Here is a 144,179-nt window from a genome sequence, read left to right as displayed (position 1 = left end):
GCATCACTTCTGTCACTTGTTAGGATGATATCGGTATAGACATGAGTCATTGACATGTCACCAGCTGACATAGACCTGAGTTACAGAGCACGTAGTTGTACTAGTAGGCGGCAGAGGTCAGCAGTTGACGAACAATGCTAGCAGTTGTAGTCAAAACAATGTTGTAAAGTTATGTTTGATTAATATTTAACGTATTTGCATAATTATAATTGTTTTATATGTGCAGTAATTAGCAGTATGAGTGTTGTATGAGTGAAGAAGAACAAAAGTAAATGAAAATTGTTTTGTTTATTCACAAAGTACCAGTTAAACTATACAGGGGATTTACTATAATTAAATGTGCAGTCAGTTTATGGTACTAATAAATCGTGAGTAGAACACAAATTAATCGGTAATTTCAGAAGGAGTAATTTTATATTTGATACTTTTCTAAATTTATTTATTTAGCAATTGCCATGGAAATAAATGTTTTGCTATGATTGGTCATTGAAGTAAAGTGCGGTTAGCGCGAGATAATACTGCAACCTGATTTGCTGTTTGTGATATCAGCCAATCATAAAAATGCAGGCTCGCACCAATCTATGCTGGGAACAAAGCCTTTGGTGTGATCTAAGGGGGTCGGGACTGAGGGTTCGAACTAGTAACATCTTATTGAAAGCAGCTTAGACGAAAGTACAGTAAAATTGCGGAAAAATGCTAATTACGAGTTCACGAAGTAGTACAAAATGTATTTAAGTGAACGGTAAAGTGGAAGTCGTGTGGAATTTCGGACGGAATATCAATATTATTGCTTTTGACTGTTAGTTAAAACCATGTGGCATGTTGTGCGATCTAAGACTGGAACAGGTATTACATGTACAGCAGAGTGCACAACATTTGAACGAGCATTTTCATAACTAGACGATCCGGTGAACCTTATTAACTTCGGTAATGGGTGTAAATACCATCAACTGGCTACGTGCGTGATTGTGGTGTGCATGTGAACTTTACATTGTGTTGCCACTTAGTACTGACTTGGGAGTATTAACTGTGATATGTATCGTAAAAATACACCTGAAAATTTACATTGTCAAGATAAAACTTTTCTTTCAGTAGCTAGCTACATCCCGTTTACCGTACAATTCTACGTATGTTGCGACCAGCAATAGACAGTAGTGATTTAGTATTTCCTACTACAGCTTTTAGCTAGACAAATGAACATTGCTGGACACTGGCAGGGTGGTAAAAAAAAAAAAAAGAAAGAAAGAATGTGCCGCGCCGCAAGAGGGTCAAATAGGTAAAAAGACGAGGGCTAGAAGAAATCCTTGGGTAACAGAAGAGGTACTGAATTTAATTGATGAAATGAGAAAAAACAAAAATGCAGCAAGTGAAGCAGGCAAAAATGAATACAAACGTCTCAAAAATGAGATTGACAGGAAGTGCAAAATGGCTAGAGGACAAATATAAGGATGTAGAGGCTTATCTCACTAGGGGTAAGATAGATACTGCCTACAGGAAAATTAGAAAGACCTCAGGAGAAAAGACAGCCACTTGTATGAATATCAAGTGTGGTGTCACCGCCAGACACCACCCTTGCTAGGTGGTAGCCTTTAAATCGGCCGCGGTCCGGTAGTATACGTCGAACCCGCGTGTCGCCACTATCAGTGATTGCAGACCTAGCGCCGCCACACGGCAGGTCTAGAGAGACTTCCTAGCACTCGCCCCAGTTGTACAGCCGACTTTGCTAGCGATGGTTCACTGACTAAATAAGCTCTCATTTGCTGAGACAATAGTTAGCATAGCCTTCAGCTACGTTATTTGCTACGACCTAGCAAATCGGCATTATCAGTTATTATTGATGGTGAATCATGTACTATCACAAGCGACGTTCTTCATTAATGGATTAAAGTTAAGTATTCCACCAGCTACGTCCGTTTTTCTCAATTCTAATTCCCTTGTCATGTTCCAGACCTCACGCCAGCCTGCGTGATTTGAGACGCGTGCATTTCGGCCTCCTTTAGTAATACGGTGTTGGCTCTCATGCCAACCACAACAATCAAGAGCTCAGATGGATACCCATTTCTAACCAAAGAAGGGAGAGCAGAAAGGTGGAAGGAGTATATACAAGGTCTATACAAGGACAATGTACTTGAGCACAATATTATAGAAATGGAAGAGGATGTAGATGAAGATGAAATGGGAGATATGATAATGCGTGAAGAGTTTGACAGAGCACTGAAAGACCTAAGTCGAAACAAGGCTCCGGAAGTAGACAACATTCCATTAGAACTACTGACAGCCTTGGGAGATCCAGTCCTCACAAATCTCTACCATCTGGTGAGCAAAATGTATGAGACAGGTGAAATACCCTCAGACTTCAAGAAGAATATAATAATTCCAATCCCAAAGAAAGCAGGTTTTGACAGATGTGAAAATTACCGAACTATCAGTTTAATAAGTCATGGCTGCAAAATACTAATGCGAATTCTTTACAGAGGAATGGAAAAACTGGCAGAAGCCGACCTCGGAGAAGGTCAGTTTGGATTCCGTAGAAATATTGGAACACGTGAGGCAATACTAACCCTTTGACTTATCTTAGAAGCTAGATTAATGGAAGGCAAACCTATGTTTCCAGCATTTGTAGATTTAGAGAAAGCTTTTGACAATGTTGACTGGAATACTCTCTTTCAAATTCTAAAGGTGGCAGGGGTAAAATACAGGGAGCGAAAGGCTATTTACAATTTGTACAGAAACCAGCTGGCAGTTATAAGAGTCGAGGGACATGAAAGGGAAGCAGTGGTTGGGAAGGGAGTGAGACAGGGCTGTAGTCTCTCCCCGATGTTATTCAATCTTTATATTGAGCAAGCAGTAAAGCAAACAAAAGAAAAATTCGGAGTAGGTGTTAAAAGCAATGGAGAAGAAATACAAGCTTTGAGGTTCGTCGGTGACATTGTAATTCTGTCAGTGACAGCAAAGGACTTGGAAGAGCAGTTGAACGGAATGGACAGTCTCTTGAAAGGAGGATATAACATGAACATCAACAAAAGCAAAGCGAGGATAATAGAATGGAGTCGAATTAAGTCGGGTGATTATGAAGGAATTAGATTAGGAAATGAGACACTTTAAGTAGTAAAGGAATTTTGCTATTTAGGTTGCAAAATAACTGATGATGGTCGAAGCAGAGAGGATATAAAATGTATAATGGCAATGGGAAGGAAAGTGTTTCTGAAGAAGAGAAATTTGTTAACATCGAGTATAGATTTAAGCATCAGGAAGTTGTTTCTGAAAGTATTTGTATGGAGTGTAGCCATGTATGGAAGTGAAACATTGGCGATAAATAGTTTGGACAAGAAGAGAATAGAAGCTTTCGAAATGTGGTGCTACAGAAGAATGCTGAAGATTAGATGGGTAAATCACATAACTAATGAGGAGGTATTGAATAGAATTGGGGAGAACAGGAGTTTGTGCCACAACTTGACAAAAAGAAGGGATCGGTTGGTAGGACATGTTCTGAGGCATCAAGGGATCACAAATTTAGCATTGGAGGGCAGCGAGGAGGGTGACAATCATAGAGGGAGACCAAGAGATGAATACACTAAGCAGATTCAGAAGGATGTAGGTTGCAGTAGGTACTGGGAAATGAAGAAGCTTGCACATGATAGAGTAGCATGGAGAGATGTATCAAACCAGTCTCAGGACCACAACAACAACATTTAACTATGCATTGTAATGATGTAATTTGATGATTTACAAGGAGAAATGAATATATCGCCACTGACACACCTAAGGAACTATAGACTAATTCAACGCACATGTAAAAACATCAATCCTAAAGACAGACTCTGAATACATTTGAACATTACAAAAACCAAGTGCGCAACTCATCGTCCACTGCCGGACAATATCACTCTCTTTTTATCTCCTGTACAATACGGATGCAACATTACACAGGCATCACTGTAAGATATGTAATTTATTTACATCTATTGAGAAATACAGTTACTTTGTTACATGTGAGACTAGTATGTGTAAAAAACAAAGAGTGGTTAATGAATGGACATTTCTACGTGATTTATACAAAGAGTGGTTAATGAATGGACATTTCTACGTGATTTATAAACTTTTATGGACATAACAAACCACTAAAGCTCTGTCAGTAAGTGTTAACATGTCATATGAATGTTGGAGAACGAGAACTCCTACTGGATTCTCATGATACACAGGCTCCAGGAAAAGAAAAAGGAAATGAGATACGTGAAACACAAGGGAGCAGTTCAGTAGACCCACCAGAGACTGACACAATAATATTACTACCAGATGATAATTTGAAACTACTGGCATACTGGTGGGCTGTTTAAATAATTCCAGAACATTCGTAATTTCACGCCAATGGTGAGTGTCAGAGCGAATTGTTGTTAGAATACCTGCACATGCTATGTTTAATGTGTTACTGCTGGAAGTTTCATTGTTATATGTCTGTTAGTTAATGTTCAGCACTGTACTGAGTAGAGCGTTGTGCCACACAGTTTGCGAACTTCAAGGTGGCAAAATTAGAGGAGCAACATGTCTGCATTAAATTTATGTGAAACTCAACACTCGTTCAGAATGCCCTTCACCATTTACTGATGACACTTGTGTCAGCAACATCAACGAAATTGTGCATGCCAATCAAAGGCTGGCTGTTCGAGAGATTGCAGAAGAACGTACATTTCAATTGGATCGTGTCATGACATCCTGACGTAGCACCTTAAAATGCATTGTGTTGTTGGCAAGTTTATCCCACAGCTCAGAAGATCTTCGCCTAGCAATTTGCGAAGAGCTTTTGGATTGCACAAATGAGAACAAGATGTTCCTTACGAGAATCATAACTGTTGATGAGATATGCGTCTATAGTTACGATGTTGAGACTAAGGTTGAATCTCCACAATGGGTCCGGGAAGGTTCTCCAAGACGAAACAATGTTCATCAGGTCAGGACAAATGTCAAAGCTATGTCTATAGTTTTATTTGACTTTTAAGGATTAGTTCATTATGGATTCGTGTCACAGGGACAAACTGTTAATCAATGGTAACATTGGGATGTGCTGTGACACCTGTGAAAAAATGTGAGAAGGAGATGGTGTGAAATGTTGCGAAACAATTCATGGCTCTTGTATCTAGCTAAAACAACTGCACATTCATCAGTATCAGTGTATGACTATTGCACAAAAAACGTACTCACTGCGCTGCCTTATCCTCCATACTCTCCGATCTGGCACCTATTTTCTTTTTTTCTATTTCCAAAGTTGACTTGCAATGACAGACAAGATAAAAGAAAATTTGCAGACAGCACTTCGTGTGATCCAGCAAGAAGTATACCAAGACTGCTTACTGTAAGGGGTCCATATGCCCTTACTATAACTTTGCACTCGGCACAGGTCGATAGGGCGAACAATTGATTGTGACGTGTTGCGAGAGCGAGTGTCGTGATGCGCCAGTGTGGTTGGCGGGAATGGTGTGTGTGTGTGTGTGTGTGTGTGTGTGTGTGTGTGTGTGTGTGTGTGTGTGTGTGTGTGTGAAGGCCATTGTTGAAATATGGTCTTTAATGGAGAAGGTTGTCGCCATCGCCGTGGTTAGACCCCTATGTAATAGATTAATACCGGGAAAGTGAAGAAGTATCATTATGAAAGTGATCAGTGGCGTTATTAGTGCCGATATTTGGTTTCGCGTCTACCGCGCCGGCCTAACCTTGGATTGCAGTGTTGGATGCAGCGATGGATTAGCATGTGACAATAATGGAAAATGAAGAAAGCCTGTGCTGAGATTAGATATGTATGATGTAGGCAGTGGCTATCTCCTTTTTGTGTTTTGAGAAGAATATAAGTTCGAAATTAGTAAAACTGTGTTGATGTTCCTTATTACCAGACATTCAGTATTATAGTATTGAACGGGACGAACTGGAAAGTAACAACTTCCGTAGCAGTCAATTCCGATTACCAGCCCCATTAGGTCCACGGTCATGTTAATAATAAATATTGGGCTGCTATTTGATCAGATCAGATCGGGATAAAAATCGGAGGTGTTACATTACGGAAGTGGAAATGGTGTTGGAATGGTGTATCAGTTGTGTAGAAGATTGTTATGAAGGAGACCATGCACAATATCTGAAAGGTAAGCAGAAAAAAATTTTGTGTACAAAGTTACAAAAAATGGATAAGACCCTCTTGAATTCCTGACTCCAATTACTGCAAGAGGGGCACACAAAAAGAAAAAGGAATGATGCAAGATACTGCAGAAAAAGAAAAAGGAATGATGCAAGGAACTCCAGGAAAAGAGAAAGAATGATGCAAGGGAATGCAAAGTGCTCCAGGAACAGAAAAGGGAATGATACTGGTGAACCACAAGACCCACCAGAGATTGGCAGAATAACATCACTATCAGATGACAATTTGTAGCTATTGGCATATACAGTGTCGGCATCACAACATACGGATTAGACTCATTGTGAGTCCCTGCCTCCATCTGTTGCAAAGGGTTCCAGGACAAGACAAAGAAATGATGCAAGGGGGTGCAGGAGAAGAAGAAGGAATGATACAGGTGAACCACAAGAGATTGGCATCATAGTATCATTATCAGATGATAATTTGTATCTACTTCATATATATAGACAGGACATCACAACAAATGGATAATATGCTTTCCGAATCCCTCCTCCAATTGAAGGGCTTGGAGCAAGATGGTGCTATGTCACATTTTCCTCTTAACTGAATTGGTAGTTTCCTCATTGTTGCCAGGTGCAGCACTAGCCAATCTCTTTTAGTTTCTCATATTAGGCTACAGTTAGGAGCACAGGTACTCAAGCTTCTTATTGCCTCAAAGAGATCACACTGAATATGTCACCGAGAGCAACGAAAGCTTTTTGAAGATTTCTGTCAAATTACTGAAATTTTATTTGAAGAGAAAAATAATATTTAAAGTAACTGGCATAAAATAACAGGACTTAGGCATCAAGGTTGCTCCCAAGAACTGAGACACTGCATTTCTAATGTTTCCAAAATTCCGATTGAACCTGAATGAAAAAAATCACCATTATGAAAAGAAAATACTGAATGGGATGAGTGAGATACAACTTATTTGCAGATAAGAGTGTATTTTACTTTATTTCCAGTTTTGTTATTTCACATAAATTAAGTGAATGATCAGTGCTGCAATATGTACAGAGTGAAGAGCGAGCAGTAGGTTCCCATGCTGGCTAGCACAGGCAGTTGACCATCTGGCACTTCCAGAGCAACTGGGATGAGGTGCTGATGCAGAAATCTCACATCACACCAGGAAAGAGAGATGCAGGGAAAGTAAATTTACTATGGTGCAAATCAAGTAATTGTTATTAACAAATATTTGATACCAAAAGTTGCCCTTGATCACTCATACATTAGGAGGATCCACGTGTCATAAATACTATCTTTCAGTAAGTTTGCAATGCCACGAAACGTTGATATAAATAAATAATTTGGGCATAACTGAGGGTGTACGATCTTATAGGAACTATACTGCTTGTACGCTCAAGTTGCAGACTGTGCACCATAGTCAGCAGTCATCAATAGGATGCCTTTCGATCTAGTCATGTGGCAGACCATGCACTCGTACCATTAATAGTTAGCTTACAATCTTTGTGAACAAGTTCATTTTACAGTGTTTCTTAAATGAATGCACCATAATGGCTTCTGTGTAAAAATTATCTGCACAAAAATTCATACGCAAAGTGGAGAAATCTGAATGTTTCTGACGTATTCCTCCGAGTTCAATAAAGGGGTGACAGCAGCGGAGACAGCCAGAAACATTTGTGCTGTGTATGAGTCAAAGCCACTGAACAGAGCATGGCAAGAAAATGATTTTATCATTTTGACATTAGTGGCCCTCTGCATTCAGGATGACCTTTGAGGTTTGACAAAGATCATTTAAATGCATTAATCCACTTATCATCCACATCAGTGTGCTCAAAAATATGATCATTCCACCATTGTCTGATATTTTCATGCTATGGGGAAGGTAAAGAAATTGGGTGTGTGGGTACTGCACACCCTAAGCTAAAATCACAAAAATCAGCAGCTGGTCATATGTGCATCTCTGCTTTCTCATCATCAATTTGTTCGCGACCAACACTGACCATTCCCATCTTGTATCATTACTGGTGATAAGACATGGTTCTCTATGCTAACATAAGAAAGAGAGGGGAATGGTTGAACCCACACAAAGTAGCAATTCCCCGTACAAAGACTTGCTTTCATCCACAAAAGATAATGCTATGCATCTGGTGGAACTATGACAGTGTTGTGTGCTAGAAATTGCTTCCCCAAGGCACGACCATCACTGCTGACACTTATTGTCAACAACTGTGACATCTTGCAGATGCAATCCAAGAACAATGGCTAGGAAGTGATGCTACTCCATGATAACACACCCCTGCATTCTGCTAGACTGACGAAAAATACTATACAGGAGTCATGTTGGGAAGTCACTCCGCTCCCACCTTATTCACCTGATCTTGCATCCTCAATTTTCACCTTTTCCACTCTCTATCGATCAATCTTCAAAGAACTTCCTTTCTGGATGGAAATGCGATCCCAACATGGCTCGATGATTTCTTTGCCTCAAAACCACATTTCTACGGTGACGGAATTGAAAAGTTAACTCAGGGTTGGCAAACTGTTGTCAACAGTGAAGGAGACTAAGTCTTTGTTACGTGTATCTGTTGTGTGTATTAAACTTATGGAAAACATTTTACCAACTAATGGACCAACCCAACAGAAGATGGTTTTAATAATTACTTTTTAGGTTTGCATCCAAGAGGTATCAGCTTACTGAAAGCTCAGTTCCATGATTGTATCTGACTATGAGTGGCATTATGGGAGCTATTCCCACTTACTTAACTTTGGGAGCACCTGTTAGTGTTGTAATCAGCTTACTGCAGCCACTCTTATTCAGAATAATGGTGTGTCTCTCATACAGGAGCAGCATCAAGATGAAGGTAGCAGTACCACTTCATGATGTTTTATATATTAAGATAGTGGTGATAGTAGATTAGAGCTTAGCCATGACATGGTACCCTAACCACGAGATGGCACCCACATACACTGGCTTATGTGGTGGCAATACGGTTTGTCACCTGTTGAAATATTACTGTATGTCATTGCTACCTATCAGAACCCCTTGGAGAGCATTAAAGATAAACACCAGTCCTAATTGTCCAATGTGAATAACTAAATAACTGTTTCAAATACAGTCATTTCGATATAAAGAACAAAATGTAAAGTGACCTGTTTCCAAATTACATAAATAACCACTAAGATACATAAAACAACGCTGTCATGATAAATGTAAATGTTTAATGTATAATATAGCATTTGTGGAAGGTAGAATTGGCCAGATACATTTGCAACGCAGAGGTGGATCAGCTGGACTGTGAAATTGACAACAACATGGTGGTAGAAAATAAACATCACAACATGGTGGTTTGAGCTGGAATCGCCTGAAACTGCAATTGATACTAGCGGCAACCATCTCAACATGGTGGAGGAGCTGGGATGAAGTGGAAGACTGTGCAGAAGACGACTCGCAAGAATTCCTTGTACAAGAGGCAGGAACCATAATCTTGTACGTTGCAGACTGCGCCACGGGCAACACCAGGAGCAAAAGTGAAATTCTGGAATGACATCGCGAATGGAACAGATACGTACTCCTTTTAATTGTTTTTATTTCAGTCGCAGACAATGTCCTACAATTTTTTTGTTTTTGTTTCATTTGTGTGTGTGTGTGTGTGTGTGTGTGTGTGTGTGTGTGTGTGTGTGTGTGTGTGTGTGTGTGTGTGAGAGAGAGAGAGACAATTTCACCTGATAGGCAGGAAAGTGTTTTGTCTAGTGTTTATCCTCTTTGATCAAAATGAGCGAAACTCAGTTAAATCAAATAGGAGCATGACCATGCGGTCAGGCCGTCAATTTCATGCTTCAACTCCAAATGTACACATAAACAGTGAAGCAAATTCCGCGAGCAATAGTTGTTTGCCTTTTCATAGTTTTTCGGGAGCAAATCAGCAACCGAATTTAATTGATCAGATATCTCAATTGTTGAATAATAAACTAGAACAATTGGTAACTCAAAACAACCAATTAGGTAGCAACATTAAAGAGGTCACAGTAAAGCTGGACCAAAATTTGAAATAATTGAGAGAAGAAATCAATGCAACAAATAACAAAGTACAAATCGTTGCATGTGACATAGGAAGGGTAGAAACCAAAGTTGACTGTTTGGAGGCTTTCACAATCTCCGAATTTAAAGAAACAAACAAAAGCATTGAATTAGTTAACGAATGCGTCAAAAACATGGAAGTAGTTGTTTTAAATGAATTAGTCAACCGAAAAGATGAGTTAAAAATGTTGCAGAAACTCTGTTTCAGAAAAAGAATTTGTAGAGGAAAGATTGCAATTAAATTCTGAAGTTTTTGATACGATATCTCGTATTGACTAGAAAGTAGTAAGTGTAACAATGGAACTGCAAACAGTCATCTCTGAAGTTTCAAAATTGCAAAATAATATGGTGTCCAATTTTGATTCAAACCAGATGTTTGTGCATAGTTGTAACAATGTTAGTTTAAAATGTAACCCAGGTGATGTAAAATTGCATCCAGTTGTCTTTGTGCATCAGTGCAAAGACAGTTTCCAACCTAACATGCCAGAGTCTTGGTTTGTTTGGGGAAGGAGACCAGATAGCGTGGTCATCGGTCTCATTGGATTAGGGAAGGACGGGGAAGGAAGCTGCCGTGCCCTTTGAAAGGAACCATCCCGGCATTTGCCTGGAGCGATTTAGGGAAATCACGGAAAACCTAAACCAGGATGGCCGCACGCGGGATTGAACCGTCGTCCTCCCGAATGCGAGTCCAGTGTCTAACCACTGCGCCACCCCGCTCGGTTTGCCAGAGTCTACTAAAGTTAAATTTGCGAAATGTTTTTTTGATGGTGAAGCCCTTACATGGGCCAACCAAAACACTGATACAAATACTACATCTTTTGTAAATTTTGAACGACAATTCTTGGCAAAGTTTTGGTCGGAAAACAAACAGGCAAGAATAAAATCCGAATTCCTTAACGGTAGCAAATATCACACACGTCTTGCAATTAGCTTGCCAGAATTTTGTGAAAAACAATTAAGGACATTGTCACATTTGAGCAAACCTTTGGACGAACTGATAAAGATTGATGCACTGAAACGGTGGCTACCACACCGTTTTCAGTGGGGACTTGTATATGGACCAGATGACAGTGTTAACGAATTTTTACGTTACGTAGACAAAATTGACCGTGCATGGCAGAATGATGACAGACGGTACAATCAAAACCTCAGAAACACTCACAATAGGAATGGGGGGGGGGGGGGGGTCACAACAATATAATGGACACAGAAATAACTGGCGTGGTAACCAAAACAGTAGTTACAACAGACACGAAAACCATCAAGAACAGAGAAACAGTAACCAGCCTCACAACAGCAATTCCAACCAGGGAAACAGCTCATTGGGAGCCTGTCAATTTGAGGTGAATAATTATGGCACAAACCAGGCAAATAGGAGGTTAAAGAGACGGAAACATAAAAGCAATCATATATGTAATGTATAGGGACTACTACTTAGATGATACTAGTTATAAGCAAAACTTTTGGGATCACATGTTAAGTGAATTGAATAATGCACATACTCAAGCAGAACCACAGTTTGAACTTAATGGACATGCCTTAGCATTCATTGATGACACATTAACACCTAATGTAGACAGAACTCATGATACGTATGGTATCACTAGCTTGTTTTCTGATGAAGGTAAGGACAATGAGGTATCTATATTAGTAGAAATTGGTAGCAAAAATGAGGAAACAACACCTGACTTTGACAATGAAACAGTTAGCTATTTCAGTAGTGTAACTTCAGATGTTGAACACTTAGTAGTTAAGGCAGATGTGCATGCAGAGGCACCACCCACAGATTATTTTGATGATGATTTTGGTAAAGAGTACTGTGAAGGATGATGTATTTGATGATATATGTACACAGGAGAAATTAGATGGCATTATTTATGTTTAAGTTATTGATAATGGTGTTGCAGCTGAAAGTAACTCTGAATGCGAAGTTGGTTCATGTGAAGATATTAACAGTGCAAACAATGTATTGATACAAATTTGTATAAAAGAAATCTTAAGTAAATCTACTAATAAGCAGGAACAAACTAAGTTGGTAGGTGAGAAGATTTTGGAATCTACTATCAGTGAAAATGAAGTTTGTTTAGAAAATAATAAGGAAAGTGACGTCATCAAATCAGATCCATCCATGAAAGATAATTTTAAGTCTGAAAGTAAGGTATCTGTCTTATGTGTATTTGATTCCAGTCATAATTACACTCAATCTTGAGTTGATTATGACATTGAAACCTGTATTGAGGAAGTATGTAACAACATTGATACAACTGAATTAGAAAGTGACTTGTTGGCAGAGAATGTGAATAGTGACCCAAATATTACCATAGGTAGCCCTTACGTAGAAATAAGCATTAACAATTGGTCAGGACTTTCTTTGATTGATACTGCCAGTCCCATTAGTAGTATCTCAGATAAGTTGAGGAACAGGATAAAATACACTGAAAGTTACATCGAATTTCAAATCACAGGTGTACAGATTAAAAGTGCCACTGGCAAGTTTAGTAAGTTAATGAATAAACAAGCTTTAATTACATCTTCTGTTGGCAACATTAATTTTGAACATGGTTGTTTAGTTATTCCAAATCTCAATGAGCAAATGATTTTAGGGATGGACTGGATAGTTAATGCAAAAGTGAGTTCTGATTGGCAAAATTCCGAATTACTGTTCACTGAACCAAAGGCTAGTATTCAAGGAAAAGTAGTGATCCAGTTAAATTCAAGTACAAACAGTAGTAACCATATTAGGAAAATAGTTTATCCAGAGTGTAGCCATAACATGGAGGAAGAGGAAAATAGAGATCACAATAACCAGAATTTGGTTGATGATAGTTATTCCCTAACCATATCAGAAAAGGTGAAAGAAGCAAAGACTTGACTGGGTCTGAAAAGCAGGAATTAGAAAATTTTCTCTGGGAAAACTGTAACTTTTTAGTGATCAGCCTGGTAGGGTCAAAGATTATGAATGTCATTTGAAGTTAAAGCCACACAAATCCTTTTACATTAAGCCTTATGGGGCATCCATCTGCAAAAGGAAAGATGTGGAGAGGGAACTCCAGAAAACGCAAAAATGGAGAATAGTAGAGAGAAGTCTCAGTCCATAAGTCCATATAACAGCCCGATGATCTGTGTTTCAAAAAAAGGATGGTGGTGTTAGGCTGGTATTGGATTCACATCACCTGAATAAGTTTATAGAAAGAGAAACAGATCATCCTGAATCCATGGAGGAACTCTTGTACAAATTCAATGATACAAAATATTTTTCTAGCCTGGATTAGACCTTGGGTTTTCATCAAATCACTTTAGCACATGATTCGAGGCAGTACACAGTCTTTTTATATAATGGTAAATGTTTTCATTATTGTGTTGTTCCGTTTGGGCTGAATGTGTCTGTAGCTGAGTTTATTCGAGCTTTGGATCATGTGATTGGAAGTGAAAGACTATCTAAACGTGGATGATATATTAATAACCAGCAAAACTTGGGACAAACACCTTGATACTTTGTACAAATTAGCCAATAAGTTCAGGCAAGGTGGCATGACCCTTAATTTAAGTAAATGCAAATTTGGAGTATGAGACTTGAAGATTGTAGGCCATATAATTAACAGAGAAGGCATTCTACCTGACAGTGATAGAATTTCTGCAATTGTCCAGTTTCCATGTCCAAAGAATAAGAAACAGCTGAGGTCATTTTATGAGCTATGTAATTTTTATCGTGTGTCAGCACCCAAGCTTTAAATGCACCGTGTTTAAAAGAGCTATTAAAAAAGAACACCATATGGGAATGGACAGATCAGTGTCAAGCAGCATTTGATGAGATCGAACAACAACTACATAACAGTCAATTACTCCACATACGTGACCTTTCACTACCATTTTGCCTAATGACAGATAGTCATTAGGCAATTCTATGTACCGATTTGACAGAAAATCCTAGGAAATTCTGGTGTTATGTTAAATCAGTAAGTGGCTCGAAACAGCATATCCAGACACTCTGGGATGATGATGGCTTTGTAACAGAGGATGACACGCGTAAAGCTGAAATACTAAACACCTTTTTCCAAAGCTGTTTCACAGAGGAAGACCGCACTGGAGTTCCTTCTCTAAATCCTCGCACAAAAGAGAAAATGGCTGACATCGAAATAAGTGTCCAAGGGACAGAAAAGCAACTGAAATCATTCAAAAGAGGAAAGTCCACTGGACCGGGATACCAATTTGATTCTACACAGAGTACACGAAAGAACTTTGTTGGCCTATAAAATGTGTTGTCATTTTAATTAAGTACACACACGAGAGTTACGGACACTGTGGAATCATGAATGCACTGACAAACTTAGGGAAAATGTCTATTTTAATAATATGTTTAGAAGAGTAATACAGGTTATACAAAAAAAGTGATCGGTGTCAAAGAGTAAAAGTCACAAATCAGAAATACCAAGGTTATTTACAAAGTGTTGTGCCAAAAGGCAAATTGGAACTGATAGGGATTGATTTGTTTTGCCAATTGCCGGGAACTAAAGAGGGTTATACATATTTGTTTGTAGTTGTTGACTTATTCACTGAACTAGTAAAATTGTATCCACTAAAGAAGGCAACAAGCAGGAAAATTGTAAACTGTTTCTGTAATGATTACTTCACACAGATTGGAAAACCAAAAGCCATTCTTTCAGGCAATGGGAGACAATTTACATCTAACATTTGGAAAGATTTCATGAAAGATTAAGACATTAAGCACGTTCTTATTTCCTTTTATTCTCCATCTTGTAACCCAACTGAGCGTTATATGTGTGAAATAGGCAGGCTCTGTAGAATTTACTGCTCTAAAGATCATACAAATTGGTCAAGTTACATATGTGATTCTGAAGATGTTTTGAACACCTTATAACATACAACAACTGGCTTTACGCCTTATGAAGTCCATTTTAACAAACAACCACCAAACATCTTGTATGAATTGATCAATTTCCCTGTCTGTAATGAGTTAACACTGGACGAGAGAATGGAAATAATAAAGAAAAATACTGAAACACACTGTGCCAAGAGAAAACTTAAACATGATTCAAAAGGAAAGTTTACACAGTACAATGTAGGTGATCTAGTCTTAACCAAAAGTTTTGAGAAATCCAAGGCAATCAATAGAGAGATCAAGAAAGTTTTCGATATTTACATTGGTCCATTTGAAGTTTATGAGAAACCACATCCAAACGCCTACCGACTTATCTATCCCAAATCAAAAAAGCTATTTGGTTTAAGAAATGTCACTCAGTTGAAACCTTATGTGCAATTCCCCAGGTGGAAAGGGGGGGGGGGGGGGTGGAAACACTCTCTGTGTACTATGCATGTGGCTTGCGCAAGGTGCCCTAGCTAATATGACATTTACTTCTCAGAAACACTGATGTCATGTTCAGCAACACTCTTCTAACACACAACTATGAAACACACACACACACAACCACTGTAAGTAATTTTTCTTGGATTTGACATGGCTTGCAATGTAATACTGCTGCTGCTTACAGTGCCGGCCACACACGTGACCCTTAGCGGCGTGTCTTTATCAAGTTGTGCATTCCTACGAAAATTTTATAATGTACAAATATATTTTTATCTTTAACGTGAACACTGTTGCTCTAAACCATTTCATAACTATTTACTCTATGTAAGTATGCTTTCTTTGTCTACTGAACCGTAGCAGTTAGCTATGATGTAATTTTATTACATATGTTTAATTTAATAATTTTTATATTATTCCAAAACTCTGTCATAGGTAATGTAAAAAGTTTTTACTTCTGATGAAGGCTGCCTTAGAGCAGTTGAAACCTAGGTAAAGTTGAAAATTTTTTACCTGTGCAACCGAAGAGCTATATTTTCAAATAATATTATGAATTTCGTCTACGGTTGCTGTATTATCGGCTATGTTCAAAATTGTAAAATTTCTGCTTGCTCACGCGTCAAAGTCCATTTCCAAATATAAGGACCTTAGAAACAGAATCGTCAGTACCGGTATGGCAATTAATTTTAGTAAAGAATGTGAAAAAATGGGGCTCGTGCCTAGTTATGTGAAACCTTATCTGAACATTAATCAGTGCAAAAAAGATAAGAAAACTCTTAGTGTGCTAGTGAAAAATATTATAGCTAATCACATCAGCTCTCTTTATACAAAAAAAGAAGCGTACTATTTGTACTTAGAACTTACCAAAATGTTTCGCAACCATTATAACTATGAAATTGATGACTTTTGGTGTAATATTAACGAGAGCATAGAAGTGCATAGGCAAGTCATTTATGACAGACATAAGAAAAAATTGGGTAAACTTCTTTGCCTTTTACCTGTAAACAAGGCACAGTGCACTGATAATTTTGAAAAAAAGTGATCATAAGTTTTTTAATAGGATTTTAAATAAAAGTGACATAATTTTTACTAAAGATGAAATCTCTTTGTTAAGAAAAGGTTTAAAATACAATGTCAAACCAAACTTATCTGATCAGCATACAATAGAAAAGATCATTGTTGAACTTAAAACTGGTCTAGATAGTGTAAAAATCGAAAGATCGCAACAGACCAGAATTGCTCATGATGTACGTAATTTGCTTAGTGGAAATGTAGTTCACCCGGAAAATGTCAATTATGACAAAATATTAATCAACTCTATTAATGTTAAACTTAGAAATAATGATGCTCTCATAACAAAATCAGATAAAGGTAATTCTCTTATTATTGCTACAAAAGATGAATATGTAGCAAAAACTTTAGAATTTTTTGAGGAAAACAATATTTCTGACCTACAGATAGATCCTACCCCAATTTTACAAAAAGAAATTAAATCTGGTCAATGTTGCAAATTCCCCACTTAAGCGATTCCAGAAAAAACAGCTGATTAGCATGAACCCCCAGCCGCCTAAGCTTCGGTCCCAGATTAAGGTCCACAAAATAAATCACCCTATTCGGCCTATTTCTAATAGTATGAACGGCGCTTACCACAATCTAGCAAAATTCCTTCATGATAAATTAAAAAGGTCTTATGTTTTTCAAAATAATTACTCTACAGTTAACAGTCAGAGCCCTATCAACAAAATAAAAGACATACACTGTGACGAAAACATGAAGATGTTCTCATTTGATATTAAAAACCTTTATATCAATGTGCCTGCACTAACGACTTTAGATATCATAGAGAATAACTTACATTTGTTCAAAAAAGAACTGTCTGATGAACAGATCACTGATTTCATTAACCTAATGCATATCGTAACAAAGTACAATTATTTCGAATTCAATGGACAGCTGTACCAACAACCTGATGGTCTTGCTATGGGCAAGCCGACATTTTTATCAACTCTCTAGAAGAGACATTTTTCAAAAAATTTTCCACTACCACCTTAGGAATTGTTTCATATTCTAGGTATGTCAATGACATTTTAATCATCTATAACAGAACGAACAATGGCATTAACCACCTGTTTGAGATCTTTAACAAACTACATGAAAAAAAAAAAAAATCACCTTCACATGTGAACTTGAAAACAGCTTCCGTCAGTTAAATTATTTAGACTTAACTTTGACAATAGCGAATGAGAAAAATCTCTTTCAATATTTTTTGTAAGGATTCTTTTTCTGACCAAATTGTGCCAGCCTGTTCCACACACCCACGATCTCACAAAAACATTTTTTTACTCTGCTGTTCACAGAGCAGTCTCTACCCCTTTGTCCCCTGAAAATTTAAAAACCGAATTTAATCTAATGAAAACCATTCCAGTTAATAATGGTTACGAACCAAATATAGTAGATGATGTCTTCAGACAGAAAACCAATAACAGAATTACCACGCTTGGGACCACTATTGACGAGCCTAGTGATTTGAAGAAATACTTCTCTTTACCGTATGTAGGGCCAATAACCTACAGATTGCAACGTCTCCTTAAAAACAAATATGGCTGCAACATAGTTTTCTCTACCAACAACTCTCTCAAAAGTAATCTTACCCATAATTTAAAACCAAGACGGTCGCCTCTGCAAAACTCAGGCATTTATAAAATCACCTGTGACACTTGCTCAGCTTATTATACAGGACAGACTGGACGAGCTTTTTCGATTAGATATAAAGAGCATCTATTAGGGAAAAAAGGTACGAACGTACATTATTCGTCATTCGCTGACCACCTTCTTATCACAGGACACAAACCTAAAGATGTTCAAACATATGGAAAAGAAAGGCTTAAGACTTGATATTCTTGAACAATAGGAATTTTTCAAACATTTTTCCTGTAACAACCATTTAATCCTCAATGAGCAATTACAATTACGTGTTAAAAATTTCTTTGATGGTGTAAAGCCCTTGCTTAAAATCACTTAACGCGGAATATTGTTATTATGCTTCCCGTACTGTAGCCTTAAGGATTGTTCTCTCTCTCCCTGTTTTACAGTATAATATTTTGTTCAACTTTTGATCTGTTACATACTATCTGACATAGTGTAATCAGTACATTAGGTGCACTTCTGTTCCAATGCTTCTGACAGCTGTTGTCACTGTAAATTACAAGCATTCAATACTAGATGGCGCGATACAAGGTGCCGACTTGCTAACATCGACGGCACGAGCGCCGTCAGTCTGATGCTGCTTACAGTGCCGGCCGCACACGTGACCCTTAGCGGCGCGTCTTAATCAAGTTGTGCATTCCCAGGAAAATTTTATAATGTACAAATATATTTTTAACTTTAATGTGAGCACTGTTGCTCTAAACTATTTCATAACTATTTACCCTATGTAAGTATGCTTTCTTTGTCTACTGTACCATAACAGTTAGCTATGATGTAATTTTATTACATATGTTTAATTTAATAATTTTTATATTATTCCAAAACTCTGTTATAAGTCAAGTAAAAATTTTTTCTTCTGATGAAGGCTGCCTTAGAGCAGCTGAAACCTAGTTAAAGTTAAAAATTTTTTAACTGTGCAACCGAAGAGCTGTATTTTCAAGTAATATTATAATACTTTTAAGTTTTCTCATGTGGGAATTTAGGTAGAAACACTCGGGGGGTACACAATCTTTGCGTACTATGCGTGTGGCTTACACAAGCTGCCCCAGCTAATGTGACATTTTCTTCTCAAAAACACTGGTGCCACATTCCACGATACCTTTCTGACACACAAACATCCAACAATACATACATTATTTTTTTTGTACCTATGTTTGCTTATATTTGTTATGTAAGATATTTTCATGTGATTTAATTTGTAGTATGTTGTTGTTGCGGTCTTCAGTCCTGAGACTGGCTTGATGCAGCTCTCCATGCTACTCTGTCCTGTGCAAGCTTCTTCACCTCCCAGTACCTACTGCAACCTACATCCTTCTGAATCTGCTTAGTGTATTCATCTCTTGGTCTCCCTCTATGATTTTTACCCTTCACACTGCCCTCCAATACCAAATTGGTGATCCCTTGATGCCTCAGAACATGTTCTACCAACCGATCCCTTCTTCTGGTCAAGTTGTGCCACAAACTTCTCTTCTCCCCAATCCTATTCAATACTTCCTCATTAGTTATGTGATTTACCCATCTAATCTTCAGCATTCTTGTGTAACACCACATTTCGAAAGCTTCTATTCTCTTCTTGTCCAAACTATTTATTGTCCATGTTTCACTTCCATACATGGCTACACTCCACACAAATACTTTCAGAAATGACTTCCTGACACTTAAATCTATACTCAATGTTAACAAATTTCTCTTCTTCAGAAACGCTTTCCTTGCCATTGCCAGTCTACATTTTATATCCTCTCTACTTCGACCATCATCAGTTATAACAGAAAGAAAAAAAGAAACTGACAAAAAATAATAACAAAAATAAAAAAATGAAAAAAGTAAAAATTAAATAACAAAAGTAAAATAAAAAAGGCAATAAAAGAAGATAAAAATTGAATTTATTAAAAAAGTAAAAAAAGAAAAAGTAATTGTCCAATGTAAAAAAAAAAAAAAAAAAGCAAGCAAATTCCAAAGCACAGTGCAGTTATAATACCAATATATTTCCAGGACTCTGGTGTCCGAGCCTGGTGAACTGTACCGGTTACATCACATGTACACCAAAAGTTGACATCGAACAACACAGAGTTCACGCCACAAAAGTCAACAAACGAGTGAGCCTATAATACATGTGATCGCAACCATAGCCAAAAAAATGAGTCCCCCCCCCCCCCCCCCCCCCTCCCTAGAGGCACCTGCCCGACCTCTATTTATACTTTTGTTAACAATTACATACAATGAAAATTACAGTTTTATGTAAAATCACAATTAGAAGTTAAACAGAATATGAGATACACATTGCTAAAAATTTACACTCTCAGTGCTGAACAAGGAGAAACTATTTTCAACTTAGTTACGAGTTAATATAACATTTTCTGACCAATTGTGTTACAGGTAACAATTACATTTCTAAATTTGTTTATAACAAATTAGCTAGTGCCTGAATTTTAGTGCTAACATATATCGGAGATTCCATTAACATGCTTTATTTATATGTTCTATTTACTTTGCTGTGGTAATTTTATAATTATAGATTTACTGGTACATGATGACCATGTGTTCGATTTCTTTCGATTACTTACACAATTAATTTCACATTTATATTGTGTTTCTCACATAAGAACAATGTTAAATGCTTTTGGCATTGTATGTAATTGTTAACAAAAGTATAAATAGAGGCTGGGCAGGCGCCTCTTGGGGGGCGGGGGACTCGTTTTTTGTCTATGGTTGCGATCACATTTATTGTAGGCTCATTTGTTTGTTGACTTTTGTGGCTTGAACTCTGTGTCGTTTGATTCAACTTTTGGTGCACATGTGATGTAGCCACTACAGTTCACCAGGATTGGACACCAAAGTCCTGGAAATATATTGGTGCTTTGGAATTTATTTGGGAGTTTTCCACAATCCTTTTCATAGGCTGCACAGCAACGAGACATGAATCCAGGAACTTTACAAACCCCCGAGAGCTAAGTAACTCTCAATGTTGGTAGAATTGACATGAAAAGAGCAGCGCAGAGGTGGATCAGCTGGACTGTGAAATCGACAACGACGCGGTGGTGGAAAATAAAAATCACAATGTGGTGGTTTGAGCTGGAATCGCCTGAAACTGCAACTGACGCTGGCGGCAACCATCTCATTGTGCAGTTGTTATGGTATTTGATGGGCATGTATGCGACACTGGTATGTCAGAACCTTCACATAAAGGGGACCTATTGTGTATGCACTGATACAGAGACTTTGTATTGTCTCTTTCTGGTTTCAAGTACAAAAATTACGTAACCTTTCCTTATGCCAGTGCATGTTAGTGACGCGCTGAAGCTTGGACCTCTGTGAGTTTGGACTGGTCTGTTGGCTTGTTCAGATGTTATTAGTTTATATTTTGATTTCATTCAGAGTTGTTATACACTTTTATAAATTGAGATCTATTGTGTATTATGTAGGTCCAGTTTTGTGTGTGGTTTCCTGCTCAGCCTTTGCATATACAGGATAATATTCTGCTTACATGCCACATTCCCCCTAGAAGTGAACTCACAACAAACTCACGATACCGTTACTATTCTCGTGACGAAAAATCAGCCAAAAAGACCGATAATAAGTACAAACAATACCGTTAGTATAAATCTATCTATGAAAAATGATTTTAAAAGACCCTTAAAAAGTGTAAACAAAAATGAAGTACACACTGTGAAAAAGTGCGAAACAAAAATCAATGTATATGGGGACAGCCACGACAAGGGACTCTCTCAAGAACTTAAAAGCGTTAGTAAGTCGTTGGCAGCAACAGGTAGATCAAGCCAGATGCCGATTTCAAGGAAGCAATGAAAAACATAACAATAACTACACTGGACAAGACAGTGTAATTATCTGTACTGGAGCTAATGACACATACAAAAACACAGCTATCTACATATTTAAACAGCTTGTGAGACTTCTATTACTCCTAACAAACACAAATATCATACTCGTGAACTTCAGCCACAGACCCGAGCTGCCTGAATACTCGCCCATAAACAAAGAAATTCGCAGAATAAATGATAAACTCAAGAGCATGTGTAAGATGTTCAGTAATGTGGAACTAATAGATGTCAGCTCACTTGACAGAACATGCTTCACCAGACATAGACTTCACTTAAATAGTAAACTGCAAATTAGGAAAACTGATAAGAGAACTAATTAAAAGTAAGTCCCAAAAGACAGTCAGATAACTAGGGTGGTATGAACCTTGTGTAAGATCAACAGCAGCAGCCCCTTCAACAGAGGACAACAGCAGTGCACCAGCTAGAACTGCGGATACAGCCACATCAATAGCCATGAGGAACGATAGAGCTGCCACTTGCTTATCTACCAGCAGTAAGAATCAACAGCGAAGATTTTTTATGGACTATAATCCCCCAGCCAGTGCCACAAAAACTGTAGATATAGAAGCATCTAATTCTTTGCCTATCCTTCTCGAAAACAGAACTTTAATTATACACCTAAAACTAAATAGATAAAATTGATGTGTTCGTAAGTTCAAACCCATGCCATGTTTTCTGTGTAAATGAACACTGGCCCACACAAGCTGAAATAGCTCTGTATACCCCAGAAGGATTTGAATTAGCAAGCTCATATTGTAGAACCAAAAGTAGTCATGGAGGAGTCACTATTTTTATAAAGAGAAACTCTAACATTGAATATGTAGCACAAGAAGTAGATCATTTTTCCAAAGAGCAAATTTTTGAAATTGCTGCATCACTGCTTCCCAAACTTAAATTAGTGATCATCTCTATTTATTGCACTCCTAGCTCTGATATTCATCAGTTTATTGACCAAATGGAGACTTTAAATAAGTACCTGCTGGTAAAATACAGACATCACAAGATAACATACATTGGTGACATTAATATAGACATATGACTAAAAACACCAACTGTCACCCACTTTCAAAACATGTTAAAGTCTAACAACTTGTACTGTATGAATAACAAGCCAACCAGGTTAGATGCCTGCCCAGATAACGTAATCTCCAATTTGACAAAAGACGAGTGTCAGTACGGAGTGATAAATCCAGTATTATCCGACCATGACAGCCTATGGCTAATGGTCAACTGTGAAAACTATTCTACTCAGCAACCTGGACACATTAAGAGGGTCAGATAATTATTTTCTGACAGCATACAAAGTTAAGGCAAAAATTATCAGAACTTGAGTGGGACAGAGTATATAATTGTAACAACAACGATAATGCTTTTAACTTATTCATGAACATACTAACGAGCTTAGTTCAAAACTGTTGCCCACAAATGATCAAAAAGATGAAAATAGATGGTGCACCAAATAGAAAAAAGAAGCACAACTGGTTCACTCGAACTGCATGACCTGAGAAACACACTTATTGCCCTACATAAAATAGCTAAAACTGGTAACCTAGAATTGAAGCAGAGATATAAAGAAGTCAGGAAGAAATATAGGTCTGAAATACAGACAGCAAAGCAGAGAGCCAATGATACTTTCATTGAAAACTCCAGCAACAAATGCAAAGCAGTCTGGCAGGTAATAAACGAAATAGCAGGGAAGCATAAAAACAGACAAGAAATTACAATAGTGCCAAAAAAATAAAATGAACTTTTTGTTAACAGTATTAAGTTCGAAGCTGCTGCTACCTCTGCACCAGTTGATGCAACTTCTGAAAGTTTTACCTACAACATTCCTGACCTAAATAACTCATCCTTTAAATGCAAACAGGTGACCTGCAAAACTGTATACAAAGCCATCACAAACCTACATAGCTCATACAGTGAAGATCTCTAGGGCATCTCCAACACCATCTTGAAACAAGTAATTGACATTATTGTTGCCCTTCTTACATTTCTGATGAATAGTACTTTAACAGCTGGAAAATTTCCTGAGGTCCTGAAGGTTAGTATTGTTATCCCAATCTATAAAAAAGGAGAAAAAAACAAACCTGAAAGTTACTATCCAAGATAATAGAATGCTGCATTAAAACACAACTTTGCAACTACTTTGCTGAACAAAATCTTTTTTCCTCCTTGCTATTTGGCTTTTGGCCCGGATTGTCTACAATAAATGCAGTAGACACTCTTGTGATAGACATACTTGATGCTTTGAGAACAATTCCATCACTTGTGCTGTACTACTAGATTTGAGTAAAGCATTTGATACTGTATCCCATGAAATACTAATAAATAAACTAGAGTACTATGGTGTCAAAAATAACGAACTGGCACTAATCAGATCATACCTGACAAACAGAACTCAGGTAGTTATAGTAAATAGCCAGAAATCAAATGACCTACCAGTTGTAAGAGGTGTGCCACAAGGCTCAAGGCTTGGACCTTTTCTCTTCCTGGTATACATGAATGACTTGCCTACTTTCATGCTTCACAAGTCAATAATATATGCCGATGACACAACCCTGATTACCTCAGATAATAAATTGGAGGAAGTGAAGAAGCAAACAAAAGTAATGCTTGAAAAGACTGCCATATGGCTCCACAGTAACAAGCTGATACTCAACAGTATCAAGACTGAAACTATGTATTTCTTGTTGCACAATCTACAGGAAAAATTAAATGAGTCTGACTATGTAAGACTTCTAGGAATCCACCTAGACCTGAAATTAACATGGAACTGTTATGTACCAGACTATCTAGAGTAGTCTTTTTGTTAAGGAAACTAAAAACATTAGTTAGCAGAAAACAACTTTTATCTTCTTATTATGCCTTCTTTGAATCTCACTTACAGTACGGAATAAAATTATGGGGAAACTCATCTGGTCCTCAGACAGTGTTCATGTGTCAGAAGAAAGCAATTAGAGCAATTACATGTATTAAAAGCCAAGAATCATGTTGAAAGCACTTTAAAGAACTTAACATCTTAACATTACCTTCTCTGTATATAAAAACGTGTCTTCTTTCCATAAAAAAAAACAAATACATACCTTACCTTCCAGAACACACGTTCATTCACATGATACCTGATATAAAAACAATCTTGATGTAGAATTTACTAGGCTGTCTAAGGTCCAAAGTAGCTTTAAACAAAAAGGGTTAAAATTATATAACAAGTTACCACCATCACTGAAAGACCTACAAGGTGATGCCTTCAAGAAGCAGCTGCACAAATTGTTAGTTGATAAGTGTATCTATGATGTAAAGGAATTGGAATGTAGTAGAGAGTAACTATGATGTTAAGGAATTGTTAAGTAGTAGAGAGTAACTATGATGTTAAGGAATTATAATGTAGAGAATAACTCTTTACCCTCATGTAATGTAATCTGAATATACATAGTTTCCCAATTTCAGATTCACTATCAAATGTGTGTCAAAACTGTCTATTTCAACAAATGTTGGCTAATGACAAGTAAATAAATAAATAAATAGATAAATTCTGGAGAATCACTATATTATTCCTTTTTTGGTTGACTTGTATGGATATTCTGTACATATTGTGGTATCCTCTTTAAAATGTTACTAATGTTCTATTGGTTTCCTTAGAGTTTGACAATATGTATAGTTATCACATTCGGCTATAATTTTTCAGATGCACCTGAAGATGGGATGTTGTCCTGAAACCTGGTTGTGCTCTCCCTTTATTGGAAAATAACATTGAGTATAACTGTATGTGGATGTTATCAGTCGTGAACAACATATTTTATGAATTAGGAGGAACTTTTGTTATATACTTGTAAAAAATTTACATTTAAAAGTTGTTTCTTAACACTCAGTTCAGAGCTTTAAGAGCTTTCTCCCCAATTTTACGAGCTACAGTTTTATGCTCAGCCAAAACAGCTGCAAGATATTCTCGCTTATTAATAGACAATGAAGGACCAATTTTCTGTATAACAGTAATCAGCAACTGTCCAAATTTTGCACTAGATGACAATCCACTACCAGACTTTAAAAGAAGTGTAATTATTTTCTCATTTAGTATCTCATCTGTTGAAGGAACAATTGCTACCTGTAGAAGTGTTGCTTGCCACTCAGTTAACTGCATGGAACCACTTTCAACAACAGCCCTGAAAAGAAAAGGAGGAAAAAATGTTTCAGAAGTGATAGAAAAGTGTTTGTATATGACAAAATATCACATCAAATTAACCACACTGAGACTTCAGCACCCACTGGAAGTTAACCATATGATGAAATGAGACATATCTGACACAAAAATATAAATGATAACAGCATTAAAAAAGAATCACATTAAAATGTCGGATGAATACTATTAGTTACCAATACATGTTGAAAGGTAGCAAGTTAACGTATTCCTTAACATAATTCATACAGGGATAATGCTGCAAATCTACAAACAAATATGTAACATAGAGCTGAGTACATACAACAGTTAAAATGCTTAAATTAACAAGCAACAGTTACCAAATTATTAGCATGCTTTCAGTTGACCAACAGCCATGTCAATTCCACTGTTCTGGTGAGGGAGGGGTGAACACTTGGCTGGGTAACCGGAAGTACACCATGAATCAATCTTGCTGAGGAAAACCGAGAAACCACGGTGGTAATCAAGTTATTCTTTTGTGCTACCTGTGCTTCAAGCTTACAAATACAAATTCATCGACAGAACAGGAATAACTACCAAGGAATATTCTTTTTAAAGCAAACAAAGTTAACTCGCTGACAATCATGCAATTTGCATCTCACTAGGGGTAAGATAGATACTGCCTACAGGAAAATTAAAGAGACCTTTGGACAAAAGAGGACCACTTGTATGAATATTAAGAGCTCAGATGGATACCCAGTTCTAAGCAAAGAAGGGAAACCAGAAAGGTAGAAGGAGTATATAGAGGGTCTGTACAAGGGCGATGTACTTGAGGACAATATTATGGAAATGGAAGAGGATGTAGATGAAGATGAAGATGAAATGGGAGATACGATACTGCGTGAAGAGTTTGACAGAGCACTGAAAGACCTAAGTCGAAACAAGGCCCCCGGAGTAGACAACATCCCATTAGAACTACTGACAGCCTTGGGAGAGCCAGTCCTGACAAAACTCTACCATCTGGTGAGCAAGATGTATGAGACAGGCGAAATACCCTCAGACTTCAAGAAGAATATAATAATTCCAATCCCAAAGAAAGCAGGTGCTGACAGATGTGAAAATTACCGAACTATCAGTTTAATAAGTCACAGCTACAAAATACTAACGCGAATTCTTTACAGGCGATTGGAAAAACTAGTAGAAGCCAACCTCGGGGAAGATCAATTTGGATTCCGTAGAAATGTTGGGACACGTGAGGTAATACTGACCCTACGACTTATCTTAGAAGCTAGATTAAGGAAGGGCAAACCTAGGTTTCTAGCATTTTTAGACTTAGAGAAGGCTTTTGGCAATGTTGATTCGAATAGTCTCTTTCAAATTCTGAAGGTGGCAGGGGTAAAACACAGGGATCGAAAGGCTATTTACAATTTGTACAGAAAGCAGATGGCAGTTATAAGAGTCGATGGACATGAAAGGTAAGCAGTGGTTGGGAAGGGATTGAGACGGGGTTGTAGCCTCTCGCCGATGCTATTCAATCTGTATATTGAGCAAGCAGTAAAGGAAACAAAAGAAAAGTTCGGAGTAGGTATTAAAATCCATGAAGAAGAAATAAAAACTTTGAGGTTCGCCGATAACATTGTAATTCTGTCAGAGACAGCAAAGGACTTGGAAGAGCAGTTGAACGGAATGGACAGTGTCTTGAAAGGAGGGTACAAGATGAACATCAACAAAAGCAAAACGAGGATAATGGAATGTAGTCGAATTAAGTCGAGTGATGCTAAGGGAATTTGATTAGGAAATGAGACACTTAAAGTAGTAAAGGAGTTTTGCTATTTGGGGAGCAAAATAACTGATGATGGTCGAAGTAGAGAGGATATAAAATGTAGACTGGCAATGGCAAGGAAAGCGTTTCTGAAGAAGAGAAATTTGTTAACATTGAGTATAGATTTAAGTGTCAGGAAGTCATTTCTGAAAGTATTTGTATGGAGTGTAGCCATGTATGGAAGTGAATCATGGACGATAAATAGTTTGGACAAGAAGAGAATAGAAGCTTTCGAAATGAGGTGCTACAGAAGAATGCTGAAGATTAGATGGGTAGATCACATAACTAATGAGGAAGTATTTAATCGGATTGGGGAGAAGAGAAGTTTGTGGCACAACTTGACCAGAAGAAGGGATCGGTTGGTAGGACATGTCCTGAGGCATCAAGGGATCACCAATTTGGTATTGGAGGGCAGCGTGGAGGGTAAAAATCGTAGAGGGAGACCTAGAGATCACTACACTAAGCAGATTCAGAAAGATGTAGGTTGCAGTAGGTACTGGGAGATGAAGAAGCTTGCACAGAATAGAGTAGCATGGAGAGCTGCACCAAACCAGTCTTAGGACTGAAGACCACAACAACAACAACAACAACAACAACATGAGGAAAATATTCATAAATTTTATCACAGCATAATTCAGTCATTTCTGAGTAAATAACAGCTTCAATAAACAGTAATGAAAATTATTTATTTATTTAATATTTGATTACAGATACTGCTGTTCATTTTGAGCACCAACGTACTTTGAGTGTACACTTTTCCACAAATTGCTTACACCAGTATATTACTCCCCAAAATATTAACAAATTACAACAGGCAAATTTGTTAAATAGTGATTTGACTTCCTCACAGATACCCAATGACACTAAGTACAAAGGTTGTCAAACCTAGTTATTAAAAAAAATTCTGAATGTGTTTCTTTCAGTTTAAGTTCTTCCTTTCCTTAAAAAAGGGATGACACTCTTTGCAGGAAACTGTCAGCTCTTTAAAAAGTGTTATTTACTCTTTTCTTTGCTGCAGCACATCTTGAAAGATTCACTGTAGTACTTTCCATCACCTACAAAAAAGTCTGTTTTCTTTTCCTTTTTTCAATTTTTATAATAAACGTAGTCATTCAAATGTATAGGTAATACCAGTGGATCTACTGTCCATCCATCTGGATCATCACTGAAGACTTCACTCCATTCAGAGAACTCTCCAGTGGCTATTAACAGACTTACATTGTGCAATTTTTCAACTCATTTTGTTTAAAATGACGCAAATCAGTCATTTTCTATGAAATTAGTACTACAAACATGATTTTTTTTAAAAGGCACAACTTATACAGGTAAAAACTTTATAAATATAATATTATATTTATTTGACTTATGTATAACACAATCAGCATCATGTTACGTTAGTAGTATACTAGCTGATTACAACAAATTTGTGTTACTGTCATAGCTTGATAGACTAGACAGGTTACTGACATGAACCACGTAGCATGTGGAAACCCAGATGAACATTAAGTTCAGTGCCAAAAACACAGTAGCGAGCAAGCTATAAAGCTGCAAGTAACATGAGCAGTTCAAATCAGTACCAATGAACAAAGCAAGAATCAACATAAATCAACACATACTATCACGAATTCCAAGATCACAGCGAAGTAACAGTCATATTTGTATATCAGCTTAAAAAGGATTCACTGGTGAGATACAAACTGCTAATCCTGCTCCTGGATTGACATGTTGTAGAGGATCAATGGGTATACCTAAGCAACATTTTTACAATGACCTCTGGAGTCACATCCCTTAGAAGCGGAACAATCTTCTACGCAGAAAATATCTACCCCACTCTCATTCAGTTTCCACTTTGCTTGAGTGGCAGGATATAAGAGAAAGTAAATACAGGCCATATGGTAGTTGGTAATTATGTATGTGCTTTTAGAAATTCAGTGGTTATTTACTGCATTTTCTGATGTAATATGTTAGGAAACTGGTGTTTCAATTTGCTTAATTTCTCTAAGTTATTTGCCAAATACCATACCTGCCATGGAAGGAAAAAAATGTTATGTAAATCACCTTCTAGCATCACATGAACAAGATGGGGGAGTCCCTAATAGATTTATTATACAAGTGACAGTGGAAATTTCTGACACTTTTGGGGTGGCCACAAAAAAAATAATATTTTGTTTTGATTATTGTTGCATTTAGGGAATAAAGTGTGAATGGTATTCTTCAGTTATCTGTCCTCCTCTAATCCCAACAATGATTTACTACATAATACATCATTATTATTAAGGTGCGATACTATTTTTAAGAAATGTTACTTTGTCAAATGTTTTTAAAAATTTCATTACTGAAGATGTTTACATACTTTAGTTTCTACGGAGTGAGCAAGAGATTGTATTCATCAGCTAGTACATTATTTGTTAAGTCAGAGCACTTTCTGAACATTCTGTTGGAAGTACCATGCACAGCGTATGAGCTGTATGTGTGGGACTAAGAAAACACTGGAAAAAGTATACCAATTAAATAGAAAACATGCATGTTTAACTCTGGACTGTGAGCTTATTTCCTTCTAAGGTTCCATGGGCTCCTGTGAGCCAAATTTACTTCGTCATTTTATTACAGAACAAGTCAGTACACAGAAAGCTAATAACTAAAAAAGTAAAAAATCTAAGGTTTGCAATATCGATGTTACGTGTAAATGAATAATAGATTACAGACAAAGCCTCTGACTACTGACAGAATAAAAGCAGTCTGACGTAAGGAGGTTTTCGAACTCGGATTTAAAAATCTGTGGATTATCAGTAAAAGTTTTTCAGTTTTGTTGGAAATATCTTGAAAATGAAAGTTGTGAAGCAGTATCTTGGTTAAATGAAGTGCTACACAGATTCAAATTGTTGCTCTGTTGAGCGTCTGTGCAAAGGGAGAGGGGGGGGGGGGGGGGGGGAGAAGAATCACAGTGCAATGAACTGTCTGAAATCAGTTTTAGATATCAAAAGGACAGAAAGGTAGAGAAACTTGAGTATCCAATGATGACACAGTAGAAATGATACTGTTCATATAATTTAGGAACTATTTATTGAGGCATACTAATGCATGTTTCTAATACTTTTTTCTGCCCTTTAATTCTTTTTGTACGATATGAAAAGTTTGTACAATATTATTCAATTGATGGTTTGGCAGTGGTGGAAAAGCAGTATACCACATAAGTGTTCTAGTAATATGCCTGATATCTACACTCAGGAAGCTTCCTTACAGTGAACTTCCTGCAGAATAATGCAAAATGAGGAGCAGAAATGCTATGGGGCAGTGCAAGAATTAAATGCAAATGTGTGGGGACCATACTTTGAGTGTAACTATTATTAACAGATCGTATTTGGGAAGGGTACACATTTTGCAGCACCAGTTTCATATTTTTTATGTTGACTTCTTACAACACATTTTATTGCAGACCACAAAACTTCTTGTACAGTACATTGCTCTTCCTCTGCCACTGAGTTGTTCAGACATGTTGAAACTTCCTACAGAGTAAGAACATGATTGAAATTTGTAAAGAGTTTTGCACCAACACCTCAAGACTAAAAGCTCCATAGTAATGTGAGACTGTTTAGTACCTTTGAGTTGATGTCATGGGACAACAGTAGAATACGTGAAGTTAAGAAGAAATGTTATAGATTGTGAAAATAAGTGGTCAAACAATGCACAATTATTGCATGAGGAAAGATGGACCTCGAGGACTTTTCATCACCAGCTGGAAGGAGAAAGAGCAGCTCTCATACCAGTAGAATACAGTTTTCAGGAGGAGAAGACAAAAGAAACTGATCAGTTACAGAATATCACCAAGTTCAGTCTCAGTTTGAACCAAGACACCGAAATTATCTTGATTAGTAGGTTTCAGTTCTGAAATTCCACACTAGCTCACTCTCCCGTGAGAAATTCTACATGATGCAGGAATTAAGATTTTCGGATAGTTGGCACTTATTGCTCAAACTGCATGGAGCATGTACTTTTTTTGTGAAGCCCAGCTTTTCCACTTTTCAAAGGATTAAAAAAAATGGTGTAAAATTCAGGAAAATGTAAAATAATGATTTAAACTGTAAAAGTTATGTGTAGGAAACCCCCTTTCATTTTTGCACTTTACGTATTTGCACATAATAGACATCAAAATACTCATGTCAGGGACTTGTTTATCATCTAATAATGGTTTATTATCTCATAAAAGCCACTAATATCATGGGAAGCAGAAACATTTGACTCAATTTCATACATCATTATTGATGTTTTTGGAATGCCTGTAGCTGTCATTCATTATTTAAATAATGAAACATTGCATCAGTTATTTATTTTTTCATGCTTAGTGTGTTTCCAGAATTTTTTCTCAATATGAATAGCAGATATTGACATAAGTATTTTGTTTGGTGTTTGCATATGCATTGTTATGCGTCTCTTGAACTGCAGTCGTCTTCTTGAGGTATTGTGCTTCCTCAGTTATGTAGAAAACCACACACATGCAAATTATCACTCAAATTGTGTTTTTGTGTAACATCACAATAAATACATAAGTAAATATTGCACTTAACGATGACAGTAAGTCTTTCAAACACATTTCGCTCAGCATGACAATACATAATTCCCACTGTGTTTAAAGCAAAAATATGTCAACAACGCAAACTGAATGAAGGTGTCAACTAGCACTACAATCGGCCCAAAGATGAAACACACTAAATATGATTCAACAGAGGTGTGACGATGATTACAATAATCACAAAACTCCACATGTGTTGTAGAGACAGTTTGGAAATGGTTGTGATTCATCATGATACTTTATCCGTACGAACCTAGTTACTCCTAGCAGTCAACATGCAGAGTAGAGTCTGGCAGTGACAGGAGATACAGCACGAATTGTTCCAACTTTTACATGTTTACCAGTTTAAATCCGCTTAGTAGAGCACCCTGGTGTCAAGAAACTTAACCACATAATCTTTGTAAACACTACATTTCCACATTTTTTCACGGTGCAAAATCGGGTGTGAATTAACATTGTGGACATACGCAATTTGACAGGAGTGATAAAAAAAAAGTCCTAAATGGCAGGAAAATGTTAAGTCCGGAATGTAAAAGTGGGTTATACTGTAGTTACATAGAAGTCAGGCAGATGTCAATGTAAGAGTTTGGGACACAGTGAGCAACTTCTTTCTTTCTTACCTGTTAGAGCATCCCGATGCTCAAATGGCCCAACTGTCTGACCTTTTTTCCCAATCACCGTTCAGTTGCCTGGCACCAGATCATGGTACAGGAACACGAAAATAAGGAGAGAGCTAAAGCGAAGGTTGATTTGATAGAACATATCCTGAGCGCGAAAGACAATGGCCATAGCAGTTTCTGGCAGAAATGTTCATTAGCGACTGATCAGGAGAGAAACTGTGTTGACTACAGGCACTGTGGCAGCTGTTGTTCATTCTTCTTACATAGATTCAAATCTGAAGGCAAGTCTGGAGAACATGACAAAGTGCTATGTTCAGAGGCATTACCATCTACAGTAAAAGATGAAAGTCTTTTTAGTTACCTGAAACTTGCATAAAAAAGTGTACTAGAGATCTTTGCTCATTCATATTAACATCAGGTGGAGGATTTCCGAGTTTATGTCAGGAGCCTGTAAACAACGTTTCAGAGTTTGAACAAGTGGATATCCCTAATGTTCCGCCTCATTCTACAACAGTAGCATGAAACACTGAAAGACAAGTCAATAAAATGTGAGCAAATATGATGCCAAGTATTGTGCAGACCATAGATGTGAATGCATGTGCATGTACACTAGCATTATACTTGCCTATCGTCTACATAACAGCCACCGACTGCAGCAAAATGAATCCATCACCTCCTCCATAGGAGAGAGATGTCACCTATGGCCGAGCCATCAACCTCACAGCGGTAACTCAACTGAAGATCATCAAACCATCTGCAGCCACCACAATACCAGGTAGCGCTATGTTCACTGCACTCAGTGCTGCTATCATTCGCACTAGGTCGCCTCTTCCATATTACATGCCCCCACCACAGTTTCCCGTTGTTGTTCTGCTGGAGGGCTTTATAGGTTGCCACCTACTTACTACCCAGTAGTCGACATCAGAAGTTCACAGTCCGTGGTTCTCTGGGCTTAATGACAAGTATGCAAGTCCTCTGAGCTTAATGTCAACCACACAAGTGGTCCCTCAATCAAAGTTCCATTCACTAAGGGCACAATACACTCATGGCTTTATGTGGACCACATCCACAGTCCACCAGTCTGAACCCCTCTGAATCGCATGCCACATTCAAACCACTAAGTTATCACAACTGCATCAACAATGGACGATGTCCATGTGCGAAACTTTTGGCAAGTCAATGATACCCTCTTAGAACAGACAGCAAACTTACTACAGTGACAACAGTTAGTATAAATGAAACAGCTTGTATCTTCAAAGAAACTGTTACTGTCCAATGTTTTATCCATAACAGATCAGGATGATCTTTTAGCTGTGTTATTTTGGGATTGGCATTACTTTGAATTTGCTTGATATGTATTGTTAATAATGTTCCACTGTTCTTTGGCTGTGTGGGCACATCCATTCATTAGTAGTGTTCAGCACCCATAATGGGACTTACCACAGAAGGTATGTGGACCAATCCGTATAAGAAAAAGTGCTGCCTATTTATTAGTGCACGGTTTGTTGATCAAGATCGGTCTGTACAAAAGATGGTACCGGCAAGAACTCGCTTTTCTAAGAAGAAGAAGAAGAAGAAGAAGAAGAAGAAAGGGGGGGGGCGATTTATTAAGGACCTTCTTGAGCAAATATTGTTTAATTTAGAAGTAAGTCCCCAGAATTTTAATAAGATATTGTCACTAGCTGTGGTGCTAGTATATGTAAAACACTGCTATTATTCCAGCATTATTCACACATTACACATTTTGAATACATTTCTGCACATATTTTCAATGACGATTATTTGAAAAACGAGGTTTTAGTGGTTTATCCTATTATTTACCCTGCATTTCAGGAAGAAGAATCGTCACATGAATTTTTTACAGACAACTTTAAAACCATAAATTGTGACTAGGTGGTACAGCTTGTTTAGTACGCTACAGTGCGATTTAGGCAGTAGGATAAATTCATGGAAATACTTGTGCAGGAAGGTGTCACTGAAAAATTTACCTGTTATGACAGCAAGACTTCAAAGGGCTCTTGACTTTGTAGAGCCATTAGAAGATGCAATACAAGTGTTTGAAGGCAAGAAGTATCCTATAATACATAGAAATTAATTCACTGACTGCGAATTCCTTGACATCAGCTGAATTAGGTATCGATCTACTACCCAATAGTGACACATGAAAATTTGTGCTGCACTAGGACTCAAACCCGGATTTCCTGCTCATCATGAGCTATCACCTTAACCACTTCGGCTACCAATGCACGCTCCCTGGACCAGCCGAAACATTCACATGTCACATTGTCTCTGTCCTTACGTCAGCAACTTTCGAGGTATTTCCTGCAGTTATGGCTCATCAACAGTGTCTGTTCTTTCAGACATGCATGTAAGTTGCATGACGCTGTTGGCTTTGTTATAGATGCATAAACTGAAAAATCATTACAACACAAAGACAGGTGATATATATGTACATTGATTTAAAAGACTGTTAATCCAGTTTTCTTAATCAATTAGTGTTTCATGTCCTATGGATCATCTGCACAATCAGGTGGTGGTGGTTAGTGTTTAGACTTTGCACTACTTACGACGGGTCTAAGACCTCGCACCTACGTCCTCATCTGTACAAAGTTATGTATGCCTCTGTATATATTCAAGCACCAGTAAACCACTTTTACTTACTTGCAGTACCGAAATGTTTTACCTCACCTGCTCCTACTCTCTTTCTTAATTCAGCCAAACGTCCCGTCGCCAACGAGGTCATTAGAGACGGAGCGCAAGCTTGGGTTAGGGAAGGATTGGGAAGGAAATCGGCCGTGCCCTTTCAAAGGAACCATCCCAGCATTTGCCTGAAACGATTTAGGGAAATCACGGAAAACCTAAATCAGGATGGCCGGAGATGGGATTGCACCGTCGTCCTCCCGAATGTCTGCACAATCAATCACAATGATTTGGAGCAAGTCATTTTATATTCACATCACAAATTATTATTATTATTATTATTTCTCTTTCCTGTCTCAGACGTTATGTCTGGTTAAAAATGGAAGGTGACGCGGACCTTGATCAAGTGTGACTTCCTTTTAACTGTACGGTATATGTTACATTGAATTTAGGAACTTTCGGGTAATTGAACAAGTATCAATGATTACAGATTTCTGTAGTTGTATATATAAGTTAGGATGTAACTGTATTGCGTTGATGTACTGGTGGATATTGTGTGGTATGACTCCTGTAGTTGATAGTATAATCGGTATGATGTCAATTTTATCCTGATGCCGGATGTCTTTGACTTCCTCAGCCACTTGGATGCATTTTTCAATTTTCTTCTGTATATTTGTTGTATTGGATATGGGTATTTCGATTAGTTGTATTAATTTCTTCTTTTTATTGGTGAGTATGATGTCAGGTTTGTTATGTGGTGTTGTTTTATCTGTTATAATGGTTCTGTTCCAGTATAATTTGTATTCATCATTCTCCAGTACATTTTGTGGTGCATACTTGTATGTGGGGACGTGTTGTTTTATAAGATTATGTTGTAAGGCAAGCTGTTGATGTATTATTTTTGCTACATTGTCATGTCTTCTGGGGTATTCTGTATTTGCTAGTATTGTACATCCACTTGAGATGTGATCTACTGTTTCTATTTGTTGTTTGCAAAGTCTGCATTTATCTGTTGTGGTATTGGGATCTTTAATAATATGCTTGCTGTAATATCTGGTGTTTATTGTTTCATCCTGTATTGCAATCATGAATCTTCCGTCTCACTGTATATATTGCCTTTTCTTAGCCATGTGTTGGATGCGTCTTGATCGATGTGTGGCTGTGTTAGATGATACGGGTGCTTGCCATGTAGTGTTTTCTTTTTCCAATTTACTTTCTTCGTATCTGTTGATGTTATGTGATCTAAAGGGTTGTAGAAGTGGTTATGAAATTGCAGTGGTGTAGCTGATGTATTTATATGAGTGATTGCTTTGTGTATTTTGCTAGTTTCTGCTTGTTCTAGAAATAATTTTCTTAAATTGTCTACCTGTCCATAATGTAGGTTTTTTATGTCGATAAATCCCCTTCCTCCTTCCTTTCTGCTTAATGTGAATCTTTCTGTTGCTGAATGTATGTGATGTATTCTATATTTGTGGCATTGTGATAGTGTAAGTGTATTGAGTGCTTCTAGGTCTGTGTTACTCCATTTCACTACTCCAAATGAGTAGGTCAATATTGGTATAGCATAAGTATTTATAGCTTTTGTCTTGTTTCTTGCTGTCAATTCTGTTTTCAGTATTTTTGTTAGTCTTTGTCTATATTTTTCTTTTAGTTATTCTTTAATATTTGTATTATCTATTCCTATTTTTTGTCTGTATCCTAGATATTTATAGGCATCTGTTTTTTCCATCGCTTCTATGCAGTCGCTGTGGTTAGCCAATATGTAATCTTCTTGTTTAGTGCGTTTTCCCTTGACTATGTTATTTTTCTTACATTTGTCTGTTCCAAAAGCCATATTTATATCATTGCTGAATACTTCTGTTATCTTTAGTAATTGGTTGAGTTGTTGATTTGTTGGTGCCAGTAGTTCTAGATCATCTATGTATAGCAAATGTGTGATTTTGTGTGGGTATGTTCCAGTAATATTGCATCCATAATTTGTATTATTTAGCATGTTGGATAGTGGGTTCAGAGCAAGGCAGAACCAGAAAGGACTTAATGAGTCTCCTTGGTATATTCCACGCTTAATCTGTATTGGCTGTGATGTGATATTATTTGAATTTGTTTGGATATTAAGTGTGGTTTTCCAATTTTTCATTACTATGTTTAGGAACTGTATCAATTTAGGATCTACTTTGTATATTTCCAATATCTGTAGTAACCATGAATGGGGTACACTATCAAAAGCTTTTCGGTAATCAATGTATGTGTAGAGTAGCGACCATTGTTTAGTTTTAGCTTGATATGTTACCTCTGCATCTATTATCAGTTACTCTTTACATCCTCTTGCTCCTTTACAACAGCCTTTTTTTCTTCATTTATAATTTTGTTCTGTGTTGTATGTGTCATTAATTTCTGTGTAATGACTGAAGTTAATATTTTGTACATTGTTGGTAGGCATGTTATGGGGCGGTATTTAGCTGGGTTTGCTGTGTCTGTTTGATCTTTAGGTTTCATATAAGTTATTCCATGTGTAAGTGTATCAGGGAATGTGTATGGGCCTGCAATGTAACTGTTAAATAATTTATGATGTAAATAAAATAGAAAGAAACTTCCAGATGGGAAAAATTTATTAAAAACAAAGATTCGAAGACTTACTAAGCGGGAAAGCGCCGGTAGACGGGCACAATAAAATAACACACAAAATTTCGAGCTTTCGCAACCGGCGGCTGCTTCGTCAGGAAAGAGGGAAGGAAAAGGAAAGATGAAAGGATGTGGGTTTTAAGGGACAGGGTAAGGAGTCATTCCAATTCCGGGAGCAGAAAGACTTACCTTAGGGGGAAAAAAGGATAGGTATATACTCGCGCACACCCACCCACACATATCCATCCATACATACACAGACACAAGCAGCCGCCGGTTGCGAAAGCTCGAAACTTTGTGTGTGTGTGTGTGTGTGTGTGTGTGTGTGTGTGTGTGTGTGTGTGTGTGTGTGTGTGCGTGTGTGCGTGTGTTATTTTATTGTGCCTGTCTACCGGCACTTTCCCGCTTGGTAAGTGTTAAATAATTTAGTTAGATGTGAATGTGTTGAGGTGAACTACTTTAGCCAGAAATTTGCTATTTTATCTTTTCCAGGGGCTTTCCAATTGTGAGTAGAATTAATTACTTTGGTGACTTCACGTTGCAAAATTATCACTTCAGGCATTTGTGGTATTATCTTGTATGTGTCTGTTTCTGCTTCTATCCACTGTGTATGCCTGTTATGTTGTACCAGGTTTGACCATATGTTGCTCCAGAAGTTTTCCATGTCTGTTATGTTTGGTGGATTGTCTATTTTAATGTGTGTGTTGTCTATTGTCTGGTAAAATTTCTTTTGGTTTGTGTTGAATGTTTGGTTTTGTTTCCTTCTATTTTCACTTTTCTTGTATCTTCTAAGTCGTTTGGCCAATGCTTGTTTTCTGCTTCTTTTCATCTAATTGCTCTATCGCTTCTTGTTGTGAGATTTTACCTAACCTTTTTCGTTTTTTGTCTGAATTTCTTTTCTTATAAATTGTGTTAGCTGTCCAATGTCTTTCCTCAGTTTTTCTATTCTGATCTGTAGCCTGTGTTGCCATGCTGGTTTTGTGGGTTTCTTCTGTGTGTTGGTTGGTTCTGATCTCTGCCTAGTGTGTATATTTAGTGTAGTGAGTGCTCCTATATAAACCAGTAGTTGTAACTCTTCCATAGTTGTGTTTTCATTTATTTTGTTGTGTATGATTGTGTTGATAGTTTTTATTGTTGTTTCGACTTGTGAGTTATTTTGCGGTCTATGCAAGAATAGTCTAATGTCTGTATTTGTGTCTTTGTATTCTATATATGTCAGCTGAAATTTTTCTTCTATATCTAACGTGTGTCACTTCATGTTCTATTTGTACTTGTTCTGGTGGCAGTCTTAAGATTTTGTTTTCCTCTGATTGTTTAATTGATGTGTGTTGTTCTTTGTTTATTTGCTCTGGGATGTTTGAGTCCATTACTGTATTTTCTTCTTCTTCTGATTGCACATTATTTTGTTCCAGTATTTGTTGTACTTGTTGTTTGATGTTTTCTAATTCTGACTGGGGTATCCAGTTATTTTTTATTATTACACAGATCTGATCAGCTAGTCGTTGTTCTGTTATAAATTTTAATTCTGGGTATCTGGTAATCAATGTTGTGTATACTTGTGATCTGTATCCAGTTTTGTTGGTTCCTAGGTTTGTTGCTTGGTAATAACAGAACATGAGGTGGCAATTAACTTCATCTGACCATCTCATCCTCTGTCTTTGTTTTCCTTCTAGGGTGGTTGCAGGAAGCATATCCTGCAAAACACCTCTATTTGGATTTAAATCATTTTCCAGTTGGCTAGCAGTGTCGTTACCATTGTGGGCGGACATAGGCTTCAAGCATCGTCCCCGACCATGACGGCGCTTGTCCGAGGCTTCTTTAGTTGTGTCCTGAACCAACTAATCACACTAAAAGGGGGGTTAGCCCTATTAGTGGTTTGTTCTTTTCGTCGCCTTTTACGACTGGCAGAACATACCGGAGGCCTATTCTTTTCCCGGGCCTCCACGGGGATTATTATTATTATTATTATTATTATTATTATTATTATTCTCCCTCCATGTGTCCAGTAAATGAAAACTGTATTTAGTTAAAAAAAAAGACTAGTTTCAGTATCACTGGTGTTTGACAGCAAACGTTGTATTATTGTCTGGTAACTGTAGGTAATGAACGTGTTGTCTGTCTCTATCTCATGGAGAAGGCCCAAAATCAGACATTGCACAAAATAACATTTCTGCAGCTGCCCTTCTAGCTGCTAAAAATGATGTCCATTGCTAACAAAAATGGGTTGTTAAATGCTGTGCATCAAATTTATGATGAAATTTCAATTTGAGATAAGCTAGAATAAAATTTTAATATGACAATAACACCCTCTTTCTTCACCCCCCCCCCCCCCCCCCCCCCCTCTATGATAGTATTTTTTTAATGCTGCCTGCAGTATGTCAGAGTACAGCAGCTGCACTCCTCAGGCAAACAAGGAAGTATCTGTTTTCAGAGTGGCTTGACTGTGTGTCACATGATACTCAATCTACCAATGAGGTTGACCTGCTGTTGGCCCGAGCACATGGTGATGAAGATGAGTATATGTGGCCCACACTCAAACCACTCTGAAAACAGAGACTTCATTTTTTGCCTCAGGAGTGCATCTGATGTACTCTGACATACCCTAGGCAGCCTGAAATAAATATTTTCAGAGATAGAGAGAGAAAGAGAGAAAAGGGGGGAGGGGGGTTATTGTCATATTAAAATTTTATTCTAGCTTACCTTGAACTGATATTTCATCATAAATTTTATGCACAGCATTTAAAATCTTGTCTTTGTCAGCAATGGGTATCATTTTAGTAGCTGGAGGGGTGGCCACAGAAATGATGTTATTTTGTGCAATATCTGGGTCTTCAACTCCAGGAGATGGAGACATTATTATTGATCATGCACATGATCCATGGAACATGAAACTGCCTAGTTAACTATGAAAATTGATTTCACACTCATTTAAAGAAATGTATTTACTTGTCACCAGTCTTTGTGCTGTAATGGGTTTTCAGTTTATGCATCTATAACAAAACTAACAGCATTGTACAACTTACATGCATGTCTGAAAGAACAGGCACTGTTGATGATCCATAACTATACAAAATACTTCAACAGGTGTTGAATTTAGTGGACTACAATACAAGGACAGAGACAGTGTGACATGTTGAAGTTTGGGTTGGTCCAGGGAGCTGATAGCTGGAGTGGTTAAGATGACAGCTCACGATAAGCACAAAATGCGGGTTCGAGTCTTGGCCCTGCATAAATTTTCATGTGTCACTATTGGGAAGTAGATCTATACCTAATTCAGCTGATATCAAGGAACTCACAGTCAGTGAATTAATTTCGATGTATTGTGGGGTACTTCTTGCTTTCAAATACTTGTGTGGCATCTTTGAACAGCTCTAAAAAGATAAGAGTCCTTTTGAAGTATTGCTGTCATAACAGGTAACTTTTTCTACAACACCTTTCTGCACAAATATTTACATGGATTTATCATACCGCCTACCTACACACTGTAGCATTCTAAACAAGCTGTATAAGCCAGACACCATCTATTGCTTCAAAGTTGTCTATAATAAATTCATGAAACCAGCTGCCTTCCTGAAACACAGCATAAATAATGGAATAAACCACTACAACCTCATTTTTTACATAATCGTCATCCCAAATGTGTGAAGAAATGTATTCAAAATGTGTAATGCATGAGTAATGTTGAAAGGATTGCGATGCCTTATATCTTTAGTGCAGAGTCATAAGGACATAAGTCACTTTTTGGTCATTTTTGTTTATTAAACAACATTGACAAGGAAAACACAAGCTTTAGTGGTGGTCACTGTTCCTTAAGCCATATTTGCTAACATTCGTCGACTCATGCCCTTAGTATCAGCAGTGTGTGATAAACTGAATAAGTTTTTTGTTGTTTTATGCACTTAGTAGCACTAAACATTTTAAATTTATTTTTGTTATTCTGTAATATTTTCCAGGGTTGGCAATATTGTATTATTTGGGAAGCTTGTGCTATAAATATGTGCATTGTTGTCGCATTGTGAAAGAGGGAAGATTAACATTCACTGATTATTGAACATCTTATGTTTACTGCGGGTAGGAAACGGTTCATTCACTGCAGCAACAGACTGGCATTGACACAAGTAAGTGGATCTTTAAACTGATTTACAAGATTAAATAAAATGTAGTCATATAGGCCTCTTTATAAATCTTGTGTCAAATTGCACTTCTTGTAAAACTACAGAGACAATAATTAAGGATACTGAATATGAAACACTATTAATTTTATTGTTTATTTTTAGATGAATGCAGTGATAACAATTTAATATTGTATTCACCACTATCTGCACAAGATAAAATACAGGATATATTGGAGGGAGCCCCTGACAAACCATCAATGAACAAACTAGCATCTTCACTGTCAGATATTTTGGATTATGATAATGACATGATCAAGAAGAGAGATATTCACCAGGTTCAGAAAAAGACAACAGCCTAGATGATGAAATAATAATAATGAGAAGAGAAAGTCATGTTATTAAAAAACTTAAAGTCCCTCTTGATGATTCAGATTAGCAGCAAGAATACATTGCGCAAAATGTTCCTGCAGACCTTGTGGTGGAGACATCTCTTTCAAGAGATGGAACTGAGCAGCCTTCCACATCTGTAGAGCTTCAAGAATTTTGTGGTAAATTCTACAAACACTTGGCTCTCCACCGTCTCAAACACCCGATATTTTAATGACGAGGGTGAGAGAGCCTTTTTACTGCACCACACATATCTGTGTGTGCAGGGCGGGACAGCTGTCACGAGAAGCCAGGAGCTGCATCAGACAAGTGGCCTCGACAAGTGGTTACCAGCAACACCTTGGAATTTATATCAAAAAATCAAAGAGTGTTTGGATAATTGTGGTATCGATAGCTACGATGCCACGGCATAGGTGCAAGTTCAACACTGACGACAGCGCCCTCTAGCAGTGGTGTTCAGCTCTACAAGCGCCGCTGCAGATTTAGCCCATTTGATCACGAACAGATAGCCGGGACAGTTCGCTTCATATATAGACTTTGCACTACTTACGACGGGTCTAAGACCTCGCACCTACGTGCTCATCTGTACAAAGTTATGTATGCCTCTGTATATATTCAAGCACCAGTAAATCACTTTTACTTACTTGCAGTACCGACATGTTTTACCTCACCTGCTCCTACTCTCTTTCTTAATTCAGCCAAACTTTCAGCTTTCAGGAGCAGATCCACGCACCGCCTTCCAGAAAGAATACAAAAATAATGTTCTGAGGTTTTCGGTGTCATGAGGATTGTTACAGAGAAATATGAAGTGTGTATTGTATAGAGACTCTTACTTCATGTCTTGGCTCTGCATGAGGCAGCACGTATGAAATTGTATGGATGTTTTGTTGATTCTGACATTTATCTTGAAACCAGTTGGCTTGCTGAAGCTTGTACAGAATAATTGTTACTTTCGGAATGAGAGTTGAAAATATATTGTTTTTGAACGGAAAATATTCTACTAGTACACGATTTATTTCAAGACTAGAGAGCTGGTTGATACTACTCCATTTAACCTGATACAGTTTTTGGAGAAGAATTAAACAGTGAGAGCAACATAGCTTATGACCCAAAGAAGAAGATTGGTTGCACACACAACGTATGAGTCAACTGGGCGATAAAATATAGGATATATTGGAAGGAACCCCCGACAAAACATCAATGAACAAACTAGCATCTTCACTGTCAGATATTTTGGATTATGATGATGACAGTGATCAAGAAAAGACATACGTACCAGGTTCAGAAAGTGAAAGCAGCCTAGATGATGAAATAATAATAAGAAGACAAAGTCACATTATTAAAAAACTAAAAGTCCCTCTTGATGATTCAGATCAACAGCAAAAATACATTGTGCAAAATGTTCCTGCAGACCGTGTGGTGGAGACATCTCTTTCAAGAGATGGAATTGCGCAGCCTTCTGCAAGCAATGGCAATGGTGAAGGTACGGTTATTCAGCAAGGTTGGGCTACAGCATTGTGCAAAGAACAAACTGTTCTTTTGCATACTGGACAGTCATACATTAATGTTAGTGCAAAGGAAGTAGATGCTAGAAAGATGAAACCTCTTAAACAGTGCAAAAAGAAATGTTTTCTCATTCTGGAAAATGATATTCACAAAACTATTTTTCAGAACACTAGGGACTCGATACGCATGATGAAAGCGTTGCGTTTATAGCAAAGCCTGTGGCAACCAGGAGACACAGAAAAGAAACATGTTCTAGAAACACGAATGTTACCCATGAATACTATTTTGAAACCAATGGTCAAATGAAACGTTTATGCAAACACTGTTTCTTCAGCACATTAGATGAGCATGAGAAATTTGTTAGGCATGCCATTAAAAATAAAAGACAAAGCACTACTGCAACACCCCCCACTGATGGGCACGGAAAACATACTCCGAAGTATAAGAAGAGTGAGGAAGAATTGTCTTTCCCTTTGTATGAAAGTCATTACACTAGAAGAAGCAATGACAAGAGGTATCTACCTTTTTATATGAATTTGAAAATTATGTACCAGTTATACACAGAGAACAAATCAAAACCTGTATCCATATTTATCTAAGAAAGGGAATTTCATGCCTTGAAACTCTCTTTCAAAAAACCCAGCATAGATACATGCCACAAATGTGACGTCTTGCTTATGAAAATGTATGTTGCAAAAGAAACCGATAATACAGCAGGTCGATAAAATTACTCAGCCAAACAAAATCTACATCAAGAGGCAGCCGACTTTGCTTACTTACCAAAAGCAAAAGACAAAGATATGTGTAAGAAGGATCCTTCTAAAAAATGTTTCAGTTTATGTCTGCAGCAATGCCTTCCTACACCGTGCTTTGGTTCTCCTGTAGTTTTCTACAAATGTCAACTATGGACATTTAATCTGACAGTACATGACAATGGTACAGGACAATCCACCTGCTAGATGTCACATGAATCTTTAACCGGTATGAAAGCGGACGAAATAGCTTCATGCTTATAGATGCATTTGTCTAATATGCCCATAAATATTTCAGAAATAATCTTTTATTCTGACACATGCTGGGGTCAAAATAAAACTCCTGTATCACAGCAATGTTCATTAAGGTTTGGGAGACTTCCCTCACATCAAGGTCATCAATCATAAATTCCTAGTTGCTAGACATACTCACATGGAATGCAACATTGACCATTCTATGACAGAGAAACAGAGGGAAAAAAATGCAAGGTTCCAATTTACTATCCTCATGATTGCTACCAGTTGGTGAGGAGCACTTGCGGGAGGGGGGGACCACCAGTTTAATGTTACAGAATGAAACCAAGATCAGTTTTATGACTTTGCTGGACTGCTCAAATCTAGTTTGATTTCTAGAAAGAAAAACACAGATGGAGAACATTACTCATGACATGCTGTTCAATGGCTCCAGTATACTGACAATGAAGGAATTGTCAACTACAAGAATTCCTTGGATGATGAACATTTCAAGATTCTGAGTTTCAGAAGAAGGGGCAGGCCATCAATGGACAAAGTGGAAAGGAAATACAAATCACTTATGCCTATATCCAACAAAAAGAAGAAGGATTTACTTGACCTGCTGCCTCTTATACCATCAGTGTTTCACAACTTTAAGGGTCTTCTTACAGATACTGATGCAACTGCGCAAGATCCAGATCTAACTGAAATTGAGTTAGAGTAGCATTCTTGTTGTATCCTGTTTGATTTATTTATAACATCAGACTGATTTCTGGAATAATTGAATCCACAATATTGTCTTGTTCATAACATTCATAATGTGTTGTTATATAAATATTTGCACAGTATGTATTTTCTTGTTTAATATTTAGTGCTACTCATATAATGTTGTCTGTATGTAGTAATTATTTGCAAATAAAGTTGTTTCATGTCATACTCATTAAGGTCATAAAATTATTATGCAAACGAGCTGGAGCACATATCTATGTTTATGGGATGAAAAGGGGGGGGGGAATAAATTTAAGAGGCCAAGAAAATTTGGGCTGTAAAATAGGGAATATTTACTATGTAATAATGTACTGTTAATTTAAATATACACACATTTGGATTTTAGAGGGAGAGCAGCTGGGTAGCGACCTATAAAGCAATTCACGAGAAGAATACTGCGAAAACATGGTGAGGGCAAGTAACTCAAAGAGGTGAGCTAGTCTGAATGGTAACAGCACTGAATACTTGGTACCACGGGGGCTGGTGGTGGTGTGATCATCTTCAATTGTGTTACCTTTGGAAGGGGTAACCCAAGGTAAATTGCTGAGAGATTGATGGCTCGACCATAGGTGATGTCTGTCTTCTATGGAGGAGGTGGCGGAGCCAGTTTGCTGCAGCTGGCAACTGTGACACAGGCAACACCCAAGTATAATGCAATGATTCATATCTATGGTCTGCACAATGCTGGGCATCATATTTGCTCACATTTTATTGACTTGTCTTTCAGTGTTTCATGCAACTGTTGTAGGATGAGGCAGAGTGTTAGGAATATCCACTTTTGAAACTCTGAAATGTTGCTTACACAGGGTGTCTACGTGGACAATAAAAAAAAATCCTGGATTTCCCGGTTAAAAACACAATTTATCCCGGATGAAATTAGGTACAAAGCGAGTGAAAATATACCCATGTTAAGTAACAGTATACTTTCCCTCGAAGCTGTAAAACCTATCAGTCCTTTGAATTGTAAAGGTCTTATACCGGCAGAGGACGTCGCAGCACTTTAGGAAATCCAGGAAAAACAATGTGTTTGGAAAGTTGTTTGATGCGAGACAATATGCACAAGTTTATTTTTGTATTGCTGAAGTATATACACAAATTCCACAAATTACAGCACGGTAGCTTCCGAAACTCTAAAATAGAGATTGCGTTGAGTGATGCACTTTTGTCAGCCAGTCATAGATTATGTCACGTGATCTCGCTAGCGAATGACAGCAGTTATTCAGAGCACGAGACCTACGAGAAAGACAGGTCGCGGCGCGTACGTTACGAAGGTAGGTCGAGCTCGCTCAACCCAGCAAAGTGGGTTTCTACACCGGTTAACTCGTAAGTATATGTGTATGTACGAACTAGAATTGCATCATCTATTGGCATCCACTGTTATTAGTCCTACAATGACAGGAAGTCCGTAGGCCTACTAACAGGCTCTAATTTGGCAAGTACAATCATGCCAAAATGATTATCAGTTGCATAGAAAAGTCAAAGTGTTCTGGCATGAAGAGACTTGTGACATTGCCCAGAAACACATCATGCACATTGTTTTGAAGGTCAATTACACTTTTTCCCATCGACTGCATAATTTTTTATCTATGAAAGAACAACATTAAATATGAAAACTAACTTGAAGTTCGGTCTTTTTTTAGTGTGTGTTACACGTTAAGTCATATCAAATACAAATGTGCCTGTAAAATTTTAAATAGTGGCATAAATGACTTATCTTCTTGGCCCAATATTTTTCAAATGACTGATCCTCAAAGTGTTACGTTTTGAATGAGAGTCATAATGCCCTGTGATTTAAGAAATGCACTGCAATTCTCACACATTACATAAATCATCTTGCGAGGAAATTTACTTTGTAAGTAACGCATCTCAAGCCACTATTCGTAATATTTCTGGTGATCTGTTAGAAATGTAAACAATTGTGATGTCACGCACATCGAATGCATGTTACTTGTTACGGACGTACTGCATAACCTTCGACCTAGAGCCTTTGACACTATTTACCCATTTTCTATGCAACTAAACTTTTATTTTGGTGTTATTCTCTGATTAATGTTTCACTGCTGCAGTACTATTCAGCAGTAGTGGACTAAAGTACTTTGTCAGCGTATTAGATCTTACACGTCAGACCTACAAAACTTTAACTGAAATCTAAAACAACGAAAAATCCCGGAATTCTAAAAAGATCCCGGAATTTTCCTGGATCTCCCGGATGTCTCAGGCCGTATACACCCTGTTACAGGCTCCTGACAAATTCTGATATTCTCCACCTGATATAAGTATAACTGACCAAAGGCCCCTGGCACATCTTTTCTACACATATTTTAGGCAGCTAAAAGTGTAGTAACCACAACCAACAGCGGGAATGCCTTGGGCTGCGGATCGGAGCCGCCAGGTGGGGAAGCCGCCAGCAGTGGAGCACGCACCACCGGGTAAGCACAGGACGAGTCGGATGACAGACCAACGACAACAGACAACAACCAACCACGACTGACTATGAGCGACACAACAAGGAAGAGTAAACAACAGAGGCTTGTGGAAACCACAACACCAAACACAAATCCACTCGAAACCAGAGCCAGGCAAACGTCAACAACAAGCAATGACCAGAAGGCAGTACCGCCGAGATAGAAACGAAATCCACAGCAAGTACCAGACTGGCTGGACTAGGGCAGAGCGGAGGGAGCGGCTATTGGCTGCTGTTTGCACGTCACTTAGTGGTGGCACCCTTGCTGCGTAGAATAGCCGCCGCGGAGGCAGAACCCTCTATGGGCTGACCACGTCCATTTGTTCTGCCACGTGTTCGACTTCCGCGGCGGAAGGTACTAGAAAAAGGACTTATTTTTTACTGGTGCTGGTAATGCTTCAGAACTCACACTGTCATGTTCTGCAGATGTGCATTCAGATGCCCCATGATGGGTGTGTGAAACAGGAGATAGCAACACCTGTTACAGTACATACAGCCAACAAAATGGCTATCCTGACCAGTCACTAATGAAAATTTCTCTCTAAATTGCTACAACCACAGTGTTTTGCACTTAGAACACATTCTATCAAATCAACCTTCACTTAAACACTCTCCTGATTTTCATGTTCTTGTGCAATATTCTTGTGCCATGTGACTGAGTGGCGACTGAGTAATAAGATCAGATGGTTGTGCAATTTGAGCATGGGATGCTTTAACAGGTAAGAAAGAATCTAGTTGCCCGCTGTGCCCCATGCAGTTACATTCACGTCTACCTCACTTCTGTGGAACAACATGCTTTGAGCAAGCATAAATGCCAGATGCAGACCTCTACTGTACACCAAGTATCCGAAAATCTCTGCATCATGTGTAGAATTTTTCATGGGAGAGTGAGCTAGTGTGGAATGTCAGGACTGAAACTTGGAATGTCAGGACTGAAACCTTCTAATCAAGATACTTTCGGTGCCTTGGCTCAAACTGAGACTGAACTTGGTGATATTCTGTAACGGATCAGTTTCTTTGTCTTCTCCTCCTGAAAACTATCTTCTTCTAGTATGAGAGCTTCTATTTCTCCTTCCAGCTGGTGATAAAGAGTTCTTGAGGTCAGTCTTTCCTCGTGCAATAAGTGTGCATTGTTTCACCACTTGTTTCCACAATCTAAAAGATTTCCTCTTAACTTCACATATTCAGCTGTTGTCCCATGATATCATCACAAAGGTACTACACAGTATCACATTACTATGGAACTTTTAGTCTTGAGGCATTGGTGCACAACTCTTTACAAATTTCAATCATGTTCTTACTCTGTAAGAAGTTTCAACATGTTTGAACAACTCAGTGGCAGAGGAAGAGCAATGTACTGTACACGAAGTTTTGTGGTCTGCAATAAAATATGTTGTAAGAAGTCAACATAAAAAATATGAAACTGGTGCTGCAAAATGTGTACCCTTCCCAAATACGATCTGTTAATACTAGTTACACTCAAAGTATGGTCCACACACATTTGCATTTAATTCTTGCACTGCCCCATAGCATTTCTGCTCCTCATTTTGCATTAGTCTGTGTAGGAAGTACACTGTAAGGGGGCTTTCCAAGTGTAGATGTGGGTGTAGATATTAGGCATATTACTAGAATACTTGTGTGGTAAACAGCTTTGCCATCACTGCCAAACCGACAATTGAATAATATTGTACAAACTTGTCATATTGTACAAACAGAGTTAAAGGGAGAAAACAGTAAAAGAAACATGCATTAATATGTGCCCAATAAATAGTTCCTAAATTATATGAACAGTGTAATTTCTACTGTGTCATAGTTGGACACTCATGTTTCGATACCTTTCTCTTCTTTTGACACCTAAAACTGATTTCAGAAACTTCATGCTGTGCAACTAGTTCCCTCTTGTGGTGCTCGCAGAAACTGGTGTCTAGAGGAAGAATCCAGATGACACATGTGTAACAGGCATCAAGGTCATGACTGTAATGTTGTGTAGAATGCTCTGCAACCGGATATTGTGTTGCCTTTATGCAGCCTCTGCCTATACCCATTCATCCTAACTGATAATCTAATGGTAGCTTTTACATTACAAAAACAGCTCTCAAATATACGTGTAGTTTCACAGGTGGCTCTCCCTTTGATAGCAAATGTTCTGCCAGTAACAGGACTGGCATAGGTAGTGGTAGGTGGGTGCATCTTAGTGCAAGTCTTACAGCGCAGACAGTAATAGGTACAAGAGCCATAGGTACAGAAAGTGGCACAAAAAGAGCAGAGGGTTTGACCAGGATACCGTGGAGATTGGAAGGGCAATGGTAAGCCATTCTAGGTGTGGTGGGCAAAATCTGACAGAATATACCTCATTTCAGGGCATTATTTTAGGAAGTTATACCATTGTTGAAATAGCCACACTTAGGATCGCTTTCTGTCACCCACCCAATCTCTACAATATCATTATTAGACCCTATGGCTCCTTATGTACTTACTTCCTTACCCTATGGCCCCTACTCCTGAGACCATCCCCAGTGTAAGATTTGCCCTATGCACCCTCCTATCAACTTTACCATCTCTGCAATTCGCAAAACATATACTATCAAAGGAAGAGCCGTCTATGAAATGACACGTCTTGTACCAGCTGTTATGTCAACACTGTTCGGACTTCTACATTGCTGCTACAATGTGACAGTTGAGAACTCGGTGCCTGTTTCACCACACATGCCACCTGGATCCCCCTCCACGACACCAGTTTCTCAGAACTCTTAAGTTGGGAACTCCTGCTGCAACATGTTCTTAGGCCCTTAATTTACATTAATTTCCTCTGTCCCAACATTTCTTCTCATTAACTGTTTCTTTCTTTACTTCTTTTAACTTTTCTACATCTTTTAGTTGCTGAGCTGTCTATTTTTCCCTGTCTGCCACCTCTACCACATACAAAGCACACAGGTTTCTGCTCATATTAACTTGAGACCCTGTGTTCAGTCTGTAATATGTGTCTTGCATAGTATTGTTTCTTGCAACTTTAAACCACCAGATTTTCAAATCTTGTCCACTGCAGTCCCCAACAATCAGTCTTTCCTTTTCATCCAGTCTGTCAAATCTCCCCTGACCTGATGTCCTCGGTAACTTTTCCAAAGTCTCATCATTTTCTAAGCCTCACTAGTCTTTACCTTCACCCTCTTCACCTCCCTTCAGCACTTTTGCAATGAGGAGAAGCCACTGGCTCTGAAAGGTTGCAAATTTCAATGCCTTTATATGTGTATTCTCCTGCCATCACATGTTGAGTATGTTGAGTTAATGATGTCAGCAGTCAGAAATATTGGTTTGTGTGTGTGTGTGTGTGTGTGTGTGTGTGTGTGTGTGTGTGTGTGTGTTTTGTCTATTTCAGAGGCAGGTATGTAGGCCGAAAGCTTACTTATTTGGCAGTCTTTTTGTTATGCCTGTCTGCAACTCAACATCTCCACTATGTGGTGAGCAGCACTTCATCCTTTTCATAAGACTGTCAGTATTCCATGCTCAGTTTGCCATTGTTTAAACTGATAAATTTTTATAAACCTGTCAAAGGCCATTGAAGCAGGGTATCTGACATTGACTTTTATCATGGACCAACTGTGTCTAAGGGAAAAAAGTTTGTAGCAGATGGTGCGAAGTTATTAAGCACTAAATGATCTGGACCTGTTAAATCGTGCACCAAAGACGAGTAGTAATTATAAATTCAAACAGTTTGTATTATTTCTTTAACATTCATTGGCTGAAATAATTTTTGTAAAAGCATTAATTTTTGATGCATTTGGATGGCTCTGGAATGTTACAATTGATGGGTCTTCTTCACAATATTTTAAACATCACATAACTTTAAACTTGTCATCGTCTTCATCATCATTCATCTCCATTACGGTTGGAGGGAGGCAATCACAAACCACCTCCCCTAGGACCTTGCCTAGTATGGCAGTGCGGGTCTCCCGCATCATCCCCTACGCTTCTCGGAGTATGGGACCTCGTCATCATTGTCATCAACATTAAACTAAAAATGGATGTTACATAAACTGAAGCAGGAGGGGTTGGGTGATTTGGAGGAGACCAAACAGCGAGGTCATTGGATTAGGGAAGGATGGGGAAGGAAGTCGGCTGTGCCCTTTCAAAAGAATGAACCCAGCATTTGCCTGGAGCGATTTAGTGAAATCACAGAAAACCATAATCAGGATGGCCGGATAGAGGATTGAACTGACGTCCTCCCAAATGCAAGTCCAGTGTGCTCACCACTGCGCCACCTCTTGGCCAACCCACATCCCCACCTAATACCACCTATCTGCACACAGTCCCTGTCCATGTCCTCCATGCTAGCTACTTTGAGATTCCCACAGGAGGTCAGGCATAATTGCGCATTTGCACTGAATATGGTGGATCCATTGCCCATTGAGACAAGTCAATTATATGAATGCCTGGTGCCTGTTCGTACGGACATGTCTTTGAGAAGAGACATCACATATTCATATAAAGGTGATTGTATTTTTTTGCAGCAGAGTGGTTCACAAATTTGAAAGGAAATAATTTCACTATGAAAAGAACAATATATGTGGCAGGTATAAACTGAGAATGTGCAAGGCAAAATTGTCTTGTTCCAGCCTTGAACTGACTTACCAGACAGCTACAGCGGTATGGATTCTGACACATTGTGTAGTTTGACATTTTTCATGCTAACATTGTCAGATGTGAAAGAAATAGTAAGTGACAGACAATATCTCAAGACTGACTGGTAATCGAACCTGTGACCTATTATGGATCCATCGTCTGTCACTTTACAGCTGAATAACCAAGCCACATAATAGTAAGATAAGTACTTTTGTTCATTTGTTTTACTTAGTGGTGAAATTATTTCGTGTGATCACAATAATAATAACAGAAGTGAAAATAGAACTAGACGTCAACGGACAGGACAAGTGTGAATCAGATTTGGACTAATCGATGCACCTAGTATTGTGGTAGCTGTAGGCTCGGTTAAGCCTGTAAACCTGCCAACACAGCAGGAACGCACGGTTCTTGCAGTATAGGCAAGGGGATTTCCCGCACTAAGGGTTTCAGTAGTATTGTTGAAAATGTGATGAAACGGTGCACTCACAGCAGCACTGCTATCCTGCATAAATAGTTGCCATTGTGATAGAACATGCATTCCCAATCCAACAATTCTACCAGGATGTGGGGGTTATGCAAGAGAAGGAAGCAGCATAGAGCCACCACCAGCAGCAGTCACGAGTACAGGTCTCCATTATGGTACCTGCCTCTTGGACTGCCACACCACAGGCCAATGGCTGTTGGGTGCAGTCATTCATCACAGAGCTGGCTGGTACCGTACCACAACAACGTCGTCATATGCTGCTGATCCAAGGTGCTTGTTGTGTGACTCATGCAATGGGGCTGCATGCTACACACTGAGCACTGGTAACAGCAAAACTTGGTGTGCATGTTGCAGCAAGCTGACTGGACAGAGGCTATCATCTTGCGGGGTCACCCGGCCCCTTCCATGTGCAGTGGGGGAAGACATAGTCACTACCCCACACAGATGTATGAATATAATAAAAGTGTTAATTTTGACAGCTGAATCTCTTTGGGCCATCTCTGGCCTGCAATTGTGCATCAACCCTCCAGTGCCTGTCATACTACACAGCAGATAGTACCCCCCCCCCCCCCCTCCTTTTCCATCTGCTCTAGGGTTGGCTATGCAAGGAAAAAAATTAGGGGTTTAACTTCCTATCCACAATGAGATCATTAGAGGAGACGAAATAGCTCAGATTGCTTCAAGGATTGGGAAGGAAATCAGCTATGCTCTTTCAGGGGAACAATCCTGCCATTTTCCAGGAGCAATTTAGGGAAATCATAGAAAATCTAAATCTGGATGGCTGGACAAAGATCTGAACCACTGTCCTCTCAAATGCATGTCCAGTGTGCTAATCACTGGCTACTTCACTTTTAATTATATTCTTCAGATATGTTGACATTAGATGGTTTTTGCAAACATGCTGTTTCTCTAATGTATAAATGTTTCATGCACTAATTAAATGTTGCCCAAAGCCTTTGCTTTCATTTTCATCTATGAAGTATTTGCCTGTCCTTTGTATATTAAAAGACTGTAGTAAGGAAGATGTACAATAAACAGTGCAAGTTTGTCATTTTAACAATTATGTTACCTGGGCAATGTTAGGGACGAGAATAGAATTCTGTGCATAATGTTGTATTAAGCAACAAAGAGGTTCATTGAGATGCTGAGGAATAAAATAGTACTGACAGATATTATATGGTATGAAGCATTGGTATGTTGCTGTTCTAATTTGTGGGCATCTTAAAATGGCTGCTATGTACTACTGGGAAAAGAGAGAGAGGACAGTGTCTATAATCCTTAGGTCTCTACTACCTAGTTTAATTATAACTGTAGATTATTAAATTAACAATATTATGAAAAGACAACACACGACTGCAATCTCAGAAGAGTAGCCACACTGCCAGTGTGGATTTTTGGCAGTATGACTACAGTTGCCTGAGGCTGCAGTCATGTGTGTGACGTGTGTGTGTGTGTGTGTGTGTGTGTGTGTGTGTGTGTGTGTGTGTGTGTGTGTGTGTGTTCTTTGACGGAGGCCTTTTGGGCCGAAAACTTTATTTGAGACAATCTTTTTGTTGTGCCTATTTGCGACTCAGCATCTCCGCTATATGGTGAGTATCAACTTTCTTTTCATAATTTTGTTACATTCCATTCTGGATTTTCCATTGATTGATTATTAAATTAATTTTGTTATTTCCTTTATGCAGCTAAAATGAATTGCAACAAGTAATGAAAGCTGAAACCACTGTAAAAAATTATTTTACCAAACTGAAGAGATGCATTTAAGAATACAGAAAAGGCTGAGAGACAAATCGTTTGTCAGCTTTACAGGAAGAAAATAGTGATTTACTACAAAAAAGGTCACATTCACTATTAACATTACTACGAGTTAAAAAAGAAGTTAAAAAATGGCATACCATGCATGGAATTCCCCTTCCAGACAATTCAATGTAACAAGGAAACCACACATCAATCAGGTTTTTGTAATTTTTTTTATATTTATGGTACGTGAAGTTCAGAACTCAAATACCAATCTTGGAAAGCAGTCTGATGCACCTCTCAAAAATTCTTGAGGAAGAAACTCTGAAACTCTCCCAGTGACTAATTCACTAAATGTAGCTATTCTTGACCATAGCGCTCAGCACAAGTAAACACTGGATCACTGGTTGGCGTCTCGTTCCTGTCTCCTTTTAATTTTTTCACGTGATTCAACTCTAATACCTATGTCACTTATAAATAAAATTCATCACATATATGCCAATTAACATGTTTCTAATTATGTTATATGAAAATGCAGAACTTCATATTTCTATTTATGGTACACCTCATCAAAAACATTTTCTTTGTCCATACTGTTGAACATAATGAACTCTTCGTATGTTACAACATATTAAGTCTTCTATTAGTAGCATTGCTACTTCAGGAATACTGCCAATGGTGTTACTTTGATGAGTTTATTTCCTGTGACAATTTGCTCGTACCGTACAAGGGGATCAATAATGCGTATACTGAAGCTTAACTGCATAAGGAATCTTCAGCACCATCATCCTGTGACATTGAAGGACCTGGTAAATTGTCATCATCCACATCTGACATTACAGTCTTTTTGCCATATAAGAGGCCTTTCATGCACAATACCACAAAAACACTATCTGCTGCTTCGGCAAAGCTGAAATCCTATTACAGCCACAACTGTCTCTTGCAAAAGACATCATATCCCTTCAAAATACCTGTATTGTGGAATTCGCTGAAAGAAGCTGTGGTCCGCTCCACACTGCGAGCGAGAGTGTGACTGCCGAGCCAGTGGCATGGGACCCAGTTTCAGCAACTGTTATCAACACTGACAACTAATAGTAACATGCATGCTGCAAAGTTTCTGAACACTCGCTGATAACAAGTACTGTTAAATCTCCCCATAACCTAGTATCGCTTTTATCATCAGCTCACAAGCAATCTCCATAAAAATGATAATCAAATATGCATCAATTATCATGTATTTAATGAATTATATATTTAAATGACATAGGTTTTTGAAATGAACAGAAAATAAAATGGACAGCCGCAGCTGACGCTCTTGTTGTTATTTGTTGTTGTGTTCTACAGTCAAAAGGGTAGTTTGATGCAACTCTTCATGCTACTCTATCCTGTGCAAGCCTCACCATCTCCGAGTAACTACTGCAACCTATGTTCTTCTGAATCTGCTTGCTGTATTCATCTATTGGTCTCCCTCCACTATTTTTACCCTCCCCACTTCCCTCCAGTACTAAATTGGTAATCCCTTGATGCCTCAGAACATGCCCTACCAATCGATCCCGTCTCCTAGTCAAGTTGTGCCACAAACTTCTCTTCTCCCCAATCCTATTCAATACCTCCTCCTCAATAGTTATATGATCTATCCATCTAATCTTCAGCATTCTTCTGTAGCACCACATTTTGAAAGCTTCTATTCTCTTCTTGTCCGAACTAGTTATCGTCCATGTTTCACTTCCATACATGGCTACGCTCCATACAAATACTTTCAGAAATGACTTCCTGAGACTTAAATCTATACTCGATTTAATTCAACTACATTCCATTATCCACATTTTGCTTTCATTGATGTTCACCTTATATTCTCCTTTTAAGGCAATGTCCATTCCATTCAACTGCTCTTCCAAGTCCTTTGCTACCTCTGGCAGAATTACAATGTCATTGGCAAATCTCAAAGTTTTTATTTATTCTTCCTGGACATTAATTCCTACACCAAATTGTTCTTTTGTTCCCTTTACTGCCTGTGCAATGTACAAATTGATTAACATAGGGGATAGGCTACATCCCTGTCTCACTTCCTTATCAACCACTGCTTCCCTTTCCTGCCCCTCAACTCCTACAACTGGCCATATGGTTTCCGTACAAATTGTAAATAGCCTTTTGCTCCCTGTATTTTACCCCACCCACCTTTAGAATTTGAAAGAGAATATTCTGGTCAACACTGTCGAAAGCTTTCTCTAAATCTTACAAATGGTATGAATGTTGGTTTGCCTTTCCTTAACCTATCTTCTATGAGAAGTCATGGGGGTTAGTATTGCCTCATGTGTTCCTACATTTCTCTGGAATCCAAATTGATCTTCCCTTTGGTTGACTTCTACCAGTTTTTCCATTCATCTGTCAAGACTTCATGTTAGTATTTATGAAACTGATAGTTCATCATCTGCTTTCTTTGCAATTGGTATTATTATATTCTTCTTGAAGTATGAGGCTATTTCAACTGTCTCATACATCTTGCTCACCAGATGGAAGAGCTTTGTCATGGCTGGCTCTTGCAAGGCTATCAGTAGTTCTAAAAAAACGTTGTCTATTCCGGGGGCCTTGTTTTGACTTGGATTTTTCAGTGCTCTGTCAAATTCTTCACAAATTATCATATCTCCCATTTCATCATCATCTACATCCTCTTCCATTTCCATAATATCGCCCTCAAGTACAACCTCTATATACCCCCCCTTCCACCTTTCTGCTTTCCCTTCTTTGCTTAGGATTCATTTTCCATTTGAGTTCTTGATATTCACGCAGGTGGTTCTCCTTTGTCCACAGGTGTGTCTAATTTTCTTGTAGGCGGCATCTTTCTTACCCCTAGTGATGTACGTTTCTACATCCTTACACGTGTCCTCTAGCCAGTCCTGCTTAGCCATGTTGCACTTCCTGTTGATCTCATTTTTGAGATATTTGTATTCCCATTCACCTGTAAATTAACTGCAGTTTTACATTTTCTACTTTTATCAATTAAATTAAATATCTCTTGTTTTACCCAAGGATTTCTACTAGCACTTGTCTTTTTACCTACTTGATCCTCTGCTGTCTTCAGTGTTTAATCTCTCAAAGATAGCTGTTCTTCTTCTACTGTATTCCTTTCCCCTGTTCTTGTCAATCATACCTAATGGTCTCTCTAAAACTCTCTACAACCTCTGGCTCTTTTAGTTTATTCAGGTACCATCTCCTAAATTCCTACCTTTTTGCAGTTTCTTCATTTTTAATCTACAATTCATAACCAATAATTGTGGTCAGAGTCCACATCTGCCCCTGGAAACGTCTTACAACTTGAAACCTTGTTCCTAAATCTCTGTCTAACCATCACATAATCAATCTGAAACCTTCCAGTGTCTCCACATCTCTTCCACATATACAACGTTCTTTCACGATTTGAAACCAAGTGTTAGCTATGATTAAATCATACTCTGTGCTCTTGTAGAAATGAGTATAATTCAGCAAGAAAAGATATAGTCACTCACATGAAATTTCATGCCATTTTTATGCTATTCAATATATATATGCATCCCACAAGTTTCAGATTAGATTATATGTACTTTTCATTCCAATGGATCCACAGAAGGAAGATCCTACATGATGCAGTGGTTGCCAGAAAAACAAGAATACACAAATATTTCCAAAGTAAACCAAATCTGGTAATGTATCTTCCACAGATCCCAAGTGAAATGGTCCTCACAGATAAAAAATAAATAAAAAAACTTGAGCATATTTTTATTTCAAAGGTAATAAGAAACTTGTTAAACACACAAATGTTCAATACACGAGGAGCACATGATAATTCTCAGGCTATTGTGGCCACATACCTCCAACCAGAAAAATCATTTTACACCGTCTTTTTACAATGATTGCATTGCTAGATCAAATTGAGAAATCAGAATGTATTAATACTGACATCATTAACAACATATACCCACCAGTTGGTTCCCCTAAGAAATTCATCAGTGCAGTAGATTGTGTTGGCCTCCAATAAATCCTTTTGGATCCTCTTAAACTGAACTTTATTAGTAGTTAAACTTTTTATTGCTGCTGGTCAGTTATTGAAAATGTGTCTCCCTGAGTAATGAACACCATTATGGACCAGAGTAAGTAACTGTAAATCTCTTATTTCTAGTACTGATTCCATGAACTGAGTTATTTGTTTGAGAAAGAGAGGTACTTTTAATGACAAATTTCATTATGGAAGAAATATATTGGGAAGCAATAGTTAGTATTTCTAGCTGGCTTGCAGAGGTCTCTGCGGGATGTTCTTCAGTTCACACCACAAATAATGCTTAGTACACATTTTTGGACGTGGAAGACTATAGCTTGGCTTGATGATTACCACAGAACATAATCCTGTATGGGAATATGGAATGAAAGCAAGCACAGTATGCAAGCTTTTTTATTTTTATATCCCCTACACCATGCAATGTAAATACTGCAAATACAGATCTGTTTAGGTGCCTCAGCAGTTCCGTGGTATGCTCCTCCCAGCTGAATTTATTGTCAAGCTGTAATCTCAAGAATTTAACACTGTCAGTAGACTACTTCAGTCTAGTTTATCCTTAACTTTGGGCACATGTTGGTGGGAAACCACTTCCAAGATTTAAACGGGATACAGTGTGTTTTTTAAAAGTTTCATGACAAATAACATGCTAGGAAACATTTACTAACGTCCATGACAATTTCATTAACTGATCTTTCCAAAACTATACTTGATTTGCAATTTATTGTTTGTATCATTCGCAAACAAAATCAACTTGGTATCTGGTAATGTTACAGATAAAGAGGGTCATTAACACACCCAAGAAAAAGTAGCGACTGTAAGATGGAACCTTATGGGAAACCAAATGTAACTAGTTCCCAGTTGTATGATGCACAACTGGTATAATAGAGCATATTCTCTGCCATACTCCTCGTGGTGGTTTGCAAAGTACAGATGTAGATAGTGTAATACATGTCTCTTTCCCAATGATACCCTTTATTTCCTATCAGCGATGTAGGATTTGAGCCATTTTGCAGTACTTTCTGTTACCCTCAATACTAATCTATTTCAAAGAATTTTGTGATTTATAACGGATATCAACAATGTAGCAAAACATATATTGCTACTTGTTACAAAGAAGACAAATTAAGTTGCAGACAGGCAGAATTAAAAGACACTTTCATAAAGCTTTTGGCCACAGCCTTCATCGGCAAAAGAGAAACACACACCATTTATACAAACAACATACATTCCGGGCCGAGATGCTGGAGTTGGTGGTCACAGGTGCATGAGGTGTGTGTTTCTCTTTTGCTGGTGAAGTCTGTGGCCAAAGGCTTAATGTGTCTTAATTGTGCCTGTCTGCAATTTTCCTTATTTTTGTTGATTTACAACATTACGATGGTATTCCTGTCAGCATAATTATATCACTAACAAAAGAATGACTACGTAATAACATATTTTGTGAGCTGCTGTACCTGATGACACTGATCTTATGTTCTGGAGCTAAAGTCACAATTATTGGTGAAAGTATCTGCTGGTGGTCCACTGTACCAATGATGAGCGGGCACAGTAAATGAGTGCTAACTTCTGCTGGATATGTGCTTGTCAACTGTTTCATAGCCTCCAGGATACTTCGTGAGCATGATCTTGTAGTATCGCTTAACTAAAATAAGGAACAGAAAAGAAAAACAGTTACCTTTTTAATTACTGATTGCTCAACTCTAAAATTACTGCTCTGAGGATATTATGAAACCTAAACCTGGCAACATTTACAAACAAATAAAACTGTTCCACAATAAATCATAGGTAATCATCTGCAACTATTAAATGAATTTAAAGAGAGAAAATTTGAATATAAACATATCCTGAATCAGCAGAATGTATAAATTATAAAACATGATGGATGTTTGTGGAGAGGTCAAAGGATGCTGACAGCTATGAAATGTACAAAAGAAAGAGGGTAGTCAATAAGAAAGACAGCTCAAACAGAGAAGAAGAGAAGCTAAATAGTGGAATGGAACTGATCATTGGTTTTTCATTCCCAACTACTTGAAAAGACACTCTTAGTTCAATAACAGAAACATTTTGCTTTCCACTAAGATTTTCTTCACACTTACTACTTTCTCTGGTGCTATTTGTTGGAAAAGCACGCTTTGGCATGACATCAAAATGTGCTGGAATTATTTTTAAGAGCAAGTGACTGGCATGATGGTCACTCACCTGTTTGGAGATTAATTTCTTGATTACATGCTTATCTCATAAAAAAATACAGAGCCTGATGGTGATTGGCAGTGATTATAAACGCTGATGGCATTAGATAAATTGCGAAGTGGATTAAGATACTTTCACAGAGGGAGCAAAAATACCGAATTTGGAATGTACTATGTCAAGCAGTAAAATATTTTTGTTCAGGAGGTTGTATCTTCTGGAATTGTCTGTGGGATGGTACAATACATCAACTGAGTTATGTGAAGAGTAAATATATCTAAAGTAGTTGAGGAAGTATTGTACCTTCAATACAAGTTTCACCAGGAAAGCATGGTGCACAATATTATATCTCAGAATGAGGAGTGGTGCTCATTATTTGTTTTAAACAGGCACCTTTACATAGATCTAGCTCTCGTGGAAGTATTACCAACATTTATAAAGAACTATCCACCACAGATTGTTTTAAAATTTAGATTAGACCAGAGGTAGCTTTGACAAATAATAGGTTGCATTTCACATCAAAATTGTAGATGATGATGCATTTGTGTATCAAACAAATGGTGTAGGGATTATGGGGGTCATACTAACCATTTTGCAACCAACAGTACAAAATGTGGTCAAAAAAATTACTACAGTCAAAGTAAATTATACACTTTTGAATCAATGTGGTATGAGAATGACTTCTCCTGAAATGAGTGCGACCATGACAAAAGTTTGGATTCTGTTCTGAGCATGACATAAGATGAAGCTGATCATTCACCATGTATATGAGAACGAACTAGTGAAATCAGAGCTTCAAAAATACGTTAATTTGTTTTAAAAATAAATGATTTCTCTTATCAATCATTTTCACTTACATAGGAATTTGTAAACACTTCACACATTATCAATAACACAACTTTTTCAAAAAGAGAAAGAATTACACATTTTAAACAGATGCTTACCCACGGCAAAAATACATCTGTACACATAAGAACTGCAAGTTCTCCATTTCTCAGCTTGCAAACAATTTCAGACATGTTAAGTAAGGCACAATCTGAGAGTAGTGGTAGAAATTTCTTTATTTTATTTTTTGGAATTTCCTTTAGACACTCAGGATTTAGTTTTCCATCTTCCAGTGCCTGGATTACATCTTGAGCAGCCAAACCTTTCAACATAAAATAAAAATATGAGTGCTTCATTTATTTGACTCATAAAATTACTTACTAAGGTCTACTTACTAAGGTCTATGCCAGCTGTCTGACACCTCTACATACAGAGTCTGCCATCAAGATCTCATCCCTGTGACTCAAACTGACCTTTAGTCCCTCCTTAAAACCTCAGGCTCCTCACAGGGTCTAACACCTCAATCCTTAGACTTTCTCACCCCACCCAAACCATGCACGTCCACTTTTACCTTCTTCCTATGATCCATAAACCAATCATCCTGACTGTCCTATAGCTGCTGGCTTCAAAGCATCCACCGAACATATATCTGTGTTTGTTGATCAACACCTGCAAACCATAGTACAAAAACTCCCCTCCTAGATTGTCTGAAATCCATGCCCGTCACACTCCCATCACAAACCTTGACGGTCACCATCGATGCCACCTCCCTCTATACCAACATTCACCGCATACATGGTCTGTCTGCTGCTGAAAATTTCCTCAGTCAGTGCCCACTTGGTTCCAAACCTATGACATGCTTCCTACTCACCTTAATCAACTTTATACATACCAACAACTACTTTGTCTTTGATGGGCAGACATACAAACACATCAGGGGTGCAGCCATGGGAACCAGGAAGGCTGCTTCCTATGCCAACCTTTTCGTAGGTCACTAGGAGAGGCTTTCCAGGGATCCATATGTCTTCAACCAGTTTTGGTTTAGATACATTGATGACATCTTTACTATATGGACTTATTGTGAGGCTGACCTGCTAAAATTCCTGGAATCTCTGAATACCTCCTCCCAATTTCTGAATCCCAACCCCTTTCCTTGATGATGATCTTGTCCTCACCGAAGGCCAGCTACACACTCCCATTCACATTAAATCTATGAATAAACAACAGTACTTACATTTTGACAGTTGCCATCCTTTCCATGTCAAACATTCTCTCCCATACAGCCTTGGCATCTGAGGCAAACATATTTGTTTGGATGCAGAGTCTCTACAGCAATACACCACCATTCTCACCTCAGCCTTCACTGCATGTAATTACCCCACCAGCCTAGTTAAAAAGCAGATTTCCCAGGCCATCACATTCAATCCTGATACGGCTTGATCCCTCCACAAAACAGCTTTGGAGCACATCATTGGTGACTCAGTATTATCCTGGTCTGGAATGTGTTAATTAGCTATTTCTACAGGGCCATGACTTCCTAAAAATCATGCCCTGGAAAGAGATCCATTCTGTCTGAAATTTTGCCCACTTCACCTAGAATAGCTTTCCATCACCCTTCCAATCTTCACAATATTCTTGTCAGACCCTCTGCTCCTTCTGCACCCATCTTGCTACCATATGGCTCCTACCCCTGTGACCGTCCCTCCTGCAAGACTTGCCCCATGCACCCTACTACCACCACCTATGATAGCTCTGTAATTGCTAAAAGACATACTATTAAAGGGAGAGCCTCCTGTGAAACAACACATCATATACCAGCTATTACATAAACACTATTCAGCTTCCTACATTGGCATGACTACCCCCAAATTATAAATTAGGAGAAATGGACATCGGCATGACAGCCACCAAATTATCAATTAGGATGAATGGGCAAAAGCAGAGGGTATATATCGGCAAACTCGCAATATCCTATTGCAGAGCACGCTCTATAACAAGACATTCGTGACCTTGGTGCTTGTTTCACCACACGCACCATCTGGATTCTTCCCCCAGACACCAGTTTCTCAAAAGTCTGCAGGTAGGAACTAGCACTACAACATGTGCAACATGTCCTTACTTCTCGCCACTCACCTAGCCTCAATTTACGTTAATTTATTCCATCTCAACTTTTCTTCACTGTAACTACTCTTTGCTTCACTCCATTTTAGTTTTCTACATCTTTCATTGTCTTTCCTATCTACTTTTCATTGCCATCTCCCACCTCTGTTACGTACACACCACTCAGCTTCTCACACTTATTAATTCGTGCAGGATGTTTTAGAAGTAATCTATGTCTTGCATAATAACCTGTCTTCCACCTTTAAGCTATCAGGTTTTCAAATCTAATCTGATGCAGTCCCCAACAACCAGTCTTTCCTTCTCATCCTGTACGGCAAGTCTCCCCTGACCCGCGGCTCTGGGCGACTTTCCCAAAATCTGCCCCTTTTCCTAGACCTCTCCAGTCTTTTTGCTTCACCCTCCTTAATTCCACTTCAATCCTTCTGCCTGAAGGAGCCACTGGCTTTGAAAGCTTGCCAATCACAACAGAGTTTTATGTGCGTGTTCTGCCGCTGCTTATCAATAATTGATTGTTTTAATTGTTATGTTTGCTATATTAATGGTAATTTCACTAGAGTGAGAGAGAATGAAGCAACAAAGTACAGGATATTTTATATACATTCATCCAACTTCACACAACTGTATCTTCAACATGAATAAAGGTAGAATAGATAGAATCCTGTGGTGAATTTTCATGCACACATCGAAACTAAAAGTTTACCTATGCATCACCTGTGATTTACTGGTTCACATGGTAGTTGGTAGGGGTCTCTCTGGTGCAGCTAGCTTGCTTGCTCATTATCCAGGGCGTACCGAGTCGACACGGCAACAACACAGCAATAAAAAGTGTTTAGTGTTTTCCAGACGTGCAGGAGCAATTACATTACAACTGAGCGCTGTGATTTTTGGCAAGAGTTTGGCACTGTAGCTTCAACAGCTCAAAGCTTCCAACAATGATACCAGTATTGCACCCTTGGCTTTTGAGGTCACCTGATCTGATGTACAAGATTTTATTTTATTTTATTATTTTTTTTATGTGAAAGAATGTCTACATGCTTCCCCTTTCTTACTGGTATATGGTCATAAACTAATCTTATCTGACTATTTTATTTTAGTAACTATTTTCACCGAATGAACCTACAACTGCAACATACATTCATACAGACGTGAAAACTTCCCCCCCCCCCCCCCCCCCTCCCGCCTCTTTCTTTTACCAATTTTTAAGAAATTGAGGAATGATAAGCTAGTAGGTAAATGTAAGAATAAAAGCACAAAACACCCGACAATGTTAGAAATGTTTTTGAGATTTGTGTGTAAATCTAATTTTGAAAGCAGACTGAAAGGGAAAAAGTATGTCCAGAAAACACACAGATGAACTAGTTTAATGCAGGTACTGGAAAATCTGTGATCACATTTTTTACTTATTTGTATACCAACATAAAATATTGCAGGAATGTAGAAAAAAATACTCCAATTCATTGCTAATTTTGAAAAACTAGTTTTTTTAATATAAAATTGGCTCACTCATCCATCTCAAAATAGTTCTATTTACTTTATATATGTATTCCATAGATCCATTAGTGCGTGTTGATGCAAAAATGTCGAATGATTCAAAACATGTATTTTATTACATGCACGTCACATACATAACATTAATTTATGTACAAATTATTTTGTAGTTATAAATAAACAGGGGCCTGATGATGGGTTATAGAACGTAATTAAATGATCACATAAACATTCAGACTCATTTACTTGCACTTAAGAATACATAGTAATGGCTATAATTCATTTTCAACTTACTCTGAGAGGACTGTGATATCTGGGAAGGTTGGACATCTGGTACAGTGACATCTTGGTGACTGGACTCCTCGAAGACATCAATATCCATTTCTTCGAGACCGGAGTCTGGTGGCTGATAATGGGCAACACATTTCATTTAACGTAGCCAAGTATTTAGAAACATATACTTTATTATGTCACTAAACAAACTTCCCTTTTCAGCAAAGGTTTCAAGTTCTCTGTTTCTGTTCACACTACTACGACACAACACCAAGGCTGGTTACAAGCGCCCCCCCCCCCTTTTTTTCCAGCTAGGGACAGGATCAATATAAAACAGCACCACCTAGGCTTTTCTACAGCCAAATTAATTTCAATTAATTTATTCAGAAACAATATGATCAAAGTATGTAACAGCAATAAGAAAGCACAATATATCTCTGATGTACAGTGTATTTCATGATGAAGTGTTCTAAGTATGCCAAAAGTTTACATTATTCCTGCAGCAAGCACATAAAAATCATTTGCAAAAGGATTTGCCAATCTTTTGTACACCAGGCTGCTGATTTATCATGTAATTACGTTACAATATGATTACATACTTAAAAACTAAAAGAGACTTGAAAATGAATTTGAAGATATGTGAAAATTTCCTGATTTTTCTACAAAATCACTATATATGAGGGCAAAGCACAACCAGAAAAGCAAAAACCAGTTATAAATGTGCAGATCACAAAATTCCAAAGAGAATGACACTGCAAATACCAGCCATGGACATAAAACTATGATCCATAGTGCCATAAGAGTGGGTAACCCAAGTACATTTGGACTTACCATGTGAATCAGGATGAAGTACAGATGTAACTGCTGATGAGATGGAGTGTACAAAGAAAATACACCCAGATCCACTGGACCTACTTGGCAATTCCCATACAGGCTGACAACTAGATAAAAATGCTCATTTTCAATGTATCGTAACACATTGATAAATTTAAGGAAAAACTGCAGCAGTATCAGAAACCCCCTATATTTTATGTTTTAAAGCCCAGTTTTTGTGATGGCCATGAACATCCAGTCTATCTCTGTAACATCTCCATATGGTGCCTTCTGCCTGTCTGGAAAGCTGTCTGTGAGGGAGATGTTGAGCTCACAAAAATTGTGACAGTAGTATTATGCATCACCGAACTTGAGTTTAAGACTTTCTCATTACAGTATAAACATATATCATAATGTGACAGCTTTGGGAAGCAAGTACAATAGATAGCTAACAGCAGGTGTGAGTCAAAACCAGAAGATGGAGACAGTGGGACTGTTTATAAACCAAGTGTGTGATCTGCCTATCTGGGCAAGCTGTCATACTTTTACGCAACAGCCACCAAAAAAGTTTTGATAATTTAAAATACTTTGTTACCTAGATGTGTCAAAATGTGTAAAGATAATTAACCTTGAGTTTGAACTTCCTCAGTTCAACTGTTTCATAAAAATTTAAGTTTTAAGAAAGTTTTACATACTCTGAAATCTGAACATACGAAGTTGAAATTTTAATAGGGCAGTGTTTTGGTGTACTAGATAAAGTTTTTGTAGAGTTATTTTAAATATTTTCCGAGTTATTGATGATTTACTGAAATTTCACATCTACTGAAATTTGGAGCTACAGAGCTGAAATTGTAATAGTATGTGTGTTAAAAAAAAAAAAAAAAAAAAAAAAAAAAAAAAAAAAAAAAAAAGTTTAGAAGTTTGTTGTTTGTTGTGTTATGGGCAATATTTTCCAGGTTTTCCCAAAGTTGTTAAATCTGGCCTAGAATACCATAAACTGAAACAAATGATGTACCCTTCAGAACTAAATAATAACCTAGCTATTACAGCACCATATTCTGTCTATAAAATCAAAAAAGTACCAAATTTCAAGTGAACTGATCTGTACAGCGAAAACTGAAAGCACACTTCTAGTTCGAAAGTTGTATAAGCCATATTCATTAAAATAGAGAAAAAATTTAAACACAGTATATCCTTTAAGCATCTGCCTATTGTAGGAAAAATTAGGAAGCACATATTATTACAACAGGGAGAGCTAATTATAAATTTAATGGAGCAAGTAGGGTGCTTTCCAAGTATGTTCTGTTTGTTGCATGCACTGCTGGAATATAATTATATAAGCAATCCCAGTAGAGCATTCAGAGACAGTGTGTCACATTCAGTCACGGAATCAGTGTTGGTCAGTTGGAACCTTGCAATGTATTTGTTTGTGACAGGGGTTGCAACTGTGAGTGTGAGTCTCGAATAGCTCTATACAACAGAACTTTGTGAAAGACTATGGTAATATTTAACTGGTACTGAATTTCTGTGTGTACGTTACACAAATATTTGCCTCATTCACTGTAGTTTAGCAAGATTTTGTGTGCCATTCATATCCAGAAACAAAGTAGAGCACTAAACTTCCCACTTCTAGAAAAATTAAACATTTGCCTCTCAACAAAGAGTTCCGGTATTTTATGAATGACAACAATGTTGCTATCATAAGCAGAAATAAATTTTCTCTCTTTTTGTCTTGAGTTGGGTAGGTTGGACCAACTTACTAGAAAAGGCTAATTGTACTGCCTTACAGAATGGAAGTGATCATCTTGTAAAATCTGTTTATTGTATATTAAAGCCTCAAGTCAGGCATCCTTAGGCTGCAATACATAATAAGAAGCAATTTAATAGTGTAGTTCATAGTCTGTACTGTGATTTCATGGGTATTTACACATCTACACTCAGTGGATATTTAAAAAAAATCATCAATGATTTTTTGGAAAAGTATACCCTTTAGAACAGTATTTTCAAGGGCCTACGACACACACACTGAATCTAGTTCTGTTCCCAGAGTACAAACTACTTCAGAACAATATTGCCTTTAAACATGTAAAGTGACTGGAGAATGCTCTTAGAGCAACTGAATGCAGCCTAGTGAGGAGTTGTACAATAATTTCTGAATGATTGAGTATTTCAGACACTTAAGAATGATGCTTGATACACAAGCACACATTGTATTCCATCACCATCGAGGTACGAAGCACCCTGAGTACGAAGATAAGAGTTTTGCAGCATTCAGTCATCTGACTGGTTTGGTGTGACCCGCCATGAGTTCCTCACCTGTGTCAACCTCTTCATCTCAGATTAGCACTTGCAACTACGTCCTCAATTATTTGCTGATTAAACTCCAATCTCTGTCATCCTCTACAGTACCATGGAGGTTATTCCACGGCGTCTTAACAGATGCCCTACCATCCTGTCTTTTCTTCCTGCCAGTGTTTCCATTTATTCCTTTCCTCACTGACACTGTAAAGAACCTCCAGACTGCATATCTTATCAGTCCACTTTACTTTCAACATTCTTTTCTTAGCACCACATCTCAAATGCTTCGATTCTCTTCTTTTAAGGTTTTCCCACAGTCCATGTTTCACTACCATACAATGCTGTACTCCAAACATATATTCTCTGAAATTTCTTCCTCAAATGAAGGCCTATGTTTCATATTAGCAGACTTCTCTTGGCCAGGAATGCCTTTACTCCCTGTGATAGTCTGCTTTTTATGTCCTCCTTGCTCTGTCCATTGTGGGTTATTTTGCTGCCTAGCATAGCAGAATTCCTTAATTTCATCTGCTTCATGATCATCAATCCTGATTTCAAGATTCTCACTATTCTCATTACTTTCATCTTTCTTTGATTTACTCTCAATCCACAATCTTAAGACAGTTCATTCCATTCAGCAGATGTGGTAATTCTTCTTCACTTACACTGAGCATAGCAATGTCATCAGTAAATCTTATCACTGATAGATATTCTGTCACCTTGAATTTTAATTCCACTCTTGATGCTTTCTTTTATTTACATCTTTGCCTCTTTGATGTATATATTGAACAGAAGGGGCGAAAGGCTACATCCCTGTCTTACAGCCTATCTAATCTGAGCATTTCGTTCTTGCTCTTCCACTCTTATTGTCCCCTCTTGGCTCTTGTACATCCTGAGTATTAACCATCATTCCCTGTAGCCTATGGTTATTTTTCTCAGAATTTTGAACATCTTGCACCATTGTTGAAGGCATTTTCCTGGTTGACAAATCCCATGAACGTGACTTGACTTCTGTTTAGTCTTGCTTCCATTATCAAACATACTGTCAGAACTGCCTCTCTGGGGTCCTTAACTTTGCTGAAGTCAAGCTGATCATCATCTAACATATCCTCAGTTTTCTTTTTCATTATTCTGTATATTATTCTTGTCAGCAACTTGGATCAGTGACTGTAAAGCTGACTGCACAATAATTCTTGCACTTGTCAGCTGTTGCACTCTTTTAGAACTGTGTGGACGATGTTTTTACGAAAGTCAGATGGTGTATTGCCAGACTCGTACATTCCACACACCAAACTGAAAACTTATTTTGCTGTCATTTGCCACAGTGATTTTAGAAATTCTGATGGAAAGTAACCTGTGTCTTCTGCCTTATATGATCTTAAGTATTTGAAAGATTTTTTTTTAAATTCTGATTCTAATACTGGATCCACTGTGTCTTTTGTATCGAATCTTGTTCCTTCTTCTATCAAGTCACCAGACAAATCTTTTCCCTCAGAGACCTTCAATGTACTCTTTCCACCTGTCCTCTCCGTCTTCTGCATTTAACAGTGGAATTACCATTGCGCTCTTAACGTTATCACCCTTACTTTTAATTTCACTGAATGTTGAACTGATTTTCCTATATGCTGCATCAGTCCTTGCAATAATCATTTCTTTTTCGATTTCTTCACATTTTTCATGCAGCCACGTCACTTTAGCTTCCCTGCACTTCCGAATTGCGTAATTCCTTAGTGAGTTGTATTTCTGTATCCCTGAATCTCCCTGAACATTTTTGTATTTCCTTCTTTCAATCGTTAAACTCAAGAATTTCTTCTGTTACCCATTGTTCTTCGAAATTACCTTCTTTGTTCCTGTTTTTCTGTCCAACTTCTGTGATTGCTCTTTTTAGAGATGTCCATTTCTCTTCAACTGAACTGCCTCCTGAGCTATTCCTTCTCACAGTATCTATAGCCTTAGAGAACATCAAGCGTATCTCTTCATTCCGTAGTACCTTCGTATCCCACTTTGTGTAATGATTCCTTCACTCTAGCCTCAAACTCCAACCCTGTCCTCATCATTACTAAACTGTGATCCGAGTCTATACCTGCCTCTGGGTACACCTTACAATTCAGTATCTGATTTCAGAATCTCTGTCTGACTATGATGTAATATAACTGAACTCTTCCCATATCCTCTGGCCTTTTCTAAGTATAATTCCTCCTCTTGTCATTCAGAGTATTCGCTATTACTAGCTGATATTTACTGCAGAACTCAGCCTTTCTCATGCCTCATTCCTAGTACCAAGCCCATATTCTTCTGTCACCCATTCTTCTACCAGTTCCCCTACGACAGCATTCCAGTCCTCCATCACTATTAGATTTTTATCTCCCTTTAAGTATCACTTCACCCTTTCAATATCCGCATAAACTTTCTCCATCTCCTCATTTTTTGCTGGCAAGATTGGCATGTGTATCTGAACTATTGTTGGTCACTGGACTGTTCATAGTAACAAAAACTCTGCCCCATCTTTCAATTCATAACAAATCCTACTCCCGTTGCACCATTTTCTACTGCTGTTGATATTATCCTATAGTTGTCCAATGAGAAATTCTTTTCTTCTTTCCATTTTACTTCAATAACCCCCTCCCCCCATTATATATCAACTAAGCCACTGCACTCCCCTTTACAGATTTTCTAGCTTCCCTACCACGTTTAAACTGCTGGCATTGCATGCCCCAACTTGTAGAACATTAGCCTTTCATTGGTTATTCAATCTTTTTTCTCATGGTCATCTCCCTCTTGATAGACCCTTCCTGGAGATCTGAGCGGGGAACAGAGTGATCATCAAGACACCTTCCCAATTACAGGTCACAGGTCCTGTGGATACACAATGTGTGCCTTTAAAGCAGTGGCTTCCAATGCCTCCTGCATCCTCTTGCCATTAACCATTGCTCATTCTTGTGGTTTTTAGGGACAGTTTCCCACCCGAAGGGCAAGAGTGTGCTCTGAACCTCTGTCCGCTCCTTCGCCCTCTCTGACACAGTCATTGGCTGAATGAGGGTGACTTCTTATGCTGGAAGCCTTTGGCCACTGTTGCTGATGATTTTTTAATCAAAATTTAAGCAGTGGCAGGATTGAACCACGGACTGAAGATGTTTTGATTATGAATAAAAGACACTACCGTTAGATCATGAGTTACACACTTAATGAATTGGAAATTACTCACGATCAACTAGTTCCATATATTCTGTTAAATCAATGTTTATCTGGTACATAGTTTGCAACCATGGACCTTGCCGTTGGTGGGGTGGCTTGCGTGCCTCAGCGATACAGATAGCCATACCGTAGGTACAACCACAACGGAGGGATATCTGTTGAGAGGCCAGACAAACGTGTGCTTCCTGAAGAGGGGCAGCAGCCTTTTCAGTAGTTGCAAGGGCAACAGTCTGGATGATTGACTGATCTGGCCTTTTAACAATAACCAAAACGGCCTTGTTGTGTTGGTACTGCGAACGGCTGAAAGCAAGGGGAAACTACGGCCGTAATTTTTCCTGAGGGCATGCAGCTTTACTGTATGATTAAATGATGATGGCGTCCTCTTGGGTAAAATAGTCTGGAGGTAAAATAGTCCCCCATTCGGATCTCCGGGCGGGGACTACTCAAGAGGATGTCGTTATCAGCAGAAAGAAAACTGGCGTTATACGGATTGGAGCGTGGAATGTCAGATCCCTTAATCGGGCAGGTAGGTTAGAAAATTTAAAAAGGGAAATGGATAGGTTAAAGTTAGATATAGTGGGAATCAGTGAAGTTCGGTGGCAGGAGGAACAAGACTTCTGGTCAGGTGACTACAGGGTTATAAACACAAAATCAAGTAGGGGTAATGCAGGAGTAGGTTTAATAATGAATAGAAAAATAGGAATGCGGGTAAGCTACTACAAACAGCATAGTGAACGCATTATTGTGGCCAAGATAGATACGAAGCCCACACCTACTACAGTAGTACAAGTTTATATGCCAACTAGCACTGCAGATGGCGAAGAAATTGAAGAAATGTATGATGAAATAAAAGAAATTATTCAGGTAGTGAAGGGAGACGAAAATTTAATAGTCATGGGCGACTGGAATTCGAGTGCAGGAAAAGGGAGAGAAGGAAACGTAGTAGGTGAATATGGATTGGGGCTAAGAAATGAAAGAGGAAGCCGCCTAGTAGAATTTTGTACAGAGCACAACTTAATCATAGGTAACACTTGGTTTAAGAATCATGAAAGAAGGTTGTATACGTGGAAGAACTCTGGAGATACTAAAAGGTATCAGATAGATTATATAATGTAAGACAGAGATTTAGGAACCAGCTTTTAAATTGTAAGACATTTCCAGGGGCAGATGTGGACTCCGACCACAATCTATTGGTTATGACCTGTAGATTAAAACTGAAGAAACTGCAAAAAGGTGGGAATTTAAGGAGATGGGACCTAGACAAACTGAAAGAACCAGTGGTTGTAGAGAGTTTCAGAGAGAGCATAAGGGAACAATGGACAGGAATGGGGGAAAGAAATACAGTAGAAGAAGAATGGGTAGCTATGAGGGATGAAGTAGTGAAGGCAGCAGAGGATCAAGTAGGTACAAAGACAAGGGCTAGTAGAAATCCTTGGGTAACAGAAGAAATATTGAATTTAATTGATGAAAGGAGAAAATATAAAAATGCAGTAAATGAAGCATGCAAAAAAGAATACAAACGTCTCAAAAATGAGATCGACAGGAAATGCAAAATGGCTAAGCAGGGATGGCTAGAGGACAAATGTAAGGATGTAGAGGCTTATCTCACTAGGGGTAAGATAGATACTGCCTACAGGAAAATTAAAGAGACCTTTTGAGAAAAAGAGATCCACTTGTGTGAATATCAAGAGCTCAGATGGAAACCCAGTTCTAAGCAAAGAAGGGAAAGCAGGAAGGTGGAAGGAGTATATAGAGGGTCTATACAAGGGCGATGTACTTGAGGACAATATTATGGAAATGGAAGAGGATGTAGATGAAGACGAAATGGGAGATACGATATTGCGTGAAGAGTTTGACAGAGCACTGAAAGACCTAAGTCGAAACAAGGCCCCCGGAGTAGACAACATCCCATTAGAACTACTGAGAGCCTTGGGAGAGCCAGTCCTGACAAAACTCTACCATCTGGTGAGCAAGATGTATGAGACAGGCCAAATACCCTCAGACTTCAAGAAGAATATAATAATTCCAATCCCAAAGAAAGCAGGTGTTGACAGATGTGAAAATTACCGAACTATCAGTTTAATAAGTCACAGCTGCAAAATACTAACACGAATTCTTTACAGACGAATGGAAAAACTAGCAGAAGCCAACCTCGGGGAAGATCAGTTTGGATTCCCTAGAAATACTGGAACATTTGAGGCAATACTGACCTTACGCCTTATCTTAGAGGAAAGATTAAGGAAAGGCAAACCTACCTTCCTAGCATTTGTAGAATTAGAGAAAGCTTTTGACAATGTTGACTGGAATACTCTCTTTCAAATTCTAAAGGTGGCAGGGGTAAAATACAGGGAGCGAAAGGCGATTTACAATTTGTACAGAAACCAGATGGCAGTTATAAGAGTCGAGGGAGATGAAAGGGAAGCAGTGGTTGGGAAGGGAGTGAGACAGGGTTGTAGCCTCTCCCCGATGTTATTCAATCTGTATATTGAGCAAGCGGTAAAGGAAACAAAAGAAAAATTCGGAGTAGGTATTAAAAACCATGGAGAAAAAATAAAAACTTTGAGGTTCGCCAATGACATTGTAATTCTGTCAGAGACAGCAAAGGACTTGGAAGAGCAGTTGAATGGAATGGACAGTGTCTTGAAAGGAGGATATAAGATGAACATCAACAAAAGCAAAACGAGGATAATGGAATGTAGTCAAATTAAGTCGGGTGATGCTGAGGGAATTACATTAGGAAGTGAGACACTTTAAGTAGTAAAGGAGTTTTGCTATTTGGGGAGCAAAATAACTGATGATGGTCGAAGTAGAGAGGATATAAAATGTAGACTGGCAATGGCAAGGAAAGCGTTTCTGAAGAAGAGAAATTTGTTAACATCGAGTATAGATTTAGGTGTCAGGAAGTCATTTCTGAAAGTATTTGTATGGAGTGTAGCCATGTATAGAAGTGAAACGTGGATGATAAATAGTTTGCACAAGAAGAGAATAGACACTTTCGAAATGTGGTGCTACAGAAGAATGCTGAAGATTGGATGGGTAGATCACATAACTAATGAGGAAGTGTTGAACAGGGTTGGGGAGAAGAGAAGTTTGTGGCACAACTTGACCAGAAGAAGGGATCGGTTGGTAGGATATGTTCTGAGGCATCAAGGGATCACCAATTTAGTATTGGAGGGCAGTGTGGAGGGCAAAAATCGTAGAGGGAGACCAAGAGATGAATACACTAAGCAGATTCAGAAGGATGTAGGTTGCAGCAGGTACTGGGAGATGATGAAGCTTGCACAGGATAGAGTAGCATGGAGAGCTGCATCAAACCAGTCTCTGGACTGAAGACCACAACAACAACAGTTTGCAAGTTGCAACCCTAACATCCAGATTACACTTTTAATAGTAATGTGGACAGCAATTTTCTGTGTCACTTCCTGGTTAACATGTGGTATTATCAATGACTAACACACTGCCTACTTATTATGTAACACCATCTTATGGGAGTATGACTTTTCATATGTTGATGGAGTACTTTGAAAACGTTCCTTTGCCACCAAGACCAGATTATATCTACTTGCAATTAACTGGAGCTTCCACACGTTCCTCACAGTCAGCAATACTTTTCCTCAGTAGAGGTTGTATTTGTGATGGTGTTGCGTAGCCACCAGTCACTCAACTCAACTAGTCTATTGGACATGGGGTTGATGACCCAAGCCTATACACAAAAAGTACAGAGTAGCAGTTGGATTCTTATGTTTCACATGAAAATTCTCATGTTAAAGAAGAATTCAGAGCCCACTCAATCATCAGAGAATGAATTCTCATATTACATACAGAGTATATATCACAATGATTGTGTGTACTATATACAACTGTAGTTTATAGGATCAAATATCATTTTATAATAATAAATTCAGTGTTGTTTTACATCAGTCAACATCTCACTCAGTATCCACAAACTAAATAGCGGACAACCAGCACACCATGCATCTTGATCTTTTTGCAGCTTAATAAATCATCCATCAAATTTAAAGAGTGCAGCCACAAAACTTTTATTCTTCTTTTGCTAGAATTTTGGCTGTATATCTTCGGGTCATCTTCAGAGTGTGTCAAATGAAGCTACAGTAGTTGTTCCATTATTTTAAACCAAAGGAAACATAAGTGTCATAATGTTGATTGATAGCAAAGAATATGTATCAATTGAGTCTATGGCTACGTCGTCAATCTATGCCGGGATATTGATGAGTCACTATTAGCTGCATTGTAGTGACATCTTTGTATGATTATGAAAGAAAGTGCTGGATTCCATGATTTATCTACATTTAATCTTTGTTAATAAAAGTTTTCGCCAAAGACATTACTATAGTGCAGCTAATAATGACAAACTGATATTCCAGTATGGATTGACCATACAGCCACAGATTGAATTTATGCATACTCTTTGCTGCCAATCCACATCTCTGGCACTCATGTTTTCTATGGTTTAAAATGACAGAACAAGTACTGTAGCTTCAGTTGTCACACATTGAAGTTGGCTGGCAGATGTGTGGTTGAAATACAAGAAAAAGAAGAAATGAAGTTGCTGCGCTCCACTCCCCAAAATTTAATATATGAATCATTACAAGGTGAAAAAAATCAAGATGCATATCAAGTACCTCTTTGATGAGGAGAGAGGGTCCAGATTTCGACGACTGGCTAAGTTATGACATTCACAAGTGAGATTATGGAGCTCTAAGTTTTTAATTAAGATGCCAGAACCATGGTATAATTTCAAAATTTGCCAGATTAGTATATTTTAAAAATCAGTCTCTATGAATAAGATTTTAAGAAAGGCTAGTTCTGTTGCTGCAAAGAGGATACAGTTGTGCAACAGAGAGGAGTGTGGTTTAAGTAATCAGCAAGGCACGATGCTGAATAAACGTCTTCACCTGCTGTGAGTGCTGCCTTTTATGTTTTGACATTGTGGCTTGCAATGTCTTGATTGTCAAGGAGCAGACAAACTCTCCAAGAATGTAAACAGCAATGAACAAAGGGACCTCTAAATGAAGTGTCACTCACTTCTTGTTGAGCCTCCAATGATGATGTTATATTTAATTTATACTGTATCTACTCCAAGTTACAAAGTAGCTACGATCTGTACACCCACTGAACCAAATACAATACAGTCAATGATGAAATGCTGATGCCATTTCATAATTGGAGTGGATATTTTCCCTTCCACCAATAACAGCTGCAAAGGAGAAGAGTTCATGTCTCCCTAGGGCTGTAAATGGTTCTATGGAGATATTGCTTTGCAAGACCTCCACAGAAAGAAGACAATTAACAGTAACTGAGTCACATTAAAGATAAATTAACACACAATACATCAGGTGAAAGATCAAATGTGAGACTCAGCACCCAACACACAAGCAGAGGGTCAAAAACACTTCGAGGGGTACACTGCATAAACTTTGTCAGAATACTCAGATGGTGGTTCTTCCAGCTGATAAAGATAATGTTACTGTTTTAATGTCTCATGACGACAATCATGATAAAATGAATAGTTTATCAAGTGATAGCACTTATCATAAAATCGGTGGAGTTGACACCAACCCTGTGGTAAGGAAGACTACTTTGTTTCTGAATGCTTCCCCCTTTCTGATATAAATTGTGTGAAGATTGAATCAAGTGAAACTGTTCCTTGTGGGCTTTACAGGTTTCCAGAAATCCATACGAAAGATGTTCCTATGCAAAAAATAGTAAGTAACATTGGCTCTTCAAATTATGACATTGCCAAACAAGGACCTCTTGTGGAAAAATGTGCTCATGACACATGCAATTCTATGGACTTTGTTGGCAAACTTAACTCCCTGAGACTAAACAGAATGTGGATTTATTTGTCAGCTTTGATACAGATTCCTTATCCACCAGCTTTCCCACTTTAGAATCCTTATCTCTTATTTGCAAAGGTCAATTATGATGTACTTTATATTTAATAACAAAACTTTTTAACGAGAGTTATGGTGTCGCATTACTGGTCCATTGTCACTTGGTGGTCCATACATTCACGGAGGACTCCGAGGAAAAGGCACAGGTGTCTGTTTGTTTGAAACCAACAGTAATTTTGGAAATATGATGACTGTTTGTAGTGTAGCCACATAGTGACAAATAACAAAATTTTTCAAACCATGTAAATTCTACCATGAAGAATTTCAGTTTACAGTGTAAATCAAAAAGGAGGAATGTGTTCTATTACTGTATTTTTTAATTCATCACAATGATGATGGTACCTTGGACATGCAGTTTACTGGAAGCCAAATCATGTACCTTAATATTTACATGCAAATAACTGACACCATTTATTCCAGGCAACGAGTATCCTTGGAACTTTAGCTTGTAAAATACACAGCACTGCTAATGAGAACAGTCTGCAGTACAACACCCTATACTTACCATTTTTGAAGCAAAGTGGTATTGTCAATAGCGGACACAGAAGACACTATGAATAAAACAAAAATAGAAATAAAGAATGAATAAGAAGTAGCAGAAAGATTTAAACTCATGGCTTTCTTGCTGTATTTAGAAACACGTCATTAAAAGTATGTCGGACCATGACCAAATACGAAGTTAAAGTGATTTTTCACCCTCGGTTGAAGACAGCAGCACTTTTGGGTCCTGTCAAAGATGATTTGCTGTTCTGCATGGCTGGGGTTTACAAGATAACAGAGCACTGATTCTCGGCAAGGAAAAAGTAGTTGTTTGAGTCCTAGTTTAGCACTTAGTTTCCATCTGTCGTGGCTTCATTTGCCTACATACTTTGTTTCTGTTAGCTTTTCATACAGTCTGATGATAGTGGCATAGACATACTTCCTTAAATAAAGATCTTTGTTTTATATATACAAGGCAGTTCAGAAAAGTTGTTTCAAATAGTTATTAAAAAATTACAAGTATATAACTATTGAATAGGATTGGGGAGAAGAGAAGTTTGTGGCACAACTTGACCAGAAGAAGGGATCGGTTGGTAGGACATGTTCTGAGGCATCAAGGGATCACCAATTTAGTATTGGAGGGCAGCGTGGAGGGTAAAAATCGTAGAGGAAGACCAAGAGATGAATACACTAAGCAGATTCAGAAGGATGTAGGTTGCAGTAGGTACTGGGAGATGAAGAAGCTTGCACAGGATAGAGTAGCATGGAGAGCTGCATCAAACCAGTCTCAGGACTGAAGACAACAACAACAAGTATATAAGAATACAAAACTGGAGCAGCGATTTTGTTCTAGTTTTTTGAAGTGAAAGAAGTAATGAAAAATAGGTGTAGCTCAACATACTTTCAAATAGTCAATATTAACTTTCAGATAAATGTACATAAATGCACAAAGTCAACACATATGTACAGGTTTGTGTATGGTGATCATGTCACTATGGTCAGCAGATAAAGAGTACCATTAGAAAGAACCAAGACACTTTTGAAATAAGCAGCAAAGCCCAGGACAATCTAAGACAATGAAGATGAATAATAACTCTGATAAGACTCTCAGTAGCAGATTTCAATTCTGAGAAAAAGTACATAGTTTTCAATACTTTACATTCCCATATCAATAACCATAAGTGAAATAAATGCCTATATATAAAGTACAAAAACATGACAGTATTCATTTAGAAAATTAATGTCTTGCATGATTTTATATCAGAAAATTAAATTTATGATTAGGCCTCCTGCCGCCTCAGGAAGTGAACCATAGACGTTCCAAAGCTGTTTCACAGAGGAAGACCACACTGCAGTTCCTTCTCGAAATCCTCGCACAAACGAAAAAATGGCTGACATCGAAGTAAGTGTCCAAGGAATAGAAAAGCAACTGAAATCACTCAACAGAGGAAAGTCCACTGGACCTGACGGGATATCAATCCGATTCTACACAGAGTACGTGAAAGAACTTGCTCCCCTTCTAACAGCCGTGTACCACGAGTCTCTAGAGGAACGGAAGGTTCCAAATGATTGGAAAAGAGCACAGGTAGTCCCAGTCTTCAAGAAGGATCGTTGAGCTGATGCGCAAAACTATAGGCCTATATCTCTGACATCGATCTGTTGTAGAATTTTAGACCATGTTTTTTGCTCATGTATCATGTCATTTCTGGAAGCCCAGAATCTACTCTGTAGGAATCAACATGGATTCCGGAAACAGCAATCATGTGAGACCCAACTCGCTTTATTTGTTCATGAGACTCAGAAAATATTAGATACAGGCTCCCAGGTAGATGCCATTTTCCTTGACTTCCGGAAGGCGTTCAATACAGTTCTGCACTGTCGCCTGATAAGGTAAGAGCCTACGGAATATCAGACCAGCTGTGTGGCTGGATTGAAGAGTTTTTAGCAAACAGAACACAGCATGTTGTTCTCAATGTAGAGATGTCTACAGATGTTAAGGTAACCTCTGGCGTGTCACAGGAGAGTGTTATGGGACCATTGTTTTTCAAGATATAATTATAAGTGATCTAGTAGATAGTGTAGGAAGTTCCATGCGGCTTTTTGCGGATGATGCTGTAGCATTAGAAAATTGCAGCGAAATGCAGGAAGATCTGCAGTGGATAGGCACTTGGTGTAGGGAGTGGCAACTGACCATTAACATAGACAAATGTAATGTATTGTGAGTACATAGAAAGAAGGATCCTTTATTGTATGATTATATGCTAGCGGAACAAACAGTGGTAGCAATTACTTATGTAAAATACCTGGGAGTATGCGTGCGGAATGATTTGAAGTGGAATGATCATATAAAATTAATTGTCGGTAAGGCGGGTACCAGGTTGAGTTTCATTGGGAGAGTCCTTAGAAAATGTAGTCCATCAACACAGGAGGTGGCTTACAAAACACTCGTTCGACCTATACTTGAGTATTGCTCATCAGTGTGGGATCTGTACCAGGTCGAGTTGACGGAGGAGATACAGAAGATCCAAAGAAGAGCAGCGCGTTTCGTCACAGTGTTATTTGGTAACCGTGATAGCGTTACGGAGATGTTTAGCAAACTCAAGTGGCAGACTCTGCAAGAGAGGCACTCTGCAACACTACAACATGTTGCCAAGTCACTGAGGTGGGTGGGGGACATACTGAACACCTCTTGTAGAATGGATCAGTCATCTGTCCCACCATTATTCTGTCCACCACAGTGCCTGCACAGCATTTCCATAAGTAATATTCATGGATGTGTGCAGTTGTCAACATGCTCCAGTTCCGTAATGAGTGAAAACTGGACACGTGTTCACGGGACTTTTTCAGTTTATTTTCACATTTAGAATCACTTCACAAATTACGCGACATTCATCCTGAGTCACCTGTAATCGTGGCAGACAGAAAAAGGGAGGGGGGGGGGGGGGGGAGGGGAGGCTGGAATGAATGAAGACCAACTGGAAAAAGACAAAGAGGAATACCTGAAAATTAATGGATCGATTATGTGAAGAAGAGTATTAAAGCAATGCAAGTCAGAAGATGGAGAAAAATTATCAGTGATACTTCAGAATGGAGACACTTTGTTGCATAGTATACGAAACGCCCACAGTTATAATGCTATAAGAAGAAAATGGGATGGCCTACACAGTATCTGGAAATGAATCAAGCTGCGCTGAACCTAATACTATGCAAGTTGTTTCATTTAATTACTTTGCGTTGTTCTTATAAGTTCACTCAATTACCTGCCAATGAGAGAACATAAAAATTTTCAATTATTACTTTATGACTACTCCAATTACAAGTAAGTTAAACATGAATATTTTGAGACATGATTGTTTAGTTAAAACCATCTACATTAAACATACCTTCTCTTTACAGTATACTGGTGGTATTTTTGAGGCATATTCCTCTGGAAGGGGTTCCGTCTCTAAGCAAGTCTTCTCAAATATTTCTAAGGCATCTCTCAGTTGAGGACTGAACTCCCATTTGCCCCAAGGCTGTTTCTTGACATTGTCCTGGTGAATGGAAGTTAAGAAAACATCGAAATTAGCAAAACTTGATTGAAATAATCATCCATACACATCAATACATAAACTGTGCTAGAAAGTAAAGCCATGTAGGTTGTTCAGCTGACTAATGGTGAAGGTTTTCTTTCTTAGCACAGTATAGCAACTTTGCTTTGTGAACTGTTTTTTGTATTATTGTATTTGTCCATTGCAGTTGACACTGATGACTGCTTGTCGAGTTTAGTGTCATATTATGTTGTTCGTGACAGGGGGAAATGGGGTGGGTGACACCTGTTGCTGGCTTATAGCCTAACCCACTTAAATACTGCCAAGGGGGCCATCGAAATTAACATTTTCACATAATGGATTTATCACCACAAATAGTTTAATGTGTCATTACTCTACAAATCACCAATGAGAGATTTGTAATTTAACCCTTATGATAGTTTATAGTCTAGTAATTAAGAACAGTCAGACATCTCCTCTCCTCCCCTTGTTGGCCACATGTTGGTGATGAAAACTTCTTTCACTGCCAGAGTTTGAACAGTTATCTCTAGATGAGCATCTTTGTAGTAAGTTGCTCATTGTATATTACTTGGCAGAAGCAGAATACTGGGCACTCTTGTAAGAAGTTTGCTCTCTATTTTAAAGAAACTACAGTAGGTCTAGAAGATGAGTTCAACTCACTATAATTCCACAATCATATGGTGCTGTGTAATAAGAAAGTTCAGTGCACAGAACATCAAAATAATTATGCCTACCATTTTTGTGATACAAAACGTTATGAAGAAGCCCACAGCACTCATGTCCATGAACTATTAGCAAATTTGGGCACATAGCATACTTTTGCACTGATAATCCACAACTGTTGTGATGTGAGGAACATTTCTTCTTTTTCTTACTCCATTGCCTCAAAGACAAAGGTGTTTTACAATAGTATGAGTTAAATTTACTATTTAAAAATAATCACTGAGCGTGATGAAACTACAATAAAGTATTCACGGCACGCCGTCAAAATGTTTTGGTGTCCACAGATAAGAACAAGAGGGCTGTGGAGTGCCTGGAGTCGGAAACATACAACTTTTACAATGAAGAAGTATGATTACAAGCACAGAGAAGAGGAGTAGTGTAACCTCTTATGGATTCATCTGGGATCAAGGTAGCCCTGTGGGTCAACAACAACAACAACAACAACAACAACAACAACAACTGTACAACATGGCAGTTGAGTCTTCACTATTTAGCAAGCACTGGACTGAAAGCGAAGAAGCATCATCCAGTAAATCCAGGTTTTATTCTATGTGGCTTAACATTTCTTTACTGAACAGACTAATACATGGTGGATAACTTCAAGTAACTAGAAAATATTTAAATTTTCATATAATGACTGGTTTCAATGTGTACAGAATTTCATTGAAGACATTTTTGAAGGATTCTGAAAATTAATGTCATAATGCAAACTTTCCCTATTAGTGTCTGCTAGACATGTTGAGAACTAAACAACAGTACAAAAGGAATAGATACTGTAAGAGCAACAGTGCAAGTGTTGCTGAGTACGAAATCTCTAAGCAATATAAATTCCCAAATCCCTGAAATTACAGATGCTAGATTAAGCTTAAACACTGACCAGCCAAAACATATGACCATTGACCTATCAATATAAACCTTTTCAGGCAACAGCAGCATCACATGGCAAGGAGTGGCTGCTATTAATACACATACATGGTGTATCAGTGAGCATGCTGGCCATGTGCAGAATGGAGCAGATGTTGCAATCTGACATTGACTGGAGGCAGATTGTGATGTCCCAGAGACTTGGCACGAGCATTTTGGAAAATGCACAACTTACTGAGTGTTCTAGGAGTAATGTGGTGAGTGTCTTCAATACATAACGAAATCAAGGTGAAATTACATCCAGATGTCACGGGGTTTGGTGGACAACCCTCTTTGCAGATGCTGGACATCGTAGGCTGGGCAGACTGGTAAAACAGGACAGGCAGCGAACTGTGGCGTAACTAACAACAGACTTCAATGTTGGGTAAATTACATGTTTGTCTGAACATACAGTGCACTAAACACTCCTAATGATGGGCCTCCACAGCCAACCACAAATGTATGTGCCAATGTTAACACTATGACACCAGCTTCTATGACTGAAACGGGCACATGACGATCGGCACTGGACGTTGGTGCACTGGCAGAGCCTTGCATGGTTTGATGAATGTCGATACTTTCTTCATCGTGCTGATGGGAGGGTGCCAATCCATTTTCTTCCAGGGGAACAGCTCCTCGACACCTGCACTGTGGGACAGAGACAAGCTTGCAGCCGCTCCATAATGCTCTGGAGAATATTCAAGTGTGCATCCATCAGTCCAGTCACACTTGCACAAGGCACCATGATGGCCAGGGAGTACCGTACACTGGTTGAAATCCACATATACCCCTCATGATGATCATGTTTCCAAAGGGAGTGGCATTTTTCAACAAGCTAATGCGTCAGGCTGGGAGTGTGATGGAGTGCTTCAAGAAACACAATGGTAATAATATAATAATAATAATAATAATAATAATAATAATAATAGCTTTATTCAACATCGAATGGTACACTGCACATGTACAAAGAAACAGCAATGATTAAAGTTATTTGTACAATACGCAAGACACATTCTTCTGAATACGTCATTAATTTACAACAAAATTACAATAAGATGTTTACTGATTTCTATTCACATAATTTCACAAAGCATTTGTTGTTCTTCATATAAGTATGGTACTCTTCTAATGAGTAGAAAGGGTGTTTTACTTAAAATTTCTTAAGTTGATGTTTCAGTTTAATTGTAGGAAGAGCCATGACTGCACTAGGCAGTGCATTAGCTAATTTTATACCTGCGTACTGAGGCCCCCTTTCGTAAAGCTCTGTTCTGTGGCTGCCAATGTAAAATCTTTCTTTATTTCTAGTATTGTATTGGTGGAAATCTGAATAAGTGTTTGGGTGCAGTCTTTTCACAAGCAGTATGGCTTTTAGAATGTATGTGTTTATAACAGTTAACACCTCTGTTTTTGGAAACAAGTTGCGACAAGATTCCCTATATTTTGCTCCACAGATTATTCTCACACCCCTTTTTTGAAGAATGAGTAGCTTATCTAGATTAGCTTCGGTTGTTGCCCCCCAAATTTCAATACCGTAGTTCAAGTGAGAGGAGAAAAGAGCATGGTATGCAGTCTTTAGGACTACGGTGTCTCTACAGAACTTGTTAATAGTACTGATTGCAAATATATTTTTTGACAACTTAGTTGCTAGGGAGTCAATATGTGGTGAGTTCTAACTGATGTACTAGCCCCATCCCCCAACTCACTAGAGCTGAACTCGACTGAAGACATCTGGAATGTGATTTAACACGGCATCAGACCTCATCATCCCTCTCTCCAGAAGTTATTGAAATTAGGTGACTTGTTTGTGCAGATGCAGTGTCAAATCCCTCCAGTGACCTACCAAGACCTCATTGCTTCCATGCCACAACGTGTTGCTACTGTTATCTGTGCCATAGGTATTAGGAAGGTTGTCATTATGTTCTAGCTGATCAGTGCATATTATTGACATTGTAAAACACCATGACTGTATATTAACTTACATATAACTATTGACAACGAACTGGGCACCTCTGAAATATCTTTTTATTTTGATGAAATAGTTTTCAAGCCTCTTCAGGCTCAGATTCAGATGAGATTGTGAGATGATTTGCAACAGATTTACCTTGATGAACACCATTTCAGTTTGCTACAACAGCAGCTGCTTATTACAGACGATTCTGATCACCACCTACAGCAGGGTATTACCTATTACCATGATGCAGTTCATCAGTAAACCCCATAACAAATAAGTTGTAAAGCCCACAGCGGTGGTGTACCTTGAAGCCATTCTAGTGTTTATATATTTCAGGAGAACTACACTTGCCCACACTTCGTAAGTAAAATTCTAAATTTGTACCTATGATAAGCAAGATACTTTACACCAGTGTATGGTGGAGATTACTTTGTGTACCAGTGTCTGTATATGTAACAGGAAGCAATACACTGTTTGATTGCCCTAAGAATAAACTTTCTTGGAATTTTAACAGTAAACATGCCTCTCTTGTAACTCTTTATCTTCTATATTTTATCTGCCAATACTACCAGATAACAGACCAGATTGAGGACCAATGCTAAAGAATCAGTCAACAATGGTTTGATAAGCTATTTCTTTCATGGGAGGACAATTGGAACAGGAAAGGGATTTACTGACAAAGGTACTCTCCACCATATACAGTAAGGTGGCCTGCTGAATAAAAGTAGAGAATTCAAACTTAACTTGTGACGAGTGGACAAGTGTAGTAATACTAGGGATTCTTTCAATGAATCTCACACTTTTCCAAAACTAGTTTTACACAGTTGCGTCACATTAAAGTTTCATCCCTAAATGACAAACAAAATTCCAGTAACCTATTCATTCACTAAATATGTTGCTTCATGAGCAAGTTTAGATTATGTGATAGTTGTTTAATATCTACTACTGCTGACCATTGTCTTCAGATACAAGATATCTGGAATTTCTCATGTACACATTCAAAGAATGAGCGATTCAGTGCCAAAGCTCTTATTACTGTCAATTTCAGACTGAGAAAATAATGATAGCAGACCAGTTATCTTAATCACTTCATTGCATTACTTAATAGTCCTTTCAAAATTACTTTAGGGATCAAAAGCTAAGAAGGAAATAGTGGGGGTGAGGCTCGCGTAGCAGGTATGGCACATATTCAGCCCATCTAAGGAGAAAGTGTGTCCAACCAGCACTATGTTGCGGCAGATGCGCGCGCGTGTGTGCGTGTGCGTGTGTGTGTGTGTGTGTGTCCTTGTCAGTAACTAAAGACTTTTCTTTTTCAACGAGTGGACCCCCTTATCCCTGAAGTATGTGTGTTAATTTTGTTTATCTTTAAAATGATTCTGCAAACCGAGAAGCATTAACAACTGTGATATTATAATCATCACCCACAACCCTTATGATGAACAGTAATCCAGTGTGAAATGGTTCTTAGTATAGACATTATTTACCACTAATGAATGAAAAATCTACATGAAGACTTAATCAGAACTGTCAGTGGAAAAGAAGTTGATTGTAAAGAAACACAACACATAGGGTACAATATTCTCAGTAGCAGCACATACAGATATCTTTAATGACAAAGTATTTGTTTCGATCAGTAAATGGGTTGGAAAGTGATTCAGAAAAAACTATTCTTCTTTTCACTGACCACTTAGAAAATTCTGACACCCAGCTCACAGTAAAGTATGCAAGTCAACATTAAGTGTGCAATAAAGAGGCATTTTATCATTTCATAGATTCAATTGTCGAGTAAGATAGATGTAAATGAATATTCATATACAGGTACTGCAATTTTTAATGATTACAAGAGGGTCAGTTAATGAGTCTATGTTAGTTCAACTGAAATCTGAGAAATTGTTGACCAAAATTATTGTCCTGTTGGAGAATGTCATGTCCAGTCAGGAAGATATACATCTCAAAGGAATATACACAATTAAAAACAACATGATGAAACTCATAGCTTTTATTGTATCTTCTGTTGCGACTGCAACCAATTTGTACAGGAAGATGACCCACACAAACCTGTGCCTGCTTGCAACAAGCTGCTACTATCTAGCACAGTGGCAGACAGTTTTAATCACCCAGATAGATTGTGCAAACATTATGTGTGACAAGGAAAGCCTCGCATCCAAAGTTTTCCATAATAATTGCTATAGTGGAGCACTGACTGGAAAGGCATTCGAGGAAAGAGGCAGGAAGATGGAGAGAGGAGAAAGGAGGCATGAAACTCGCTCTCCTTTGTTACTCTGGACTAATCTCAGCCAAAAGTTGTAGAGTTGCTTGGAAAATGCAACATCAGAACCATCTTTGAACCGCTGCCTAAGGTGAAAGAGTTTTTTGGCTCTGCGAAATGTATGGGGAGATACAGTATTCCTACTGAATGCAGACTGATATATAGACCAAATGCATCACTGTATCTTCAGATGCTCTAAGGAACAACTCAAATGTTTATGACTGGAACACCAAGTGAGAGAGCATAGATCAATATAGACAATAAAAACTTTCATTTGATGTGACTTCTGAAATTTTCTTGGTGTATTTGTTCTTATAATAATTTCCGGGTATGCAGAATGTCGATGGGATCCAACTGCATACCCGGAAATTATTAGAAGAAAACTTTCATTTTCAGAACACCAAGCCAATGTGCCAAGTAACTGGCTATTTGGTCAGCATTGTAGTGGAATCCATAAAAATTAGGATTTACAAGAATCTGGTCAATAGGGATAGAAAGTTACCAACTTAGTTTGGTGTGGAATCCCGTGATAGCAGAATCTGGTGACAGCGCACCCAACATGTCAATCACACACCTGGAATGCCCAGGCAGAGATTCGAGTGCAACCTCCACTCCACCAACCATCCCCACCAATGCAATCCCATCCCCTCCCTGTGGAACATCCATCTGATCACAGCCAGGTGGAGGGGCATACCACTGGTACACACACTGGAAAATCTACAGTATCTCAATACTTCACAAGAAGATGATGGGTATGCCACTTGCAAAAATGTGGGATTTTAAATTTTCCTCACTGCTAGAAACCCAAGAACTTTTTATTAACAAGGACTAGGTTTTTACAGATAACCTGGAAATTATATTTTTAAAAAATAAGTCACAAATTTATTCCTACTTATGAGTGATTTGGATTACACAACACACAATAAAATAACAAAATAGAATGAAAATATCATTGTAACATGTTTGCATGTATCAACAAACTTTTAAGTTCAACCTTCATGCACAATTACAAGTTTTTACAAAAAAAAAAAAAAAAAAAAAAAAAAAAATCTCTGGAGCCAAATACCTATAAACCACCCTTTGACCACCCTTTGTTAACAAGTATTGTTTTAAACTGTATTTATAAATCCTTCAGTTAAGGAAGACTCCTGTCTTGAAACAATGACACAAAAACACGCAATTTAATAAGCAGATTAAGTAACAATAGCATTAAGGTATATTTTGTTTCACATGATTTTAACAATTCTAATTCTTTAACAATTCAGTGACTCAAATCTCTATTTGCAGTTAATTCTAAAAGTTCAAAGTAATCAAATTACTTAAAAAATTTACTTCCTTGTTGAAAGAAAAATATCTGAATTCACACATAATTTTTCAAATTTCTTCTTCAATCATATACAGGATATGTAAAGAAATTTTGTAAATTGTCAAACTTCACTATGTTGAATTTGATGCCAGCTGGGGAGTTAGAAAATTAAAAAGGGAAATCAATAAGTCGAAATACGATGTAGTAGGAATTACTGAAGTGTGGTGGTAGGAAGAACATGACTTGGTCATTGCAGGGTTACAAAACACAAAATAAAATAGGGTACTGCAAGAATGATGTATAAGAAAACAGGAATTCATGTACATTACTATGAACAGTACAATGAACACATTACTGTAGCCAAGGTAAACACAAAGCCAAAAACCACCACAGCAGTACAAGTTTATGTGCCAACTAGCTCTGCAGACGATGAAAAGATTGAAAGAAAGTACAATGAGATAAAGAAAATTAGCCATTGTGAATGGTGACTGGATTTTGGCAGTAGGAAAATGAAGAGTAGGAAAGATAACAGAACATGGGCAGGCGGAAACATAGGAAAGTTTGTGTCAATTTGTAGAATTTTGTGCAGAGCGTAATTTCATCATTGCTAACACTTGGGCTAAAGATGATGAAATGAGCTGCCATACATGAAGGAGACCTAGCAACACTGGAAGGTTTCAGACTGATCACATAATGGTAAAACAGATTTTAAAACCAGATTTACATTGCAAGGCATTTCCAGGGGCAGATATGGCTGTAAATAATTGACTGGTTATTGACTGCAAATTAAAGCTAGAGAAATTGCAAAAAGGTAAGAAATTAAGGAGATGGGACCTGAATGAATTGAAAGAACCAGAGGTCACTGAGAGTTTCAGTGGGAGCATTAGGCAATGCTGGAGTAAGGGAAAGGAACTTAACAGAAGAGTAATGACTAGCTTTGAGAGATGAAATAGTAAAGGAAGCAAAGGATCACATAGATAAAGGGAAAAGGCCTAGTAGATTTCTGTGGTTTACACAGGAGACATTGAATTTAACTGGGAAAACACAAAAATGCAGCAAATGAAGCTGATGAAATAATTCTTCTTCTTCTTCCAGTAGGTCTGTCTGCAGGCAGGTATCAGCTGGGCGTCATCCATATCTCTCTGTCTTAAGCATCCTCTTTCGTTTGCATGTAACTTCTTTCTCTCTTAACATCTGTTAGCATTCCAAACTTTCTTCCTCCTCTTCTTCTTCTCCACCTTTTTGCTTCTATTTTTCCCTTCACAATCCTCTGTAGTAGACACTACCTCCACGATGTGTGTCCCATCCAAGATGTTTTCCTCTTCTGTATTGTCTTCAAGAAGCTCCTCCTCTCTCCTACCCTGCTCAGCATAATCTCATTTCTCATTCTGTTTACCATTTCACTTTCTCCACAACCATATTTCAAAACTTCCTAAATATCTTTGTTATTTGTCTGACTGTCCCCATTTCAGAACCACTGGACACCACACAAAATATTTAGTGAACCTATTCCTTAGCGTAATAGGGATGGCTTCTGGCTGTCAGCAAACCTTTCATGCTCCTAAAAGCTCTCTGTCGCATGGAAATGCCGCATCTCACCTCCTCTGTACAACTTCCACTGGAATTTATCAAGCTTCCCAAGTACTGGACATATTAAGTGTATCGGCACCTTTTCTGATTCTCTCCACCTTGGTCTTGCCAATGTTCAGTTTCTTTCCAAATTCTTTAGCCACACTTGCAACATTCTCCATCATTACCTTGAGCCCTCCAACTGTTCTGTTAGCACATTGATATCATCAATGTGCTTAATACTTTTATTATATCTCCTCCCACTGCAAGTCCTACTGACTTTACCAAGACCTTATTGATTACCTATTTAGTATATTGGAAAGTGCTGGCGATGTACAGTAACCCTGTCTCACATATAACATCATCTCCTACTCCAAGTACCACTTTCTACTTCATTAACTTTCTATCCTTCCAATCTATACCAGTATCTTTCAAAATCTTCAACAGCACACACAAGTCAATTCTGTCAAATGTCTTTTCCCAGTTGACAAAACAGACAAACGTACATATATTCCTCTATTAATTTCAAAAAATCTTTCTGCCATCATCCTCAGGCACCTAATTGCATCTCTGGTCCTATTCCCTTTCTAAATCTGAACTCATCTTCTCCTATATTCTCCTTTATTTTCCTTTTTATTCTTTTCAGCACAATTCTAGTCACAGCCTCGGTAACATGGCATATTTTTCTATTATTGGTCACAAGAGATTTTTATCATGTATTTTTGTTCATCCTCTCAGACTAAGCCATCATGATTAGCCACCAGATTATAGAGGTCTTCTATGTAGACCTTCCAGACATCTTTGTTTTCTTCAGTATTCATTGTAACCTTTCCTGCTTGTTTAGCATTCCTTACTTCCTGCAGTTCCCTCATTATTATAAACTTTGCAACTCTGTATATTTCATCTGTTTTTCCTTGCCTTGTTCTATTTCCTCACACTGAGTTTTCATCGAGCCTTGCCTTACTCTGTCAGTAGACTACCTGAAATCATTGTTCAGTTTTCTATATTGTCATTTTCTTTCTTCTGAAGAGTAATTTTTTCCATTTTCTCCACTCATCTAACAAATTCTGTGTGATCCATTTCTTTTTATTCCTCCTTTTTCCACTCTTCCAACTTCTTTCTCTAATGTTTCCAGCACTGCATCTTTGATCATAGCCCAATCTCCTAATACATCCAGACTGTCCCACTCTTCCCAAGTTTTCATCCATGCTATTTGTATGAGGTTGGCATCTTCATTTCTCATTTTTGTCACATTCCACTTCTTTGCAAGCTGTTTCTTTTTAATATGCTCTGTCCTAGTTCTTATGTCTGCTATAAGCAAATTGTGATCTGTATTGGTATCCGTTCCAGGGAAAGTTTTGGACATCCTGATGCTATTTCTGAATCTTTGCTTGGTTAAAATTTAATCTACACCAACACTCTGCAAACCACCATGAGGTGCATGACAGAGGATATATCCCATTGTACCAGTTATTAGGGTCCCTTCCCATTCCGTTCATATATGGAACACAGGAAGAATGATTGTTTGAATCTCTCTCTCTCTCTCTCTCTCTCTCTCTCTCTCTCTCTCTCTCTGTGTGTGTGTGTGTGTGTGTGTGTGTGTGTGTGCGTGCAGTAATTATTCTAATCTTAACCTCACAATCTCTATGTGAGAGATACGTAGGGGATTATAGCATTTTCCTCGCATCATCTTTTAAATATGCTTCTTGAAACTTTCTTGGGATAGTTTACGTCTATCTTCAACAGTCTTCCAATTCAGTTCCTTCAGTATCTCCGTGACACTCTCACATAGATTAAACAAACCTGTGACCATTCGTTTTGGCTTCCTCAGTATATATTCAATGTCTCCCATTAGTCCTATTTGGTAGGGGTTCCACACAATTGAGCATTGTTCTAGAATCAACTGCATGAGTGATTTGTAAGCAATTTCCTTTGTAGACTGATTGCATCTCCCCAGTATTTTACCAAGAAACCAAAGTCTACTACCTGTTTTACCCACGATTGATCCTATGTGATCATTCCACTTTCATATTCCTACAAAGTGTTACACATGAGTATTTGTACGAGTTGGCCAACTCCAACAGCCATTCATTAATATTATAGTCATATGATACTATGTTCCTTTTGTCTTTTTTTGTTAAGTGTCAATTTTACAATTCTGAGCATTTTAACAAGCTGTGAACTTTCATATCACTTGAAATCTTATCACAATCTGACTAAATATTTGTGCAGCTTTTTTCAGACAATACTTCATTGTAGATAACTGCATCATTTGTGAAAGGTTTGAGGTTACTATTAATATTGTCTGCAAGGTCTTTAATATACAACATAAACAGCAACGGTCCCAACACACTTTCCTGGGGCACACCTGAAGTTACTTCTACACCTCCATCCATGATAACGTGATATGTCATCCCTACCAAGAAGTCCTCAATCCAGCCGCAAATTTCACTTGGTACCCCATATGATCATACTTTTGACAATTTATCTGGTATCTGGCTTAACGACCAGGGCTTCTCCATGTCTAGAGTCTTTGTGATTCTGAAGCAGGTGTTGGCAATCCAAAAGCCAAGACTCTCACAACACCCTGCCACTATTTCATTCCATTGTCCTAGTTAATCTACAACATTTCCATGCCTACACCTCCCCACCATGATGTTCCATTCTCCCATCATCACTGTTCTTATTTGATCTTTTCCATTTTCTTCAAACACCTGCTATATCTGTTCATATATCTTATCCACCTCTTCCTCATCCACTTACGATGTAGGCCCGTACACATAAAAGCATAAGGTATCCAAAGGATCACTCAATATTTTCATTGCTGTCACCCTATCACTGAGTGGCATTATCTCAATGGCGTTCATATCCAGATTCTTCTTGAACAAAAAGCCACCTTCTCCTCCTCCTCCCCTGCTACCTCCTCCCTTATTATATTATCCAAAAATCAAATCTCCTTCTACTTCCTATTACTCTTCAAAATGTCCTAAACCATGATGATGTAACTCTTCATCTGCTTCTTCACATTTTCTAGTTTACATTTCTCATTCAATGTTCTCACATTCCAAGTGCTCATCCTCAATCCAGAAATTTCAGTCGTCTTCTTATTGTTTAATCTTTCAGCATACTTTTTCTGGGATAGTGCCCACCAGGAACTCTTATTATGGGAATATTACTCTGGAATATTTCTTCTCATTCCATGAAGGGTTTTGTCCAGGGGGTTTAGGGATACCACAAGGGTATTTAATTCAGTGGTCTGCCTTTGCTTTCCGCATCCTATGCTATTGGCAACCAATAGGTTCTTCTGTCTTCAGAAGTGATTTTTTGTTTCAAGAGTATTAGGGTGCCTTGGATTTCCACCCACTCATCCAAGCTCCATGAGGCTGTTGGCACTTGTTGAAGTGGGACTGCTTACACTGGTGGAAATACAGATGTCTAAAAAGTGATTCCAACAGAAAATACAAAATGGCCAAGCAGGAATGGCTACAGGACAAATGCAAGACTGTAGAAACTTGCATGACTGGGGGAAAGAGATATGCCATTTATAGGAAAATTAAAGAATCTTTGGAGAAGAGAAAAGGCAGCTGCAGGAGTGTCAAGAGTTAAGATTGCAATCCAGAAGCAAGCAAAGAAGGTAAAACTAAAAGTTAGTAGGAATACACAGAGGATCTATATTATGAAAACAAAGTTGAAGAAAATGCTAGAACAAGAGAAGACGAAGAGAGTGCAGATGAGACAGAAGATATATCATGTGAAGAGTTTGACAGAGCACTGAAAAATTCATGTTGAAACAAGGCCCCTGTAGTAGATGCCTGAGATGCTTGGGAGATGCAGCCATGACAAAATTATTCCATCTTGTGTGCAAAATATGTGAGACAGGCGAAATACCAACAAATTTCAACAAAAATGTAATTATTCCAATTCCAGAGAAGGTAGACACTGACAGATCAGTTTAATAAGTCTTGTAAAATACTGGTACTAATTATTTCTCAAAGAATGGAAAAATTAGTAGAAGCCTACTTCAGGGAAGATCAATTTGAGTTCTGGAGAGATGTAGGAACATGTGAGGCAATACTGATGCTAAAGCTTGTTCTAGAAGATAGATTGAATAAAGGTAAACTTACATTTGTAGAATTTGTGGAGTCAGAAAAGCTTTTGACAATGGTGACTGGACTAAACTCTTTGAAATCCTTAAAGTAGCAGTGATAAAATACACGGAGTAAAACATTTATAACTGCAGTCTGGTTCCGTACAGATTGTAAATAGAGTCAAAAGCCATGAAATGGAAGCAATAGTTGAGAAAGGAATGAGACAGGGTTGTAGTCGACACCGTATGTTATTCAATCTGTCATTGAGGCAGGTGTAAATGAGACCAAGGAGACATCTGGGAGCAGAGTTAAAGTTCAGGGAGAAGAAATACAAACTTTGAAATTTGCTGATGATGTCTGAATTCTGTCAGAGATGGTAAAGGACTTGAAGATAAGTTGAATGGAACGGTATGGTAAGGGATTTGGAAGAGAAGTTGAATGGAATGGAAATTGTCTTTTAAAAATAGGTTGTAAGATAAATGTCAACAAAAATAAAACAAAGGTAACAGAATGTAGTCACAGGTGCCGACTCCATGGGGCCTGAGGGAGCCCAAGCCCCTCAAATACTCGTTTGGGGGGGGGGGGGGGGAGGTGGAGCCCCCCAATAATTTAAGAATATTATTAGTTATATTATGCTTTGTACAATCACAAAATCATGTTGGACTAGCAATTAGAGGGCACAAAGATGGAAACTCAAATTTTTTTTTAATTGCTGGAACTCCGAAAGAGTGACATACCTGAGTTTAAAGACGTCCCATGCTATTCAAAACAAGATCACTGATCTACTAGGAAAGTCTGTGTTGAGAAAGTTACTGGCTTCAATCAAGAAGACTGTATATTTTTCTATTATGGTTGACAAAATAAGTGATCCTTCAATTCATGAGCAAGTGCCATTTTGCTGTTTGATCTGTTATAGTTTTAGGGCGCAAAACTGCAAAACTGCTATGGTCATCAGTGCCCGTTCTGTGGCTTGGGGGGGGGGGGGGGAGAGAGAGAGAGAGAGAGAGAGAGAGAGAGAGAGAGAGAGAGAGAGAGAGAGAGAGAGAGAGAGAGAGAGAGAGAGAGAGATAGAGAGAGAGAAAATAAAAATTTAAAAAAAAATTTTAAAAAATATTGGAAATCAGCAGCAATGGGAGCAAGCAATTGGTGTGAGCGCGTCCCATCTGCTAAAATGGAAGATATATCAGGCGACAGCTGTAAACGGGCGTGTAGCGGAGTAAAATAGGGGCACTGAGATAAAAGGTGTCTCACCGTCCACAGTTGAGAGCAGTGGGGACAAAGTGGGAGAGGATCGCCACTTAAAAGATGTCGATGGCTAAAAAGACAGTGTCCTATCCGGAGTCCAGTTAAAATCACCTCCTCCCGACTAGTTCAGGAGAAAGAGGTCCAAGCACAGGGAAGAGCTTTCACGTCCCGCATTTTGTTATTGGAAAGTGTCGACAAAAATGCGTGCCATAACAAAGCAACACAATGACATAAAACACACTGAAGATCGGCGAAAGGAACCATGCGAACAGCAGGCTGAGGAAGAGAGACTGCAGCCTTGGCCGCTATATCGGCCGCCTCGTTTCCACGGATACCAACATGTCCTGGGATCCAGAGGAACGCCACAAAGATGCCCCCAAGTGGAGCAAGTGGAGGCAGCCCTGAATCTGGTGGACCAGAGGGTGGTTAGGGTAAACAGCTTGGAGCCTGAGGAGAGAGCTGAGCAAATCTGAGCATATAACATACTGTATCTGCTGATGACGACGGACATATTGGACACCCTGGGGAACAGTGTAAAGCTCTGCAGTAAAAACCGAACACTGGTCGGGAAGCCGAAATCTATTAGGGGTGTCGCCAACAATATAGGCACTCCCAACACCGAATGATGTTTTTGAGATGTCAGTGTAAATAAATGTGGCATCTTTTACTTGTGCACATAGAGCAGCAAATGGCCGACAATATACGAGAGAAGGGGTACCATCCTCGGGAAGCTGACGAAGGTCACGGAGCAGGCAGGTCCAGGGGCAGCGCCAAGGCAGTGCTGTACCCCCAGCTGACAAGAAAGTTTTAGGAAAGTGGAAGGAAAGAGAATGTAGCACATGATGGAATCAGACTCCCGATGGTAGCAGAGAGGAAGGGCTGCCTGCATATCCTTAATACAAGGAGGTGTCAAAAAAAAGGTCATGAGCCAGATTAGCAGGCATGGAAGACAGATGGCTAGCATAACAACTCAGAAGGACACCTCGCCGATTGGACAGAGGAGGTTCAGCAGCCTCAGCATAAAGGCTTTCCACAGGGCTGCTGTAAAAAGCTCCAAATGCTAAACGCAATCCACAGTGGTGGACAGAGTTGAGGCATCGAAGAATAGACAGCCGAGCAGAGGAATAAACTATACTTCCATAGTCCAATTTCAAGCGCAGCAAGGCGTGATATAGGCAGAGAAGGACCAGCCGGTCCGCTCCCCAGGAGGTACCATTCAGAACACGGAGGGTGTAGATGGATCGCAGACAGAGAGCCAAAAGATAGGAAACATGAGAGGACAAGCACAGTTTTCTGTAAAACATAAGTCCCAAGAATTTAGCGACGTCCGCGAACAGAAGGTCAACAGGGCCTAGCTGTAGGAAAGGCGGAAGAAACGCCGTATGACACCAAAAATTGACACAAATGGTCTTACTGGGAGAAAAGCAGAAGCCGTTTTCAATGCTCCAAGAGTGGAGGCGATCAAGACATCCGTGAAGACGTCATTCAAGAAGACTGGTCCATTGAGAGCTGTAGTAGATAGCAAAATCATCCACAAAGAGGGAGCCTGCGACATTGGGAAGGAGACAACCATAATAGGATTTATGGTGATGGTAAACAATACAATACTTGGCACAGAGCCCTGGGGCACCCCGTTTTCTTGGGAGAAAGTACGGGAGAGAATAGTGTTAATCCGCACTATAAACGTGTGCTCTGTCATAAAGTCACGAATAGAAAGGGGTCGCCGACTTCGAAAGCCCCAAGAGAACAGTGTGTGGATGATGCCTGTCCTCAAACAGGTATTGTATGCTCTCTCCGGATCGAAAAATATTGATACTGTTTGGCGTTTCCTGAGAAAATTGTTCATGATATAAGTGGAGAGAGCAACAATATGGTCAACTGCAGAACAAAACTTTCGGAAACTGCTTTGGGCAGGTGTTAAAAGGCTTCGGGACTCCAGCCACCAGGCTAAACGGCAATTCACCACACACTCCAAAACCTTACATACACTACTCGTGAGAGAAATGGAGCGTTAGCTAGAGGGGAGATGTTTGTCCATTCTAGGTTTCAGAGCAGGAACGACGATAGCTTCCCGCCATCCTCTGGGGAAAGTACTGTCGGTCCAAATTCGGTTATAAAGGCAAAGGAGGTAACGCATAGTATGGTATAATAAATGCAGCAACATTTGGACACGGACACCATCCCATCCTGGGGCAGAAGAGCAAGACGAGGAGAGTGAGTTTTGGAGTTCCTGCATAGAGAAAACAGTATTATACCTTTCACTACTTTGAGAGGAGAAAGCAAGAGGTCGCACTCCTGCTGCATGTTTCTTCAGGAGAAAGGCTGGCGGGTAATTTGAAGAGCTCGAAATCTCAACAATGTGTTGACCCAAAGAGTTCGAAACTGCGACTGGATCCACTAAGCGTCACGGCACGACTCATTCCACCAAGGAACTTGCGAGGTATTGAACGTTCCAATGCTGTAAGAATAACTTCTGTAACATGAATGACCTGATCATCAACGCTATGAAAGTGATGGTCTTCGAATGTCGCTAGAGACAAAAAAAGCGTCCAATCGGCTTGAGCTAACTTCCAGTGTGTCGGGCGCATAGACGGCAGTTGTGGCTGCAATTGAAGGACACATGAAAAATGTTCACTCAAGTGTGTAACAGCAAGAGCGAACCATTCAAAGCACCAAGCTAGCTGAACTGTACCGACTGAAAGGTCCAAATGAGAGAAATTTGTCGTGGAGGCAGACAAAAATGTAGGTTCCCCAGTGTTGAGGCAAACAAGATCTGCTTGGTGGAAGAGGGAAATCAATAGAGAGCCTCGTGAACAAGGATGCAGAGATCCATAAAGCGGGTGGTGAGCATTGAAGTCCCCAACCAGCAAATACGGTAGTGGGAGCTGACCAAGGAGATGAAGAAGATCAGCTCTTGCCATCGGTGTGGATGATGGAATGTATACAGTAAAAAGAGAGAAGGTGTATCCAGAAAGGGAAAGACGGACAGCAACAGCTTGGAAGGAACTGTTTAAGGGTATTGGGTGATAATGGACAGTATCATGGAGAAGAATCATAAGTCCCCTGCCTGCTAGAGTGCCATCAACAGAGGGGAGATCAACCGGACTGACTGGAAATGAGGGAAAACAAAGTGATCGTGGGGACACAGCTTTGTTTCCTAAAGACAGAAGATGACCATCGAGTAGGAACATAAGAGGATCAACAATTCATCCCGATTGGATCTAATGCCATGGACACTCCAATGGCTGCTGAGAGCCGACGGCCAACAGTGTGGAACGGCATTCAGCCAATGGCAGAAGATCCTGATCCATAGGTTGCTCAGGGTAGCTCCTGCCACCAGTGATGGCCGGTTGATCGGCTGCCAGCAGTGCGCCTTGGCAACATGGAAGACAGCCGAGGGTGGTTACTGCCAGATGGCGCTGTAGATGAGACATGTCGGGGAGGAGAAGGAGAGGAATGTTGTTTCTTATGAGCCTTCTTGGAAACAGTATGTTGAGATAACGGAGGAATCGATGGTTGTGAAGTTGGGGTACATACAAAATCTTTGTGAGTAGGCTCTTTTTTTGGAAGTCTGGGTGCCTGAATTTGGGATTCGTGATTTAGCAGGAGCTGATGTAGGGTGAACCATAGATTGAGCACGTGATAGTGGAAGGTTGAATAGGCAAACTTGGCGCTGGCCGATCTGATGGCCGTGACAATAAAGGTGAGATCACAAGTCTGTGTGACTGCCTCCTTTAGTAGGCTGTAGAGATGCAAGGACAGTGCTATATTTACCTGCTGGAGGCACAGTGGGCTTTCGACTGGCAAATAACTTATGAGCAGCAAATGTAGACACATTTTCCTTCACTCTGCTTTCCTAAATAAGCCATTAATCTTTGAAAATGGGGCAATCTCTAGAGGAAGCAGCATGGTCACCCATACAATCAATGCAACGAGGGGATGGAGGTGGACAAGCACCCGCAAGGGCATCCTTGGCACACGTAACGCATTTGGCCAGATCGGAAAACGACTGGTTGGTATGATTAAACCGCTGACACCAATAACAACGCGTAGGGTTGGGGATGTAAGGGCAAACTGAAATTATCTCATAGCCCACTTTAATGTTCGATGGAAGTTGAAAAAATGTTCAAATGTGTGTGAAATCTTATGGGGATTAACTGCTAAGGTCATCAGTCGCTAAGCTTACACACTACTTAACCTAAATTATCCTAAGGACAAACACACACACCCATGCCCGAGGGAGGATTCGAACCTCCGCCGGGACCAGCTGCACAGTCCATGACTGCAGCACCTAGACCGCTCGGCTAATCTCACGCGGTGATGGAAGTTGAACTCTGTCAAATGTCAAGAAGATAGTAAGGGCTGGTACCAAGTCCTTCTCAACCCTTTTCATGACTCAATGTACAGCAGTTACCCCTAGCTCAGACAGGTGGTTTTGAATTTCCTCATTGGACAATCCATAGAGCGAGCGTGTATAAACCAGCCCGTGTGATGAATTTAAAGTGCAGTGAGCTTCTACCCGGACAGGGAAGATGTGTAGCAGTGGAGTTCGCAGCAATTTGTGCCTCTAGGGCACTGACTGTCTCTAACAACAAGGTGCCATTTCGAAATCGGGAACAAGACTTTACAGGACTTGCAACTGCATCGACGCCTTCCTGAATAATGAAAGGATTGACTGTGGAGAAGTCTTGACCTTCATCCAACTGAGAAACAACAAGGAACTGTGGCACTGATGGAAAAATTGTTTGTGGCTGAGACTCATTTAACTTTCACTTGTGAGCAGAAATTGTAGGAAACCATTGCAGAAGTATCCCCCATGATCACCAGCGTCTCCAATGGTGCACTCCTTCCCTCACTGAAGGCCCTCCTGCCTTAGGTGATTGTTCACACCTAAGGTCACACCACCCGAGAAATGGACAAAGGGACCAATTGGCACGTTCAGAAGGTATCAGCTTGGGTAATCACCCCTCCCTGGGCCTGGCCATTACCATGGGGTACGTATGTGTCCTACCTGTCTACTTGGGGCAAGGAATTACGTGTTAACTGGTCACCGGCTACACATGGGAACGGGTGGGTCGGCCTACAGACACACACAGGGGGGAAAGAAAGAGAAAGGGGGGAAGAAAGAAGAGGAAAGAAGAGAGGTCTCAAACCCTGCAGGGGAGAAGAGGGTTAAGAGAAGAGGCAAGGAAAAGAGAAGGACAAAGGGAGGACAGGGACTGTCCAGCATAGATAGCAAAGAAGAGAGACTATGACTTACAGTTACAAGCGTCCATCTACATCTAAATCTACATTTATACTCAGCAAGCCACCCAACAGTGCGTGGCGGAGGGCACTTTACGTGCCACTGTCATTACCTCCCTTTTCTGTTCCAGTCGCGTATGGTTCGTGGGAAGAACGACTGTCTGAAAGCCTCCGTGTGCACTCGAATATCTCTAATTTTACATTCGTGAGCTCCTCGGGAGGTATAAGTAGGGGGAAGCAATATATTCGATACCTCATCCAGAAACGCACCCTCTTGAAACCTGGACAGCAAGCTACAACGCGATTCAGAGTGCTCTCTTGCAGAGTCTGCCACTTGAGTTTGCTAAACATCTCCATAAACCTATTACGCTTACCAAATAACCATGTGACGAAACCGCGCAGCTCTTCTTTGGATCTTCTCTATCTCCTCCGTAAACTCAGTCTGGTACGGATCCTACACTGATGAGCAATACTCAAGTATAGGTCGAAGGAGTGTTTTGAAAGCCACCTCCTTTGTTGATGGACTACATTTTCTAAGGATTCTCCCAATGAATCTCAACCTGGTACCCGCCTTACCAACAATTAATTTTATATGATCATTCCACTTCAAATCATTCCGCACGCATACTCCCAGATATTTTACAGAAGTAACTGCTACCAGTGTTTGTTCCGCTATCATATAATCATACAATAAAGGATCCTTCTTTCTATGTATTCGCAATACATTACATTTGTCTATGTTAAGGGTCAGTTGCCACTCCCTGCACCAAGTGCCTATCCGCTGCAGATCTTCCTGCACTTCGCTACAATTTTCTAATGCTGCAACTCCTCTGTATACTACAGCATCATCTGTGAAAAGCCGCATGGAACTTCTGACACTATCTACTAGGTCATTTATATATATTGTGAAAAGCAAAGGTCCCATAACACTCCCCTGTGGCACGCCAGAGGTTACTTTAACGTCTGTAGACGTCTTTCCATTGATAACAACATGCTGTGCTCTGTTTGCTAGAAACTCTTCAATCTAGCCACACAGCTGGTCTGATATTCTGTAGGCTCTTACTTTGTTTATCAGACGACAGTGCGGAACTGTATCGAACGCTTTCCTGACGTCAAGGAAAATAGAATCTACCTGGGAGCCTGTATCTAATATTTTCTGGGTCTCATGAACAAATAAAGAGAGTTGGGTCTCTCACGATCGCTTTTTCCGTTATCCATGTTGATTCCTACAGAGTAGATTCTGGGTTTCCAAAAATGACGTGGTACTCGAGCAAAAAACATGTTCTAAAATGCTATAACAGATCGACGTCAGAGATATAGGTCTACAGTTTTGCGCATCTGCTCGGTGATCCTTCTTGAAGACTGGGACTACCTGTGCTCTTTTCCAATCATTTGGAACCTTCCGTTCCTCTAGAGACTTGCGGTAAACGCCTGTTAGAAGGGGGACAAGTTCTTTCGCGTACTCTGTGTAGAATCAAATTGGTATCCCGTCAGGTCCAGTGGACTTTCCTCTTTTGAGTGATTCCAGTTTCTTTTCTATTCCTTGGACACTTGTTTTGATGTCAGCCATTTTTTCGTTTGTGCAAAGGTTTAGAGAAGGAACGGTGTGCAGTTTTCCTCTGTGAAACAGCTTTGGAAAAAGGTGCTTAGTATTTCAGCTTTAAACGTGTCATTCTCTGTTTCAATGGCATTATCATCCCGGAGTGTCTGGATATGCTGTTTCGAGCCTCTTACTGATTTAACATAAGACCAGAACTTCCTAGGATTTTCTGTCAAACTGGTACATAGAATTTTACTTTCGAATTCACTGAACACTTCACATATAGCCTTCCATACGCTAGCTTTGACATCTTTTAGGTTCTGTTTGTGTGAGAGGTTTTGGCTGCGTTTAAACTTGGAGTGAACCTCTCTTTGCTTTCGCAGTAGTTTCCTAACTTTGCTGTTGAGCCACGGTGGGTTTTTCTCGTCCCTCACAGTTTTACTCGGCACTTACCTGTCTAAAATGCATTTTACAATTGCCTTAAACTTTTTCCATGAACACTCAACATTGTCAGTGTCGGAACAGAAATTTTCGTTTTGATCTCTTAGGTAGTCTGAAATCTGCCTTCTATTACTCTTGCTAAACAGATAAACCTTCCTCCCTTTTTTTATATTCCTATTAACTTCCATATTCAGGGATGCTGCAAAGGCCTTATGATCACTGATTCTCTGTTCTGTACTTACAGAGTCGAAAAGTTCGGGTCTGTTTGTTATCAGTACGACCAAGATGTTATTTATCTCCACGAGTCGGTTCTCTGTTTAATTGCTTGAGGTAATTCTCGGATAGTACACTCAGTATAATGTCACTCGATGCTCTGTCCCTACCACCCTTCCTAAACACCTGAGTGTCCCAGTCTATATCTGGTAAATTGAAATCTCCACCTAAGACTATAATATGCTGAGAAAATTTATGTGAAATGTATTCCAAATTTTCCCTCAGTTGTTCTGCCACTAATGTTGCTGAGTCGGGAGGTCAGTAAAAGGAGCCAATTATTAACCTAGCTCGGTTGTTGTGTCTCCGGACGTAGGCATGAAACATACTCCCACAGGAGGAGAAGGGGAAGGGAAGAGCTGGAGGTAAGGGGGGGGGGGGGGGGGGGGGGAGGATGGGGGATGGGGAAGGATGTGGCAAAGGAAGGTATGCAGCCCAGAAAGGAAAGAGAGCCTCACTAGCTTGGGGTCCTGTGCTCACCATGCACATACCCACAAAAGAGTTGTGGACCCCCTGGGGGTAGTATCATTTTGTGTTCGCACTGTCGATGGTTCCTTAATCATAAACAAAGACTTTATTAGCTTATATCAGACTCCCAACACTGAATAACAAACTCTGTTTAGTATTTTAAAAGATGTTTTCACTCGTCTTCATTTGTCAATGGATAACTTAAGAGGACAGTGCTATGACGGTGCCTCAAATATGAGAGGTAAGTTCAAAGGAGTAAAAAAAAAGTTAGTTTTGGATATACAACCAAAAGCACGTTATGTGCACGGCACTACTCACAGTTTAGACTTGGCAGTTGTAGACAGTCTCCACCATCTTATGGCTTCAGTCAAGGACTTAAACACCAGAAGGGAATCCAACAAAAGGATGGGACTTTTCAGGAGAATTCGCTGTGAGAGTGCCAATGACCAAGCTGGTCTACGACCCCTTTGTCCGACTCGATGGACTATGTGAGCTTCCAGTATCTTGAGAATATTGAAAAACTTGGAAGAACTTCTAGAGTTCTTTGAAACATTTTCTGCAGAGGACAAAACAGAGGTAGGCTACAAATGTGCATGCTACTTTTGAGTCAATGTTAAAATTCAAGACTTATTTCTTTTTACGTCTTTATTGCCATGCAATGAACCCAGTAGAGGATGTCAATCAAAAAAATTCAGTGTCCTCATCCAAGTGTTGCTGATCTGGAAAAAAATATATGAGGGACTGATCTGTATATTGAATGGAAGGCGTGATAGTTTTGAACATTTTTGGGAATTGTGTCTAAAAGAACAACCTTCACAAGTTGTTGATCCTTCTCTTCCTCGGAATCGAAGAGTATCAAAAAAGCATGAAAACAACAAAGCCAGCTCACCGCACATTTTCAAAACCCCAAAGGAATACTACAAAGCTATTTACACTGAAGTTTGTGAAATGGTGCAAACTTCCATTACTGAGTGGTTTGCTTCAACTGGACTCACACGGGTCATTGCAGTTGACCAAGAGTGCTTGCTTTTAGTAAACAGAGGTCATAAGACATTTTTGAGGGGCTCGGGTTCCCTCAGGCCCCATGGAGTCGGGGCCTGTGACTACATTCCATTACCTTTGTTTTATTTTGGTTGAAGTTTATCTTACAACCTATTTTTAAAAGACAATACTATCCTCAGTCAACAATCTTACAGAGCTGCTGATCCTGTCTGCAGTTGGAGAAATGTTATGTGAAGTAGTGAAGTCTATTAAACTTCTCCAAGTAGTTCCAATCACGACAGCAACAGCACAACAGTCATTTAGCGCCCTTATATTCCAAACAAACAAGCTCCTTCCTAGACTCCATGACCAACTACACCCTCACCCACAATTACTTCTCCTTTGAAGGCATTACATACAAACAAACCCATGGTACCGCTGTGGGCACCCGCAAAGCACCATCCTATGTTAACCTATTCATGGGCCATCTAGAGGAACCCTTCCTAAAAACCCAGAATCCTAAACCCCTCACCTGGTTCAGATTCATTGATGTCATCTTTGCTATTTGGATTGAAGGTGAGGACACCTTATTCACACTCCTCCAGAACCTCAACAACTTCTCCCCCCATTTGCCTCACCTGGTCCTACTCAACCCAACAAGCCACCTTCCTAGATGTTGACCTCCCACCTCAAGAGATGGCTACATCAGTACCTCCATCCATATCAAACCTACTAACCACTGGCAATACCTCCACTTCAACAGCTGCCACCCATTCCATACCAATAAGTCCCTTCCGTACAGCCTAGCCACCATTGGCCGACGTATCTGCAGTGACAAGCAGTCCCTCTCAAAATATACCAAGGGTCTCACTGACCGTAATTATCCTCACATCCTTGTACAAAAACAAATCTTCTGTGCCTTATCTTTCCAGTCTCCCGCCACCTTCCAAAGTCCCACCACAGAGGAACATTCCCCTCATAACTCAGTACCATCCGGGACTGGAGCAACTGAATTACATTCTCCGCCAGGGTAACAATTACCTCTCGTCGTGCCCTGAAGTCAGAAACGTCCTGCCCACTATCCTTCCCACCCATCCCTAACGTGGTATTCCACCATCCACCGAATCTACACAATATACTCGTCCATCCTTACACAACCCCAGCTCCCAGTCCCTTACCTCATGGCTCATACCCCTGTAATAGACCTAGATGCAAGACCTGTTCAATACATCCTCCTACCACCACCAACTCCAGTCTGGTCTTTAACATCACCTATCCCATCAAAGGCAGGGCTACCTATGAAACCAATCATGTGATTTACAAGCTAAGCTGCAACCACTGTGATGCATTCTATGTAGGCATGACAACCAAGGTGTCTGTCCACATGAACAGCCACCGACAAACTGTGGCGAAAAAACAAGTGGATCACCCTGTTGCTGAACATGCTGCCAAACATGATATCCCTCATCTCAATGACTGCTTCACAGCCTGTGCCATATGGATCCTTCCCACCAATACCAGCTATGCTGAACTGTGCAGGTGGGAACTTTCCCTGCAATACATCCTACGTTGCCATAACCCTCCTGGCCTCAACCTTTGTTAGTCACTGTCCTCATCCATCCAGCCTCCTCCCTGTTCCCATTCCAGCACTACCCGGCCGTCATTTCACCGCCACACCCAGTCTTTTAATTTCTTTTTATTTCTCTCCTTCCCCCTCCACACCTTCTCTCCTGCTCTCCGTCTAAACTTCAACACTTCACTGCCCGCCACTCCCACCATACTATCCCTCCGCCTCCCTCCCTCCGCCTCCTCCTTACCCCCAACCAGTCACCACTCCCATCATGCACTGGTGCTGCTGCTCACAGTGTGGTTTCAGTTCTCTGAGACTGCAGACGTGTGTGCAAGTTGCGTTTGCGCGCGCACGCTCGTGTGTGTGTGTGTGTGTGTGTGTGTGTGTGTGTGTGTGTGTACTGCAAAGGCCTTAATGGCCCTAAGTTATAATTGTGTGAATCTTTTTGTTGTGCCTATCGCAACTCAGCTTTGGTGAGTAACAGCTTTCCTTCTCTGGTATTGTTACATTCCATCCTGGATTTTCCATTGTTTAACTTTATTAACTGTATTAAAGCATTAACTTTGAGATATTATTTTTATTTAATGAACCCTGAGCCTTATTCAAAGTAAGCTTAAATTGTTGTTGTTGTGGTCTTCAGTCCAGAGACTGGTTTGATGCAGCTCTCCATGCTACTCTATATTGTCCAAGCCTCTTCATCTCCCAGCACCTACTGCAACCTAAGTCCTTCTGAATCTGTTTAGTGTATTCATCTCTTGGTCTCCCTCTACGATTTTTACCGTCCACACAGCCCTCCAATACTAAATTGGTGATTCCTGATGCCTCAGAATATGCCCTACCAACCGATCCCTTCTTCTAGTCACATTGAGCCACAAACTTCTCTTCTCCCCAATCCTATTCAACACCTCCTCATTAGTTATGTCATCTACCCATCTAATCTTCAGCGTTCTTCTGTAGCACCACATTTTGAAAGCTTCTATTCTCTTCTTGTCCAAACTATTTATCGTCCATGTTTCACTGCCATACATGGCTACACTCCATACAAATACTTTCAGAAATGGCTTCCTAACACTTAAATCTATACTCAATGTTAACAAATTTCTCATCTTCAGAAATGCTTTCCTTGCCATTGCCAGTCTACATTTTATAGATTCTCAGCTTTGACTATCATAAATTATTTTGCTCCCCAAATAGCAAAACTTATTTACTAATTTAAGCGTCTCATTTCCTAATCTAATTCCCGCAGCATCACCCAAATTAATTCGACTACATTCCATCATTCTTGTTTTGCTTTTGTAGATGTTCACATTATATCTTCCTTTCAAGACACTGTCCATTCCGTTCAGCTGCTCTTCCTGATTCTTTGCTATTTCTGACAGAATTACAATGTCATCAGCAAACCGCAAAGTTTTTATTTCTTCTCCATGGATTTTAATTCCATCTCTGAATTTTTCTTTTGTTTTCTTTACTGCTTGCTCAATATACAGATTGAATAACATCGGGGAGAGGCTACAACCCTGTCTCACTCCCTTCCCAACCACTGCTTCCCTTTCATCTCCCTCGACTCTTATAACTGCCATCTGGATTCTGTACAAATTGTAAATACCCTTTTGCTCCCTGTATTTTACCCCTGCCACCTTCAGAATTTGAAAGAGGGTATTCCAGTCAACATAGTAAAAAGCTTTCTCTAAGTCTACAAATGCTAGAAATGTAGGATTGCCTTTCCTTAATCTATCTTCTAAGATAAGACGTAGGGTCAGTATTGCCTCACGTGTTCCAACATTTCTACGGAATCCAAACTGATCTTACCTGAGGTGAGCTACCACCAGTTTTTCCATTTGTATGTAAAAAATTCGTGTTAGTATTTTGGAGCCATGGCTTTCTTTTTGAAGTCTGAGGGTATTTTGCCTGTCTCATACATCTTGCTCACCAGATGGTACAGTTTTGTCAGGACTGGCGCTCCCAAGGCCGTCAGTAGTTCCAATGGAATGTTGTCTACTCTGGGGGCCTTGTTTCGACTCAGGTCTTTCAGTGCCCTGTCAAACTCTTCACATAGTATCATATTTCCTATTTCATCTTCATCTACATTCTCTTCCATTTTTAAAATATTGTCCTCACGAACAGCGCCCTTGTATAGACTTTCTATGTCCCTACCACCCATCCTAAACACTCAGATGTTTAGGATGCGTGGTAGGGACAGCGCATCAAGCGACATTATACTGAGTGCACTATTCGAAAATTATCTTGAGCAATTAAACAGAGAACAGACTTGTGGATATAACATCTTAGTCCTACTCATAACAACAGATCTGAACTTTTCGACTCTGTAAGCGCAGAACAGGGAATCAGTGATCATAAGGCCATTGCAGCATCCCTGAATATGGAAGTTAATAGGAATATAAAAAAAGGGAGGAAGGTTTATCTGTTTAGCAAGAGTAATAGAAGGCAGATTTCAGACCACCTAACACATCAAAACGAAAATTTCTGTTCCGACACTGACAATGTTGAGTGTTCATGGAAAAAGTTTAAGGCAATTGTAAAATGCATTTTAGACAGGTACGTGCCGAGTAAAACTGTGAGGAATGGAAAAACCCACTGTGGTTTAACAACGAAGTCAGGAAACTACTGCGAAAGCAAAGAGAGGTTTACTCCAAGTTTAAACGCAGCCAAAACCTCTCAGACAAACAGAAGCTAAAGGAGTTAGTGTAAGGAGGGCTATGCATGAAGAGTTCAGTGAATTCGAAAGTAAAATTCTATGTACCAGCTTGACAGAAAATCCCAGGACACACTGGTCTTACATTAAATCAGTAAGTGGCTCGAAACAGCATTTCCAGACACTCTGGGATGATGATGGCATTGAAAATGAGGATGACATGCGTAAAGCTGAAATACTAAACACCTTTTTCCAAAGCTGTTTCACAGAGGAAGACCGCACTGCAGTTCCTTCTCTAATTCCTCGCACAAACGAAAAAATGGCTGATATCGAAATAAGTGTCCAAGGAACAGAAAAGCAACTGAAAACATTCAACAGAGGAAAGTCCACTGGACCGGGATACCAATTCAATTCTACACAGAGTACACGAAAGAACTTGCCGCCCCCCCCCCCCCCCCCGATCCCTTCTAACAGCCACGTACCGCAAGTCTCTAGAGGAACGGAAGGTTCCAAATGATTGGAAAAGAGTACAGGTAAGTCCCAGTCTTCAAGACGGGTCGTCGAGCAGATGCGCAAAACTACAGACCTATATATCTGACATTGATCTGTTGTAGAATTTTAGAACATATTTTTTGCTCGCGTATCGTGTCATTTCTGGAAGCCCAGAATCTACTCTGTAGGAATCAACATGGATTCCGGAAACAGCGATCGTGTGAGACCCAACTCGCTTTATTTGTTCATGAGACCCAGAAAGTATTAGATACAGGCTACCAGATAGATGCCATTTTCCTTGACTTCCAGAAGGCATTCGATACAGTTCCACACTGTCGCCTGATAAACGAAGTAAGAGCCTACAGAATATCAGACCAGCTGCGTGGCTGGATTGAACAGATTTTAGCAAACAGAACACAGCATGTTGTTCTCAATGGAGAGACGTCTACAGACAAAGTAACCTCTGGCGTGCCACAGGGGAGTGTTATGGTACCATTGCTTTTCACAATATATATAAATGACCTAGTAGATAGTGTCGGAAGTTCCATGCGCCTTTTCACAAATGATGCTGTAGTATACAGAGAAGTTGCAGCATTAGAAAATTGCAGCGAAATGCAGGATGATCTGCAGTGGATAGGCACTTGGTGCAGGGAGTGGCAACTGTCCCTTAACATAGATAAATGTAATGTATTGCGAATACATAGAAAGGAGGATCCTTTATTGTATGATTATATGATAGCGGAACAAACACTGGTAGCAGTTACTTCTGTAAAATATCTGGGAGTACGCGTGCGGATCGATTTGAAGTGGAATGATCATATAAAATTAATCGTTGGTAAAGCGGGTGCCAGGTCGAGATTCATTGGGAGAGTCCTTAGAAAATGCAGTCCATCAAGAAAGGAGGTGGCTTACAAAACACTCGTTTGACCTATACTGGAGTATTGCTCAACAGTGTGGGATCCGTACCAGGTCGGGTCGATAGAGAAGATCCAAAGAAGAGAGGCGCGTTTTGTCACAGGGTTACTTGGTAAGCATGATAGCGTTACGGAGATTTTTAGCAAACTCAAGTGGCAGACTGCAAGAGAATCGTTCTGCATCGCGGTGTAGCTTGATGTCCAGGTTTCGAGAGGGTGCGTTTCTGGATGAGGTATCGAATATATTGCTTCTCCCTAATTATAACTCCTGAGGAGATCGTGAATGTAAAATTAGGGAGTTTCGAGTGCGCACGGAGACTTTCTGGGAGTAATTCTACCAGTGAACCATACGCGACTGGAACAGGAAAGGGAGGTAATGACAGTGGCACGTAAAGTGTCCTCCACCACACACCGTTGGTTGGTTTGCGGAGTATAAATGTAGACCCTCTATATACTCCTTCAACCTTCTTTGCTTAGAACTGGGTTTCCATCTGAGCTCTTAATATTCATTTTCTCCAAAGGTCTCTCTAATTTTCCTGTAGGCACTATCTATCTTACCCCTAGTGATATGTGCCTCTAAATCCTTACATTTGTCCTCTAGCCATCCCTGCTTAGCCATTTTGCAATTCCTGTTGATCTCATTTGTGAGACATTAGTATTCCTTTTTGCCAGCTTCATTTACTGCATTTTTATATTTTCTCCTTTCATCAATTAAATTCAATATCTCTTCTGTTACCCAAAGATTTCTTTTAGCCCTCATCTTTTTACCTACTTGATCCTCTGCTACCTTCACCATTTTGTCTCTCAAAGCTACCCATTCTTCTTCTACTGTATTTCTTTCCCCCATTCTTGTCAATCGTTCCCTAATGCTCTCCCTGAAGCTCTCTACAACCCCGGGTTCTTTCAGTTTAACCAGGTTCCATCTCCTCAAATTCCCACCTTTTTGCAGTTTCTTCAGTTTTAATCTACAGTTCATAACCAATAGATTGTGGTCAGAGTTCACATCTGCCCCTGAAAATGTACTGCAGTTTAAAACCTGATTCCTGAATCTCTGTCTTACCATTATATAATCTATCTGATACCTTCTAGTATCTCCAGGCTTCTTCCATGTATACAACCTTCTTTCATGATTCTTGAATCAAGTGTTAGCTATGATTAAGTTATGCTCTGTGCAAAATTTTACCAGATGGCTTACTCTTTTATTTCTTCCCCCCCCCCCCCCTCCCCAAATTCATATTCAACTACTACATTTCTTTCTTTCCCTTTTCTTACTATTGAATTCCAATCACCCATGACTATTAAATTTTCGTCTCCCTTCACTATCTGAATAATTTATTTTATCTCATCATACATTTCATCAATTCTTCATCATCTGCGGAGCTAGTTGGCATATAAACTTGTACTAATGTGGTACACGTGGGCTTCGTATCTATCTTGGCCACAATAATGCATTCACTATGCTGTTTGTAGTAGCTTAACCGCATTCCTATTTTCCTATTCATTATTAAACCTTCTCCAGCATTACCCCTATTTGATTTTGTGTTTATAACCCTGTAGTCAGCTGACCAGAAGTCTTGTTCCTCCTGCCACCGAACTTCACTAATTCCCACTATATCTAACTTTAACCTATCCATTTCCCTTTTTAATTTTTCTAACCTACCTGCCTGATTAAGGGATCTGACATTCCACGCTCCGATCTGTAGAATGCCAGTTTTCTTTCTCCTGATAACAATGTCCTCCTGAGTATTCCCCGCCCGGAGATCGAAACGGGGGTCTATTTTACGTCCGGAATATTTTACCCGAGAGGACGTCGTCATCATTTAAACATATAGTAAAACTGCATGCCCTCGGGAAAAATTACGGTTGTAGTTTCCCTTGCTTTCAGCCTTTTGCAGTACCAGCACAGCAAGGCTGTTTTGGTTAGTGTTAGAAGGCAAGATCGGTCAATCATCCAGACTGTTGCCCCTGCAACTACTGAAAAGGCTGCTGCCTCTCTTCAGGAACCACATGTTTGTCTGGCCTCTCAACAGATACCCCTCCGTTGTGGTTGCACCTACGGTGCAGGCTATCTTTCATCAGTGAGTCACGCAAGCCTCCCCACCAATGGCAAGGTCCATGGTTCATGGGGAGTGGGAGATCTATACATCTATTCATAGATATAATAAACAGGTTCAAATGGATGTAGGTTTCAGTATTTCTTCAGAGATGAAGAGGCTTGGAAAGGATAGAAGAGAATTGAGAGCTGCATTAAATCAGTCTTTAGACGGAAGGCAGCAGCAGCAACAAAACAACAATAACAACAACAACACACACATAGTGCCAGTTCTGACAAATCTTTTTGATTTTTAACAGCTAATCGTGCCTTTCATAATCAGTAAAATGAGACTTATTCTAGTTTAAACAGCTGAAAATTGAGCCTTCACGTTCAATTCTGCAGCTAAATTACTTGCATTCCTAAAATAGGGATAATAATGACATTGTCTTGTTCATATTTGCCATGATGTTGGTAGAGAATGTCTGTGACCCCATTAACTTTGACTTGACGGTTTGCACCGAAGCTCTCACAATTGTTATGACTGGTTATACCGACCCTCAAGATTTCTACCAGAAGGAACTGTATGAGCACTGACTAAAACTTTATGCTATGTTACCTTGGTCTGGGAACATACACACATTTTTCTTACAATATAAATTTTTGTGAGAATATAATCCCCATGTGGGGACAGAGAAGACGAGCTTAAAATAAACAGTCTAATACAACAATCATAGAGCTGTATCTTATTTTCTTACCATGTCGACTCTTCATTTATTATATAATTCAAACCTTTCACTTCTTCAGTTAATTGCAATGTCAGAGTCACACTGCATGTATCATCCCCAAAATTTGACCTATTTTGTACGCACACACACGCACGCACGCACACACACACACACACACACACACACACACACACACACACACACACTAGAGCTATGCCTGCAGTCGACACCACAGTCTTACATTATGCCAAGATTGGCTTAGTGATAGCACATGTTGTGTCACAAATTAGTGGGGCTAACACTGTTATCCTTCTCACCTTAGCAACAACAAGTAGATATCCATACTTTAACGTATTTATGTTTCATATCCTCAATGCAAGTGTGTTGTTTCTTTATTTCACGCGTAGTTAATGAGTGTCGTGACTACGCAGTATTGTCCATTTCATCCAAGGTGGATTTCACAGTGTCGCACAACCAAACCTTTCAGTGGATGGCTAGTAACTACAAGAAGAAGGCAGCTACAGTGTCAAGATATGTGTTGCACTTTAACTTAAACATATAAAAATAACTAAAATATTGTAATGTGGTGTAACGAAAACATTAGTACTCGTCTGTCAATCAAAATGTAGTAAGCTGGCGTCAAGGTGTGAGAGAAGGTAATAAACTGTTATACAGTACAAGTCACTTTAAGAAGAGAGAATGTTACGAAACAGAGACAACTACATTCACGCTAATACTTACGTATCCATAAGAAAGGCCTTTGAGAAGTATACAGTAATTTTTACTATCATGTACTGGTGAAAGATCTATCAGAAAAATCTATTAAGTTCTGGTCATACATGAGGTCATTTAATGGATCCAAACATTCCAGTCAGTCTCTTGTGGAGCCATCTGGCACTGAACTGAGTACAACAGACAGAATGCAGAAATTTTAAATTCCACGTTTAAAAGAATATTCGTCCAAAAGGATACCTCTGTACCAATGTCTGACCATGGCAAATTCTCTCAGATGGGAGGAGGCATCAATATTACCATCTCCAGTACTGAAAATTAAAGCCACATCAAATGAATAAGGCAGCAGATATTAGCCTCTGATGGAATTCTAGTTAAATTTTACATTGATACATTGTGGAATTAGCTCCTTTCTCACCTTGTATTAATTGAAAACATGTTGCGTGATTAAGAGTTCCATGTGACTGGAAAAGTGAGCAGATAATCCTGTTTACAAACTGGTAAAAGATATAACGAAAATATAATTAAATGACCAATATCTCATTTACAGGTTCCTCGAGCAGGAGAGAAAAAAAAAAAAAAAAAAAAAATCAGTAACACTGGCATGATTTAACATCTGCCATGAATTGTTCTGTAGCTTGTATTACACGACCTACATAGGTGGATGTAGGGACCTAAAGTTCTTATTTCATGCAGAAATCTATTTATTTACAATAACTGAAAGGAATCTGAAGGCATCTGAAACTAAGAAAAATATGACGAACATCAAATAACTTAGTTTTTTACCAAACTGCGGTCTAAGGAATATATTAAATGCAATTTATAGTAAATATGGTGGCAACTGTTTTCATCTGGGCTAATTTTGAAATATCTTTACTTAAAAAAAATATCCATTCAGGGAACATCTGTCTTCTATATCAATATGTACGAACCTGCAAGAAAAGAGAGCAAAAGAACCTATGGCATACTCTAGACAATTTACTTCAGAGATGAATTATCCCATGTTTTAATTTTCTGCAAATCATGCTGGAATGGTTCATTCAAGCTCAAAAAGCAGCACTACTTCAACATACATACATAAATTGAGATTAAATATCCCGCTAAGTTTTTCAACAAACAAAACAAAACTGTTCTCTCTCATTTTCCATACAACCTCAACAAAACCATTGCCACTGCTAAAGTGCCACTGAACAATATACTTCCATGATCATTCAGGCCTTATGAAATCAACCATATTCTTAGTTGGGGTTTTGACTACTTCCCCTTATGCACTAGAAGCATTCGTGTGGATACAACAACACACAAGTTGTACATCCATGTTAATGGCTACTGCTAAAGTCATGCTAAACAATAACTTTCACTTACTTGCTGAAAAATGCCCCACATCACAAAACTTAACACTCATGTGCCAGTTAAATAACTTGTCTTCCTCAACACCATCTCCTTAGGTGGGTAGTTTATCCAAAATACTCTCTACATAACCTCCTTTACACCTGTACAATCATACATATTAGGCAAACAGCACATACTGAACACTGACAACACAATATAACCAATAACAGCTCTTTTTTTTTTAATAGTAGCTTTCTTACTAAGAGTGTTATATTTGCTTGCAGTTGATTCGAGCATAAGTAGGATACAGACTTTAATGACAGTTGTGTAAAATGCAGAGTCTCACAATTGTATCATAGATTAAAATGTACTCTGGCTTCTAGCAATGTCAAGTGGTTAAAACATCACAAGCTTTCAACCAAGCACCTCTTGGTCACTGTCAAATGATATGACTGTCAGTCGGGAGCTGGTATGCCCTTATACAGATTATATGGGCATACGCTGATTTGGAGTTCAACACAGCTGCTTCAGCCTCGCAATCAATGCATCCAAAGCCACACTGCTCTATGAAGAGTGTTATTGGTTATTCTTTTTGACAGATTCTTTAATTACATACTTCCAGAAGCCATTAGTGAGAGTCACAGCTGAAGTTTCATCATATTTGATCCAGTAACCACTTTCCAGAGCATACACCAACCCAGAAGCTCATATTGTGACCGGCAGAGGTTTCATCAAATTTCATCCAATTACTAGAGCACGGTTCACACTAACCGTTTCAGGACAGTGTAATTAAAGAAACGATCACAATACACATCAGTGGTAACATCTTTATTAGGGATGAAGGCCTGGAGCTCAGAAGAGAGTGGAATCCAGTGATCATGGGGGTGGAGCAAGTGTATCGATGGTGACCTAAATCAAGCATATACAGCAATGATATGAGCACCAGTGACATCACAGCTGGCAGCTCGTGTATATGAGGGCATACCAGTAGTCCACTGGTAGTAATGCCATTTGAAAATGCCCAAAAAAATGCTTGCTTAAAAGAGCATTGCAATTTAACCACATGATAAGACAGTAAGCCAGAGGTCTACAGATTTCTGCAGATGAAACTCACTACTGATGTATTTCCTGACTCAGTCCGTATCCCATCATGTGAAATGTAGATCAATATGAACAACTGAAATGCTGAAAAATACTGCTCCCTTTCCATGCACAATGGATTTTTTTAAAAAAAAGAAGTTCCTACACAGATGCAAGTTACTAATTCCTACCCAACATCATCTTCACAATACAATAATAGAGATTATAGGGAACGGAGGAGACGTCAAGGAGAAATCTTTTCAGTTAACTTTCACATTTCACTTTGCTGTCTGTGAAACACTAATTCACTGGACGAGTGAACAAAAATTTTGGCTGCACCATTGTGCACCCCTTCTTGTGCTAAAGGCAATCTCAAAGTGTCATAATGAATGTCATTTTTCCTTCTGGTATTGTGATTATGTAGGATATATCATTGTTCCTTCTGAACTGCAGCGGATTATTTACAACAAACTTCGTGAGAGACTGTATGCCTACTGAAGCTGTAGTCAAAATATGTAATTCCTTAAACAGCTGATTGCGACTGAATACCAAATATTACCATTACAGCACATTTTTTGAGCAATGAAGACTTTTTTTTTTTAAATGAGTTATGCCAGGACTTTATTCAGTATGACATTATTGGAAAGTATGTCAACATACTATTTGCCTCTTCTCAAGAACAACTATGATTCTAATTGCAAAGTTTAGCTGAACTACTTGGTTTTAGCAATTCCAACAGATAACCGCCATTAAAAAACTGGAACTAATGCATTCAAGTTTTCGGAACCAAAGCAGATTATACATTTCCAAAATCATTTTATAATAATCACTAGTACGGCCAGTTACATTTGGAGCAGGTCTTATAAGGAATCGATTGTCAAAACACATTTACTTATATGTGGCCAGTTTACAAAATAGCCAATGTTGGACATGAACCCTCTCTTAGAACTATAACGCGCGGAAATACGGGTCCAGGAATTCTAGTATAGCTAGTTATGCAAAAAAATTAATTCATTTTATCATGTAAATCTAAAACCTAATCTCTTGTACTTCTAAGTAACAAAATAAACACACAAAGCATTCATTGGTTTGAAATGGTCTCATGCATTCAGCCGGATGAAGCCAGAGAACATTCCAAAATAATCATGCGCTGGGAGAACCTTAAATGATATTTTCATTGCCAAGTAGGGCATAAATCGCGTCATTGCAACAAGTTAAAGACCATACATCACTTTGTCACAAACGCCACACCCACATTCCAAGAGAAATACTCTGTTACGACAGTGATCAAGGAATCAGCAGCGGAAAGCTGAGGAGCAACTAATATCATAAATCACTTACGATAAAAATTCCATCAAATTAAAATCAAGAAGAAATATTCTGTGCAAGTCGTGACGAAGATGACGTTTAAAACTGTGTTACATTAACCTGCATGCTTTTCGTCGAACACTTCAGGCGTCCCAAGTTACGAGACAGCGTTCACATAATTATGATATAACAAGAAATAATCCTTGATAGACATTATTTTGCAATTTGCTGGTTGACAAATCTTGACACGAATTTCCAATTTTCAAACATGACGCTTCAAGTAACCAAAGATGTTTGTTTACTGCTTGGATTTCAAAATATGCCCACACCATAGATTATAGTATTTGTCATGGCCATGTCTCTGCTCACCGTTTGAACCACAAGCAACTACAGGCCGACCTACACGATCTGAAGCAGCAAATAGGAGCTTATAGTTAATAACAGCGCAGACACACCGTGGCAAGTAAGCAGTAGTTTTTCACAGATATGTGCGCAAACCTGGAGTTAGAGTTCGAGGTTTTAACAAAATTGTTCAAATGTCTGGGAGCAAATCAAATCTGCGCGCACAAATTGGAGTGTGTGGATAGGAGATAGCCATAAATCTGGAGAGGGCCAGCTGTTTGTTCAGTATAGGGAATCCTAAAAAGTTTGATACTCAACAGAGCTTAACGTAGTTCATTGCTTAATTTATTTTAGTAGATAGGAGTCACACACGTTTGTGGAAAGTTAAGACGAAGGAATAGACGGATCGAGATAAGAAGGCAGGTGCTTGAAATTGTGCAATATAAAAAAACAAGAGCAGTTGACACTACAACAAGCTCAGAAACTGTTATTTTAAAAAGTCGGCCCAGGCTTAACCTAACAGCTGAGTTCTGAGGCCTTCCACTTAAAAATCTCCCTCATTACGTTGATCAGCATAAGGAATTTCTAATATACTTCCAGTCAATACTATCCTATTCCATAATTTTTTATTACAGACAATATAAAATCAAAGAGGTATTTATTCTACTGAACACTGTAGTTAAAATATTGTGCTTAGCAGATAAAGGAACATCTTGCAGCAGGGTGGTCCGGGACATAAGGATTCCTCTACTTGTGTTCTCATCACCATACAAGGAGAGTAACAAGTTACATTTTTTCTTTGTATTTCCATAGTCTAATCCTTAAATTCCTTGTGTGCTTTGTGAGAGGTGTAGTCTCATGTTTTAATAAATTTAAATGCAGACTCTCGCACTATGTAACACATTTGTCATCTGTTTGTTTTGTATTGCTTAGTCGGTCACCAGCCTCCATTGGTGGGACACAAGGAGAGTAGCTAGATACATATTTAGATTTCTATGTTTAAATTTTAAGAGAGTAGTACTAGGATGGATAGGGTGTGTGCATGCTGTGTGCAGAGTCAGGAGGAGCTGGTTGCAGTTTGTAAACAGTTGCAGTCATTTATTACGAAAAATAAATGACAATACTTCATGAAATACATAGATGTGCCGCAAGCAAAGGGCGACAGACAAAATAAGAAACCTCTTCAGTATAAAAATTTCAAGTTTGTGTTATGTAGAAAGTACGAGCAAAGTAATGAGCTTTGACACTTCTATTCAGGTCGCTTGTCTTGAGGCCTCTGTAGAACTGGCTGTGGCCAATAAAGCACAGCGCTTGTGTTCCCTTCACATAGATACCACTGCTGTCGCATTCTCATCCTGGAGAAGGGTCAGTCAGTGTGCACTTTGCGGACGTATTCATCACAGCCCTCTCTGCTCTCACGTTCCTGACTGGAATGCCAGTGTTTAACACTACACCATAACAGCAGCAGAATCCTGACAGTTATGTTAAAGAAGTTAATACTATGATTAAAGTAAGTGATTTCAAATATAGGCCTCTGTCATGATCCAATAAAATACAAATCATTCATGCACGACAGTTTTACAGGAGTCTTGCTGTAAATTTGGAATCAAGATGGATAACTGTTCAGTCTTCTTAAGCCGGGTTCACACACGCAACGAAAGTATCGCCACAAGTCAAGTCATTCTGGAGTGGCGCTGTGAGCTACCGTTCACACAGGACGCCACAAATTCTTCGTCATTGCGTAGTTTCCAAAATGGCGTCACCTGTCTCAGCTGATTAAACAGCTGTGCATATTACTAAATAAGATGTTTTGGAACCATAATAAATGTAAAATATTACTTACCAAAGTGTTTCTCGTCTCTCTTGTCTCAACTACATGTTTTAAGAACCGGTCTGCAGCTTCAAGCCAAGCAAGGCTGGGTGTATAAATACCGTCTGTAGATGCACCACTCTTAAGTGATTTCAGTACTTTTTTATGTTCATTCATGTAAAACTGCAGTTCGCCATTAGCAGTGGTGATACTTTTGTTGCCTGTGTGAACCCGGCTTTACAGTGGAATGAACCAAGATTTGCAAATTAGTTCAAATGGCTCTCAGCACTATGGGACTTAGCTTGTGAGGCCATCAGTCCTCTAGACCTTAGAATTACTTAAACCCAACTAACCTACGGACATCACACATATCCATGCCCGAGGCAGGATTCGAATCTGCGACCATAGCAGTCGTGCGGTTCCAGACTGTAGTGCAAATTAGTAGAAGCTATAATGATTTCCTCTACGATTTTACAGTGTTATGTCCATCTGAATTGCCCAGGAAGCTAGATGTACAGTTCATCTCTGCAAACAATTTAGGATCTCAGATAGCAGAAGGAGTACAAAGAACACAGAAATATTAAAAGGAAGCCTAGTTATCTACTTCTATTGCTTTATGCTTCAGATACTGTTGCTATATCAACAGCTAAATGTCAATACTCATTTAGCTCCATGAATGATATTGCAATCCCTTGAGGAAAAGCCCTTTTGGTGGATCATACGTCTGATTTTATATTCATCAGTTTCACTGAACTTCTTTTTTCTGTGTTTGACCCACTGCAGTATTTAGGAACAGGGAGGCTATCAGCAGAGGTAGTCCCTTTCATAAGAAAGATGACTGCAGAATAATATCCTTCTGAGCTTGTCTGGCAAATTTTGAAGGATTAGCTGAGTACTGGAGGCTTTAATTTTCTACCTAAGGCCTTGGCCTTGCTTGTATGTAGATACATAAGAGGTTGCTAATATATAGAAACTCATTTTCAGTAATACCTTCCTTTTTATTGTAATATAATATCACCACTATCAGTCTTTACTTTGTTTCTATTTTATCAAAGCAAAGATCTGCCTACAAAAAAAGTGAGAGGAGTGGTATCTGTTCATCTACTAGTTTCTTAAATGTGTCGTGAATCATGCATATTCTAATTTCCTTTCTGAATATTTGTCTAGTAACGTTTTATTTGTACTTGCAATGCTCTCTGGCTTGTTTTTGGCCCAACTGCACACGACTTTGTTCATTGTACACGCTGGTGTACCTGCTCAATAACTGTTTCCATTTGAAGGCTCCATTGGCCTTTGTCGTTGCAGTTATTGATGGCAGGCTACGATTGGGGCCTAAAGATGACGCCTTTTGGCGTCGAAAACTGGTAGCATGTTTTGAATAAATGATGTTGCATTCCAATGCAGCTGTTGGTTTTAATTGTCATTATTTAAGTAATTCAGATGCTGGCTTGTAACATTATACTTGTCCCAGTTAATTGTTGCAGCAGTAAAGGGATTCTCAGTTCAGTGACATAAGTAACTAATAGCTTTATCAGTCAAATATTTCATGGTTACACTAATACGTGAAGAAAACGTTCTGCTTGCTATCGTTCTTCTTATATTGGTGGTACGTCTATAAACAAATTGTTAAGCAATATATATCACAATCGAATCCACTCTGAGCAAGCAATGCAAATCACAATAATACCCAACCCACTAAAAGACAGAATGAACTGACTGCAGATGTCGTTATGTCGAGGCATCAGTTACTGATCTCCTGGTATTCAGTTGGAAACACTAGCAAACGTCCACTCAAGAGTGTAACTCGCCACTACCACTTGAGGACAGTTCAGTAAGATACTGTCCTATGTACTATTCAGCCCAGACCTGTACTAGTTACTGTCTCTTCTGGATCCTAAAACGAAATATCCAGTTTTTAATTGAGGCATGAACTGTCCATTTAGTCCAAGCTAGATCATGAAAGGAACCATTAAACTTTGGCAAATGAACTGCTATTAATACCTGAATAATAAGCATTTTCATATCTGGTCTTCTGTGCTTCACGCAGTGGCTATTGTGTGCTTGTTTATTCCTGGGGTTTCATGGAGTTTCTGCATGCTATTCTACTTGTCACCACATCAACTCATACCACTCTCAGTTCTGCTTTGACTGCAGTGTATTACACACTGCAATTACAAATAAGAAAAGAAATATACATAACAACAGTCATGTTGTAATTTAAACTTAGCATGCCATTCATTCATAATGAAGGTTGGGCTACGAATTTTGTTGTGTCACCAACCATACAGTACTTGGGCATGTCACAGAACCTCCTCCTCTCACAAATCTGCTGTGGATCAACTGCTAATCAATCTTACTATTAGTGATATCCAATATCCAACTATTTTTCTACCTCTCCTAGATGATAAGACCATTAACACTTACAAACTATAGCAATACCAAGTACATTTTAAAACCCCAAGTATATTTTAGTACCTCCAACTACAAATTAAAGAGTACGGGAAGGAATTTTTCTCATGCATTTTAATTCAGCATTCCTTCTCCCCAACTACTGAGTGAAGTTCTCCATTCTTATGACTTGATTTTGTTCTATGTTCAATACATGTGCACTAATTATAAAAAAAACAATCAATACACCTACAAAAAATTGTATTTAAAACCAATATTCTGTTAGTTCCAGAGGGCACCTTTGGCTAAATAATTGCATGTTGAGTATCTTTAACCCTGCCTCTGACAGACAACTCTTCATTCGTTTAAGTACATTGGTATCTTAATATGAAACTTTAAACTTGATCACTGATACTGGCTGAGTTCCATCAAAGCCATATTTTTGTACTTCAGATTGCAAGTCTACTCATCACATGCTTAACGTTAATATACTGTTTACATCCTCAAATTTTTGCAAATATATTTACAGATGTACTACTTTTTAAGTTGCCAGTAGTATTATAACCAAATTACATTAATGTACAACCATATACAAAATGACAACTACACAACTAGAGTTGGCAATTTAATTTCTTCCCTGTGCATTGCTTCAAGAAAGACACCTAACCGTATTACTGATCGCTTCACCAAACCAAGTACTTCTGGCAAGCCCTAGGCCTCCTTCCTTCTCTTCAACCCTCCATTACATGCACCATGGACTGTGAGTCTGCAGTGTTGTCTTTCCATCAACAATCACTTATAAATTCAAGATTTCCATTAGCGGCTTTTTCTACCTTCCCCTCCTTCCATAACGAATTATTGGCAACAGTTGAAGTTAGTCATTATTTCCAGAAGCAGCAGTCTCATGAGGTGTGGAGTGTCAGTCCGCGCATGTGCATTCGTGTGGCGCGATTCTATCATCAGTTCTCTTACTATGTATTGTAGGTAAGGAGGTTTCTTCCTGTATAATATTACAAAACATAGACAGTTACGTTTAGAAACTTTATTTATTTATTTATTATCCAAACTGTCATACAATTATGAGTCTTTTCATTGACCATCACCGATTACTGAAATGAGTTATACACTTTTTTTTCAGAAGAACAGTGGATGACGATCAGGTTTTGCAGTGATTGAACGAAGAGCTTGGTAATGAAGAATATAGTGATCTGGAGTCAATATTAGAAAGTGATCACTATTCAGATAGTGACTAGTCGCTGGATGAAAGTGATTCTATCGAAAAATTTGGCTTGTATTTTGGGAAAGACGGTATTCAATGGGGCCATCGACCTCTAATCCAAAACAGAAGAGTAAGGAGACCTCAACATAATACTGACAAGCATTTACCAGGAGTCATAAGCGAAGCAAAAAAATGCCAAGTGTCCAATTGATTGTTTACAACTTTTCTTCACAGATGGCATTTTAGAAGAAATTGTTCGCTGCACTAATATTTACATTGCTACCATCTGTTCTAAATATTCAAGAAAAAGAGATAGTGAAGACACTAACATTACAGAAATCAAAGCTTCTTTAGGAATCCTTTTCTTGGCGGGTGTGCTATGAACATCACACACAAATTTACTAGATCTCTGGGCTGCAGATGGTACTGGAGTGGATTACTTCAGACTTTCAATGGGCATAATCCATTTTCGTTTCTTGCTGACATGTCTGAGATTTTATGACGTCAGAAACAGAGCTCATCAGAAGGAAACAGACAAATTAGCTGCTGTCCGATTCTTGACACATCAGTTCAATGAAAACTGCAAGAAACATTATAGTTTATCAGAACTAGTTACAGTACATGAAATGCTGGCTGCATTCAGGGACAGATGTGGATTTATACAATACACTTCATCAAAACAGGAAAAATATGGTATAAAAATGTTTGCACTTACATATGCAAGGATGTTCTATACCAGCCATTTAGAAATATACTGTGGAAAGTAACTGGATGGGCCTTATCTCTGGGATAACACACCTCATGCTATTGTCAAAAGAATGGTGAAATGCATATCCACATCTGGAAGGGATGTAACATGTGATAATTGGTTCACATCAATTCCACTGGAAAATGACAAGCTGACAATGGCTGGAACAATTCGAAAAAATTACAAATACTGCATCCAACAAAATATATGACAGTTGAACTATCGAAAGATGAAACAACAGCACATGTTTCTCAACAACTTTTATGAACAGGTGAAGACACGTGTCCTTCTGACCTGACAACTGGCCACATTAAACCCAATAGTTATTTCTAAAAAACATAGCCACTGCTAAAAACGAACTCATCGACCAAACTTATCCAAAAATTGTTCTCAACTATACCAATCTGGTCTGGCTATTTGAAAGGGCAGTTTTGGCAAAGAAAAATAATATTATCGAGGATATCAACTTTAATACTCAAAGAAAATTCCCATTGAACAGACAATACACAAATCGATTGACATAATGGTAAATGTTGAAGAAAGTGTGAACTTCCCTGCAGAATTTCTAAACTCTTCCAAGCAGCAGGAGTGTAATTGGATCTCTGATCATACTACTTAGAAATCGCATCTCACAAAAACTAAGTAGTGGAACATGGATGATCGTCAAACAGCTATCGAATAACATCATCGAAGCCGAACGTACGACAGGAAGTACAGGAAGAATACCACTGATTTCTACTGAGCTGCCATTCAGGTTTAAAAGACTGCAATTTGCAATTAAATTAGCCTACAGTTTTAAAATTAACCAAATGCAAAACAAACTTTAAAACATTGGGTCATCAACCTCAAAGACTCCTGCTTCTCTCATGATCAACTATATGTAGCTTGCTCTTGAGTAGAAAATTCGAAAAAAATGTACTTACATACAAAATCAAAATGTTTATAAACAAATATTGAGATAGAATATTTTTCAATACAACTCTTATACTTTAAGGTTTATCCTTTTATTCCAGTTAACACACAGTGTCATATTCACTCACTGGGCGAAGCCAGGTACCCCAGCTAATATAAAATAAACAGTGAGCTAGATGAGAAAAATTTTCGATATGCGTAAGAAAATGACCCAGATTCCAAGCTAGCAGAATGAGGTAGTTGTCCACGAGATAATTAGCAATCATATAAGTGGCTGACTGGGATCTGATGTAACTGCACCATTCATTGCTTCGAGTGGGCCTTTACTATTTGGTAACACTTATGTATGTCAACAAAATGAGGTAATGAATGTTTCTTTTGATTTTGCTCATATATGTATACTTTGCTAATATAAAGTCAGCTGTTTTTTTTCATTTGTGAAAAGTATGTCACATGCCTGTTTGTGTTATAGAAAATGCCATGGGTGCTCGATTGTTAGTACTGTAGAAGTACCCACTATTAAGGATAAGTGGCACAGACCCTTGATTCTCATGTTTGTCACTGAGCTTGTTAGCCTATTCATTCACATCCTTAAATGACATTAGATTAGTATTAACATGAAACAAATCTGACAATGGTTCGTCTCTTTCACTTTTTGTCTTTTTTCTAGTTTCCTGACCCATAGAATAGGCTATGTCGTAGCACATGCCATTAGATAATACTCTGTATTATGTAAGTGATACTTCCCTACTGTCTTGTGTGATCTTCTGTGTCCTTCCAAATCACAGGGACACCAAACGACATGTGAAGTCCTTTCAACCAACGTCTCAAGAGTGTAACAAAGGTAAAACAGCGTACATGGGGGTCACTTTTGTCTTGGTCACCAAACTTGGACCAAAAATAAAGTCAACAGCATTTTTTACAAGATGATTAAGATTTCGTTTTTATGATATCAGAGTTAATTCACCACAGATATAACAAAAAGAATTTGGGTTATTTATACAGGTGTCTATCCATTTATTCTTCTGAATTCACACAAAACACAAACCTTCACAAACTTACAGCAACTCACATTGCAAGGTCAGAGCCCTCCTCACAGCAACTCACATTGCAAGGGCAGAGCCCTCCAACTACAAAACTATTGAATAGGGGTCGACAAGAGGTTTTCGAACTTACACCACATATAGCTCGAACAGCCAGTTTTTGAGCCAAAAATACCCTTTTTGAATCAGAAGAATTACCCCAAAAAATAATACCATACTACATAAGCGAATGAAAATATGCGAAGTAGACTACTTTTCGCGTTGAAGTAATGAGTAATGAGGAATGAACAAAAATGTTGTCTATGGTTGTTCTACTGTTCCTTAGCACTCTCGTTGGAAAGAATACGGTTTGCATAAGATTATATGAATTAAGGAGGTATACCAGCATCCTCTTCCTTGCACAATCACTTATACAATCATATATGTGGTTTCAGAATTGGCGTTTCAGCATGAAATTGGTAACCACTACAGCTGAATTTTATATCACAGCAACTGAGATGGACAAATTAAAAAAAATCATCGAATTTCCTCAGAGATAGTTATATGTCAAGCTAAATAAGAGTCATCTACAGACCAACCAAGATGATGAAATGAAAAGTTGTAAAGTGAAAGTAGGAAGAGGAGTTAAAGAAAATGAAGAGGGTACCAAGTCAAGAAAAAATGTAATGAATCATCAGCTGTAATTAAAGAGGAAAGCGACCAGTTAGTTTCCAGCGAGAGTGCAAGGGAACAGTAGAACAACCATAGACAACATTTTTGTTCATTCCTCATTACTAGAAAGCCATTCTGTTAGAAAAAGGTGAATGGCCTTTCAGATCATGATGCACAAATTTTAACTCTAAAAGATTTTTGTGCTGCAACACGTGTTAAATATAGTCATCAGCTGTTTAGGAAAGCTGATCCAGTTGCTGTAGAGACCTTTGTAAACCTTATCAAGGAACAAGAGTGGCAAGATGATTATAGCGCTGATACAATAGACGATAAATATAATACTTTTCTCAAGACTTTCTTGTGCTCTTTGAAAGTTGCTTTCCGTTAGAACGTTCAAAACAGGATACTAGCACAAACAGACAGCCTGGGTGGCTGACTAGAGGGATAAGAATATCTTGTAGAACAAAGTGGCAATTATATCAAAACGCTAGAAACAGGCAAAATCTAAATGCAGCAGCCCATTACAAACAGTATTGTAAGCTGCTTAAAAATGTTATTAGGAAGGCAAAAATTATGTGGTATGCAGATAGAATAGCTAAGTCTCAGGATAAAATTAAAACCATATGGTCAGTCATAAAGGAAGTGGCTGGACTGCAGAGACAGGTCGAGGACATAGAATCAGTTCGTAGTGGGAATGTCCATGTTACTGATATGTCGCATATATGTACAGTTCGTGGATTGTGGAAAATAATTTGAAGCTAAATCACTGTAAGATTGAGTTTTTACAGTTTCTAACTCACAATTCAACAAGAACCGCTATTTTGATCAGACAGAATGGGCATATTATAAGCAAGACGGAACAGTTCAAGTTCCTAGGCGTTTGGATAGATAGTATGCTGTTGTGGAAAGCCCATGTCCAGGATCTTGTTCAGAAACTAAATGCTGGTTTATTTACCATTAGAACAGTATCTTAAATAAGTGACACTTCAACATGAAAAGTACCCTACTTTGCATATTTCACAGTATATATTTTCTTTAATGTCGTTTGTTGTTAGCAATATTAGCCTGTTCCCAAGAGTTAAAGCTTTCTCACAGTTAATTCCAGGCAGAAATCCAATCTGCATGTGGAATGCACTTCCATGACTCTTGTGCAGAAAGGAGTGCAGTATTCTGCTGCATCCATTTTCAATAAGCTACCACAAGAACTCAAAAGACTTAGCAGTAGCCCCAACTCTTGTAAGGTTAAACTGAAGAGGTTCCTCATGACTCACTCCTTCTATTCTGTCGAGGAGCTCCTGGAAGAGCTAAAAAATTAAGCAAATTCCAGTGTTACATTGTTGATTTTCTTTATTTAAACTTTCGTCTTGTCACCTGAATATGTTTTTTTATATTTCATTTTATCTGTTTCCAATATCATGTTATAATTTCACGTATTATCTTGTTCCAGGAGCATGGAGACTTCTCCTTAATTTGGTCCCACAGAACAACAAATATATAAATAAATAAATAAACATGCCTTGCTATTAACAGAAATTAATAATACAATATGGTGCCACAAGGCACAGCAAAGTATACAGTGGACAACAATTATCCTCATTGATCTTAGCCTATGCATCCATTGATAAGATCAGTGAGGGTACTTGTTGCCCACTATATACTTTGCTGTGCCATTTGGCACCATATTGTATGAATATTCAAGATTAATTGTAAGGTGTGAGGCTTGAGAATGCATGTTAGCCCAAAACTGGTAACCACTAAACCCGAATTTTATACCAGTGGAGCTGAGTTGAATGAAATAAAGAAATCGAAATGTATCCTTTGGGTAGGTTTACTTGTTACATTCTTAATTTTTATCATGTTCAAGAAAAGTAAACTTACTGTTTGTTGGGATTAAAATGACTATGCACACCCACCAATTATGCATCTGCTTCAGTGCCAGTTGTCATGTTGGGCTGTTTAATAATTTTATGAACTGTGAAATATTTTGTGTTGTGTTTGTGTTTTCTTTTTACATTTGGTGTATTTTGTTGTGTTGTCAAGTTATAACCTTTTCACACTTAATTATATTGTATTTGAAATTGTTTCTACATTATTGTAGCAACATTATTATAAATCTATAAAATATGAGGGGACACAGAATTGTTCAGGGCAAAAAGATACTGAATACAATTTGATTTTGAGCACCAGTCACATTGGACAACTGCAATTTCATGAGAGGAGTCACATACAGGAGCACTGTTTTTTAAGCAAAAGTGAGCAAGTGTCCCCTGTTTAGCTGATTTCTGGTTAGTGTAACACCTCCTGTACCATACATACTTAAAATATTGTTGAATCTGGCAAAAGAAAACAGGTTGCGAATGAGGTATTGATGCTCTAGAAAACTATTCCCTAAATGCAAAGTTAACATCGTAATTATATAGCTACATCTGGGAAATGTTTTAAAACTTTTTCCTAAGCCTGAATGCAAATACCCCTAATTTTTCAATCATACCAGTGATGCAGCAGGAATCATTAAAATATTCAACTCTTTTCCATTTTAGTAGACCGTGTTAACTATTATTTTGTTTTGACCAGTCCATGAATCTAAACACAAGATATATATTTCATTCGTATTAGGTATACAGGGTGAGTCACATAAGACATAACACCCCTTTTATTTTGTGAAACGCAGTTTTCGGAAAATGTTAGATTGTTGAGAGGCACATTTTTTTGTTTGCTTGATGTTTCTAGCGCTGCTGTCAATTGATATATTGGGGCAAGTATGTTTTTTATATGGAACTCTATATGTTTTATAACTGCATCCAATAGCTATTGAGAAGACAATTACAGTGACATAGCGTTTGTTAATGTTGACATTGAAACTTTCGTAAAAAAATTGAGAATTTCCTAGAATGTGAAAGCACAGTGTCTGGAAACGGCATTTGTGTGGTGTAAAACACTGCCAAGCAGGCGCCACAGGCCAGGCGTAGTTGTATAGCATAAGATAGGCCTGCACTACGAATATAAAGCTTTATTTCGCCTTGAACCAACTTACAACCTAGAAGCAGGTTCACCTACGAATGTTGTATGTGAAAATACGACACAGCCCAGAATCTGTCGTATCACAAAGGTCTTAGAAAAACTACTTCCCATTCGTGTATCCTCCCAGATTTATGAGAGCTGACACAGAGGACTCAGCAGTTCATTCTTCAAAAATAAAGATGTAACTAGTGTATTAAATATTTTAATGTTAAAAAGATTTGACCTAACTTTTCCTGTATGTGACTGTGTTCTTCTTAGAGGTAAAATACATGCTGTCGGACAACTGTCTTTACCTACAATGCTCTAAATTATATCACAAGCCACACATTCGTTGAACAAAACATTTTACTAAAAATACTTTGGTGACTACCTGTACATCACAAAATAAATATTCTTCTTAATGAAACATCGTTTCATGCCGAACATAAGTGTGTATGTCAGTGTTACCAGCTATCTGCAGTACACGCTGTCGATTTATATGACACTGAAATGCAAATTTGTACACATGTAAATGAAATAAACAATTTGGCAACAATGATTTGGTAACCACCCAAATCACATAACATAAAATTTGCCTTCCAGAAAAATAAATTTATCGTTTACTTAAGCATGTGTTCAAACTATTGACCATGGACTGAAAGGCATATTTGCAGTTGCCATTTGAAAAGGATGATGAACAGATGTATTATAATGGCTGATGTGATAAAGCATACACTGGCGATTAGACGACACATATTGTCTGTTGTAGTTGAGGCTTCGCCATTGACTGCATCTTTAGAGTGCTCCCCAAAGAATGAAATCAAGAGGAGTTAAGTCATGTGACCTTCCAGGCCATTTGACAACAGAATTACTTCCTATCTAACGACGAGGAAAATTGTCATTCAGTATTTGCCTTCTGACATGGGACGAGTGAGCTGGAAAATCTTCGTGTTGCAGCCACATACACTGTCTAATATCCAGTGGTATCTGTTCTAGAAGATCCAGCAGAACGTTCGCCAGGAAGTGTGCGTACTAATGTCCATTTAGAAAGCCTGAGATGAAGTAAGGTTCCACAATGTTATTTGCTATGATGCTGCACCATACGTTTACGCTCCACTGCCGTCGATGTTGCACCTGCAGTCTTCTTCGTTGTTCTCTTTTTGACGTTCAAGCAGCCTGTCCGCACTAGTGTCTTATAATTCGTGCAATTGCCTGGACATTGGCGATCTACAGTAGATACAGAGCCCTCTACTGCCGTACTGGGTTTAGAGTATTTCTTTTACATTCCCTGGATAAATGTAGTATATCCAACTTCTCCTTGTTGGTGTAACTGTCTGCTCGAAACGAATGTTGAAGCAGAATGGAGCGGCCTGCAGTGCAGACAAGCAAACAGGCAAATGTGTTGACATTCCGACTCAGCGTATCACGAGAGCCCTGCCTGGCCGTGTTTGCAACGCTGATGTCGATTCTGGCTACCATGCTGTCAAATTGTAGACCAGTTCTCAAATTTATTTACGGTAGGTTTCAATGCCAGCATTTGCTAGAATTTCAACTTCTGATGTTCCTTTGAAGAATAATGTTTTCCCCTGCATTTATTTCTAAACTGAAACAGAATTGGTCAGAATTATAAATATTGGCCTCTGTAATCAACACAATTTTCGATTTAAGTTTCGACAAATTTGTAAGCATTTTGCCTCAATTCTTCTCTATTCCCTCTGCACATTTGAGTGACGAATTTATTGACTTTCCTTCTGCACATTTGAGTGACGAATTTATTGACTTTCTTGAAACAAGTCGATGTCCTACTTTAAAATTATAAATCTATTTTGATGAAGCCTTGAACAAATGTTGTGATAAATTGTCATCATCTCTAGCTTCTAAAGCCCACCTCTTCATATCCAGAAAAGTATCAGAACTAATTTGCCAGCAGCAATTTGGAATTTATCGAATACATACCTGGAAATTTCTAACAGCTTTTCGTCTCTCACCCATCTCCAGCAATTTGTGTTCCCCTTTTATACAAGTCTTATGTTGTCTCTGTGACCTTTCTGTATCAGTGTTTTACAGTTTCAAGGGTGGATTTACCAGAGCACCAAAAGTTATTGATGCCCAACACCTATGTCACATTTTGGTCTTTTATTAGTTTTTCTCATTTCTTCGTAATCTATTTCATAATTTTCTCGAATTAGATCAGGATCATTTTATATATATATATATATATATATATATATATATATATATATATATATATATATATATTCGGAATCTCAAGGATGTGCACCAAGAGAAACTGTAGACTGTTCATCCAACACTCTCACATCACAGTCAGTGATGTGAACTAGGTGTCCTGGATACAGTGTTTCCTTCATATCATTTGTCTACACTTTGATGCCTGTGCACTTGGGTAAGTTGGTCAGCCACGAGAAAGAGGGGACTCGTCTCTCCCTTCCCACTCCTGCTATGAAATTGCAATCATCCAATGTGCTTGCTACACAAAATCAAAGAGCATGCAATATATCCTTGACTCAAGAATTCTATGCTTTTCATTATTGTACAGATGTCCAATAATGTTACCACAATAATGTACAAATAATTTAAAACGTAACATAATTAAATCTGAAAAGGGTATACCTTCAAAACAAAAATCTGAGAAGGGTATACCTTCAAAACAAAAAAATTACACCAAATGCAAAAAGAAAACTTAGATACAACTCGAGGTATTTTATATTTAATAAAATTAAAAAAGAAACATATATAGTGCAATATATGTAGAATACATTTAGAATAAATTTATCTGGCAAAGATTTGTTAAGCAACCCAACATGACAACTGGTACTGCAGTGGATACATACAGCAGTAGAAAGATATTTCTACCTCATTTCTAACAAATGCGTCTTTGGAATTCCATTTCATGATATGAATGAATTTGGTATTAACAATGCTATGAGTCTTCATATTAGTCAAATTTCGAAGTGAAAAATAAAATAGTGTGCAGGGAGGAGGGTATTTAAGAAAAAGACTTTTTTTCGAAAAGCTAGGTTCACGGTTGTAACTTACATTAAAAACCATAGAACATTTATTTGATTTTTTTGTATCTATTACTGTTACAACAGTATTCGTTCAGAAATATTAAGCTCAATTTCTACAGGGGGGTGTTTCAGCCTGTTAATGGCCGTATGTGCACATATGAAACTATATGTGTCTTTTATTTTGCTCTACACTACAAAATATTCAAAGCCACTCAAAACCGAAGTGTATCCCTCAATATAAATTGCCAGTTATATCAAGGCCCCCAATTTTATGAATATTTTTCTCTTTGGTTTAAGGAAAACACTGATATTTCCGATACTGGAGAGTGGAATTTATTTATTGAAATGGTCTTTCATGGCTTTATGGCTATGAGGGGTTTGTAAAAGTGCTACCACTTCATGGACATAGAAGAGGAGAAGACATATTTAATGAATTCCTGAAATTTGTGAAAGGTATCAACTTTCCACACTCTAAAGTTGTTGCTACAGTAGATGAAGTGCCTTCGGTGACTGGAAAGAATAATGGGTTTGTTACTCTTTTATGCTAATGATGATTCATTTGCAGCATTTCTTTCTTACCACTGTGTATCTTTCAGGAAGATTTTATGTGCACAAGTTCTGAAGTTCAATCATGTCATGAAAGTTGTAAATTATGTAGTAAATTACATCTGATCATTTTCTACATATCAATAATTGTTCACATTTTTTTAAATATGTCATTTTCTGAGTATGGTGGCTTAATTCTTTTTACAGACATAATGTGAGAGGAGAAGACATATTTAATGCATTCCTGAAATTTGTGAAATGTATCAACTTTCCACACTCTAAAGTTGTTGCTACAGTAGATGAAGTGCCTTCGGTGACTGGAAAGAATAATGGGTTTATTACTCTTATATGCTAAAGATGATTCATTTGCAGCATTTCTTTCTTACCACTGTGTATCTATCAGGAAGATTTTATGTGCACAAGTCCTGAAGTTCAATCATGTCATGAAAGTTGTAAATTATGTAGTAAATTACATCTGATCATTTTCTACATACCAATAATTGTTCACATATTTTTAAAATGTCATTTTCTGAGTATGGTGGCTTAATTCTTTCTACAGACATAATGTGGCTTAGTGGAGGAAGAACTATGGAATGAGTCAGCAGCTTCCTGAATGAGATTAAGTGATTTTCTGAAATCATCTTCTAGGCAATATTGTCCAGAACTTCACGAGGTATCATGGCTTCTACAATTTTTGGAATATATAATCTCAAAATTACATGAGCTAAATCTCTGATTGGAGGGACGAAATATCAATATTTCAACCATGATAAGTACAGTAAATGCTTTTCAGAAGAGAAATAAAATTATGGATTGCATATGCAAAAAGTAATTACCAGTCATATTTTCCAACTTTGAAATCAACTGCAGAAACATTAAATGTTTGCGAATGTGATTATCTGTTCTTTGTCAAACATTTTGAATTACTAGTCAAAGAATTTAATAACGATTCACCAGTTTTCAATACTTGGTCCAGCGATTACGTTTATTAATAATCCATTCGTTTCAGTTAACATTACTTTACTTGGAGGTAGGATATGTGAGATCTACTGAAATTGTTATCTTGAAGAATCAGAAATAGAAGTTTTAAATCTTAAAAATATGTATTTTAGATATCATATTTTGCAACTTCAAGCAATTTTTGCACTCTGGTGTTCAGAAATAAGTGTCCCATAATCATTAATGTTGTCTTCAAAATTTATCCTTGATATGGCTCGACATAATTTTGTGTGGTCACATATTTATCTGTAAGGACCATGAAGAATAAATACCGATCAAGACTGACAAATTCACATCTAGATGACACATTAAGAATGACTTGTTCCAGCTACACACCAGATTTTCCTAAATTTACAGCAAAGATGCAGTGACAAATTTCACGTTAATGATGTAAGCTGCAAATCTAAACAATTTAATTATAATTCTTCAAAATACTTTTACAGCATAACACATTTGCAGTAATAGTAGTAACAGTACCACTGTAATACTGACATAGTGAATATGATGGAGGTGGTGCCTGCTCCACATTACATATAAGTTAAATGTACCTGAACACAAGAGAATGTTGGACAGCACTGATGTGGATATGAAAGGTTTAAGTTGTATTTAGAAACTTATTTCATTAACACTTTCCTTTTTACGTAGTGGAATACCATTAATATCAGTCTCTTGTTACGCTTGTATCTTAAAACAGGGAAGACTTGCCTAAAAAAAAGTCAGAGAAGCAGTATCTGTTAGTCTATTAGCTTCTTAAATGTGATGTGAATCATATTTATACTTATTTCCTTTCTCAATATTTATTTACACACATCAAAAAAAGTTACAGAAATCTGGAATAGAGATCAACATAAACATCATTTCTGCCCCTTTTATTGCTCATGAAAAACACACATTGCATGTTATAGCACCAAACAGCGAGACCACCAGAGGTGGTGGTCCAGATTGCTATACACACTGGTACCTCTAATACCCAGTAGCACGTCCTCTTGCATTGATGCACACCTGTATTCGTCGTGGAATACTACCCACTAGTTCATCAAGGCACTGTTGGTCCAGAATGTCCCACTCCTCAACAGCGATTCGGTGTAGATCCCTCAGAGTGTGTGGTGGGTCGTGTGGTCCATAAACAGCCCTTTTCAGTATATCCCAGGCATGTTCGATAAGGTTCATGTCTGGAGAACATGCTGGCCACCCTAGTCGAGTGGAGTCAGGTGTCGTTATCCTGAAGGAAGTTATTCACTAGATGTGCACGATTGTGGCGTGAACTGTCGTCCATGAAGAGGAATGCCTCGCCAATATGCTGCCGATATGGTTGCACAATCGGTTGGAGGATGGCATTCACGTATCGTACAGCTGTTACGGCGCCTTCCATGACCACCAATGGCACACGTTGGCCCCACATACTGCCACCCCAAAACAGCAGTGAACCTCCACCTCGCTGCACTCGCTGGACAGTGCATCTAAGGCGTTCAGCCGGAATGGGTTGTCTCCAAACACGTCTCCAACGATTGTCTGGTAGAAGGTGACACTCATTGGTGAAGAGAACGTGATGCCAGCACTGAGCGGTCCATTCGGCATGTTGTTGGGCCCATCTGTACCACGCTGCATGGTGTTGTGGTTGCAAAGATGGACCCCGCTATGGGCTTTGGGATTGAAGTTGCGCATCATGCAGCCTATTGCGCACAGTTTGAATCATAATACGACGTCCTGTCGCTGCAGGAAAAGCATTATTCAACATGGTGGCGTTGCTTCAGGGTTTCTCCGGGCCATAATCTGTAGGTAGTGGTCATCCACTGCAGTGGTAGCCCTTGGGCTGCCTGAGTGAGGAATATCATCGATAGTGCCTGTCTCTCTGAATCTCCTCCATGTTTGAACAACACCGCTTTGGTTCACTCCAAGACGCTTGGACACTTCTTGTTGAGAGCCCTTCCTGGCACAAAGTAACAATGCGGATGCGATCGAACAGCGGTTTTGACTATCTAGGCACGGTTGAACTACAGACAACACAAACCGTGTACCTCCTTCCTGGTGGACTGACTGGAAATGATCAGCTGTTGGACCCCCTCTGTCTAATAGGCACTGCTCATGCATGGTTGTTTACATCTTTGGGCAGGTTTAGTGACATCTCTGAGCAGTCAAAGGGACCATGTCTGTGATACAATATCCATAGTCAACATCTATTTTCAGGAGTTCTGGGAACTGGGGTGATGCAAAAATTTTTATGTGTGTATTTTTATTTTATTGGTACTAGGAATGGCCTCTAGCTATCCAGTAAGGCCTCTTTCATTAACCTTTCAAACGCAAAATTTGAACACAATATATTATTTTTTGTCGTCATATCAACTTCTTTTAAATTAACTGATCTTTACAGGAGTCACTACTCTCTTTCTCTTCAGTTTACTTTTTCCTTTAAATACTTTTCTTAATAGGTTTGCATCAGATGAATATTTTCTGTTTTTTAATAGAATCAGTCCTATTTCAGAATCAGCTACAAAACTAGCTATAAAATATCACAAGAAACCTTTCTTAAAGTTCAGTGAAGCTGGATTTTATTGATCATTAGCTTCCCTTTCATACAGTTTGCTGACATTGAGGTCCTATGTATCCCCAAACCTACTCTTGGCCTCACCTGAAAGAAATTATCTGATGTCACTGCCACTTTATTTTCAGTCACAGTTATAGTAATCAAATCTCCACCACTTCAAGTGTTGGGTTGCAACACTATACTTGTCGCAATAAATGATTATAGGAATGAAAGGAGCTTCAATTCCTGTATTAAGGTAACTAATAGCTCTGTTGGTCAAATTATTAATGGTTCCAGTAATACACTAGGAATCTAACAAGTCCTTGTATGGGTCATAAGTCTGTCAGCAAAACATTAAGGTAGGTATGATCAATAGCGCCTATCAACAACAACATTTCGCAGTCGAGACTGCTCCAGAATCCACTCACTTCCGATGCAGTCCCATCTAGTGTAACACAATGACTTGTTCTAAGGTAAAGAGACACTTTATTCAGCCACAAAGAAGCGATAGTGAACCCACAGAAGGTCGCTAAGATCGTTTCATATTTGTGTTGACAGCTGAAATCAGCTTGACAGGAGAACATGGAGGGCCAGTTTCATACTAAGTCCACAGAGGGGGTTGTCTTTGAACTCTGACCAGCCACTAAAGTGACAGTGTGACTGGGAAAACCCATCTTTTGCACAGCATATGGCTGCTCCTGTCTCATGACTGTCTTTTGGATCCAGTAAAAAATTAAAACTTACCCCAAAATTAATAAAAAATTGAATCATATGTGTCACTGAAGAGCCAGTAGGCTTATTTGAAGCGAAAAAGATGGTCATTATGCGTGTGGAGATCCTCCTTCGATACCCGCTTTAGTTTATAAGTTATTGTAAGTTAAATGTTATAAATAATTCCTGATCTGTAAAAGTGAATATCTCGGCAATGTATTATGCGAGTGCAACAAACGAGGTATCTACAGATAAATCCCTAAAAATTGCATTGGACTGTGATCGTTTATTTAGTGAAATTTTTCACATATTTAAATGAGAGGTCAAAAAGTGGATTTTGTGCAATTAAAAACAGATTTCCTTACTAAATAAATAGAGAAAATTAAAACTAATGGCAGTGCTGTAATCTTTAGATATATAGCAAAATATTTTATGTATAATTTAAATTGTTTGTTAATATTTACGCCTATTAATCAAAAAATGGAGGAAAACTATAGAGATTGTTGTTTACAAATAAACTAGACAGGTACATGAAAACTGATAACAGCATAATATTTCTGGGAAAATTTTCATGTCATCTGATGTATAATATGTGCATAAAAGGTTAAAATGAAGAATTTCAGCAATGCTCATGTTCAGTAGTTTAACTGACTTCAGTGGTGCCTCACCAAGGTTTCCTGGGTGAACAACGGCATTCCGAGGAGTTGTCTGTATTCAGTCGCTGTTGGAGGTGACGAGGTTGTGTTAGTCTGTGTTTTTAGAACGTTTTATCCTATGAGCAGCGGAATAGACCCTCGTTCGCACGTGTGTGTATTATTCAGAGTTCCTAGTTTCGGACATAGAAGTTTTTTTTCCATGTGATGGACTTACTACTTTTTGGGTTGTGCGTGATACAAGCCGCACTTAGAAGGTTTTGGTGTGAAGCCAGTATGGAATTTATAGTTTGAGATACTGTAAAACTTTAATGGTTGCCGAAATATAACTCATGCAGTTAATTGTGGTTTATTCAAACTTCTCCAAGACATTAAGAAACTCTGTCAGGCTTGAAATTAATTTATTGTGAACTGTGACTTTCGATTTTTCTATGTTCTTATTGGAAATAAACTCGAATGTGTGAAACTTTAAAAGATACGTGAGTGACTATACGATTTTTGCATAGCAAAGTCTGCCTGCATTTACATTAAATACTTTTGTGAAACACTGGGTGCATTGCGACGAATGTGAGTGGGCGCCCCGTAGACAGAACGTAGCCAAACTTGTAAGGCCAACTGTGACATCACAGTTTATTACTGCAAATAATTTCTATTGATTCATTATGAGTAATGTAAAGCATATTTTCTTTAATATGTAATGTCTCTGATCTACTTTAAAGAAATGTAGAGGTTGTGTGACATGTTTATTCTTTGCAAGTCAAGTTGTTTGTATTATTTGGAGGAGAGTAGCATTTAATTATGTTTATTTGTGTTGACTTCTTAATATGCTTAATTGATGTGTTTTTTCAAAATATGTTTGTTGGTAACTACATTGTAACTGGTTCATACATAGGGACTTTGCATTATACAAAGAAAAACGCTATGTAGTTCCCCTCTGCAACGGAAGCGAGATGGTGTGCTAGGAAAAGGTGGATGTGACGCTCGTCTGGGCGCCAAATGAGAGGGCACAGTAGTCAGTTGACAGCAAGTAACTGACGGGAAAACAGTGCAGGTGCCGAGTGAGGCTTATAATATAACAAGTGGAATGGAATGGCCTCGATTTGAATATGCGGCTGTAAAAGGGTGCTCTCGATTTGGGAAAAGCTCTAAAATTATTATTAATAACGCCAAGAAGAGGTAAATAGAGTTTATTATTGCTAATGGAAAGACCTCCTAGCCGCCACATACTCGCCACCTCGATTGCCCAACCACTTTGATACCCTCACGAAAGATCAGAAATGTATTAATGTGTGAACCAGTAATGTTGTGTTTGGTTCTATGGAAATACAATCCTAATGTTCAAAAATATGTTTGAACAAAGTGTCCATCCTATGTACTTTTCCAAGTAGGATCCTCTCTGTTAAGTAATGAAATCTGAGAATGCATAAAAGGCATTAACAATTCTATGGTGCGTTTTTTATGTGTCAAAGTTTCATGCCAGTACACTTAATGTGCTGGGCAAGAATTACTTGTTTCTCACACCTATAACAGTGACTGTCCACGTTTGAATGTTTTGAAACATAAGTAGGAAATGAATTTAAAAATCAGCTTAGGAAAGAGTATTACTTGGAAAAGAAAGTGCTAATGTTTACTGATTTAAAATTGTTTTCAAAACCTACTTCTTTCACAAGTGGTACTATAAAAATTTTGTCTAGAGGTTGTTTGAAGTAATACACTTCTGGAAATTGAAATAAGAACACCGTGAATTCATTGTCCCAGGAAGGGGAAACTTTATTGACACATTCCTGGGGTCAGATACATCACATGATCACACTGACAGAACCACAGGCACATAGACACAGTCAACAGAGCATGCACAATGTCGGCACTAGTAGAGTGTATATCCACCTTTCGCAGCAATGGAGGCTGCTATTCTCCCATGGAGACGATCGTAGAGATGCTGGATGTAGTCCTGTGGAACGGCTTGCCATGCCATTTCCACCTGGCGCCTCAGTTGGACCAGCGTTCGTGCTGGACGTGCAGACCGCGTGAGACGACGCTTCATCCAGTCCCAAACACGCGCAATGGGGGACAGATCCGGAGATCTTGCTGGCCAGGGTAGTTGACTTACACCTTCTAGAGCACGTTGGGTGGCACGGGATACATGCGGACGTGCATTTTCCTGTTGAAACAGCAAGTTCTCTTGCCGGTCTAGGAATGGTAGAACGATGGGTTCGATGACGGTTTGGATGTACCGTGCACTATTCAGTGTCCCCTCGACGATCACCAGAGGTGTACGGCCAGTGTAGGAGATCGCTCCCCACCCCATGATGCCGGGTGTTGGCCCTGTGTGCCTCGGTCGTATGCAGTCCTGATTGTGGCGCTCACATGCACAGCGCCAAACACGTATACGACCATCATTGGCACCAAGGCAGAAGCGACTCTCATCGCTGAAGACGACACGTCTCCATTCGTCCCTCCATTCACGCCTGTCGCGACACCACTGGAGGCGGGCTGCACGATGTTGGGGCGTGAGCGGAAGACGGCCTAACGGTGTGCGGGACCGTAGCCCAGCTTCATGGAGACGGTTGCGAATGGTCATCGCCGATACCCCAGGAGCAACAGTGTCCCTAATTTGCTGGGAAGTGGCGGTGCGGTCCCCTACAGCACTGCGTAGGATCCTACGGTCTTGGCGTGCATCCGTGCGTCGCTGCGGTCCAGTCCCAGGTCGACGGGCACGTGCACCTTCCGCCGACCACTGGCAACATCGATGTACTGTGGAGACCTCAAGCCCCACGTGTTGAGCAATTTGGCGGTACGTCCACCCGGCCTCCCGCATGCCCACTATACGCCCTCGCTCAAAGTCCGTCAACTGCACATACGGTTCACGTCCACGCTGTCGCGGCGTGCTACCAGTGTTAAAGACTGCGATGGAGCTCCGTATGCCACGGCAAACTGGCTGACACTGACGGCGGCGGTGCACAAATGCTGCGCATTTAGCGCCATTCGACGGCCATCACCGCGGTTCCTGGTGTGTCCGCTGTGCCGTGCGTGTGATCATTGCTTGTACAGCCCTCTCGCAGTGTCCGGAGCAAGTATGGTGGGTCTGACACACCGGTGTCAATGTGTTCTTTTTTCATTTTCCAGGAGTGTATTTTAATGGAAATTGTCTCTGTTTTGTAGAGGTTACTTTCTGGGTAAAGAGTGTTAAAATAGTACAAACTTCATGATCTCAAACTGAAAGAGTAATCCAATCCTACCTTAATGATACATAAATTTGACAGTGCGTACAGTTTTGTTGTTACAATGAAAGGGCTTTCCATCATAACAAAAAGAATAAATCAGCTTAGTAGGTTTCTAGCTAATGATTCTTGAAGTAATCACTGAGAAACAAAGACAGAAGGTTTGTATACTGTGTGTCCTATTCGCTTCTGTACCGGTATAGTGAATGTGTGTATCAATTGTACGTGACTATTATTATGTGCTAACTTCTCTTGTGTGGTTAGTGAAGGGAGGTTGAAGCAATATTAGTTAAAGACAAAAGTAATGATTAAAGTAAACAGGAGAAGGGCTCATTTGCAAATCTAGTGACTACTTAACTCCTAAAGTGACAACTACTGCTACTCACTGTGTAAAAAAAAAAAAATAAAAATAAAAATAAAATAAAAATAAAAAAGTAAAAAATATGGCTCTGGGCACTATGGGACTTAACTTCTGAGGTCATCAGTCCCCTAGAACTTAGAACTAAGTAAACCTAACTAACCTAAGGACATCACACACATCCATGCCCGAGGCAGGATTCGAACCTGCGACTGTAGTGGTCACGGGGTTCCAGACCGGAGCGCCTAGAACCGCTCGGTCACTCTGACCGGCCTACTCACTGTGTAATTTGTCCATTTGGGTGTGTTCATTGCACTTCATAGAACAGTATTTAATGAAAGTTCGCTTTGAAGTAGTAAAAACAGTTTCTTGATGAATAACGCTTTTGCCTTATTATGCCTAATTAGGCTTTTAACTGTATAACTATTTCATTTAACAGTAATCATATACTGTTACTCCTTGCAAAATTATTTCTTTCTAACATCTGCCCTCAGCTATTCTTACGAATTTAAGGTTCGGTTCCAATTTTCCGTTAGGTACACTCGGTCAAATTTCTAAATTCCTCTCAGAGGGTAACATTTACTGCAAGTTTAGGCCATATTTGGCAAATTTACTATCGCTGTAGTGTTTCATGTGGCTGCCTTGTGATACAAATAAACCTTGCCGTCACTAGGCAAACTGCATCTCAGTATAGCGAGCAGGGCAGTAGTGTTACACAACCATATTTACAGGGGCCCACTGAAGCGTTAGTGCTGAGTAATGTGTGGGTAAATCTTTTGTGCAATAGCACTTGGGGGCTTGAGCTGGTATAGAACTTGTAAGCAGTTTACAACTTTAACTTTTGGCCTGTTGATGAAAGAGATTTTATGTTATTTCGTCATCCACACCACATGCACAATCCCATACAAGCCATATGGGCGCTCTAGGCATCAACAACTGACCTGTACTTGGTCAGAAACTCAGTTCAACACCACAGTCCAACGTAAAGCCTCAAGACACATAGGTACTTATGAAGCTCATGGCTCTCAAAACACGAACATATTACCTTTCCAAATCATCATTTACCACCACATGAAATTATTAGAACCAGATGTTCCTTAAGAATTCAACTGAGTGCCTATCAGATTAAATCTTTGTCCACTACTTTTATATCTGTGATACCTCACGATTGTTGATTATGGGCTACCTACCTTAAAGGATAGGATCAACTAGTAGTTGTCCACTCAAGAGTGTGGCTCGTCACTACCACTTGAGGAAAGTACTATAAGACACTGTCCTATGTACTGCCAACCCAGGCCTGTTCTATGTTCTACCTGTTTTGGACCCCAAAACGAGATATTCAGTTTGGACCTCAGATATTCATTGTTCATTTAGTCCATGTTAAAACGCAAAAGGAACCATTAAACTTTCACAAACGACATGATATTTGTACTTGATAAACAGGCATATTGTTGTAACTAGTCTTCT

The 144,179-nt window shown here is 38.8% G+C and overlaps 1 protein-coding gene across 1 annotated transcript; it reads right to left on the bottom strand.

Annotated features, from left to right (window-relative positions):
* Positions 1–25,873: 25,873 nt before the first annotated feature.
* On the bottom strand, positions 25,874–118,874 carry LOC126335437 (uncharacterized). Its single transcript, XM_049998719.1, has 6 exons — positions 118,679–118,874; positions 82,552–82,701; positions 66,492–66,603; positions 62,708–62,910; positions 61,031–61,218; positions 25,874–26,230 (listed from the first exon to the last, which is right to left on the bottom strand). The coding sequence occupies exons 1-6, from the start codon at positions 118,682–118,684 to the stop codon at positions 25,936–25,938; spliced, it is 954 nt and encodes a 317-aa protein (XP_049854676.1). The 5' UTR covers positions 118,685–118,874; the 3' UTR covers positions 25,874–25,935.
* Positions 118,875–144,179: the final 25,305 nt, after the last annotated feature.

The sequence above is a fragment of the Schistocerca gregaria genome, chromosome 2, assembly GCF_023897955.1.
Source record: "Schistocerca gregaria isolate iqSchGreg1 chromosome 2, iqSchGreg1.2, whole genome shotgun sequence".
In the NCBI taxonomy this organism is placed as follows: domain Eukaryota; kingdom Metazoa; phylum Arthropoda; class Insecta; order Orthoptera; family Acrididae; genus Schistocerca; species Schistocerca gregaria.
This window is presented reverse-complemented; position numbering and strand designations above follow the sequence as displayed.

Coding starts and splice junctions, on each gene's coding strand:
- LOC126335437 (XM_049998719.1), bottom strand. Junction 62,911..66,491: donor GATATCACAGTCCTCTCAGA/GTAAGTTGAAAA, acceptor TTATGTTGAAAG/GTTTGGCTGCTCAAGATGTA. Junction 61,219..62,707: donor CAGATGTATTTTTGCCGTGG/GTAAGCATCTGT, acceptor TCCTTATTTTAG/TTAAGCGATACTACAAGATC.